Source organism: Desmodus rotundus, chromosome 7 (genome assembly GCF_022682495.2).
Source record: "Desmodus rotundus isolate HL8 chromosome 7, HLdesRot8A.1, whole genome shotgun sequence".
In the NCBI taxonomy this organism is placed as follows: domain Eukaryota; kingdom Metazoa; phylum Chordata; class Mammalia; order Chiroptera; family Phyllostomidae; genus Desmodus; species Desmodus rotundus.
In genome coordinates this window covers 66,693,704-66,837,882 of record NC_071393.1, presented here as the reverse complement: position 1 = coordinate 66,837,882, position 144,179 = coordinate 66,693,704, and the positions used below count along the sequence as shown (strand labels likewise).

Below are 144,179 nucleotides of genomic sequence, written 5' to 3'. Positions count from 1 at the left end.
GCCATGGGGGAGTGAGGAGGGGACTGTGCGGAGAGGAGTTTACAAGAACTACTCTAAGGGACAAATGGACAGAATCAAGGGGGAGGGTTGAGGTGGGGGCAAAAGGTGGGTTCAGCTGGGGTGGAGTGGAGGGATTGGGAGAAAATGCAGACAACTCTAATAACAATGAAAAATTTTTAAAAATGAAAATGCTCCATGTGCATTTGAAAAGAATGTGTATTTTGCTTCTTGGGATGAAAGGCTCTATATACATCAGTTAAGTTTATTTCATTTTGGACATTATTCAATGCCACAATATCTTTATTGGTATTTTGTTTGCAACATCTGTTTATCTTTGACAGTTGGGTGTTAAAATCCCCTACTATAGTTATGTTGCTGTCAATATCTTTCTTGAAGTCCTCCAAGATTTTCTTTATGTATTTGGGTGGGTCTATGTTGGTTGCATATATATTTACAATGTTCATGTCTTTTTGGTGGATTCTTCCTTTGAGTATTATGAAGTGACCTTCTGAGTCTCTCTTTGTTGCCCTTTTTTTTGAAGTCTGTTTTGTCTGATATGAGTATTGCTACCCCTGCTTTTTTTTCCTGTCCATTTTCTTGGCAAATTTGTTTCCAGCCCTTTACTTTCAGTCTGTGTAAGTCTTTTGTCATGAAGTGGTTCTCTTGTAGGCAGCATATGTGTGAGTCTTGTTTTCTTATCTATTCAGCTAATCTATGTCTTTTGATTGGAGCATTTAATGCATTTACATTTAAGATTATTATTGTTAGATACTCATTCACTGCCATTTTTATACCTGTGTTTCTCTCTTTCTCTCTTTTCCTTCCTTTTCCTAAAGCAGTCCATTTAGCATCTATTGCAGAGCTGGTTTGGTGAAAGTGTATTCTTTTAGACTTCTTTTGTCTGGGAGGTGCCTTATTTGGCATTCTCTCTGATTGAGAGCCTTTCTGGGTAAAGTAATCTTGGTTGCAGGCCTCTGTTTCTCATTACTTGGAATATTTTTTTTCATTCCCTTCTGGCTTGGAGAGTTCCATTGAGAAGTCAGCTGCTAACCTTATCTGGGCTCCCTTGTATGTTACTTCCTGTTTCTCCCTTGTTGCCTTTAAGATCCTCTCTTTGTCTTGGAATTTTGTCATTTTAATTATGATGTGGTTTGAAGTGGGCCTCTTTGGGCTCCTCTTGATTGGGACTCTGTGTTTCCTGGATTTGTGTGACTTTTTCTGTCATCAAATTATGGAAATTTTCCATCATTGCTTTTTCAAACAGGTTTTCTATCCTTTGCTCTTCTTGTTCTCCTTCTGGTATCCCTATATATGAATATTTTTATGTTTCATGTTGTCCTGCATTTCTTTTAACTGCTCTTCATTCTTTCTGAGCCTCTTTTCCTTTTCTTGCCCTTTCTGGGTGTTTTTTTCTAATTTGTCCTCTAGTTCGCTGATGTGATCCTCTGCTTCATTGAGCCTGCTTTTGATTCCTTCTACTGTGTTCTTCAGTTCCAGAATTGTGTTCTTCATTTCCTCTTGGCCTTTCTTGATAGTTTCTATTTCCTTTTTCATGTTGATATAGTTTGCAGTGAGTTCATTGTAGTTTCCCTGTAGTTTGGTAATTTTCTGTGAGCTCATTAAGGTTCCTTATAACCAGTGCTTTGAATGCAATATCTGATGGTTGACTTGCCTCTTTTTCATTTAGCATTGTTTCTGAGACTTCCTCCTTTCCTTTCATTTGGGGATTGTTTCTTTGTCTTCCCATTGTCTGTGAGACTCTCCCTGTTAACCTCTGCTTCTTAAATTGCTCTGTTTTGACCCCCTGGATATATGGTGTAAACTTCTGTGGTAGAATACCTGTGAGATTCATTGGTACAGTCTCCATGCTCTCCCACGCTTATTGATCTTGGGCTGTGGTTTATGTTGGCTCTGTGTTTGTCTTTGGTTTTTGGTTCTTGTTGGGTCTTTCTTTGGTGGGCCTTTCGCAGCCCATCATGTGTTTAACTGATGGTCAGTCTGCTCACCACCTCTTGTTTTCTCTTGTCAGGTGTGGGCAGGTTGTGTTGGACCTGGTTCTTCCATGTGTACAAGGTTTTGAGGCTTTTCTCTTGCTCATGTTCAGTTGTTTGTTTTGAGTAATTTCTCCATTATATAGTTGTATTTCCAGATAGGTCCTGGGTTGAGTTAGTCTGACTTCCACTCCCTCCTTCACCTTCTTGTGTTCTTAGCTGTTAGTGGTTCCTTTGTTGGTGGGTTTCCTCTTCCAGGAGGTATCCTGTTGTTCACAGCTTCTCCCGACTCTTTTTTTGATAAGTTGGGGAGGGGAAGGTGAAATGATTTAGGACAGTAGGGGAGTATCCCATGATATATAAATACCAGCCCTTGGAGAAGAGATAGGAGATCCTTTCGATATGTATAGTGTTAACCGTGATAATTCACCCACATAGCCACTTTTTAGAAAGGGTGGAAAGAATATGTGACTCTTGTTGATAGAGGGGAAGGATTGTGTGTTGGATCTAGAAAGCTGTGAACTTGTGGGAGGTCAGATTATGAGGTAAAGTGAGAGTGAAGGGTAGAAAATAGGTGTAGTGTGTGAGAGAATAGAGTTACCCACAACAGTAATAAAGTTCAGGAATCAGTGATGTGGGCTGAGATCTGGGAGGGGTTCTGTGTAGTATTTACAAATGTATTGAAAAGGTATTATTTACAATAGTAATGGAGCAACAATCATGACAGAATATATGTGACATGGATAATAGAATAGGGAGTATAGGTCCTAGAGTAGTGTGCTAATGGCACCCAAGTGAAGTGAAAGACAGTTAATTGACAATGCACTGTGAAAGAGAACAAGGTGAAACCAGTCAAACAATGTAAGTGAACCAGTGAAGCTAAGAATACTAAATAGAAAGAAGAGAGATATAAAAATACTAATAAAGTGAGTGATGGAAGAATAATGAAAAAATAATAATACAAATATACAATAACTTACAAGTTCTCTGGAGTACTTAAGTGAAATTTGTTTCATTTTCTCAGCTGTTGGGATGCCCCCTCTTTGGGTCCAACTCTGGTGTTTTCACAGTTCCAGGTTTTATTGTCTCACTTGTGGGAATTAAAAAAAAAAACAAGGAAGGAAGAAGAGATATAAAGGGAAAGAAAGAAGGAATAGAACAAGAAAGAAGGAAAGAGAGGAAGGTGTTAATAGAATAAATAAATAAATAAATAAATAAATAAATAAATAAATAAATACTTAAAAAACCAAAAGCCTCCTACTGGCTTGAAACTGACCAAGCCATTTTTGTAGGTCTTTTTGTCTGCAGCAGGTTCAGGTGTCTTAGTTTAGCTCTTCTCCAGTTCCCAATCAGCATTCGGCCAGGCTCTGGCTCAGCTCTCCAGCCGCCCCCAGTCCCGCAGGTTCATACACACACCCTCCTTGGGGCTCTGGGTACGAGCACATGTGCGGGGCCTTCCCTGCTGCGCACTCTCTTCAGTGCCTCGGATGTGGGCTCAGTGCCCCTCACACCTGCGTGTGAGAGTCGGGCGGCTGGATGGAGAGGAGACTGGAGTTGCTGCTGCAGGAGAATGCCCCAAGCTGCCCCTGAGTGTCTCTCTTTTTTTTTTCCTTTTCTGTTTGAGAAATTCCTCCTCCTCAGTCCTGCTGCTCCATACAAGGAAGGGCCTGTCCTGTCACATAGCCCACTTCTCCAGCTAGACCAGGGACTCTCTGGGTCAGGGCCTGACACCGCCCAACTATCAACTCTTCCCAGCCGGCCCACATGGTCTCTGTAGGTTTACTACTTCGTCCTTATTCCCCTCCATGTGACTTCAAGCAACCAGTCTCTCTTGGTGCTGCTCAAACCTTGTTTGTCAGGGGAGGGAGCTGTTAACCTGACTCTCTCCCAGGAGTCCTGTGCAGGCCTGGGTCTACAGTAGCCCTGGTCCCTGTGCTGGTCCCAGGGACCTTATTGTCCTGAAGCAATCCCCTTACCGTCTGGTTTTTCAGTGTCCTCTATGCTTTTGGGTCTCCTATCTTCATAAATGCTAGGGTACTGTTGGCTGTTCGCTTTGTTCCTCAGTAGATAGGCTAGGTGTTTCACCCATGTGCAGGCGGAAGTGGACTCTGCTCCCACCTATCTCACCACCATCTTCCTAAAATCCTCTTTGATAATTTTTGACAGGCAAGCCTGCAGTGAAAACCTTCACCTTCTTACTGTCTTCAAGACCCCTCACTGAGCAGTTCTGGTCTCACCTGCTGCTCTGTTGTCCCTCTTCCTTCTGTCCCCTAAATATCTTTTAATTGATTTTTCCTCTTCTCCTTTCTTTCCTTTTTTCAATAAACAGGATATTAATCTTGAATTTCCTAATTGGAATAGTCACTCTTGGAATTTCTACAGATTTTCTTTGCTTTTAGAAGAAATTGCTTTTGTCAACTTGGTTTTCTAAAATTTAAATGTATTTTAAACATGTGCATGAAATAGTTTTAAAAATAAACTTACCTTGTATTTTCACAAATTTGGCAATTACAGTTTAATAAGAAATAAAAGCCTAGCACATGCTGTGTATTCAAAAACTGTGGTACTTAATGCCTAGGATGTTAAAACTAGAAGTTAACTAAAACTAGATGTTAACTAAAAATTATGCAAAGGAGTTGCCTTGTTGGAATTTAGAAGCCTATTTTTAAATTTTGTCATGGCTGTCTTCACTTTTTGGTTTCTCAAAGTATAGATTACTGGATTCAGAATTGGAGTAAAGATGGTATAAAACACAGACAAAATCTTGTCTGCTAAAAAACTCCTTAGTGGCCACATATAGATGAAGATGCAAGGCCCAAAGCACATGAAGACAACAGTGAAATGACCTGTGCAGGTAGAAAGAGCCTTAGATGACCCTCTTGATGAATGATTCTTGACAGTCACCAGGACAATAACATAAGAATTAAATAAAAGAATAAAGCAAGACAAGGCAATTATGCTACTTGTTGAGACCATAAAGAGGCCCAGGACATAAGTATCCACACAAGACAACTGGAACACCACAGGAAGGTCACAGAAAAAGCTATCTACTTCATTGGGACCACAGAATGGTAAAATGAAAGCAAATATGACCTCGCTCATTGAATGTATGACTCCCACAACCCAGGAAGCCACCACAAGAGCAACACACACTTAGGGACTTATGATTGAAGCATAGTGGAGATGCTTACATTTTGCAATATATCTATCAAAGGACATAGCCATAAGTAAAATTATCTCTGTAGCAGTAAAAAGATGTAGAAAAAATATCTGAATGATGCAGCCATCAAAGGAGATGGTTTTGTGTCCAGTAAGGTCTGTAATCATCTTAGGGGTGGCAAAAGAAGCAAGAGACATATCAATGATGGAAAGGTTGGTAAGTAGGACATACATAGGTGAGTGTAAGTGAGAGTCAGCTATAACTGTGATGACTATGAAGCTATTACTGACCATTGGTGCCACATAAAACAATGAAAACACCATAAAGAAAATCATCTGTTGTTCCCAAGAATCAGAGAGTCCCAGTAAAACAAATTTAGAAATAGTAGATTTATTGGCCACATCCATTGTCCTGAATGATAGGTAGAACCCTGTACTTAAAAAATCAATAGAAAGTATGATTCTATTAAAGCAAAACCTCCATTTTCAAGAATTCACATTCATAGTTTTGTTTCCTTTATAAAAACTTATCTTTACTATTCTTTACAACCTCATTTGGTATATTAGTTTGAAAGATAATGATAGGATATTATGGATCACAGCAGAAAGCCACTTAAGTGATAGGTGATGAAAATAACACTTTCCGTTCTGGTGTTAATGGACAATCAAATGGTGATTATACCATCATGAGCAGATCTATTTATCTACATATTTGTCCATCCATTTGTTTACATATCCTAAAGATGACAGCTAGCATTGAGTGAGCACTCATCCTGGGCTGACAATATGTTAAACACACACATTTAGATATTTACAATTAATCTGTAATGATATCCTTACAGAAAGGACATATAAAAATTATATCACATATAAGTGACATGGGCACTTAAGCAGCATTATAGACAGACTTCAATGAACAGTTGCATAACTCTTATAAATTTCCAGAGAAGAATTGTTAACATATTCACAGATAGAAGTTATCTGGCTGAAACCCATCAGAAACATAGAAAAAAATAATTTTTCTGATTTTTACCTAGCAGAAGAACACTGATTTATTATCAAGTTTACTACCACATAGCCAACCATACAGCCCAGGGAATGGCATTTAACTTCTTCTCTTCTCAATTTCTGTTTTGTTAAAATAGAAATCTGTTCCTCCTGCAAGTATTTATAATTCTATGACTTAAAATTTTATCTTGTCTCCTAAAGAATATATCACATAATTTTAATGAGAAAGTGCTCGAAGATCAATCTTTTTACTCTGACACACTCCTTGAATTCTCCTTTCATACATACCAACATACATAAACTATTTTATTGATCTTAGTTCCATGGAATAGGGGTTAGGAGATGGAATTAGAAAGGGCATGCATTTAAAATCTTTTAATAGAAATCACTGATAAAACATTTTTGCTTACAAGATCTACAGCAGAATCAGAGCTTAAGATTATTCACAGTATTACACAGACTCTGACAGAACACATATAGAACACAATTTTAAATATAAATAAATGACCATTAGTTGAATCATTAGTTGTCTAGCAGCTGTAGATAAAATGAATATGGTAGGGACTTGGGATTTGACCAAGAAATAGTCTTCCAAAGGGATTTATTGAACAACAAACATGGTATTTAGTTTTCAACAGGAAGACACTTCAAGAGTCTTGGTGGGGGGAGAACCAAGATGGCGGTATAAGTAGACACACTGCGCCTCCTCACACAACCAGAACTGACAGAAAATCCAACGGCAAGGAAGTCCGACACCAAGGAAATAAAAAATAAACATTCATCCAGACCGGTAGGTGGGGCAGAGGCGGGTAGCGGGGGCAGAGAGGACTCACGTGGCCGTGGCGGGACTGACACTGGCAGAGTGTGGGACGAACGGGGCAGGCAGTCTGACCACTAGCAGACCCTGCGGCCCCACATTCATGCAGATAAACCCAGAGGGCCGGACTCAGAGTGGCAGAGAACGGGGCAGGCAGAGCAGTGGGTAGCACCCCACAGCCCCACATTTGCGCACAGATAAATCAGACAAACGGCGGGGAGCAAAGCAGACCGTGCCACCCAGGGCTCCAGCGCTGGGAAATAAAGCCTCAAACCTCTGATTGAAAATGCCTGTGGGTGTTGGGGCGGCAGCAGGAGAGACTCCCAGCCTCACAAGAGAGGTCGTTGGACAGACCCACAGGGGCCTAGGGCGTGCACAAGCCCACCCACTCAGGAACCAGCACCAGAGGGGCCCAGTTTGATTGTGGGTAGCACAGGGAGTGGCTGAAATACGGTGGAGAGTGGAGTGGGCGCCATTGCTCCCTCTCAGCCCCTCCCCCATGTACAGCGTCACAGCACAGCAACCAGCGTTACCCCACCCTGCCCCGGGAACACCTAAGGCTCCACCCCTTTAAGTAACAGATGCGCCAAGACAAAAAAAAAAAAAATGGCCCAAATGACAGAACACTTCAAAGCTCCAGAAAAAATACAACTAAGCAAGGAAGAGATAGCCGACCTATCAGATGCACAGTTCAAAACACTGGTTATCAAGATGCTCACAGAAATGGTTGAATTTGGTCGAAAACCAGATGAAAAAATGAAGTCTATGCTAAGAGAAACAAAGGAACCAATAGTGATGAGAAGGAAACTGGGACTCAAATCAATGGTGTGGACCAGAAGGAAGAAAGAAACATCCAACCAGAAAAGAATGAAGACACAAGAATTCAAAAAAATGAGGAGAGGCTTAGGAACCTCCAGGACATCTTGAAATGTTCCAACATCCGAATTATAGGGGTGCCAGAAGGAGAAGAGGAAGAACAAAAAATTGAAAACTTATTTGAACAAATAATGAAGGAGAACTTCCCCAGTCTGGTAAAGGAAGTAGACTTCCAGGAAGTCCAGGAAGCTCAGAGAGTCCCAAAGAAGCTGGACCCAAGGAGGAACACACCAAGGCACATCATAATTACATTACCTAAGATTAAGCAGAAGGAGAGAATCTTAGAAGCAGCAAGAGAAAAGGACACAGTTACCTACAAAGGACTTCCCATAAGACTGTCAGCTGATTTCTCAAAAGAGACCTTACAGGCAAGAAGGGACTGGCAAGAAGTATTCCAAGTCATGAAAGGCAAGGGCCTACATCCAAGATTACTGTATCCAGCAAAGCTATCATTTAGAATGAAAGGGCAGATAAAGTGCTTCTCAGATAAGGTCAAGTTAAAGAAGTTCATCATTACCAAGCCCTTATTCTGTGAAATGTTAAAGGGATTTGTCTAAGAAAAAGAAGATAAAAAATAGGAACAGTAAAAATGACAGCAAACTCAGTTATTAACGACCACACCTAAAACCAAAACAAAAGAAAACTAAGCAAACAACTAGAACAGAAACAGAACCACAGAAATGGAGATCACATGGAGGGTTGTCAATAGGGGAGTGGGAGGGGGAGAGGGGGGGAAAGGTACAGAGAATAAGTAGCATAGATGATAGGTGGAAAATAGACAGGGGGAGGGTAAGAATAGTGTAGGAAATGCAGAAGCCAAAGAACTTATAAGTATAACCCATGGACATAAACTATAGGGTGGGAATGTGGGAGGGAGAGGGTGGGCAGGATGGAGGGGAGTGAAGGGGGGGGAAATGGGACAACTGTACTAACATAATCAATAAATATATTAAAAAAACTAAAAAGGAGAATATTTTCAAACATAGGTATGAGGAGATCACTTTGATTCTTTAGGTATCAGCAATGTGAATGTGATTCATAGAATTAGAATTCCAAGTAACTCTGTCATTATGAATTATTTATTCATTGAATAAGTGGCTATTTTAAGTACTAGCCAATCTGGACTGTCCCTCCCTTGCTATGGGAGGAGCACAACTCCCAAAGCCTTGGAAACATGACTTGCTTTGTTTAATGTGACGTGAACAGAGGTTTTATGTGCCACATATGAGCCAAAGTTAAGACTCAATGCATGATTCCACCATTGCTCTATTTCCATCTGCCTGAGTCCCAGGATAAAGTGATGATAGGGTGGGTGGTAGGCAAGTTGTGTTCATGGATAGAAACTCACAGTATTTTGAAGATGTCAGTTATCTCTAAATATTACATACATTTAATATCTCACTAATTAATATTCCAGCAGGTTTTTTGTAGGATCAACATGTTGATTATAAATTTTACATGGAATTGAGAAGGACCTCACATTGCCAAAAAATTGTTAGAATGAATTTGTTTAGAGTCACATTGTTTTTAACAGATTAATTTCAAAAGTGAAGGGTATAGTAATCAATACAGTGTGGTGGTTACCTAAGAGTAGATAAGTAAATGAATGGAACAGAATGGAGGGTCAGAAAGAAATACACGTATATGGTAACTGATTTTCAAAAAAGCTGCCAAAATAATTCAATATAAAATAATAGCTTTTTCAACATAGAACAATTAAATATCCATAGAGCAATTAAATATCCAGCAAAACAAATAAATAAACACCCTCAATTCTTCTCTATACCTTCTGCAAAATTATTTTGAAATGGATATAGACCTAAATATAACAGATAAAACTATAAAATATCTAGACTAATATAGGGAAAAGATTGTGACCTCAGGTTAGGCAAAACTTTCTAAGAAAGAACAAAAAATTGAAATTAATAATTTGGGCTAAACCAAAATTTAAAACTTCTGCTCTTTGAAAAGGGTCTGTTAATAAATGAAAAGATATGCCATTCACCAAAAGGAAATATTTGTATCAAGATAAAACTGAATGAAACTTTCATATATTGATGGCTAGAGTACAAAATGGTACAATCATTTTGGAAAACAGCTTGACAATTTACATAAAGTGAAACGTTCAATTACCATACAATGCAGTAAAACTTCTCTTAAGTATTTACCAAAAGAAAGAATCTATTATTCCACAAAAAGACCTATTCATGAAGGTTCAGAGCAACTTTGTTCATGACAGTCCAAAGGTAGGGGAACAAAGACAAAAGCAAATATTCACCAACTGGTAGACAGATAAATTAATAGTTATAGGTCCATATAATGAAATACTACTTACTGTATATTGATACATGCAAAAACATGAATAAACCTCAAAAGCCTTATGTCAACTAAAGTTTCTCATTCTCAATGCCATTGCATGGCATTCTCTATGTCATTTTGGAGCAGATTATTGCTTATTGTATGGGGCTGTCTTGTGCATAGTAAAAGAAATGCAGCATCTTTGGCCTCTACCCTTTACATACCAATAGAACCCCTCACCTTGCCTGAGACATAACAATCAAAAATGATTCCAAACATTGCCAGATGTGCCCTAGGAAGCAAAAATCATCTCTAATTGAGAACCAATTGGCTAAATTAAAGTAGCCAGACATGAAAGCCCATGTACTATATAATCCAATTTTTCTAAAATATTTGAAAGGGAAAAAACTATAAAACTGACTTATAGAAAGCATATCACTAATTTCCAAAATTCAGTGTTGAAAGTGAGGAGATTTATGGTAAGGGAGTATGAGGAAACTTTTTGGGATGATGGAAATAATCTTTATCATGATTGTGGTGGTAGTTTTACAACTATATGCATTTGTCAAAACTAATTGAATTATGTACTTAAGTGTAAATTATTCCTCAATAAAGCTGATTAAAATATAAACATGTTTTATGTTTATTCAAATAGAAATCACATACAAAATCCCTAACGTGGATTTCACAATTTTAAAATAATACAGTAAACTTCAGGAAAAGTCTTGTAGTCTATATTAAAGGTTATCATAATCTATATTAAAGATTCCAAGTTTCACTCCCATTCCACAGAGGATGACTAAGAACAAGAGCACAGTAGCTTTTTCAATGTCATGTTAAATAGAAAGATAATCTAGGTCATTCAAGTACAAATATGGGTATATATTTATTTTCTAAGCAGTAACAAGTTATTTGGGTACCATGACATTTACTGAATCATTTTTGTAATTGAAAGCCTTATCATAAATGACAAGATCCTGAAGGATCTGAACCATTTCCCCGAACTCCAGTTTATTTATTTGTTTATTTTATTTTCATTTTATTTTTCCATTACCATTTAGTCCCCTTATACACCCCTCTTCCCAGGAATCACCACACTGTTGTCCATGTCCATGAATCCTTTTTCTTTTTTTGCTCAATTCCTCCACCCCATCACCTTCCTCCCCCACTAGCTGTCAGCCTACTCTCCATCTATGAGTCTGTACCCACTTTCCTTGTTAGTTCAGTTTGTTCATTAGATTGCACATGTGCATGAAGTCATGTGGTATTTGTCTTTCTCTGACTGGCTTATAAAGAATCCTTATAAGAGTGGACCTTCAGCATATTTGATATAACTAATAACTGGAGTTTTTAGAACATAAAACTTATCTAATATCTACTTATTTTATAGATGACAAAATTAATACCAGGGAATAAGGGGACTTTCCCAAAGTCATACAGTTATATGATGACACAGTCTAGCCTAGAAGCTCTCTCTCTCTCTCTCTCTCTCTGTCTCTCCACTGAAGATGCCTAAGCTATCTTCAGGAGCATTTTGGTCATTCTCATTTTAAGAGCTACACATAGGAGAAATGATTAATGCATAAAAGTGAACTACTGTAACCAAAAATAATTATCCAATTTCCTGGCAGCATCAAAGTTTGCATAATATTGTGTGTAATATTTTGCTAGTCTGGGTTCAGATAAGGTTAAGATATATATATATAAGTCATATATATATGACTTTTGAATAAATAGATTACAAAGAATTGAAAAGATAAATCAATTATTAAATAAATAAATAAGGGATGGAAAGTTAGATGGATAAGGGGATGGATGGGTGGTTGGATGCATGGCAAGTTAAGAGATACAGTATCTTGATCATTACAATAAAAACAGTTCTTTATATTGAATCTTTACATAAGACCATACAGCTGATAATTCATGTACTGTAGCTTATGCAGAAGGGCAAAGTGAAAAGTGAATATGATTTGGAGCCAAGTAGACTTAAGTTTGAGTGGCAGCCCTGCCACTTTCTAGATACTAGGTTTTGAGAAGTCACCACAATATCCAGTCTTCAGTTTCCTGTAAAATGTTGAAATTATGGAGGGAGGGTAATGGTGAGAGGGAGAGTGATAACAGATAAATAAATACTTACAATCATAAAGAAATGAATATACAACTTAATGTATTGACTCACTAGTCTGTATATTGAATTTGTACAACTATAAATTTCAACTGTGTTACTTATCTAAAATTCTTAGAAAAGTTATTGGATTTGGTAGAGTTGAAAACCTTTTCATACTATGAAAACATACTATGAAAACATACTATTAAATGTGTTTCTTGTGATAAAAGACAACTAGTTCAATGTACCAATGTGTTTAATGGTCACTGGGGGGAACTACTGATGACAATGTTAATAAAAATAATTTTTAAATCCTTTGTTTATTTATCACTATAGAAAATATTATAAACTTGTCCTCTTGCTTTCTCAACCCTGTAAAACTGTTTCCAAGTTGGGTCATTTATATTTCATTCTGATCAATAGTATATGGTTGGCTGATCAGGGTAAAGAATGTTGCACTTTTTCTATGTCAAAGAATTCTATGCCCCACTTTAGCATCTTAACATATACACTGCTAGAATATGGTCAAATATTCAATAAATATCATGAGTTCCATTATATAAAAACTTATCACATGCTTTAAAATAAGGTTTTACACATTAGGAATCCATGAGGGAAGATGATTTGACTTTGAGTGCTGAGCGCACAAAACAATATACAGATCATGTATCATAGAAATGTACACTTGAAAACTATATAATCTTATTAAGCAATCCTACCTCAATCAATTTAATAATTTTTAAGTGCAATATAGGAAATTAACCCCAAAGACAAGATCTAGTTGGCGTAAACACCAACATAAGAAAATTTGAGTAAAGGACTATTTCATTGATAAGGTCCTCTCTCTTCTTGCCTCATAATCTGTATCGAGAATCAGTTAACTTCACATTTTATTTTTTATATTGTTGTTCTATTATAGTTGTTCAGATTTCCCCCCATTGCTCTCCCTTGCCCTGCCCCCTGATCCCACAGTCAATCCCCACCCTACTGTCCATGTCGATGGGTCATTTATATCTATTTGTTGATTCGATCCTTCCTCTTCTCGCCCCTCTTATCCCCCTCTACCTTCCCCTCTTCCTCAAAAACTAAAAATGGAACTGCCTTTTGACCCGGTGATTCCACTGCTGGGATTATACCTGAAACACCCATTCAAAAGAACCTATGCACCCTTATGTTCATAGCAGTGTTACAATAGCCAAGTACTGGAAACAGCCTAAGTGCCCAACAGTAAATGAGTGGATCAAAAACTGTGGTATATTCATCATTAAGGAACATATATAAAGGACCCATGGACAAAGCCAAAGGGGGGTAGGAATGAGGGTGGGAGGTGGGGGTGGGTGGGGCAAGGGGAAAGTAGTTGTGAGAAAAATGGAGACAACTGTACTTGAACAACAATAAAAAAATTAAAAAGTTTAAAAAAGAAAAGAAAAAAACCCTGTGGTATATTTACACAATGGAATACTATGCAGCAGAAAGAAAGAAGGAACTCTTACCTTTCATAACAGCATGGATGGAACTGGAGAGCATTATGCTAAGTTAAATAAGCCAGGCAGTGAAAGACAAATACCATATGATCTCACCTATAAGAGGAACCTAATGAACAGAAAAACAAATGAGCAAAATAGAACCAGAGGCATGAAAACTAGGAACACACCGACTACACATTTTTCTTTTATGTTTCATTTTCATTGTCATAGAGAAGAAGCCCAACACTGAGTCCCAACAGTACACCATGAAAGATAAACCTAGCAAAAAATTTCAGGTTGCTGAACATAGTTTTATGATACTGCATCTTTACCTTCCAAGAATCAATAGCCTAATGGAAATCACCTATAGTCATTAGTCTGACTGAAATTGTCTATATCATTTTGTTCCTCTTTTACTCACTTTCATCTTTCTTTTTGATTGATGATTCTTTGATTCTTTTATCTTTTCTTGTATCTGCTATAGGTTCTTTCTTTGTGGCCTCCATGAGTCTTGCAAAAAAACTTCTTATTGTTATAATAGTCTATTTTGAGCTGATAACTTAACTTCATTGCATACAAAATCTCTACACTTTTACTTTCCCCAACACACACTGTAGAATATTGCTGTCAGAATTGAAGCAGATAGAATAGTATGTATAAAGGCCCCAACAGAATCAAGTCTAGCACATTGAAGGAAAAGGACAATCAGTGTTCAAAGCAGAGAGGAATGCAAAAGGCGACTGAGGAGGTAAGCAGTATCCAGATGATTCAAGTCCTACTATACAATGTAATAATTTCTTGTTGTATATTTAGCAACAACATTGGTATTTCTTTCTCAGGTCTATAGACATGAAGCATGGCATATTATAATGTTTTAGTAATAAATATTTGAGAATAAATACAGATATGATCTTCATCAACAGTGTAATGAGCAATGCCAAAACCTGCATCAAATCAGAATATTTCAGGAGACTGGAAGATGGTGGCCAAGTGGGTGGAAGCTGAACCCACTTGCTTGTGCCCCCAGCACGGATTTTTGGCTGATCTTGCAACAAGTGACCTGAACAATCAATGGAATCTCAGCTGATATAAATTTCTGAAGCCAAGTACAGAGGATGCTTTGCACCATCTGGAAAGAGATTTTATAAGTTGAGGGGGAAATGCCCTGTGTGAGGTACCTGCAGCAGAGGAGAGATCAGTCAGAAAACGCAGCTAAGTGGCTCTCTTCCCTCCTGTAGAGGGGCACTAGTCCCACTCAGGGATACCACCAATCCTAATTGGGAGAGGCTTGGAAGGATATAAAAAGTCTGGGAGACTAAGGCTACATACACACGGCAAGCAGCACGTCCATAGTTGCAGTGCCATCTGGGAGAGTTCCAGGGAGAAAGTATCTAAAACTGTCAGACACACTGGCAGGCTGTGGTCACCCCTGAACGAGAGAGACTTTGTGCTTTTGGGGGAGGTTGATTGTGTAGGGAACCAGCCCAGGGCTTAGTGCTGCAGTGAGGGGGCCACGTAAAGACTCTTTTAAAAGAGGAGCTGAGGTGAGACTCGAGACTTGAGACTCAGCAGAGACACTGTGCTCATGTGCACATGTGCAGTGGCTCTGCCAACAAAGAAACCAGAGTGAAAATGCAGTTCAGTCCCACTGAGTCCAGCTGCACAGGAAGAACAGAAAGCATCATGCTGAAGGGGCTGTGGGACCTGACCCAGCGAGGCTGGTGGGCAGGAGGCTGTACAGAGTAGAGAGTACAGGCCTGAGTCTCCTGCAAGAGTGGCAGGCTGGGGACTGGATGACCAGGAACTGAACACCTGAGATTCATTGCAGCCAGGCAGGTCCCCTCACAGTGAGATGTGCCCAACTCCCACCTGCAGGATTGCAGGCTCTGCAGATCAGTAAGGCTGGGCTCAGGAACCCTCTGCTTGGTGTTGTCAGCAAGGGAAAGAAGGAGAAGCTCTGAAAGGGTCCTTTCTGAACTTCTATCAGACACTAAGAGCTACACTGGTTCCTTGGGCCCTGATCCACTGAAACCAGGAAAGCAGAGAGATTAGAGACTGGCACAACAAGGGATGTTCAGAGCCCCACTCAGCCTCAGCTCTTACATAGGGCTGCCATCAGTGCCAAGCAGGAAAGAGCTGTCCCTTTTACACAGATTGTCCCATTTTACACAGATAGGAAACGGATAGTTAATTCACCAGAAACCAAACATTATTGGAAATAATGTAGGACAGACCAAGACATGTGGCAAGGGGGTGGGGAAACACTTGACCATCTTCCCTGAAGACTGAGCAGTGCTGTCCCTCCCCCAGGGTGACCCAGGGATTCTACCCTCCTTATCACACCAGAGGCCCCCACTGGAGGCAGGTGGAGGTGTTACTGGCCGTGCTCTCAGACATTATATGAATCACTTGGGAACCAGCCAAGCCTAAAGGAGACAGCACAGACTGTGAATCACTTATAGTCTCCAAAAGGCTGCCTAGGGTTAGACTAAGATACCATCTGATATTACCAGGGGTGGATCCAGAAAGAGAAGACAGTGGCAAACACTCGATTTGGCTGAGACAAATTCCACCATGATAGTCTTCATTATTTTTTCTCCTGCATAACCTTTTAACATTTTTTTCTCCAACTTTGTTCCTATTATTTCACTATTTTTTTATATTAGCTTATTTCAAATCTTGTATTGTACTCCTCTCTTCTCTTACTCCATAATGCCTTCTTCTTTCCTCTTCTTATTATTGTTTTAAATTTTATTTTCTCTCTTTCTATGATTTATTTCTATTATGCATTCTTACTATTTCTCCTCTCTCCAGCCTCTCAAAACCATTTTTCTTGTGATTAGTATCTCACATTCTGTTTCCCATTCTTATAATATCCTTATTCTCTCTTTACCTTTATTAATCTTTGCTCATTGGTTGACCAGGAACTGAACACCTGAGATTCAGATGCTGTTGATATTGTGGTTGTTGTTGTATTTCTTCAATTTTAGTCCTAGATGTTCACTATTTTTATAATTCAAATCTCAAATTTTACTGTTCACCTCTTGTACTTTATTTTGCCTTCTTCCTGCCCTTTTTTTTCTTTTTAAATTTTACTTTTTCCTTTTCTTAGCCTTGTTTTCATGCTTCACTCTCATTTACTCTCCCATTATCTCCTCAAAATCAATTTTCTTTTATTTTAGATATCTTGTAAGCTTTTTTTCTTTTTTTCCTTCTTGTCCCATTTCCATTTGTATTAATCTTTGCTCATTTGTCATTGACATCGCTGTAGTGGATGTTTTTCCTCAATTTTCTTCCTTTTTTCACTATTTAAAATTTTTTTAAACCTCATACTAGACTCTTCCTTTTTCTTACTCCATTTAGACTTTCCCCTTCCTTTTTTATTTAACATGTAAATTTTCTTTTCTTTCTTTCTTCACCTTGTTTATATTCCCTACTCTTATTTTATCTCCTCCCTCTACCTTCTGAAAATCATTTTTTATTTCTGTTAGTCATCCCATATTTGTTTTTCCTTTCTTATAATAGTATTAATCTCTTTCCACCTTAATGAATATTTGCTCATTTGTTGTTGATAGTGTGGTTGTGGGTGGGGGTTATTTTTACAGGTGTGGGTTTGGTGTCCTGGGTTGTTTTGTTATATTGTGGCAGTACCTGTACAATAGCATATAAGACATGGTGGGCAGTGTGACTCTCAATAAGCCAGCTGGAGGGAATAACCCACCAAAGAATGACCCAACAGCAACCAAAATCCAATTACAACAAGAGAGCCCCCATACAGAGCATAAAGGGCATACCAAGCTCAAGAGATTATTGAGACTGCACCACTGAGTCCAACAGGTCTCCTACCACAGAAGGCCACCCCACAAAGACAGAGAGTTGAAACAAATTAATCTAATATTCAGAAACAAAAAAGAAGAGTCACCTAAAGTGGGGAGACAGAGAAACAAACTCCAGTCTAAAGGAAAGGAGGAATCCCCAGAAAGAGTGCTAAATGAAATTGAGTTAAGCAATCTATCAGATAGAGTTGAAAATAATGGTTATAAGGATGCTTGATGAGCTCAGTGAAAACTACAAGGAAATCTTAGGAAGCTACAGGAAACAAACTGGGAACTACATCAGCATGAAAAAGGACATAGAAAGTATGAATAAGAGTCAGGAGGAAATGAAGAATACAATATCTAAAATGAAGAACACATTAGAAGGAATTAAGGGCAGGCTAGATGAGGCAGAGGGTAAAATCAACGAGTTGGAGGACAAGGTAGGAAAAAACACTGACAGAAAAACAAAACACAGTAAGCCTGAAAAAGAAGAAAGATAGTTTAAAGGAGCTGCAGGACAATATGAAACATATAATTTTACATCATAGTGGTACCATGAGGAGAAGAAGAGGAGCAAGGGTTGGAAAACCTCTGTGAAAAACTAATGACAGAAAAATTCCCTAACTTCATGAGAGAAAAAGTCATGCAAGTTCAGGAAGCACAGAGGACCCCAATCAAGATGAACCCAAAGAGCCCTACTCTAGAACACATCATAATTAAAATGGCAAAATTTAAAGACAAAGAGAGAATCTTAAAGACAACAAAGGAGAAACAGCTAGTAACACACAAGGGAGCTCTGATAAGGCTATCAGCTGATTTCTCCATAGAAACACCACAAGCCAGAAGGAAATGGAATGGAATATTCAAAGTTATGAAAAGCAAAGGCCTGCAACCAAGACTACTCTACCCAGCAAAGTTCTCATTTAAAATAGAAGGCAAAATAAGGAGTTTCCCAGACATTTTTTTTAAAAAAAGGCTAAAAGAGTACATCTGCACCCCACCAGCACTACAAGAGATGCTAAAGGAACTGCTCTAAGCAGATGAAGAAAAAGAGTGAGAGAGAGGAACACAGATATAAAAAAGTGGCAATGAATAAGTACCTATCAATAATAACCTCGGATGAAAATGGATTAAATGCTCCAATCAAAACACATAAGGTGTAGGTGAATGGGTGAGAAAACACAACCTACATATATGCTGCCTACAAGAGATCCACCTCAGAACAAAAGATCTATGCAGGCTGAAAGTAAAGGGATGGAAAAAACATTCCAAGCAAATAGACATGAAAAAAAGCTGGGGAGGATCCAAGATGGGGGGGGTGGGGGAGAGTAAGTGGAAGTTACACTAACCTTCTCCTAAGACAAATCTGGAATTACAACTAAACTGTGGATAAATAATCCAGAATAACCAATTGAACACTAGCTAGAGAAAGCCTTATAATCATGGATAGATGGAAAAAACCACTCCACTACAACGTGACTATTAGGGAATGTGGAGGAGGCACAAGAGTGCAGCTGAAGTTCTGGAGGGATATTTCAGCAGTTGAGGGGTTCCCATTGAGAAGTGTGGGGTCTAAACCCCAAGCTGGGCTCCCCAGTCTATAGCACCAGAGCCAGAAAGAAACCAAGAAAACATCCAGCTGTGAAAAGCAGCAGGATTTCTGTCTGCCAGGGAGAGAAGGTTGGACATGCAGAGAGCCTCTTAAAGGGACAACACACAAAATTTCATTTGCATCCACTTATCTTGGGCTCTGGCAGAGAGAGGAAAGAGTAGACTAGAGACCTTTGAGAAGAGTCTGGGGCTGGTGGCTCTTGGGAGAGAACTGAATGAACAGCTACCAGGATTCCCATGTTAAGTCATTCCCCATACTACAGAAGCCATCTTTCTCAGGAAAAGCACTCCTCTCCAAGTGGCATCAGACTGAGGGGAAACAATAGCCCTGCCCATAGAAATTACTCTGACCCACCCACTGGTGCATAAACTGGACTGCTGATCACAGCTTGATTTTATAAACAACTGAGCAGTTTGATAGCTGATTAGTTTAATATCTAAGGTAGACAATACAAAGAAGCAGCCAAAATGGGAAGAGAAAGAAACAGATGCCAATGAAAGAACAAGAGAATTCTCCAGAAGAGCTAGATGAAATGGAGGCAAGCAGTTTATCAGACAGATAGTTTACAGTAATAACTATAAGGCAACTCAAAAACATGAAAAAACATAGAAACCATAAAAAAAGACGAGTCAGAAACTAAAAAATGCAATATCTGAAATAAATAATACACTGCAAGGAATAAACAGTAAGTTAGAGGAAGCAGAGGTTAGAATCAGTGTTTTGGAAGACAATATAGAAAAGTACACCCAGGCAGAACAGAAAAAAGAATTTTATAAAAATGAGGGGAGTTTAAAAAACATTTTGGACAACATGAAACGTAATAACATCTGCCTCATGGGAATGCCAGAGGAGAAGAGAATCAGCAAGGGATCAAGAACCTATTTGAAGAAATAATGACCAAAAACTTCCCTAATTTGGTGAAGGAAAAAGACACATGAGTCCAGGAAGCTCAGAGAGTCCCAAACAAGCTGGACCCAAAGAGCCCTACGTGGAGACACATCATAATTAATATGACAAGGCTTAAAGACAAGGAGAGAATCCTAAAAGCTGCAAGAGAAAAGCAGGTAGTTACATACAGGGGAGCACCTCTCACACTGGCATCTGATTGCTCAATAGAAACATTTCAGGCCAGAAGAGGGTGACGTGAAATATTCAATGTGATGAATAGCAAGGAACTACAATCAAGGATACTTTACCTAGTGGGGCTATCATTTGAAATCAAAGGAGAAATAAGGAGCTTCCCAGACAAGAAAAACCTAAAGGAGTTTGCTAACATGAAATCAATACTGCAACAAATGTTAAAGGGATTCCTTTAAGAAGAAGAGAAAGAAAAAGAGAAAAAAAGAGGAAAACAGTCTAACAACAAAATGGCACTAAATATGTATATATCAATGATCACCTTAAAACTAAATGGTTTAAATGCTCTGACCAAAAGATATAGAGTAGCTGAATGGACAAGAAAATAAGACCCATGTATATGTTGCCTCCAAGAGACCCATCTCAGATCAAAAGATATAGGCAAGTTAAAAGTAAAGGGTTGGAAAAAGATAATTCATGCAAATGGAAAAGAAAGAAAAGTTGGGGTAGCAGTACTTATATCCAACAAAATAGACTTTAAAACCAAGGCTGTAGTTAGAAACAAAGAAAGATACTACGTAATGATAAAGGGAACAATCCAACAAGCTTACACACCCAACATAGGAGCACCTAAATATGTGAAGCAGATCTTGGTGGACATAAAAGGAGAGATTGATAGAAATACCATCATAATTGGGGATTTTAATACCACATTGACTTCAATGAATAGGTCTTCCAGGCAGAAAAGCAACAAGGAGACAGTAGCCTTGAATGACACACTAGATCAAATGGATTTAATTTATATCTTCAGAGCATTTCACCCCATAGTAGCAGAGTATGTTTTCAAGGATAGACCACATGTTGGGACACAAAACAAGTCTCAATGAACTTAAGAAAATTAAAATCATACAAACATCTGTTCTGACCACAGTGCTATAAAACAAGAATTAATCACAAGAAGAACAATGAAAATCACACAAAGGCATGGAAGCTAAATAACATGTTTTTAAACAATGAATAGGTCAATGATGAAATCAAGGAAGAAATCAAGATACCTGGAAACAAATGAAAATGAAGACACAACAATCCAAAATCTGTCAGACACTGGGAAAGCAATCCTAGGAGGGAAATTCATAGCATTGCAGGCCTACCTCAAAAAATAAGAAAAAGCTCAAATAAGAAATATATCTTCACACTTAAAGGAACATGAAAAAGAACAACAAACCAAGCCCAAAGTGAATAGAAGAAAGTAAATAATAAAGATCAGAACAGAAATAAATGAAATAGAGTATTAAAAAATTACACAAAAGATCATTGAATACAACAGCTGGTTCTTTGAAAAGATAAATAAGATTGACAAACTGTTAACCATACTCGTCAAGATGAAAAGAGAAGGACCCAAATAAATAAAATCAGAAATGAAAGAGGAGAAATAACAACTGACACCAAAGAAGTACAAAGGATTGTAGGAAAATACTATGAACAATTATATGCCAACAAATGGGACAACCTGGGTGAAACAGATAAATGCCTAGAAACATACAATCTTCTAAATATAAATAAGGAAGAGTCAGAGAATCTGAATAGAAAGGTTACACCTAATGAAATTGAAGCAATAATAAAAAGAAATTCCAACAAACAAAAGCCCTGTCCCAGATGGCTTAACAGGTGAATTTGACCAAATATTCTGAGACCTTACACCTCTCCTTCTCACACCCTTTCATAAAATTCAAATGGAGGGAAGGCTCCCAAACTCATTTTATGAGGCTAGCATTACCCTAACTCCAAAACCAGATAAAGACACTACAAAAAAAGAAATTACAGTACAATATACCTGATGAATATAGATGCTAAAATCCTGAACAAAATATTAGCAAATCAAATACAGCAATGCATTGAAAAGATCATACACCATGATCAAGTAGGATTTATTCCAGCAATGCAAGGTTGATACGCTATTTGCAAATCAATAAATGTGATCCACCACATAAACAAAATGAAGGATAAAAACCACATGATCATATCAATAGACGCAGAAAAAGCTTTTGATAAAATCCAGCACCATTTATGATCAAATTTCTTAGCAAAGTAGGAATAGAGGGAACATGTCTAAACATAATAAAGGCCATATATGACAAACCCACTGCCAACATCATCTTCAGTGGGCAAAAACTACAAGCATTCCCTTTAAGATTGGGAACAAGATAAGGATGTCTGCTTTCACCTCTCTTATTCAACATAGTACTGGAAGTTCTAGCCACAGCAATCAGACAAGAAGAAGAAATACAAAGCATCCCAACTGTAAAGGAAGATATAAAACTGTCTTTATTTACAGATGACATGATACTGCACACAGAAAACCCTAAAGATCCCACCAAGAAACTACTAGAACTGATAAATGAATTCAGAAATATTTCAGAATACAAAATTAATATCCAGAAATCAATTACATTTTTATATGTCAATAACAAAATAACAGAAAGTGAAATTAAGAAAACAATCCCATTTACAATTGATTCAAAAAGAATAAAATACTGAGGAATAAACCTAACCAAGGATGTAAAAGACTTATACACAGAAAATTATAAGACGCTGAAGAAATAAATTGAATAAGATATAAATAAATGGAAGGACATATCATGTACATGGATAGGAAGAATTTACATCATTAAAATGTCTATACTTCCCAAATCAATCTATAGATTCAATGCAATTCCTTTCAAGATTCCCATGATGTATTTCACAGAATTAGAATAAATATTTCAAAAATGTATATGGAATCACAAAAGGCCTTGCATAGCAACAGTGATTCTGAGAGAAAAGAACAATGTTGGAGGAATTATGCTACTTAATATCAAACTACAATACAAGACCATAGTAATCAAAACAGCCTGGTACTGGCATAAAAACAGAACATAGTACAATAGAATAGAGAGTCCAGAAATAAACCCACACCTTAATAGTCAATTAGTATTTGACAAAAAAAGCAAGCCCATATGGTGGGCTAAAAATTGTTTATTCAAACAATTCTTTTGGGAAAATTGGACAGATATGTGTGGAAAGTGAAAATAGACCACCTTCTTACACCACCCAAAAGAATAAATTCAAAATGGATCAAAAACTTAAATGTCCTTAATACACCAGAAACCATAAAAGTCCTAAAAGAAGACATAGGCAGCAAAATCTCAGACATTGCTCATAGAAATTTTTTATCAGATAAATCTCCCCAGGTGAGGGAAACAGAAGAAAAAATAAACAAAGAGGACTACATCAAACTAGGAGTTTTTGCATAGCAAAGGAAATCATCAACAAAATAAAAAGACAACCCACAGAATAAGAGAACATTGATACATTGAATAAAGGGTTAATATCCAAAATTTATAAAGTACTTACAAAACTCAACACCAAAAATCAAACAACCCTTTAAAAATGGGCAAAGTACTTGAATAGACACTTGCCCAAAGAGGATTCAGAAGGCCAACAGGCATACGAAAAGATGCTCAACTTCACTAATCGTCAGAGAAACACAAATTAAAACCACAATGAGATATCACCTCACACTAGTCAGAATGATCATCATTAATAAATCAACAAACAAGTGCTGACAGGGATTTGGAGAAAAGGGAACTCCAGTACACTGTTGGTGGGAATGCAGACTGGTGCAGCCACTGCAGAAAACAATATGGAATTTCATTGAAAAATTAAAAATGGAACTGCCTTTTGACCCAGTGATTCCATTGCTCGGAATATACCCTAAGAATTCTGAATCACCAATTCAAAAGATCTTATGCACCCCTATGTTCATAGCAGTGCTATTTACAATAGCCAAGTGCTGGAAACAGCCTAAGTGCCCATCAGTAAATAAGTGGACCAAAAGGCTGTGGTACATTTACACAGTGGAATACTAGGCAGCAGAAAGAAAGAAGGAACTCCTACCTTTTGTGACAAAATGGATGGAACTGGAGAGCATTATGCTAAGTGAAATAAGCCAGGTAGTGAAAGACAAACACCAAATGAACTTACCTATAAAAGAAACCTAATGAACAAAAATAAACTAATGAGTAAATTAGAACAAGAGATATGGAAACATGGAACAGACTGACAGTGACCAGAAGGGAGGCAGGAGAGGGAGAATAGTGGAAAGGAGAAGGGGCTAGTCATGGAGCATGTGTGAATGACCCATGGACATGGACAACAGTGTGGGGATTGACTGTGTGGGAGTGGGGCATGGGCTGGGCGAAGGATGGCAAAGGGGGATAATTGGGACAACTGTAATATAATAATAATAAATTATTTTTAAATCAGAATATTTTACTCTTAGTCAAATTCTTAGCAGTATATGCCTCACCAGGAATGCCCAGGTCTCCTTTGTAATATCTCCCACTCTCTCCTCCAAGCCCCAGGTAGTCTCAATTACTTTAATGTAAAGACTTCCACCAACTTCCATGTCATACCCCAACAAAAATTCATCCACATGCCATTCAGGGGAGCAGGCATCAATAAGGTCATTTCAGGGTATGGCAGGAGAAGTCATCCTGGGAAATAGCTTCAATGTGCAAGATGATGGAAAAAGAAGAGAGGAGGCAAAAGGGAGTCCTATTTCCAGAAATTGCTGGGCTAACAGTTGCAAGTCAGCTCACCATGTTTCATTATGATGGTCAAGTAAGCAAATTCAAGGTTATACAGGAGAGATTGGCAAGAGGTAAGAAGAAGTAGGATAACTTTTCTCCTGTAGCTCCAATATAGAGTGCAGACTATATGTTTAGCACACTTTTATCCACCATAGAAAAAATAAACAAGACAAAACTTCCATCAAATTACCTGAGAAGGCTGTAAAGAGTTCTCACAACAGGAACTGGCCAAAGCTGACCTGCTGCTTACAATCTGCTCTCAGTTACTCAGTACTTCCCCATTATTTCTACAATATACTCATATGTCTATCATCCTATTCCCTGGCCACCTTCTTTCAACACAATCTCTCTTTCCAACACTACTGATTTTATATCCTGTTTTCATACTCCTGAGTTCACTAGACATTTTTATCATTCTCTGCTTTGGCCCATGCTGTTCCTGCCTTCTGGCATATTTCCCTCTAATTTAACCTTTCAAATCTGATAGAACACTCCATCTGAGAAACTTTCTCTGACTCTTCAGGCACATTTGGATATGCTTTATCCTAACTGTTCATATTACTAAAAATATATATCATGCTAATTATGATCATTCATTTTGATCAGCTTTTTAAAATTAGGTATAATCTCTTACAATCTCTTAAGGGTAGGTATAATGTCTTATTACTTCTGTTCACAAAGAACACAGAAGTTCCTGATATGTAAAAAGGGGCAAAAAAGCATTTCTTGGATTATCTTTACTGAGAGAGGAGAGAAAGGTGCCATCTGTTTGACAAAGGCAGAAAATCCTACTTATGGTGATTCTTCTCTCTACTGACTGAACTACTTCAACAAGAGGTCAATCCTACCCCCCTGCAATTAAAGATACACTTGGAAGAGTTAACATAGCTTTTCAATGTACAATGAAATGCAAATAATTAAAAGCAGATTTCTACTGGAGTACGGTCAAGGAAAGAGAATCAGGACACGGAAGGAGAAAAACATTAGAAAATATAACACATTTTTAATACCCCATTTGGCTTAAATCCTCATGTAGAAATAATTTGTAGGAACATCATTGTTCCCAGGTGATTTAATAAATGCTGTTTGTTAAGACTGAGTCATCCAGAGTTGGAGGCAAGAGTAGATTATCTCAAAGGAACTGAATAGACACTTCCAGAAAGACATACAGAAGGCCCATAGATATATGGGAAAATGCTCAACTTCACTACCCATCAGAGAGATACAAATTAAAATCACAATGAGATATCGCCTCACACTGGTAAGAATGACTATCATTAATAAATCAACAAACACGTGCTGGCGGGGATGTGGAGAAAAGGAAACCCTGGTGCATTGGTAGAGGAAATGCAGACTGGTCCAACCACTGTGGAAAACAGTATGGAATTTCCTCAAAAATTAAAAATGGAATTGCCTTTTGACCCAGCAATTCCAGTTCTGGGAATATATCTTAAAAGTCCCAAAACATTAATTCAAAAGATTATATGCAGCCCTATGTTCATAGCAGCATTATCTACAATAGTTAAGTGATGGAAACAGCCTAAGTGCCCACCATTAGATGTGTGGATAAAAAAGCTGTGATACATTTACACAATGGAATACTATGCAGCAGTAAAAAATGAGTTCTTACTTTTTACAATAGCATGAATGGAACTGGAAACTGTCCTGCTAAATGAAATCAACCATCTGGTGAAAGACAAATATGACATGATCTCACTTATAAGTGGGATCTCATGAACAAAATAAACTAATGAGCAAAAACAGAAGGGTCATAGAAACATGGAACAGACTGACAGCTGTAAGAGGGGTGGGGGAAGTAAAGACCGGTTGAAAGATGGTGGAGGGATTAACCAAAGAACATATATGTGTGACCCATGGACATGGACAATGGTGAAGTGATTGTCTGTGGGAGTGGGGATAGGCTAGGTGGAGGAGGATAAAGGGGGGGGGAATTGGGAAGACTATAATAGCATAAACAGTAAAATATTTTTTTAAAAAGAGAGGATTATCTTAGAGTGAGGGTTGGAGCTGGACAAGTTATAGGTATGGTGATGAAAAGGCATATGAAGGATTTTAAGTTCTGTATTAAGGATGACAAACTGCTGTTGTAATACACATGAATGGAGTGGCCTGGTATAAAACAAGGCAGAGATGGGACCTCTGGTACTTGCCTGATCTAAAAACTCAGCTGCAGCTTAGAATTCTGACCTAATCTTGGAGGCTTTGTGTTTGTCTTGTTTTTATTTTTTTAAGAAAATTCATCAAGCTGTATTTTTGTGTGTGTGAAAACTCTCTTTAGTTTTATTAATTAGTTTGATTTCTTTACAAAGCTTTGAAAGAATACAAAACATGTTGGGAATGCAGGCTGTTGTGGCTTGTAGCCTATTGACCTGCAAACCCTGCCTCCTTAAGAATGATGAGAAAACTAGGATTAGAGGGGTTAATTAAATTTGCTCCAAACCACAAAACTCGTAGGTGATGCACAGCTGAATTCAGATGAGACTTTTTAAAAATTTTTATTGTTATTCAATTACAGTTGTATGCCTTTTCTCCCCATCCCTCCACCCCACCCCAGCTGAACCCACCTCCCTCCCCTCCCTCCACCCTCCCCCTTGATTTTGTCCATGTCTGTCTTTAATGGTGCTTTTTACAATCCTCACTCCAGAAGTTCATAGTTAAATGTCCTGCTAAATGAAATCAACCATCTGGTGAAAGACAAATATGACATGATCTCACTTATAAGTGGGATCTCATGAATAAAATAAACTAATGAGCAAAAATAGAAGGGGCATAGAAACATGGAACAGACTTCACATGTGTGTGAATGCCCATGTGTGTATGCACACAAATGTTCCACAGACCCCTTTGGATGTTCAGTGAAGCCTAAAGTTTTCTCATTAAAAAAATCTCAAAAACCACAAAATAAAATACATGAGAGCTCAAAGAAGACCATCTATGTCAGGAGGCTTTAACGCAGCCCCCGTCCGCCATGGATGAAGAATAAGTCTACCAAGACATGATCTGCTTGGGGAGGAGAGATGGCCGATCTCTCAAAAGAGAAGGGCCCAGAGCCTTTCCCTCCATGGCCTTTTATTAGGTTCATTTGCACAGGAATACAGATAAAGCTCATCAATCATTGTCAGCCAGTAAGGGTTAAACAATACATGATTTACAGAAAACTTTGAGGGCTATAAAACTTTAGGCGCGACACAGAACCAAGATGGCGGCGTAGGTAGACACACTGCGCCTCCTCACACAACCAGAACTGACAGAGAATCGAACAGCAAGGGGGACCAACACCAAGGAAATAGAAAATAAACATTCATCCAGACTGGTAGGAGGGGCGGAGACGGGCACCGGGGTGGAGAGGACTCGCGTGGCTGTGGCGGGACTGAGACTGGCGGAGTGTGGGACAAATGGCGCAGGCGGTCCGAGCACTAGCAGACCCTGCGACCCCACATTTGCACAGATAAACCCAGAGGGCCGGACTCAGAGTGGCGGAGAACGGGGCAGGCAGAGCGGCGGGTAGCACCCCGCGGCACCACATTGGCCCACAGATAAATCGGACGAACGGTGGGGAGCGAAGCAGACGGTGTAACCCAAGGCTCCAGCACGGGGGAAATAAAGCCTCAAACCTCTGATTGAAAACGCCCGTGGGGGTTGGGGCAGCAGCAGGAGAGACTCCCAGCCTCACAGGAGAGGTCGTTGGAGAGACCCGCAGGGGCCTAGAGTGTGCACAAGCCCACCCACTCGGGAACCAGCAACAGAGTGGCCCAGTTTGATTGTGGGTAGTGGAGTGAAAGATTGAAAGCCGGAGGAGAGTGAGGCAGCCGCCATTGCTCCCTCTCAGCCCCTCCCCCACCTACAGCCTCACAGCCGTAGAGACCAGCGCAACCCCGCCCCGGTGAACACCTAAGGCTCCGCCCCTTAAAGTAACAGAGGCGCCAAGAAAAAAAAAATGGCCCAAATGACAGAACACTTCAAAGCTCCAGAAAAAATACAACTAAGCGACGAAGAGATAGCTAACCTATCGGATGCACAGTTCAAAGCACTGGTTATCAATATGCTCACAGACTTGGTTGAATCTATTCGAAAAACAGATGAAAAAATGAAGCCTATGCTAAGAGAAACAAAGGAAAATGTACAGGGAACCAATAGTGATGAGAAGGAAACTGGGACTCAAATCAATGGTGTGGACCAGAAGGAAGAAACAAACATCCAACCAGAAAAGAATGAAGAAACAAGAACTTGGAAAAATGAGGAGAGGCTTAGGAACCTCCAGGACACCTTGAAACGTTCCAACATCCAAATTATAGGGGTGCCAGAAGGAGAAGAGGATGAACAAAAAATTGAAAACTTATTTGAACAAATAATGAAGGAGAACTTCCCTAATCTGGCAAAGGAAATAGACTTCCAGGAAGTCCAGGAAGCTCAGAGAGTCCCAAAGAAGCTGGACCCAAGGAGGAACACACCAAGGCACATCATAATTCCATTACCCAAGATTAAACGCAAGGACCTACGTCCAAGATTACTGTATCCAGCAAAGCTATCACTTAGAATGGAAGGGAAGATAAAGTGCTTCTCAGATAAGGTCAAGTTAAAGAAGCTCATCATCACCAAGCCCTTATTATATGAAATGTTAAAGGGAGTTACCTAAGAAAAAGAAGACCAAAAATAGGAACAGTAAAAATGACAGCAAACTCACAGTTATTAACTGCCACACATAAAACAAAAATGAGAGCAAACTAGGCAAACAACTAGAACATGAGGGTTGTCAATAAGGGAGTGGGAGGGGGAGAGGGGGGTTAAGGTACAGAGAATAAGTAGCATAGATGATAGGTGGAAAATAGACAGGGGGAGGGTAAAAATAGTGTAGGAAATGTAGAAGCCAAAGAACTTATAAGTATGACCCATGGACATGAACTATAGGGGGGGGAATGTGGGAGGGAGGGGGGTGGGCAGGATGGAGTGGGGTGGGGGGGAAATGTGACAACTATAATAGCATAATCAATAAATATATTTAAAAAAAAATAAAAAATAAAACTTTAGGCGCCAGACTCATCTCAGCTCTGGACCCTTATCTTTTAAGCTGAGGGTACAAATTAAGTAGGTTTCACAGGAATGTATGTATTTTTTTCTTAGGCCTGATTCCCCAGGAAATCTGCCCCTCCCTGCACAGGACTGCACTGCCCTCTGTTATTGCTTCAGGCTTAAGTCAGGCAAGGGAAGTAAGGCAGCCAAGAGATTAGGAGACTTCTTGCAGACAGAATGAGGACTCAGGCTATTTCAAAGCCGAGGGAGGAGGGTCCATCACCCCCTTTTTCCACAGCCCCCCAAGTCCTTCCCTGCAAGCTTATTCCTGGTGACCAGAGCCTGTCTTAGGTTGATCCTCCCTTGAGGATTCTTACCCATCATTGGCTAACTGGTCAAGGTCAGGGCCAAGCAGGGTGAAGTGGGCAGAGGTGGCACACCTGCCAGGGAGATAAGCTTTGTCTCCTTAGTGGCTTATGGTCCCACTCTGACTCAGCCTTAACCATGGGGGGTTACAGCCTCTGAAACCAGGCAGGGCGCTTCCCAACACATCTATACTGAAGTATAGTTATCAAAATGTGCTATGAGGACACAGAAATGGCTCTACCACAATAAGTCCCAGATAGAGATTGTATGTTTATCCAAAAACTTCAGGAATATCTTAGCCAGATGATATGTTTGATGCTATAATTTTACAGTGACAATCTTAGCAATATCCTGGGCAATAGTTCTATGATGTCTCCAAATAAATTATTATTTTATATTTTCATATATGTGAACAAAGTCTTTCTACCTATAGTTGAAACTTATTTATTAATGTGTTATATATAAAATGAAGAGAGAATTATAATTACTTATTTCCCAGCTCATATTTAAAATATTTTAAAGCATTGAATTACTATATTATGAATAGGTAAAAGACACAAAATATGTGAATATATTTTATCACTTTTTAATTCTGTAATTTTATTTTTAAATGTAATTGTAATAAAACAAGACACTGACCTGTTAAACATTGTGCATTTATTATTTTTCCCCTTTCATGCAATCTTGGAATATATTTCAACTTAAAATAAATAAGAAATCGGGCTGGGGGGAAGATGGCGGCAACATAGGTGGGAGCGGAGTCCACTTCCCCTCAACGCCAGGGAAATACCTAGCTGATCTGAGGAGCAGAGCGAACAGCCAACAGTATTCCAGCATATACGAAGATTAGAGACCAAAGATAGAGGACATTGAAAGATCTGACGGTAAGAAGAGTGCTGAAGGACAATAAGGTCCACGGGACCCAGGACCGCCGCGCGGTACAAGGGCGGCAGAAGCGCCAGCCCTGGCGCAGGGGCTGCGGCAGGAGTCTTGGGAGAGGGCCAGGCTGCGCTGTGAGCAGCCAGGTGCTTGATTAGACCAGGGGGGCTTGAAAAGGAGGAATTTCTCAAAAAGAAAAAGAAAATAGAGACACTCAGGGGCTAATTAGAGAACTCTCGGTAGTAGCCGAGGCCCCTGGCGCCCCTCCCCCTCCACCCCTGGACTGCTACGCTCACCTGAGGTCCGGTCGCGAGCGCGAGCAGATTAGCGAACGGGACCCACACTTGAAACCCCGGAGGGGCGCCCACACCTGAAACCTCCGAGATAATTTGGACCAGAGTCTAGCTGCTCTACCCACAGGCCCAAAACCTCGGAACCGAGTGCCGCGTGATTCAGTACCAGGGCGGCCCCACCCGCCCGAGAGACTCAAGCCCAGGGCGGCTGGATCGGGCCCCCAAGCACAGAGCCTGTGGCTCAGCGGGCTGCGCCCGCTCACCAAGCACAGGGCCGGCTGGGTGCCTGTTTTCTAAATACAAAGCTGCTGGCGAGTGTCCTAACCCCAAGGCGGCTGAATCCGCCACCTGCGCGCCAGCGTTCCAAGCCCTGGCGGCTCTATTGGTCCGCCGGCTGCGCGCTCAGGGCACAAAATAACGTCACAGACCCAAAGCGGCTGGATTCCCCTGCTGCGCGCGCACGCGTCACGAGCCAAAGCAGCTGGATTGGCTGATCAACGGACTGATTGACTGCCAGGGACCACACTTACAAAACAGCGAAGAGTGTGACCCAGGAAGAGAGAAAAGTGAAACCAATCCTTCCAAACACCCCCTCCCGTTGCACAGACAGGACACCAGCAGAAATAACCTGACCTGTTTAAAGCCAACAGAAGGTTTTTTTTTTGTTTTTTTTTTTTTTTTTTTTTTATCCTTTTTCTTTTTTTTCCTTTCCCCCTGAATTCCTTCTTCCTCTCTCTTTTTTTCTTTTTTTTCATTCCTTCTTCCTCCCATCCTTTACCATTTTTATGTCTTCTTCCTGCCTTCTTTTATCTATTTCTATGTTTTAATTTTTGCTAAAATTCCTTCTTATCTTGCCTCCGATCTTTCTTTATTCTTCCCTCCTTCCTTCCTTTCCTCCTTTCCTATTTCCTTTTTCCCTCCTTCCCATCTTTCTTTTGGTTTGTTTTGTGTGTGTGTGTGTGTGTGTTTTTTTTCTTTTCTTTCGCCCCCCCTTTCTCTTTTTCCCACAGGTGAGACAACAAAACCTGGAGTGCTGAAAAGACTAGAGATAGACCGTGTTAAACACATAAATGTCAGCTCAAATGTCAGCTCTCCAGTGAGCACAGGAGAGTAAGGAGACAGCACCACCGAATCCCATTGGCATTCTACCATAGAAGTTCATATCATAAATCCAGGGAGTCAGAACAAAGCAATTTAAGATGCAGAGGCCAACAAGAAGAACCTCACAAACAATGGGAAGACAAAGAAACAATTCCCAAATGAAAGGAAAGGAGGAAGTCTCAGAAAGAATACTAACCGAAAAAGAGGCAAGTCAACTATCAGATACTGAGTTCAAAGCAATGGTCATCAGGAAACTCACTGAGCTCTCTGAGCTCAAAGAGAACTACCAGAAACTACAAGGAAACTACAATGAACTCACTGCAAACTATATCAACATGAAAAAGGAAATAGAAAATATCAACAAGAGCCAAGCGGAAATGAAGAATACAATTTCTGAATTGAAGAACACAGTAGAAGGAATTAAAAGCAGACTTGATGAAGCAGAGGATCGGATCAGCGAGCTGGAGGATAAAGTAGAAAAAAACACACAGAAGGAGCAAGAAAAGGAAAAGAGGCTCAGAAAGAATGAAGAGGCAATAAGGGAAATGCAGGACAACATGAAACGTAACAATATCCGTATAATAGGAATACCAGAAGGAGAAGAAGAAGAGCAAGGGATAGAAAACCTGTTTGAAAAAGTAAAGATGGAAAATTTCCCTAATCTGAGGAGAGAAAAAGTCACCCAAATCCAGGAAACACAGAGAGTCCCAAGCAAGAGGAACCCAAAGAGACCCACTGCAAGACACATCATAATTAAAATGGCAAATTTCCAAGACAAAGAGAGGATCTTAAAGGCAGCAAGGGAGAAAAAGGAAGTAACATACAAGGGAGCCCCGATAAGGTTAGCAACTGACTTCTCAATGGAAACGCTCCAAGCCAGAAGAGAATGGCAAAAAATATTCCAAGTAATGAGAACCAGAGGCCTCCAACCAAGACTACTTTACCCAGCAAGGCTCTCAATCAAGATAGAAGACCAAATAAAGAGCTTCCCAGACAAAAGAAGTCTAAAAGAATACAGCTCCACCAAACCAGCTCTGCAAGAGATGCTAAAGGGACTGCTTTAAGGAAAGGAAGGAAAAGAGAAAGACAGAGGAACACAGGTAGGAAATAATGGCAATGAATAACTACCTATCGATAATAACCTTAAACGTAAATGGATTAAATGCTCCAATCAAAAGACATAGAACAGCTGAATGGATAAGAAAACATGACCCACACATATGCTGCCTACAAGAAACCCATCTCAGGACAAAAGACTTACACAGACTGAAAGTGAAGGGCTGGAAACAAATTTTCCAAGCAAACGGACAGGAAAAAAAAGCAGGGGTAGCAATACTCATATCAGACAAAATAGACTTCCAAAGAAGGGCCATAAAGAGAGACCCAGAAGGTCACTTCATAATACTCAAAGGAAGAATCCACCAAGAAGACATAAACATTGTAAATATATATGCACCCAACATAGGAGCACCCAAATACATAAAGAAAATCTTGGAGGATTTCAAGAAAGATATTGACAGCAACACAATTATAGTAGGGGATTTTAACACCCCACTATCAAAAATGGACAGGTCTTCCAAACAAAAGATCAACAAAGATATTGTGTCACTTAACAATACCTTAGAGGAAATGGACTTAACTGATATATACAGAGCTTTTCATCCCAAAGAAGCAAAATACACGTTCTTTTCAAGTGTCCATGGAACTTTTTCAAAGATAGACCACATGATAGGACACAAAGCAAGCCTCAACAAATTCAAGAAAATTGAAATCATATCAAGCATCTTCTCTGACCACAAGTGTCTGAAACTAGAAACCAACGCCAAGGGTAAAAACCCAAAACACTCAAAAGCATGGAGACTGAATAGCATGCTATTAAACAATGAATGGGTCAAGAACGAGATTAGGGAAGAAATCAAAAACTTCCTGGAAACAAATGAAAACGAACTCACAACAACCCAAAACCTATGGGACACAGCAAAGGCAGTCCTGAGAGGGAAGTTCATAGCAATACAGGCCTACCTTAAGAAGTTAGAAACAGTTCACACAAACAACCTAACCCTACGCCTACAAGATCTGGAGGAACAACAACAAAAACAGCCCAGAGCAAGCAGAAGGAAGGAAATAACCAAGATCAGAGCAGAACTAAATGACATAGAGACTAAAAGCACAATTGTAAGGATCAATGAATCCAGGAGCTGGTTCTTTGAAAAGATAAACAAAATTGACAAGCCTTTAAGTAGGCTCATCAAAAAGAAAAGAGAGAGGATCCAAATAAACAGAATTAGAAATGAAAGTGGAGAGATTACAACTGATACCACAGAAATACAAAGGATCGTAAGAAATTACTATGAAGACCTGTATGCTAAGAAATTTGAAAACCTAGATGAAATGGACACATATCTAGAAAAATATAATCTTCCAAAACTGAATGAAGAAGAAGCAGAAAACCTGAACAGACCAATATCAGCAAAGGAAATTGAAGCAGTCATCAAGAAACTCCCATCACACAAAAGCCCTGGACCAGATGGTTTCACAGGAGATTTCTACAAAGCATTTAAGGAAGAACTAACCCCTATCCTTCACAGACTATTCGAAAAAATCCAAACTGATGGAAGACTCCCAAACTCTTTTTATGAAGCCAACATCATCCTAATCCCAAAACCAGATAAAGACACAACGAAGAAAGAAAACTTCAGGCCAATATCGCTGATGAACATAGACGCTAAAATTCTCAACAAAATATTAGCAAACCGCATCCAGCAATATATTAAAAAGATCATCCACCATGACCAAGTGGGATTCATCCCAGGGATGCAAGGATGGTACAATATTCGCAAATCAATAAACATAATACATCACATCAACAACAGCAAAGAAAAAAATCACATGATCATATCAATAGATGCGGAAAAAGCATTTGATAAGATACAGCACCCATTTCTGATAAAAACACTCAGGAAAGTGGGAATAAAGGGAGCAGTCCTCAACATAATTAAGGCCATATATGAGAGACCTACAGCCAACATCACACTCAATGGACAAAAACTTAGAGCTTTCCCACTAAGATCAGGAACTAGACAAGGATGCCCTCTCTCACCACTCCTATTCAACATAGTATGGGAAGTCCTAGCCACAGCAATCAGACAAGAAAAAGCAAGAAAAGGCATCCAAATTGGAAAGGAGGAAATGAAACTGTCACTGTTTGCAGACGACATGATAGTGTACATGGAAAACCCTATAGACTCCACTCAAAAACTACTCGACCTAATAAATGAATTTGGCAAAACAGCTGGATACAGAGTCAATACCCAGAAATCAAAGGCATTCCTGTACACCAGCAACGAAACTGCAGAAACAGAAATCAGGAAAAAAATCCCATTCGATATAGCAACAAGAAAAATAAAGTACCTAGGAATAAACCTAACCAAGGAGGTAAAAGACCTGTACTCAGAAAACTACACAACACTGAAGAAAGAAATTAAGGAAGATACAAACAAATGGAAGCATGTACCATGTTCATGGATTGGAAGAATCAACATTATCAAAATGGCCATACTACCCAAAGCAATTTATAGATTCAATGCAATCCCTATTAGAGTACCCATGACATATTTCAGAGATATAGAACAAACATTGCAGAAATTCATATGGAACCATAAACGACCTCGAATAGCTGCAGCAATTTTGAGAAAGAAAAACAAAGCAGGAGGGATCACAATACCTGATATCAAACTGTATTACAAGGCCACGGTAATCAAAACAGCCTGGTACTGGCATAAAAACAGGCACATAGACCAATGGAACAGAATAGAGAGCCCAGAAATAAACTCAAGTCTATACGATCAATTAATATTTGACAAAGGAGGCAGGAGCATAAAATGGAGCAAAAACAGCCTCTTCAACAGATGGTGTTGGGAGATCTGGACAGCTACGTGCAAAAAAATGAAACTCGATCACCAACTTACGCCATACACGAAAATAAACTCAAGATGGATAAAAGACTTAAATATAAGCCGTAACACCATAAAAGTCCTTGAGGAAAACATTGGCAGGAAAATCTCAGACATTCCACGCAGCAACATCCTCACGGACACATCCCCTAAAGCAAGGGACATAAAGGAAAGAATAAACAAATGGGACCTCATCAAAATAAAAAGCTTCTGCAGGGCTAAAGAAAACAGCACCAAATTACAAAGAGTACCAACAGTATGGGAAAACATATTTGCCAACGATACCTCAGACAAGGGCCTGATCTCCAAAATATATAAAGAACTCACTCGACTCCACTCCAGGAAGACAAACAACCCAATTAAAAAATGGGCAAAGGACTTGAACAGACACCTCTCCAAGGAAGACATACAGAGGGCCCAGAGACATATGAAAAGATGCTCAGCATCACTAGCCATCAGAGAGATGCAAATTAAAACCACAATGAGGTATCATCTCACACCAGTCAGAATGGCCAACATAAACAAATCCACAAACAAATGTTGGAGAGGATGTGGAGAAAAGGGAACCCTTGTGCACTGTTGGTGGGAATGCAGACTGGTGAGGCCACTGTGGAAAACAATATGGAATTTCCTCAGAAAACTAAAAATGGAACTGCCCTTTGACCCAGTAATTCCGCTGCTGGGATTATACCCTAAGAACGCTGAAACACCAATTGAAAAGAACCTGTGCACCCCAATGTTCATAGCAGCACAATTTACAATAGCCAAGTACTGGAAGCAACCGAAGTGCCCATCAGCAAACGAGTGGATCCAAAAACTATGGTATATTTACACAATGGAATTCTACGCAGCAGAGAGAAAGAAGGAGCTTATACCCTTTGCAACAGCATGGATGAAACTGGAGAGCATTATGCTAAGTGAAATAAGCCAGGAAGTGAGGGACAAGTACCATATGATCTCACCTTTAACTGGAACATAAGCAATAGAAGAAAAAAGCAAACAAAATATAACCAGAGACATTGAAGTTAAGAACAATCTAACAATAGCCAGGGCGGGGGTGGGGGGTGGGGGCGGGGATAGTGGGAAGAGGGTATTACAGGAACTACTATAAAGGACACATGGACAAAACCAAGGGGGAGGGTGGAGAGGGGGGAGGGAGGTGGGTTCACCTGGGGTGGGGTAGAGGGATGGGGAGAAAAGGCATACAACTGTAATTGCATAACAATAAAAAAAAAATATTTATCAAATGAAAAAAAAAATAAAATAAAATAAATAAGAAATCTCAAAAATATAATACTTCTTTTGAAAAACATAGGCCAACAAAGGACAACATTAACTATAGAAATGCACAAAAGATTAATAATTGGCACAAATCCAATATTTCAACATTAGTTAATGTTAAGCAAATTGACACATCCTATTACAGTTTTAAAACCATGCCCTTTAAGGTCAAGTAAGCACATCTCTTTCCACTCCAGTAACCCTATGATTTTTACATAAAACTTAACACAACAACAATATTATTAGTATTTATTAAATCTAGTTAGTATTTAATTAGTATTTATTAAATGAGGTCCAAGTACTGTTAGTTATGTTACATGTGTTTTGGCTTAATTTTCACAAAATCTCTCTATTGGTTAAACACTATGTGCACATTTTATAGATTAAGAAACTGAGTCTTAGAAACATATTTGCTCAAGGTTGCACAATGAGAAAGTCATGGGACTGGAATTCAACCTGAAACTGACCCTACCTAATTGCTAAATATGTGTCCCTCAAAGACAGAGAAACAAATCTTGTACTTCAATGGATCCCCAGCACCCAGTAAAAGCTTAAACAATGGGGGTGCACATAAATAATTATTGAACTAAAGATTAAAATTTTAGAAGCAAGGTCCACACTTAAAACAAAGATGATAATTTTTGCTGAATAATGGAAATGTGGCAAAATTACATATCTACTTTGACCTTTTTCATTCCTCTGACTGGTTGTGAAGCAAGAAGAAATAGTTTATGATTTGACTAAAATTGAACTAGAATTTCACACTAAAAATGTGATTTTATACATAGATCCAACAGTACATTTCTTCATAAACTTTTGCACATTATTTAATTTCAGATATTAAATATTTGACTTGGAGGTTGTTTGAGCTAAAACACGCAGAGACCTTAAAAGTTGAAGGTAAATGTAAGAAACTATTAATGCCTTTTCTGTCTTTGCAAGATGGAGGCTCATGTTTTTCTCAAAGTACTTGCAGTGTCTGAATCCATGATGACAGATATTTTCCTGAATTCTTTTCATATACTTCAGTAAGTTCAAGGAGATACAACCTGTTAGTATTGTTACTCATAGAAATCTCTAAGTATCAGACAGTTTAAAATAGTTCCCCACCCCCACGTTAGAAATGGAAAACTGGAAAGTTATCTATTTATTTTCTGCCGTATGTCTTAACAAGCCACAGTCTTAAAGACATCCTAAAATTAAAGTGTCAGGTAGGGATGGGAGGGCAGAGAGGGAGGTGGGGGTAAAATGGGGATAACTGTAGTTGAACAGCAATTTATAAATAAATAAATAAAACATCAAATTCTGTGTGCTAGTGGTTTGGCCTGAATGCAATTATTATTCAAAGGCATACTACTTAAAAATAAGATGCACTGTGTGTACAAATCTATGGGGATAGGAAAGGAAAAAGGAAATTACATTTTTAGAATCCATTCTGTCCACTATACATAAAAGCCAAAACAAACAATTAATCCACTTTTGTTATCCTTGTAATAGATATTAAAAGGAGATAATGAAGTAAAGTGAATCTTCCAGGATAACACAACTAGGAAATGACAGACCCAAGATTTATTATGAGGTCCATGTATGTTTGGAGTAATGAACTTTGCCTCTTACAGTGATTCAGCCTTGAGCTAGCTCTGTAAATTCTCTGGACCTTAGGTTCTTTAGCTGTTAGGGAAATGGATTGGCCAGTTAATTTCCAAAGACTGTCTTGTAAAAAAATATATATATATTTAACTTAACCAGTAATAAACAAAGTTAGGAAGAATTCTGCTATATATTTGTTAAATTATTTCCATCTTTTTTCCCACAGTTTACATTATATTGAAAATGAGATCCAAAACTCATACTAAGACTAATAAAACTTATGAATATTTTATTTGGAGATGAAAAACATGTCATAAATTTAATAGTTAATAATTTTCCAAATGTTTTGTCTTAGTATTAAGTGAATTAATCACATCTGTGATATTCAGCAAGGTTTTGATGGTTTAAACTTTAAGAATTTCCATTTGATTAATTATCTGCTATGGCAATTATCAAGTGTTGTGGCAATCGTATACCTATTAAGAAACTATATTGTCAAATCTCAGATCCTCCAAACTATTCTCTTTTGTTGAAAGTTGACCCAGAACTCAATTAAACCCAGCGAATCAAGATTTTCCAGCAATATTCAAAAGAATCTCTTCACGATATCAATTTTTCCATGAAAATACTCTGCTGCTGTGACAAACCCTGTTATGCCCAACACTCTAAATTAGAGTTCTGCATATGGATACCATCAGAGTACCATGAAGTTGTAAAGCCAAATGGTATGTTCTGAGTTAGAAGACAAGTGACCAATATCTTATCTTAGGCTTCTCTAAGTAGTCTTAATCTAAAGTACATTCATAGAATTCACATCTATAAAGCCCTGAGTTTATGTTCGCAAGTTTGATAGTACGTGCATTTTTCTATGAAAATAACATCTATTGCAACAGGTTTTTAAATGGCTTTACGATCTCAAAGGATTGCAAATACTGCACTGTCTTTTAGGCAAGATATTTTGTATCTCTCAACCCTGGCTTTTTATTTTCATAATTTTAGACTAAATGACTTGAAAGGCAGTTTCTAAGTTTAATTTTCTATTGCATCAAGAACAAAACTAATGATACTAAATCTCAGACAGGAGATCTTTGTTCATTGCACTGGATATCTTAACGTGGTCATCCTAAGATTCAAATATTGGTTACTTAGTTTCTTCATCACAGCTGTTTTCACTTCCTGATTTCTCAAAGTATAGATAAGAGGATTCAAAAAGGGAGTGAAGATGGTATAGAAAACAGAGAGAACTTTGTCCACCAGGAAGTTTGTGAACGGCCACACATAGATGAAGATGCAGGGCCCAAAGAACAGTAACACAACAATGAAATGTGCAGTGCAGGTAGAAAAAGCCTTAGATGATCCTGCGGAAGAGTGATCCTTGATAGTAACAAGAACAATGATGTAGGAGGTGAGCAAAAGCAGAAAACTTATAAGAGCAATCACACCACTGCTTGAGATCATGAAGATTCCAAGAACATATACATCTATACAAGCCAGCTGGATGACCAAAGGAAGGTCACAGAAGAAACTGTCTATAACATTGGGACCACAGAAGGGTAAATAGAGAGTAAAAGCTAACTGGCTCATTGTATGCAGGAAGCCCACTGTCCAAGAAGTTACCACAAGCCCAACACATACTCTGTAGCTTATAATTGTTGAATAATGGAGAGGTTTGCATATGGCAATGTACCTGTCAAAAGACATAGAGATCAGCAGCACAATCTCAGTTCCAGTGAAGAGGTGTAAGAAGAAGATCTGAGAAATGCAGCCCTCAAAGGAGATGGTCTTGTGCTGAGTGAAGAAGTCCGTGATCATCTTTGGAGTGGCAAAGGAAGACAGGCACATGTCAATGAGAGACAAATTGCTGAGCAGGAAATACATGGGGGAGTGAAGTTGTGGGGTAGACAAGACCATGAGCAAAATCAGGCAGTTGCCCAGCATGGTCATTAAATAGAAAATGGAAAACATCACAAAGAAGAAAATCTGGAGCTCAGGAGAATCAGTAAGTCCAAGCAACACAAATTCAGACACTCTGGAATGGTTGAACTGCTCCATTAATCTGCAGACTTTGTTCTATAATGACAAAAATGGAACAGAATGATAGAGCTAGAAACTGTAATAAGTACATATGAAGGAGTTATGAAATCAGTTAATAATTTACTAGAATATTGATTACCTAAAATCCAAATAAGAACTATCTCAGTAATGATTTTTCCTTTTGGAATCACTTAAAAATTGACTGGCATCAGTACATGTTGGGTTACATTCATCACCTACACAATTATATTCTTGTTCTGAATACTGACTAAGGAGTTACATAATCCATACACTAAGTTAGCATTCTCTACTTAATAAGTCAGGTAAATAAAAAGTTAAATAAGGGTTGAAATCTCAAAAGTTTCTCCTTACCCCTCCCCCCCAAATCCACTATTGTTAAGTACTGGATTTAACTAACAGTTGAACATGATTACAGAAGACCCACATAGTATCCTATGGGTGTGATAAGTGATTTTTTATTTAAGTGAACTCCCAATTTTCTCGGCTACAGAAAAATCCAGTTACATTCTCATTTCACTTGCATACTTTCAAATTGTTTTGTCAGTATTGATGAGTACTATTTTTAACTATTAATATACAAATGATAAATTAATTTCTTAATTACATAAAACTACTGATGACCAAATGGTTTACCTGTAACATATGAGAGTTATTCTAAACCTTGTTACTTTATAATCTTATAGAACCATTTAGAAAAGAGAAAATCCCTCTTTTATCTCTCCTTGTGCTATTCAAACACATTTATTTTTATGACTAGAAAATAACAGATTTTAGGACCGGGCCAGGAAATATATAAGATGAGCATTGGGTAAAATATAAGATGCTCAAAACAAAACAAAACAAACAAAAAACCCACATTGATGTTGGTTTGTCAAAGTGACACCAGAGCTAACTGAAAGGAAAAAAAACCAAAGATATTTTAAAAACATATTTTTCAAAACTGACTTTTCAATTTACAGCACATTTCAAGTTCTGCAAACATCTCCTGTGACATTTTTCATCTAAGTGACCTCCTGTTTTCCCATTTGGAAAAAAAGATGGCTCTACCCTCATTTACTTGCACATATTTAAATTGTTCTGTCAATATTGATAAATATCTTTAACACTTGTCAGAGAACAATATTCTAGAAATCTTAAAACTGAACTATGTCAAAATGGTTAGGGTTAAAGTGTTCTTGATGTGCTGTGTGGCCTTGACTTGGCCTCTTTGCCTCTGAGAATTAAATTAGATGGTTTATATAAAGTACTAAATAATATTTTCTGGGTAACATTGAACAACTCTATGGGTTTCACAATGCAAATTTAAAAATACTGTGTGAAAATAATCAGCTTGTTTTATTTTATTAATAGTGATAGTAATAATAATAATTGGAGTAAAAATATTCTAACAGTTTTAATTAGGGGGGACTAGGTAGAGGTGGGCAATGAGGGAGAAAATGGGGATTTCTGTAATAGTGTCAATAATAAAAATAAAGTTAAAAAAAGAAATGCACATAAAAAAGGAACATATATGTCTTCCAAAAAATTTCATCTTTTTGAGGTTAAATTACTTCTTTTTATATGAAAATTATATGTGTACCTTAATATATTAAATGCATTGAAAATTCTCAGCCTTACATACTCAAATATTTTTTTCTGTTTTCTGAACTTAATAATGTAATTATCAATGAGAGCATGGAAACTCTATTATATCTATTTTATGTATATATGTGTGTGTGTGTATTCATTATATATATAATGAATATGTTATGTATTCATTGTCAGTGAATAAAAAACTGTCAGGCTTTTCCCTCCTTTCATTTCCAGAAATGCATCTCTAATACTTATTTAGTGGAATCATCCATTTTTATGTCTTCAAGTTATATATATTTTTTCTTTACTAATCTTCTATTATTTTTGCTTTATATAATTATTAAATGAATTTTTTGCTACCTGAAGAATACAAACTTCAACTACTTCTCAAGATATTATTTCCAGCTGTTAACCTACCAGCTACTTATCAGAAATCAAAAATACCATATCTTTCAATATTTACAAACTTACTGAAATCACCATGGTCCTTAGTAAGCATCAGGAGTGTGGAGTATGGACATATATTTTCTCTAGTCTTGGTATAAAAGCCACTGGAAGGCAGAGACATTTAGGAGATCAGGGATTAGACATTACAGTCTATTTGCAATGGGAGTTATTAAAATGTAGAGCTAACTTTTCCCAAAGTTGCAAGAAGGACTGTGGGAAGTGTCTTTGATATTTAAAGTGAGGGTGCACATTCATGTTGAACAGTGTTCGTTACAGAAAGGCACAACCGGCACAGACCTCAGAGAAGAAAAGCTTTGAGAAGTTTTTAAAGAAGTATTCGAGGAGCAAAACTTTAAAAAAAATTATTTTATTGTTGTTCAATAACAGTTGTCAGCATATATCCCCCACCACTCCCCCCACCCCGCCATCCCCACCTCCCTCCTTTGTTTCCACCCCCCCACCCTGGTTTTGCCCATGTGTCCTTTATAGTTGTTCCTGAAAACCCTCCCATCGTCACCCTATTATCCCCTCCCACCTTCCCTCTGGTTACTGTCAAATTGTTCTTAATTTCTTTTTTTTTTTAATTTTAATTTTTTATTGTTATTCAATTACAGTTGTGTGCCTTTTCTCCCCATCCCTCCACCCCACCCCAGCCAAACCCCCCTCCCTCCCCCACCACCCTCCCCTTTGATTTTGTCCATATGTCGTTTATAGTAGTTTCTGTAATCCCCTCTCCTCACTGTCCCCTCCCCACTCCCCCCTGTCCATTGTTAGATTGTTCTTAACTTCAGTGTCTCTGGTTATATTTTGTTTGCTTTTTTTTCTATTTATTATGTTCCAGTTAAAGGTGAGATCATATGGTATTTGTCCCTCACCATCTGGCATATTTCACTTAACATAATGCTCCCAGTTCCATCCTTGCTGTTGCAAAGGGTATGAGCTCCTTCTTTCTCTCTACTGCGTAGAATTCCATTGTGTAAATATACCATAGTTTTTGGATCCACTCATTTGCTGATGGGCACTTAGGTTGCTTCCAGTACTTGGCTATTGTAAATTGTGCTGCTATGAACATTGGGGTGCACAGGTTCTTTTGGATTGGTGTTTCAGGGTTCTTAGGGTATAATCCCAGCAGCGGAATTGCTGGGTCAAGGGCAGTTCCATTTTTACTTTTCTGAGGAAATTCCATACTGTTTTCCACAGTGGCCTCACCAGTCTGCATTCCCGCCAACAGTGCACTAGGGTTCCTTCCCTTTTCTCCACATCCTCTCCAACAATTGTTTGTTGATTGGTTTATGTTGGCCACTCTGACTGGTGTGAGATGGTACCTCATTGTGGTTTCAATTTGCATCTGTCTGATGGCTAGTGATGCTGAGCATCTTTTCATATGTCTCTGGGCCCTCTGTATGTCATCCTTGGAGAAGTGTCTGTTCAAGTCCGTTGCCCATTTTTTAATGGGGTTGTTTGTCTTCCTGGAGTGGAGTTGTGTGAGTTCTTTATATATTTTAGAGATCAGGCCCTTGTCTGAGGTATCATTGGCAAATATGTTTTCTCATACTGTTGTTTCTCAATGTGATTTGGTGCTGTTTTCTTTAGCCATGCAGAAGCTTTTTATTTTGACGAGGTCCCATTTGTTTATTCTTTCCTTTATATCCCTTGCTTTAGGGGACATCTCTGTCAGGATGTTGCAGTGTGGAATGCCTGAGATTTTCCTGCCAATGTTTTCCTCTAGGACTTTTATGGTGTTACGACTTACATTTAAGTCTTTTATCCATCTTCAGTTTATTTTTCTGTATGGCGTAAGGTGGTGATCGAGTTTCATTTTTTTGCACATAGCTGTCCAGATCTCCCAACACCATTTGTTGAAGAGGCTGTTTTTACTCCATTTTATGCTCCTGCCTCCTTTGCCAAATATTAATTGACAGTAAAGACTTGGGTTTATTTCTGGGCTCTCTGTTCTGTTCCATTGGTCTATGTGCCTGTTTTGATGCCAGTACCAGGATGTTTTGATTACAGTGGTCTTGTAATACTGTTTGTTATCAGGTATTGTGATCCCTCCTGCTTTGTTCTTCTTTATCAACATTGCTGCAGCTATTCAAAGTGGTTTTTGGTACCATATAAATTTCTGAACTGTTTGTTCTATATCTGTGAAATATGTCATGGGTACTTTAATAGGGATTGCATTGAATCTATAAATTGCTTTGGGTAGTATGGTCATTTTGATGATGTTAATTCTTCCAATCCATGAGCATGGTACATGCTTCCATTTGTTTGTGTCTTCCTTAATTTCTTTCTTCTGTGTTGTGTAGTTTTCTGAGTACAGATCTTTTACCTCCTTGGTTAGGTTTCTTCCTAGGTACTTTATTTTTCTTGTTGCTCTATCAAATGGGATTTTTTTCCTGATTTCTGTTTCTGCAGTTTCATTGTTGGTATACAAGAATGCCTTTGATTTCTGAGTATTGACTTTGTATCCAGCTGTTTTGCCAAATTCATTTATTAGGTCAAGTAGTTTTTTGGTGGACTCTATAGGATTTTCCATGGACACTATCATGTCATCTGCAAACAGTGACAGTTTCATTTCCTCCTTTCCAATTTGAAATGGAGTGTGAGAGAGGGCATTCTTGTCTTGTTCCTGACTTAGTGGGAAAGCTCTAAGTTTTTGTCCATTGAGTATGATGTTGGCTGTAAGTCTCTCTTATATGGCCTTTATTATGTTGAGGAATGCTCCCTCTGTTCCCACTTTGCTGAGTGTTTTTATCAGAAATGGGTGCTGTATCTTATCAAATGCTTTTTCTGCATCTATTGATATGATCATGTGATTTTTGTCTTTGCTGTTGTTGATGCAATATATTATTTTTATTGATTTGCAAATATTGTACCATTGTTGCATGCCTGGGATGAATCCCACTTGGTCTTGGTGTATGATCTTTTTAATGTATTGCTGGATGCGGTTAGCCAATATTTTGTTGAGAATTTTAGCATCTATGTTCATCAGCAATATTGGCCTGAGGTTTTCTTTCTTTGTTGTGTCTTTATCTGGTTTTGGGATTAGGATGATGCTGGCTTCATAGGAAGAGTTTGGGAGTCTTCCATCAGTTTGGATTTTTTTGAATAGTCTGTGGAGGATAGGGGTTAGCTCTTCCTTAAATGCTTTGCAGAATTCTCCTGTGAAACCATCTGGTCCAGGGCTTTTGTGTGTTGGGAGTTTTTGGATGACTGCCTCAATTTTGTATGCTGTTATTGGTCTGTTCAGGTTTTCTGATTCTTCCTCACTCAGTTTTGCAACATCATATTTTTCTAGAAATGTGTCCATTTCACCTAGGTTTTCAAATTTCTTGGCATACAGTTCTTCATAGTAATTTCTTACAATCCTTTGTATTTCTGTGGTATGAGTTGTAATCTCTCCTCTTTCATTTCTAATTGTGTTTATTTGGATCCTCTCTCTTTTTTTCTTGATGAGACTACTTAAAGGCTTGTCGATTTTGTTTATCTTTTTAAAGAACCAGCTCCTGGATTCATTGATCCTTAGAATTGTGTTTTTAGTCTCTATGTCATTTAACTCTGCTCTGATCTTGGTTATTTCCTTCCTTCTGCTTGCTCTGGGCTGTCTTTGTTGTTGTTCCTCGAGTTCTTGTAGGCATAGTATTAGGTTTTTTGTTTGAAATGTTTCTATGTTTTTAAGGTAGGCCTGTATTGCTATGAACTTCCCTCTCAGGACTGCCTTTGCTGTGTCCCATAGGTTTTGGGTTGTTGTGAGTTCATTTTCATTTGTTTCCAGAAAGGTTTTGATTTCTTCCCTAATCTTGTTCTTGACCCATTCATTGTTTAATAGCATGCTATTCAGTCTCCATGATTTTGAGTGTTTGGGGTTTTTTCCTGTCGGGTTGGTTTCTAGTTTCAGTCCCTTGTGGTCAGAGAAAATGCTTGGTATGATTTCAATTTTCTGGAATTTGTTGAGGCTTGCTTTATGTCCTATCATGTGGTCTATCTTTGAAAAAGTTCCATGTACACTTGAAAAGAATGTGTATTTTTCTTCTTTGGGATGAAAAGCTCTATATATATCAGTTAAGTCCATTTCCTCTAGGGTGTTGTTAAGTGACACAATATCCTCGTTGATATTTTGTTTGGAAGACCTGTCCATTTTTGATAGTGGGGTGTTAAAGTCCCCTACTATAATTGTGTTGCTGTCAATATCTTTCTTGAAGTCCTCCAAGATTTCCTTTATGTATTTGGGTGCTCCTATGTTGGGTGCATATATATTTACAATGTTTATGTCTTCTTGGTGGATTCTTCCTTTGAGTATTATGAAGTGACCTTCTGGGTCTCTCTTTAGGGCCCTTCTTTGGAAGCCTATTTTGTCTGATATGAGTATTGCTACCCCTGCTTTTTTTTCCTGTCTGTTTGCTTGGAATATTTTTTCCAGCCCTTCACTTTCAGTTTGTGTAAGTCTTTTGTCCTGAGATTGGTCTCTTGTAGGCAGCATATGTGTGGGTCATGTTTTCTTATCCATTCAGCTATTCTATGTCTTTTGATTGGAGCATTTAATCCATTTACATTTAAGGTTATTATCGATTGGTATTTATTCATTGCCATTTTTTTTTTTACCTGTGTTCCTCTCTCTTTCTCTTTTCCTTCCTCTCCTTAAAGCAGTCCCTTTAGCATCTCTTGCAGAGCTGGTTTGGTGGAGCTGTATTCTTTTAGACTTCTTTTGCCTGGGAAACTCTTTATTTGGCCTTCTATCATGATTGAGAGCCTTGTTGGGTAAAGTAGTCTTGGTTGCAGTTGTCTGGTTCTCATTACTTCAATATTTTTTGCCATTCTCTTCTGGCTTGGAGCGTTTCCATTGAGAAGTCAGTTGCTAACCTTATTCGGGCTTCCTTGTATGTTACTTCCTGTTTCTCTCTTGCTGACGTTAAGATCCTCTCTTTGTTTGGAATTTGCCATTTTAATTATGATGTGTTTTGCAGTGGGCTTCTTTGTGTTCCTCTTGCTTGGGATTCTCTGTGTTTCCTGGATTTGGGTGATTTTTTCTCTCATCAGATTAGGGAAATTTTCCATCATTACTTTTTCAAACAGGTTTTCTATCCCTTGCTCTTCTTCTCCTTCTGGTATTCCTATTATGCAGATATTTTTATGTTTCATGTTGTCCTACATTTCTCTTAATCCCTCTTCACTCTTTCTGAGCCTGTTTTCCTTTTATTGCTCTTTCTGGATGTTTTGTTCTACTTTGTCCTCCAGCTCACTGATCCGATCCTCTGCTTCATCAAGTCTGCTTTACATTCCTTCTACTGTGTTCTTCAATTCAGAAATTGTATTCTTCATTTCCTCTTGGCCCTTGTTGATAGTTTCTATTTTCTTTTTCATGTTGATATAATTTGCAGTGAGTGCATTGTAGTTTCCCAGTAGTTTCTGGTAGTTCTCTGTGAGCTCAGAGAGCTCAGTGAGCTTCCTAATAACCATTGCTTTGAACTCAGTACCTTATAGTTGACTTGCCTCTTTTTCAGTTAGCATTCTTTATGAGGCTTCCTCCTTTCCTTTCATTTGGGGATTGTTTCTTTGTCTTCCCATTGTTTGTTGGACTCTTCTTGTTAGCCTCTGCTTCTTAAATTGATCTATTCTGACTCCCTGGGTTTATGGTATGAACTTCTATGGTAGAATGCCAATGGGATTCAGTGGTGCTGTCTCCTTAATCTCCTGTGCTCACTGGTCTTGAGCTGACGCTTATGGGTGTAACACAGTCTAACTCTGGCCTTTTCAGCACTCCACGTTTTGTTTTCTCACCTGTGGGAAAAAGAGAAAGGGGCGGGTTAAAAGAAGGGAAGGAGGAAAAAAGGGAATAGAAAAGGAGAGGAAGGAAGGAAGAAGGAATAAAGAAAAATCGGAGGCAAGATAAGAAGGAATTTTAACAAAAATTAAAACAAAAGAATAAATAAAAGAAGGCAGGAAGAAGGAATAAAAAAGGTAAACGATGGAAGGAAGAAGGAATAAAAAAAAGAAAGGACAGAAAGGAAAAAGAAATTCAGGGGGAAGGGAGGAAAGAAAAAGAAAAAAAAAGTCTTGTGCTGGCTTTAAACCAGTCAGGTTAGTTTTCTGCTGGTCTTCCTGTCTTGGAACGGGAGGGGGTGGTTGGAAGGATTGGTTTCACTTTTCTCCCTTCCTGAGCCACACTCTTCGCTGTTGTTTAGCCTCCAGTCCAGTTCCTCAGGGTCCTTCTGCTCCCCACTAGGCCTTTAGTTCACCAGTTGTGCTGTCCTTGAGTTGCACCAATTAGGAGCAACTCACACTCCACCTTCTTGCTCTTTGCTGTCTTAGATGCTAGGGGCTCTTGGTGCTGCTATGGGGTAGTTCAGCCCCCTACTGGGTTGAGTCTTTCTGGGGAATGCAGTCTCCCCCTGCAGCTCCCCTCTGCTGGGTGTTCTGCCTTTGTCCTAGAGAGCCAGTAGGCCCTGCAGGGCTCAGTGCGCAGGGGTTAGGTAAGAGTTGTTGGTGTGGTCCCTTGCAGCAGCCAGGCCTTTGATCAGCAGATCTGCTGCTTTGGGCCTGAGACGCGCTGGGCTGTGGGGCCACTTTGGGAATGAGTCACGTGGCCCTTGGTCTGCTGCTTTGGGCCTGTGGGTGGGGCAGCTAGCCTCTGCTCTCCGTGCGCACCCACCCGAGGTTTCAGGTGTGGGCCCCCAGTCCGCTAATCTGGGTGCTGGCAACCGGGCTTCATGTGAGGTCCAAGCCTGCTTATTCCGCATTCACCGTCCAGGGGCTGAGGGGGGAGGGGTGCCAGAGGCCGCGGCTGCTGCTGAGAGTTCTCTAATTAGCCCCTGAGTGCCTCTATTTTCTTTTTCTTTTTGAGAAATTCTTCCTATTCAAGCCCCCCTGGTCCAAACGTGCATCTGGCTGCTCACACAGCTCAGCCTGGCTCTCTCCCAGGAATCCTGCAGCAGACCCTGCACCCAGGCCGGGGCTTCAGCCGTCCTGGTCCCCACGCAAGTCCCGGGGACCTTATTGTCCTTAAGCACTCTTCTTACCATCATATCTTTCAATGTCCTCTATCTTTGGTCTCTGATCTTCATATATGCTGGAATACTGTTGGCTGTTCGCTCTGCTCCTCAGATCAGCTAGGAATTTCACTGGTGTTGAGGGGAAGTGGACTCTGCTCCCACCTGTCTTGCCGCCATCTTCTCCACCCTCCAGATTGTTCTTAATTTCAATGTCTCTGGTTATATTTTGCTTGCTTGTTTGCTTTATTGACTATGTTCCAGTTAAAAGTGAGATCATATGGTATTTGTCCCTCACCACCTGGCTTATTTCACTTAGCATAATGCTCTCCAGTTCTATCCATGCTGTCGCAAAGGGTAGGAGCTCCTTCTTTCTTTTTGCTGAATAGTATTCCATTGTGTAAATGTACTTTGCTCCTTTGCATATGGAAACATTGACACCTTTCTGCCCCAGTGTTGTATGTCCCAAAGTTGGAAAAGTATTCTTTTAGGCTAAGGCACACTGGCAGCAGCAAACTCTTGCTTATTGAAAAAAAATCATTTAAAAGAAGACCCATGCATTAAACTTTCTTATAGAACATTAAAAATTAGTACACAATGTGGAATCTAATGAACAGACTGAATTAACAAGGAAAATAGAGACAGACTCATAGATAGAAAACAGGATGACAGCTAAGGAGGGTGCAGTTAGGGGATGGAGGGACTGAACAGAAAGGAAAAAGGACTCATGGACATGGACAACAGTGTGGTGATTGCTGGGGAAGGGGGCATAAAGGGAAAAAATGGTAATGGAAAAAATACAATTAAAAATTAGTAGAGGCCAATGAGTATAATGATAACTGCTGCCATGGGTAGGTGAAATCTGGGGGAGGGGAAGTTGGAAAACCCAAAGTAAATGGAAGAAGTAAAGATAGTTACTATGCAAGTACCTTAGAGGAGTGGTATGAGAATTAAATTATACAAATAAATGTAAAGCATTCAGCACAATGCCTGGCACAGAGAAATTGCTGAATAAAATGTAGTAGAAGGAAGAGCAGAGGTGATTATAATTATTAACATTATTTTTTGATATGCCCATGACATATAATCCAGAAAGATACTAGATATAGATTCTCAACCTAAAACCATAATGGGTTTTGAAGGGTTTTCAGGACCAACTATAAAGGACACATGGACAAAACTAAGGGGGGGTGGATGGAAACAAGGTGGGGGAGGTGGGTGTCGCTGGGGTAGGGAGGAGTGGTGAGGGGTAAATACAGACAACTAAAATTGAACATCATTAAAATAATTTTTAAAAACCCATAACTGAGAATCTTGCCATATTTACTTGAAGGCCGAACGTTTATCTCTGGCTTGGTTTCCAAATCCAACTTTCTCCACAAATAGCTCAGTGATTTCAGCTCTTCACAGCTACCATACATTTTCCACAGGACTAGCAATAGAGTCCAAGAAATTCTTTCCCAGCTGATTACATTCCTTCAGGGCTTTAAATTTTTTTTTAAAGCAACTTTTTTGTTTGTATTTCATTAAAATTTTCATGTGTTAAAGAGAAAGGAAATGACTTTTAAACAGCTGACCTCCACACACAAACATTTGGTAAATCTAAAATTCTAAGGTATTTGTCTCGTTTTAAAACAAAAGGTAAGCATACATCTGCAAAATGAAAAGGGAACCAACCATATAAGAAAATATGTTTGCCAATGATATCTCGGACAAGGGTTTGATTTCCAAAATATGTAAAGAACTCACACGACTCCACTCCAGGAAGATAAACAACCCAATTAAAACATGGGCAAAGGACCTAAACAGATACTTCTCTAAGGAGGACATACAGAAGGCCCAGAGATACATGAAAGGATGCTCAGCACCACTAGCCATCAGAGAGATGCAAATTAAAATCACAATGAGATATCACCTCACACTGATCAGGATGGCCATCATAAACAAATCAACAAACAACAAGTGCTAGCAAGGATATGGGGACAAGGGAACCCTAGAGCACTGTTGGTGGGAATGCAGACTGGTGCAGCCACTGTGGAAAACAGTATGGAATTTCCTTAACAACTAAAAATGAAACTGCCTTTTGACCCAGTGATTCTATAGCTGAGAATACAGCTTAAGGCTCCTGAAACACTAATTGAAAAGAACCTGTGCACCCCAATGTTCACAATGGTGTCATTTACAATAGCCAAGTGCTGGAAACAGCCTAAGGGCCCATCAGTGGATGAGTGGACTAAAACAACATGGTACACTTACACAGTGGAATACTATGCAGCAGAAAGAAAGAAGGAGCTCCTACCTTTTGTGACAGCATGGTTGGAACTGGAGACTATTATGCTAAGTGTAAAAAACCAGTTGGTGAAAGACAAACAACATATGATCTCACTTATAAGAGGAATATAATGAACAAAATAAACTAATAAACCAGGGACATGAAAACATGGAACAGACTGACAGCTGCCAGAGATGAGGGTAGAGGGAGATAACAGTGGAAAGAAGGGCGGAAAGAGGGGAAGGGATCAAACAAACAGCATGTAATGCAAGACCCATGTAAATGGACAACAGTGTGGGGATTCACTGTGGGAGTAGGTGGTAGGGCTAGGCAGAGGAGGGCAAAGGGAAAAAAATGGGACAATTGTAAGAGAATAACATTAATAATATAAAGAAAGAAAGAAAGAAAAGAAAAAATAAAGCTACCGTAGAATCCAATAAAAAAAATTAAATGATTTTGAATGTATAACATTTTGGAAGAAATAAAATTATAGAGAGAATTAAAAAAATCTATAGTTGTTACAGGTGCAGGTAGAAGATGGGAGGTTGAATAGGTGTGAATAGCGTGTGAATTTTTTTTTGTATAATACTGCAATGATGAATTCATAGCATTATGGATTTATCAAAAACCCATAGAAATTTACAGCATAAAAGTGAAGCTTAATTTGTGTAAACTTAAAAAATCATTTAAGAGGTTGAGGGATCCCAGGATGAATGGCAGTCTCTGACCAAAAAATAAGTAACAAATATGAAATGACTTCACTGAAATGGATTGGGAGGAATAGGGGCTGACCTAAAAAACTTTGCAAATTAGTGGACTCTGTAAGGCTAATAGCAAAAGGAACTGTAGTTAAGCATTATAGTCTAGTTAATAGATATGCTTCCCATGGTGTAGGGGTTAACAGTCCTGATACTGCTATATACACGTCTACCTTTGTAAGGGAACAAAACGAGATTCAGCTGTCTGCTGTGACAAAAGCCAAACTCATGAGGCAGGTGCTGGTGCAAAAGGAAAGAGGTTTTATTCAGGTGCCTCAAGACCTGAAAGAATGCTGGACTCCCCTTTTTCCTGCTTAAGCCTGGTTCTTATAGAGATAGGGAGGGGAGGACTTTTTTTCTATCCAATTATCTTGCCAGCTTTTGTTATGCTGGGGGTGGAGAGGCCCTAGCAATTCATCTGTCTAGCTTTTGGTGTGCCTGAGCCCTATCCTTTCATATTGTTAGCTTTTGGTGGGTTCACAGTAAGAACCTCCACTGCCACCATCTTGGCCAATGTAGGAGACTCCCCACTGCTCCAGCCTGTCATACTGGTATCAAACAATTAAGTAAATGTATAGTAGGTCGTGGCATCCAAGTTTCTTGCTTTGGAGTGTGAGCTTACAGATAAACTAAGGGAAGAGGCCGGAATGATCCATGGGATAATGGATTGAAGTTGGAGACACCACTGTGAATCCATGTATTAATATAGATTGTTACAGATTTTTAGATATGTGTACATGTGAAGGTTAGTATACACACATATATTCCCTCACATGTTTAGGAGAGGGCCTAGAGTAATGACACCCCCAATAGCAAGAAATACACCTAGCACTCATACCATGATTTCTAATGCCATTCTACAAGAAAAAGAAGCAGGTATTCTGGGTTCTAGGAGCCCAGAAATTCAGGTCCTTCTCTCTAACATAATCTGCCAATTTCTCCCAGTTTCCTCTTTCAAATATTGTTCTTTTCAGTTTTAGCATATCCATTTATATTTAGGATTTGCACTTCTCTCCTGAAATCCTTATGTCCTCATCCATTTATCATATAAATACATTTACAATACTTTTCTAAAGACTGTCTGATAATACCATTATATGGTCCAACTGATAGTCTTTGTCTATCAATATTTTTCTTGTCATAGATTCTAATGTTTTAAATTATATTTTGGCACTATTAAAAATTTACTGGAAAATGAAGAAGTATATTTAACTTTAGTTTGCTTAGTTTTTCAGGGTTAAATTCTTTTCTTCTGACCTGAAATTAAAATGAAAATCAAATCATTCAAATTCCTTCAAAGTCTAGGTGAGATGGGATTTGTAATCATGTTTAATTATATTGAATTTAGCTCAGATTAGTTTTACTGCCAACATCTGCCAACTGCCACCAAGGAATTGTTACCTTTGATCTTGTCAGTATTTGCAGCTGGGAAGGTTTTGAGTCACTATTTAGATAATCTTGTTTCCCTTAGATTTTAACTTTGTAGATGCCAACATTCAAGCAATATAGTAATGTCTGAGAATTCAAATTCCCTCTGATTTTCATTTCTTGCCCCACTACTTCTTTTCTGAGCAAATTACTGATATAGATGTGGGGTGGAGGGGGGAGAAAATTTTATAAGTGAGCTATTTATTTTTGTTAGGAGCTTTTTTAGATTTTAATCTGTCTACATCCCATGTGTCATTAAAAGCTCAGCTTGTTTCTTCTCATTCCTACAGAATATCTCAATCTATGGCAGGATTACTTTTCCATCTTCCCATATCCAGACTAGGTACTTGCCCACAGATATGGAAGCTGCCATAGATCTCTGCTCATCTATACAGGTCTTCTCTCTCTCTGGAGCTCAGAATGATAAGTCTTCCTCACTTCATCTACCCTTTGATAGCCTTGTAGGAAAGTAATTTTCTACAAGTAATTTTTATTTTGTATTTTTCTTATTGTTGATAATACATGAGCAACATTCTTCTACAAACTAACCAAAATCAGTGATATTTATTCTTATGGCTGTTGTTTTTTTTTAATCCTCACCAAGGACATTTCTCATTGCTTTTAGAGGGGGGCGGGAACATTGATGTGAGAGAGAAACATCGATCGGTTGCCTCTAGTACACACCACAAGCAGAGATTGTACCCACAACCTAGGTATGTGCCTTGACCAGGAACTGAACCCACAACATGTTGGTGTACAGAATGACATTCCAACCACCTGAGCCACCCAACCAGGGCACTTATTAAAATTTTTAATGTATTAAGTGAATTAACATCTTATCACTTTTATTAATTTCCTTAATTAATGGCTTTTTAATTTTAATATTTATGCATGGATGCTCCTTTGCATCATCATGTGGTAGGAAAGGAATATATACAATTCAATTTCCATGCAGACTTCCATAACTGTGCAGAAAATAACTGCACATCCACATATGGTTGGCAGATTTTCATCACTTTTATACCTTTTGCCTACACATATATTCTTAACATGTCAAATGCATTTTTTAAAATTTTCTATTTTTATGTTATACCTCACTGACATTTCTCACCTACAAGATTGTAAAACTATAACCCTGTATTTTACCTGATTTTTTGCACAGTTTTGTTTTCCAAAGAAGCTGTCAACATATAAACACATTGTTCTAGGACCTTTGCTTCTGGGGTTTGTATCAAATGTACTCATTTAAAACTTGAATTTAGAAAAAAAATTAATTGGATAGAGGCAATAGCGTGAAAGGCATATCATTCTCCTGATCCCAGACCATGGCTTAGTGATGTATTCCTTCAGTCAGGAGCTAGAAAGTGGCTTCTTGTTTTTCCAGTCTCCTGGCTATTGCAGGTATAGATCAATGGGCAGGTTAGTTTCATTGATAGTAATGTGGATTTTTAAAATAATTACCTGGATATCCAGCATAGAGAATGATTTTATACCCCTTAAAGGATTTTACAAGTACTTAATTTCCTGCATTATACCCTTTGCATTAAAAATAACTAGATTGATTTATATAATCTCCAATAAAGTCTGTAGTACTAATTAACTATCACTATCATAATCAGAGTGAAATCATTGAGGTCAAATTTCAACATCCAGGGAGAATTTGTAAGAACCCATTAGTAATAATCATGAAGCTCTGAAAAAAATCAATAAAATAATTTCATGATATTTTTCCATAAAATCATTAATCTTCCATTCTTATCCCTCTACTAAGTTTGGGCAGGGGGAGGAAAATATATACATGCATATATACATATAGGTCTGCATATAACATTTTGGTCTTACTGATGTTTTGCAGCTATTGATCTCTGCCCAGAATCTGATGATATTACTCTAAACCATAGAAAAAACAATTGTGAATGAGTGACTTTCTTGCCTAAATAAACTCTTACTGCAATTAGGGTAGAATAAAACTTTTAAAATTTATTTTTATTGTATTTATTGGGGTGACGGAATAAAACTTCTTATCTCAGACTAAAAGACATCAATGATTCGCCCTTAATAGTCCGATAAAATTTAACCTCTAAATTACTCATCATACATCAACCACTCTAGTATTTCTCTCAAATTATTTAAATATATTGAGTTTTTTCTCTTGTTATGCATAACTGTCCCCCATTGCCTACAATAATGCCTGACAAATGAAAGGAGATCAATGAAAAACCATATTAGTTAAATGACTTGCAGCCAACTTCCCCCATCTTGACTTATAAAATCCATTCAGCATACTACATGCCGTCTCAATAATCTCCTCATGGCAGATTTCACTTCCTGATTTCGAAGAGTATAAATAACAGGATTCAACAAAGGAAAGATCACTGTGTGGAAAAAGGAAACCACCTTGTCCACTGGTAAGGCCCTAAAGGGGCGAGTGTAGATGAAGATGGCAGGTCCAAACATAATCAGTATAATAATGACATGAGTGGTACATGTGGACAGGGCCTTATTCTTCCCCTCAGAAGATGACCCACATACATGACAGAAAATGACCGCATAGGAAGACAAAAGCCCCAGGAAGCACAGGAGACTGAGCAGGCCACTGTTGAAGACCATCAGGAGCTCCACCACGAAGGTGTCTGTGCAGGCCAGTTTGATGACCTGTGGCACATCACAGAAGAAGTTATCCAGCTGGTTTGGACCACAGAAGGGCAAGCAGAGGATGAGGGCCACCTGAATGATGGAGTGAACAAAGCCTCCAAGCCATAGAGCCAACAGCAAGAGGTAGCAGGCTCTAGGGTTCATAACAGTTGAATAGTGTAAAGGACGGCAGATGGCGATGTAGCGGTCAAAAGCCATCACAACAAGAAGTAAGCCCTCCCCTCCTCCAAGGAAGTGCAAGAAAAAGAGCTGAGTAATGCAGCCCTTGTAGGAGATTACCTTCTTCTCAGAGAGGAAGTCCACCAGCATCCTGGGAGCCACAATGAAGGAGTAGGATGCATCGAGAAAGGCCAAGTTTCCCAAAAAGAAGTAGAGGGGTGCTGAGAGGCTAGGATCTGATCTGATGGTGAGAATGATGAGGAAATTCCCAGGGAGGATGATGAGGTAGAAAATGAAGATGAGCACAAAGACCAGGAATTGAATATTTCTAGACTGAGTCAGACCAAGGAGGATGAATTCTTTCACCACTGTGCTGTTTTCTATCTCCATCTCCTCTGCTTACAGAACATAAGGAATAGAGAGTTTATTTCCATCTTATCCATCCAGATCATAGTTCTTCTCTAACTAAAACTGGTGTATGGCACAACTATATTATACCCTTGTTCTCCTAAAACCTAAAAAACCTTTATTTTTCTACATTTTATAACTGTAAAACACTCTTTCTGCTTCAGTCCTGTGCTTCTATTTATGTTCCCTCATGTGGGAGTCTGGAATGCCTCTGTCCTGGATTTACAATTTGCATTATGTATATGAAGATTTTTCTGATTTAGAAAAAATTTAACCACAGTTATCAAGTCCTACAGATTTTTTATTTGAATGGGGGTGAGGTGGGGATTGACAGCAAGGAGAAATGACAGAGCTTTTTAAAGTGACAGATTTGTTCTATACTTTAATTGTAGTGGTACAAGTCTCTATTTGTTAAAATTTATTAAACTATGAAACTATACAGAAATTTGAGCATTTACTGAATGAAAATTATATAATACCTTAGCAATATTGACCTAAAAAGCTAAAAAAAAAAAAACTGTACTTACTTGAACTTATCATTTTTTTTCTAAAGAATATCAACCTATCAACCTAGTCTTAGTAAAAGAAATCCTGATCATTCTGGAGAAATTAAGATCTAAGGCTGATCTGTACAGTGTTCTCCAAATTGGAAATATGTTCACCCAACAAACATTATAATTTATAGGTATGAAAATAATAATAGTTACATTTTGCCTGTTTGTCTTGTTGATTAGAATACAACCAGAGACATTGAAATAAAGAACAAACTGACAGTAACCAGAGGGGATGGGGGAGGAGGATAATGGGGGAAAATAAGGGAAGGACCATCAAGGAACATGTATAAAGGACACATGGACAAAGCCAAAGGGGGTAGGTTAAATGGGGGGAGGTGGGGATGGGTGGGGCAGGAGGATGTGGTGGGGTGAAAATGGAGACAACTGTACTTGAACAACAAAAATAAATAAATAAATAAATCTTTATATGCAAAATAACCTCAATAAATAACTTTTCTTGAAGATCCCCTTATATACCAGTTTATGATGATAGGACAAAACATTCTAGAGAATTAAATTGATATATTTCCTTAAGAATATTTCCTGTTAATAATCAGAAAGAAAGGTATTAATATAAAATAAGGTTATTTGCTAAATTATCTTAGAAATTTAGATTTCCTTCTCTCAGGTATGTACATTTACATATCAACATTGTTTTAAGACACAATTAGATATCAGCATTTGTAAAAATCACTTTTGAATTCTGATCTGATATTCATTATAATAAAGATTTTATATTACATGCAAAGAAAAGAAAATAATGATAGTAAAATTTCTATGTATATATTATTATATCCCCTTCTTTAAAGTCTTTTAGAAAGTTCTAAAGCTTAGAAAGAAGCAATCAGTATAATCAAATATAAAATATACAAACAAAATATATTGCTTGTGCATGTGCAAAATGGCTTTTGGTTGAGATGAAAAGTTTTAAAAGCTTGAAGACTCTTGAACTAAAACAAAATATAAAATGATATTTCACATGCTTTCAGTCACATGGCACACTTGTTTTTCAGGAGTGTTGTGGAATATGGAGCGTAGAGAGGAGGGAAGTAAAGGGTCCACTCACTCTAACTGCAAAGGGAGACAGAATGAAAGAGAAGAGATGGAAAGAAAACCAAAGTCTCAAATCAAAAAATTCTTTACAGTGACACGTCTATTGAAAACACCAAAATATCTGCTTTTTGTATGTCTAAACTCAAATATACTAATAACAGAGGTTTGCATGTACAGTTAAAATTAGGAAATATGAAAAAAGCACTATCACAAAGGCACATACATGTGAGTATGAACACGTGCATGCACACACACACATGACCAGCACACACATTGTTTCCTAAATGAAACTGAAGCATAAAAATTTACAAATGGAATCATCCAAATTAGCTTTTCTGTCCCCTTTATCCTCTCTCTGTTTCTCCCTCTCTCTCTCTGTCTCTTCCTCCCTTCTTTACTTCCGTCCTCCCTTCCTTCTTTACTCAGACATCCATTGGCTTCAATATTTATCATTCGTTCTGTGCCTAAAACCTGTTGATGGACAAGTAAGCCAGGAATCTCTCTCTACTTACTCCTGAGTAGTGTGCATCTTCAACATATTATACTGTTGTTTATTTCACACTTTTTCAAACATTGAGACTGTCTGTAGGGCATAGAAGAAACTTTTAAGTCACTATAAGGTTAAAAGTTGAGGGTTCTTCCACTGTGCTTTGTTTTTTATTTCCTGTCATGTATTTCTGTTCTACATACTCTTTAAAAGATGGGATTTATCATCATCTAACATTCCTCACCTCTTTAGTTAATATGATATATATTTTTAAGACCAATTATTAACATCTCCAAGACAATTGGTATTTTAATAAAGGCTTTATATATCCACAATAAAGTACTTGTAACTATCAGGAGGAACTAGAGCAACATTGCCAGGAACAGAAAAAAGGTGCTGCTGTATTGCTGAATTTAGACCTCATATATTAACTTATTTCTACTTTAATTCTGACCATTTTATTCCAAAAGAGCAGATGTCTCACCTGAAGAGTTGTAATATATTTCCATTTATTTCCTCTTTTTGTTTCTTATAAACATAAAGAAGGACAAAATTGTTTACCTTTCTAGCAGTGTCATCAGAAGGGTATGGGGACCCAGAGCAGGTTTGCTTCCGGCTGGCGTGTAGTGTGTAGGTTCTTGACTTGATATAGGAAAGATTTCACAACACAACAAGTCCAGGTGATTTTGAGAGTAAATTTATTAAAATTGGTGGCCATGAAACAAAGGAAGGGCGGAGGATAGAAGAAGCAATAGGAGAGAGCCTAGGTGGTGCTCTGCTTTGGCTCCCTAGAAAAGTTATAGGAAAGGAGTCAGCCAAGGCGTGCCTGCTCTTAGCTCACTGGGAAGTTAAGTCTCAGTGACAGAAGTGATCCAAGGTGGGGTTGCTTTTAGCTCACTGGAAAGTCAGAGCAAAAGGGGGCCTTGGAGACACGTTTAAGAAGTAAGCCCTGGATGGGCTGCCACTGCCCACTTCTCCCTTGGTTGCAAGTCTCTTGGGAACCCTTAGAGTTCAGGACAAAGAAAGTAGACATTTCATGCCCTAGAACAGGCATGGGCGTGCTGGAGAGTGAGCCCACCCTGATATCCTTTGTCTTGAGGGTTTTTATCTTTTCTCTGCCAGAGAGATTCTTAAGGGAGGATTTCAGCAGATTATTCATCAGCTTTCCAGGTGTATTTTTAATATGCTGATGAATCAAAAAGAGTGCAAGGGAGAGCTTGGGATTCTTCTTTGGTTGGATTTATTGTTTTATTTTTATCTTGGGTCTGTCTGGCTCTATTTGAGTTTTTGTTATTTGTTCCCCTAAGGTCATCCATCCTTTGGTTTGGCTGGCACAAATGGCATTAATTGGGTCTCTGTTCTCTAAATCATCTTAAGTCCAGGGTAATTTAAGCCATTTATTCTCTGTTCAGGGAGGAGAGGTGTAAACCATTTCTTTTCAAGTGTCCTTGGGTAGGGAAGACAAGATTTTGTGATTCACTATCTGGCTATAAATAGGTCCAGGAATTATCCTAGCTTCTTATTTTCTGCCTCAGCAATCTAGCACTACTCTCACACAGCAAGCATCGCCTCCTAATAGAAGGGACAATTACTGGTTATTTCTGCTTTCGTTCTTATATATCTTTTCTCACAGACAATCCTCTTACATTTTGAAATACACAACCAATTGTGATGCAAGGAGGATATGCCTTGGGATTGAAGGCTAACAAAGCTATAGAACACTTTCAATGGGAATTATTAGAATACCAACAAGATATAGTAAAACAAATTAGATTAGCAGCATATTCAGTACAAATATAAAAATGCAGGGTCTGACATGAATAATACTCCTTTTTTATTACAAAATCATAAGCATGTAATTCTATAACATAACAAAATCACACTCAAGCATACCATACGATATTTAAGGTAAATGTTCAAATTAAAACTATACATTATTACACCCATATTATTACCTTACCAACCATAATCAAGCAAGCGTTAATTCTGTCGAACCCTGTATATATCAGTTAAAAAGACATTGTGTCACTTGGGGGTTCTAAAATCAACATTCCACCAGTGTCAGAGATAATGGAATGTCAAGCATGTTTCTTGGGTCTGAGTGAGTGGAAAGTCAAGGAAGGTGATTTTATGTTTTACACTACAATTCAAAAAGAGAAAAATGGTATAATTGACAACAAATCATTGATGTGTCAAGAAAGGAATTAAGTGGTCAAGTAGGTGGTAAATATGTTAGATTCAACATATTTCTAGTGATGAAGAGATAGGCAAAAAGAAAATAAATGATGCTCACAAAGCCTCATTTACATAATCCTTCTTAGGAAAAATGACTGCATGTTTTAAGACTGACAAGACTGTAGGGGAGATGTCCTCCTAAGTAGGCCTTATTGCAGCCCTGGTATTTGTTGTTTTTCCTTTTAGGTATAATTGTCTCTTTAGCTCTGCTAATGCAATGATGAGGAACTATTACTTTTGCAGTTAAATAATTTTAAAGAGAAGAAAATAGTTAAAAGTGATGTGGTAGAAGAAAACATAATTTAAATTTTAGTAGATTTGATTTTGTTTTAAAGAGATTTTCTAACTAAAAATTAAATGCTTGATATAAGGTTTTAAAATACATAATCAAACATATTTCATTCTAATTTATATCCAGTTTATAGAAAGAGAAGTAGGAGTGGCAAATAACAAAAATGAGAGACATTTGGCCACGATGGAGGCATAGATAGATATGTTTCACCTCCTTGGCCAATCAAAAGAAGGAAACAACCAATTAAAAAAAAAAACACCCAGAACTGCCAGAAAATAGAACTGTATGGAAGTCCAACAACCAAGGAGTTAAAGAAGAAACATTCATCATGACTGGTAGGAGGGGTGGAGATGGGAAGCCAGGGCAGAGAGGATATGAGGCAAAGCAGAGGCTGGCAAACCTGGTACTCTAGGCAGCAGTTGGTGTACTGGGCAGTCTCACATTCACATGAGGATAAACTGGGAGGAACAACTGGGAAGTGAAACAGACCATGAACTCATGGTTCCAGCACAATGCAAATAAAGCCTCAGAACCTCTGGCAGTAAAAGCCTGTGACGGTTGTGGTGGTGAGAGAAAGTGCCAGTCTCTTGAAGTGGGGCAAGAGCTGAGCAATCAATATTGTTCCCTCTCTGACCACTCCCCCACATACAGCACCACAATGCAGTGGAGTAGGTTGCCCCATCCTGGTGAATACCTAAGGCTCCACCCCTTACAACATAACAGGCATGATGGGACAAAGAAATATGGCCAAATGAAAGAACAGAAGTCCAGAAAAAGAACTAAGTGACAAGTTGATAGCCAAACTATCAGATGCAGAGTTCAAACACTGGTAATCAGGATGCTCATAGAAATGATTGAGTATGGATGCAAAATAAAGGAAGTAAAGTGAAGGCTATATAAAGTGAAATAAAGAAAAATATACAGGGAACCAACAGTGAAGGCAAGGAAACTGGGACTCAAATCAATGATTTGGGAAAGAAGGAAGAAATAAACATCAACCAGAACAGAATGAAGAAACAAGAATTCAAAAAAATGAGGAGAAGCTTAGGAACCTCTGGGACAACTTTAAATGTTCCAACATCTGAATCATAGGGGTGCCAGAAGGAGAAGAGGAAGAGCAAGAAATTGAAAATTTATTTGAAAAAATAATGAAGGAGAACTTCCCTAATCTGGCAAAGGAAATAGTCTTCCAGGAAGTCCAGGAAGTTCAGAGAGCCCCCAAAAAGTTGGGCCCAAAGAGGAACACAGCAAGACACATCATATTTAAATTGCCCAAGATTAAAGATAAGAGAATCTTAAAAGCAGCTAGAGAAGAGAATTACCTAAAAAGGCGTTCCCATAAGACTATCAGCTGATTTCTCAAAAGAAACCTTACAGGCAAGAAGGGGCTGGAAAGAAGTATTGGAAATTGTGAAAGGCAAGGACCTACATCCAAGATTGCTCTATCCAGCAAAGCTGTCATTTAGAATGGAAGGGCAGATAAATTGCTTCCCAGATAAGGTAAAGTTAAGGGAGTTCATCATCACCAAGCCCTTATTATATGAAATGTTAAAGGGACTTATCTAAGATAAAGAAGATTAAAACTTTAAACAGTAATATAACAACAAACACACAACTGAACCTAAAAAAAAAACCCAAAACAAACTAAGCAAACAACTAGAACAGGAACTTCAGAATCACAGAAATGGAGATCACATGGAGGGAGACCAGTGGGGAGGGGGAAGGGAGAGAGTGGGGGAAAAGGTACAGGGAATAAGAAGCATACATGGTAGGTACAAAATAGACAGGGGGAGGTTAAGTATAGTATAGGAAATGGAGAAACCAAAGGACTTATATGTACGACCTATGCACATGAACTAAGGGGGGAGGGTAATGCTGGAGGGAATGGAGGTATTGGGTGGAGGGGGATGAAGAGGAGAAAAATGATTGGGACAATTGTAATAGCATAATCAATAAAATATATTTTTAAAAGAGATTAGAGAGAGAGATAAGTATACAGATTAAGAGAAAGGGGAAATTAAGGAACAGGAAGAAATACAGACTATATTAGGAAAATAGGAAATGAACATGAGAAGACAGGCATAGAAATACATATTCTATAAAGCCCTATAGACAAATAAACTCAACTAATAAAAGAAAGTTATTTATTTAAAAAAAGTAAAATATGAGAAAAAAAAACCCCACCATGGAGTATGTTATAGTGTTTATTGCCACCAAGACATTTGAAATTGTGATTTTTGTTCATAACTACAGACATAATCAGAGACCTTACTTCCTAAAGTTTGCCACAAAACTTAAAATTAAATTAAAAAATTCAACCAGAAGAGAACCAAGATGGCGGCGTAGGTAGACACACTGCGCCTCCTCGCACAACCAGAACTGACAGAAAATCCAACGGCAAGGAAGTTCACACCAAGGAAATAAAAAATAAACATTCATCCAGAACGGTAGGAGGGGTGGAGACAGGCACCAGGGTGTAGAGGACTTGTGTGGCTATGGCGGGAACGAGACTGGCGGAGTGTGGGACGAACCGCACAGGCAGTCCTAGCACTAGCAGACCCTGCAGCCCCACATTCGCGCAGATAAACCAAGAGGGCTGGACTGAGAGTGGCGGAGAAAGAGGCAAGCAGAGCAGTGGTTAGCACCCCGCGGCCCCACATTCATGCATAGATAAACCAGACAAACGGCGGGGAGCAAAGCAGACCCTGCAACCCAGGGCTCCAGCGCGGGGAAATAAAGCCTCAAACCTCTGATTGAAAGCCCCCGTGGGGGTTGGGGCGGCAGCAGGAGAGACTCCCAGCCTCATGGGAGAGGTCCTTGGAGAGACCCACAGGGGCCTGGAGTGTGCACAAGCCCACCCACTCAGGAACCAGCACCAGAGGGGCCCAGTTTGATTGTGGGTATGGGAGTGAAAGATTGAAATCCGGAGGAGAGTGAGGCGGGCGCCATTGTTCCCTCTCGCCCCCTCCCCCATGTACAGCATCCAGCGCAGCCACCAGCATTACCCCACCCCGGGGAACACCTAAAGCTCCGCCCCTTAAAGTAACAGAAGCACCAAGACAAAAAAAAAAAAAAAAAATGGACCAAATGACGGAACACTTCAAAGCTCCAGAAAAAATACAACTAAGTGAGGAAGAGATAGCCAACCTATCAGATGCACAGTTCAAAACACTGGTTATCAAGACGCTCACAGAATTGGTTGAATCTGTTCGAAAACCAGATGAAAAAATTAAGCCTATGCTAAGAGAAACAAAGGAAAATATACAGGGAACCAATAGTGATGAGAAGGAAACTGGGACTCAAATCAACGGTGTGGACCAGAAGGAAGAAAGAAACATCCAACCAGAAAAGAATGAAGAAACAAGAACTCAGAAAAATGAGGAGAGGCTTAGGAACCCCCAGGACATCTTGAAACATTCCAACATCCGAATTATAGGGGTGCCAGAAGGAGAAGAGGAAGAACAAAAAATTGAAAACCTTTTTGAACAAATAATAAAGGAGAACTTCCCTAATCTGGCAAAGGAAATAGACTTCCGGGAAGTCCAGGAAGCTCAGAGAGTCCCAAAGAAGCTGGACCCAAGGAGGAACACACCAAGGCACATCATAATTCCATTACCCAAGATTAAACGCAAGGACCTACATCCAAGATTACTGTATCCAGCAAAGCTATCATTTAGAATGGAAGGGAAGATAAAGTGCTTCTCAGATAAGGTCAAGTTAAAGAAGTTCATCATCACCAAGCCCTTATTATATGAAATGTTAAAGAGAGTTACCTAAGAAAAAGAAGATCAAAAATAGGAACAGTAAAAATGACAGCAAACTCACAGTTATTAACGACCACACCTAAAACAAAAACAAGAGCAAACTAGGCAAACGACTAGAACAGGAACAGAACCATAGAGATGGAGATGACATGGAGGGTTGTCAATAGGGGAGTGGGAGGGGGAGAGGGGGGGAAAGGTACAGAGAATAAGTAGCATAGATGATAGGTGGAAAATAGACAGGGGGAGGGTAAGAATAGTGTAGGAAATGTAGAAGCCAAAGAACTTATAAGTATGACCCATGGACATGAACTATAGGGGGGGGAATGTGGGAGGGAGAGGGTGGGCAGGATGGAGTGGAGTGGGGTGGGGAAATGGGACAACTGTAATAGCATATCAATAAATATATTTTTAAAAAATTCCTCAGACTGAAAACTTTTTATTTCTGCTGGGAAAAATGTATCATTTTAGACAATCTTATAAGCTAAAATTATGAACCAGGCTGTACTGTATGTAGTATCAGGAATGCAACACTGAAGTAAACAAAAATGATTTTTTTTCCTGGGGATTTTACATTTTAATGCATAGTAACAGGCAATAAACAACCAGAGAGAAAATATCTGATAGTAGTAAGTGCTATGATCAAAATATAACAGGCTGATACACTGGAAAGAGATGAGAGAAGAAGCTCTTGTAGGTGAGCTTTTCTGAGGAGATGGCATTTCAACGGAGATATGAATGTCTAGAATAAACCCACTATGTGAGTGTCTGAAGAAGAGCTGGTAAAAGGCCATGAGGCAGGAAGGTGATAGTGCACTGAGTAGAAAAGAGGAGAAAGAAGCAGACAGGCCAGTGAGTGCAGTAAGGTACTAGTGGGCAAATGTGGTGGGGTTTTGTAGGGGGAGCATGTTTAAGGCGAGATAAAGAGAAAAGGCTAGATATAGATTAAATGACATTTGGTCGTTATTCTATTTGAGAGTTATAAGCAGAGTAGTGCCATTATATGATTTACATTTTAAAAATATTATTCTGGTTACTATTTTTTTTTTAATTTTTTTTTTATTGTTATGCAATTACAGTTGTATGCCTTTTCTCCCCATCCCTCTACCCCACCCCAGGTGAACCCACCTCCCTCCCCCCTCTCCACCCTCCCCCTTGGTTTTGTCCATGTGTCCTTTATAGTAGTTCCTGTAATACCCTCTTCCCACTATCCCCGCCCCCACCCCCCACCCCCGCCCTGGCTATTGTTAGATTGTTCTTAACTTCAATGTCTCTGGTTATATTTTGTTTGCTTTTTTCTTCTATTGCTTATGTTCCAGTTAAAGGTGAGATCATATGGTACTTGTCCCTCACTTCCTGGCTTATTTCACTTAGCATAATGCTCTCCAGTTTCATCCATGCTGTTGCAAAGGGTATAAGCTCCTTCTTTCTCTCTGCTGCGTAGAATTCCATTGTGTAAATATACCATAGTTTTTGGATCCACTCGTTTGCTGATGGGCACTTCGGTTGCTTCCAGTACTTGGCTATTGTAAATTGTGCTGCTATGAACATTGGGGTGCACAGGTTCTTTTCAATTGGTGTTTCAGCGTTGTTAGGGTATAATTCCAGCAGCGGAATTACTGGGTCAAAGGGCAGTTCCATTTTTAGTTTTCTGAGGAAATTCCATATTGTTTTCCACAGTGGCCTCACCAGTCTGCATTCCCACCAACAGTGCACAAGGGTTCCCTTTTCTCCACATCCTCTCCAACATTTGTTTGTGGATTTGTTTATGTTGGCCATTCTGACTGGTGTGAGATGATACCTCATTGTGGTTTTAATTTGCATCTCTCTGATGGCTAGTGATGCTGAGCATCTTTTCATATGTCTCTGGGCCCTCTGTATGTCTTCCTTGGAGAGGTGTCTGTTCAAGTCCTTTGCCCATTTTTTAATTGGGTTGTTTGTCTTCCTGGAGTGGAGTCGAGTGAGTTCTTTATATATTTTGGAGATCAGGCCCTTGTCTGAGGTATCGTTGGCAAATATGTTTTCCCATACTGTTGGTACTCTTTGTAATTTGGTGCTGTTTTCTTTAGCCATGCAGAAGCTTTTTATTTTGATGAGGTCCCATTTGTTTATTCTTTCCTTTATGTCCCTTGCTTTAGGGGATGTGTCTGTGAGGATGTTGCTGCGTGGAATGTCTGAGATTTTCCTGCCAATGTTTTCCTCAAGGACTTTTATGGTGTTACGGCTTATATTTAAGTCTTTTATCCATCTTGAGTTTATTTTCGTGTATGGCGTAAGTTGGTGATCGAGTTTCATTTTTTTGCACGTAGCTGTCCAGATCTCCCAACACCATCTGTTGAAGAGGCTGTTTTTGCTCCATTTTATGCTCCTGCCTCCTTTGTCAAATATTAATTGATCGTATAGACTTGAGTTTATTTCTGGGCTCTCTATTCTGTTCCATTGGTCTATGTGCCTGTTTTTATGCCAGTACCAGGCTGTTTTGATTACAGTGGCCTTGTAATACAGTTTGATATCAGGTATTGTGATCCCTCCTGCTTTGTTTTTCTTTCTCAAAATTGCTGCAGCTATTCGAGGTCGTTTATGGTTCCATATGAATTTCTGCAATGTTTGTTCTATATCTCTGAAATATGTCATGGGTACTCTAATAGGGATTGCATTGAATCTATAAATTGCTTTGGGTAGTATGGCCATTTTGATAATGTTGATTCTTCCAATCCATGAACATGGTACATGCTTCCATTTGTTTGTATCTTCCTTAATTTCTTTCTTCAGTGTTGTGTAGTTTTCTGAGTACAGGTCTTTTACCTCCTTGGTTAGGTTTATTCCTAGGTACTTTATTTTTCTTGTTGCTATATCGAATGGGATTTTTTTCCTGATTTCTGTTTCTGCAGTTTCGTTGCTGGTGTACAGGAATGCCTTTGATTTCTGGGTATTGACTCTGTATCCAGCTGTTTTGCCAAATTCATTTATTAGTTCGAGTAGTTTTTGAGTGGAGTCTATAGGGTTTTCCATGTACACTATCATGTCGTCTGCAAACAGTGACAGTTTCATTTCCTCCTTTCCAATTTGGATGCCTTTTATTGCTTTTTCTTGTCTGATTGCTGTGGCTAGGACTTCCAATACTATGTTGAATAGGAGTGGTGAGAGAGGGCATCCTTGTCTAGTTCCTGATCTTAGTGGGAAAGCTCTAAGTTTTTGTCCATTGAGTGTGATGTTGGCTGTAGGTCTCTCATATATGGCCTTAATTATGTTGAGTATTCTGGTTACTATTAAAGAATGGGTTATAGAGGGCAAAGAGTGAAAGCAAGGAGACCATTTAGGGAGCATTTGAAGTACTATATACAAGAGATGATGGTGGGTTAGGCTAAGCGGTAGAACAAGAGACAGAGGAAAAAATTTATACCAAAAATATATTTTGGGGAAATAGTCAAGGACACTTGAAAATGGACTGGACACAAGAGGTGAGTGAGGAATCAAGAATAACTCCTGGGACTTTGAAGGGCATAACTGTGTGGATGGTTGCGCAATTTACAAAGATGAGGATAAGTAGAAAATATAAGATTAGAAGTAAGACATTTTGCTTTAAATCTATTTAGTTTTTTAATGTATTTAGTTTTGAATAAATAATATAATATGTTTTAAAAATAAAAATGTAACTTGTACAATGAGAATTCTCCTTCCCATCTCAGACCTCCATATATACATTTCTCCTCACATCTGAGAACAGAAAGTTGATGTTAATTTCTGTTGTGTCCTTCAAAAATTATATGTACTTATAAGCAAGCATGAAAATAGATTCTTTGTTATATTTCTTAAAAGATAATTTATATACATTAAAATGCACAGATAAGTGTTGGAGTTGATAACTTCTGTCAAATGCATATTCTCAAGGAACCAGTATTCTGAACAAGACATAGATTATTTCCATCACTCTCAAACATTGCTTTGTATCCCTGTCATTCTCCCCCAAAACCAACATTATAGTAAGCAACTACTTTCTGTTTCCAACATCATAAATTTATTTTGCTTTTCCTTGGATTTTATAAAAATAAAATCATGTTATATGCATTCTATATCTGGCTTTGTAACTTAGCATTATAATTTTCAGTTTCACCTATGTTGTTGCATATTCTGCACCTGTTCTTTTTTACTCCTGAATAGCATTCCTTTATATGTAAATAATACAAAAGTGTTATTGTTTTTATTGTTTTATTGGCATTTGGGTTGTTTCAAATCTTAAGCTATGAATAGAATAAGATTTCCATTGAACATGCTAATATAAATCATTTTGTGAATATGTGTTTTCACTTCTCTTAGCTAAACACTTATGAATAGGATTACTGGATTATAATGGTTATATCTATGTGAAGTTGTTTTCCAAAGTGATTGAACTATTTTACATTCCCAACAGCAATATATGAGATTTCAGGTTACTCTGCCAACTCACCAACATTTGATCTTTTGTGCCAATCATGCCTTTTTGTTTTATGTATTTCTGGTGTTTTGAGATCATAGGGCCTTGCCAGCTCTGGAGATACTGCCCCTCCCAAAGCTAGCCATTTAAAGAACGTATAATACAAGGATTTTATATTAAGCCAAGCTATCAATTTTCACATCAATTTTAAATATATACTAGCCCAGAAACTCCTACTCATCAGCTTTTCCTGTTTAATGTACAAAAGGATATATTATTAAAGCTGTAGTTAAATAATTGAAGTATAATCATTAGAAACAGTATAAAGGTAAAATTAAGATAAGAATTTTAATCACTATAATCTGGGTTGAAGAAGAGAAAAGAAAGGTATATATTAATTTTATCATTACTCATGGACTTTATAAATTTACCTAAAAATTCCAAAAATTATTTTATCATATAAGGTAAATAAAAACTTTAGAAATGTGCTCTTTAATATGATTTCCACCAGCCATATGTGACTAGTAAGCACTTGAGATTGTCTATGAACTGAGGAAATAAATTTTATTTTTTCTTTTCTTTTTTTAATTGAATATACTGGGGTGACATTGGCTAATAAAATTATACAGATTGAGAACCAAGATGGCGGCGTAGGTAGACACACTGCTCCTCCTCGCACAACCAGAACTGACAGAAAATCAAACGGCAGGGAAGTCCGACACCAAGTAGATAAAAGGGAAACATACATACAGACCGGTAGGAGGGGCAGAGATGGGCACCGGGGCAGAGAGGACTCGCGTGGCTGTGGCAGGACCAAGACTGGCGGAGTGTGGGATGAACGGGGTAGGCAGTCTGACCATTAGCAGACCCTGTGGCCCTACATTCACACACAGATAAACCGAGAGGGCTGGACTCAGAGAGGTTGAGAAAGGGGCAGGCAGAGCGGCGGGTGGCACCCCGCGGCCCCACACTCGTGCACAGATAAACCAGGAAGAACTGCAGGGAGCGAAGCAGACCACATAACCCAGGGCTCCAGCGCGTCGTCGAAATAAAGCCTCAAACCTCAGATTGAAAACGCCCCTGGGGGTTGGAGCAGCAGCAGGAGAGACTCCCAGCCTCACGGGAGAGGTTGTTGGAGAGACCCACAGGGGCCTGGAGTGTGCACAAGCCCACCCACTCAGGAACCAGCACCAGAGGGGCCCAATATGATTGTGGGTAGCGGAGGGAGTGACTGAAACTCGGAAGAGTGGAGCGGGTGCCATTGCTCCCTCTTGTCCCCTCCCCCACGTATAACGTCACAGTGCAGCGACCAGCATTACCCCGCCCTGGTGAACACCTACGGCTCCGCCCCTTTAAGTAACAGACACACCAAGACAAAAAAGAAAATATGGCCCAAATGACAGAACACTTCAAAACTCCAGAAAAAATACAACTAAGCGAGGAAGAGATAGCCAACCTATCAGATGCACAGTTCAAAACACTGGTTATCAAGACGCTCACAGAATTGGTTGAATTTGTTCAAAAACTAGATGAAAAAATGAAGGCTATGCTAAGAGAAACAAAGGAAAATCGTACAGGGAACCAATAGTGAATAGGGAACCAATGTACTGGGACTCAAATCAATGGTGTGGACCAGAAGGAAGAAAGAAACATCCAATCAGAAAAGAATGAAGAAACAAGAATTCAGAAAAATGAGGAGAGGCTTAGGAACCCCCAGGACATCTTGAAACGTTCCAACATCGGAATTACAGGGGTGCCAGAAGGAGAAGAGGAAGAACAAAAAATTGAAAACTTATTTGAACAAATAATGAAGGAGAACTTCCCCAGTCTGGCAAAGAAAATAGACTTCCAGGAAGTCCAGGAAGCTCAGGGAGTCCCAAAGAAGCTGGACCCAAGGAGGAACACACCAAGGCACATCATCATTACATTACCCAAGATTAAAGAGAAGGAGAGAATCTTAGAAGCAGCAAGAGAAAAGGACACAGTTACCTACAAAGGACTTCCCATAAGACTGTCAGCTGATATCTCCAAAGAGACCTTACAGGAAAGAAGGGGCTGGCAAGAAGTATTCAAAGCCATGAAAGGCAAGGGCCTACATCCAAGGTTACTGTATCCAGCAAAGCTATCATTTAGAATGGAAGGGCAGATAAAGTGCTTCTCAGATAAGGTCAAGTTAAAGGAGTTCATCATCACGAAGCCATTATTATAGGAAATGTTAAAGGGACTTACCTAAGAAAAAGAAGATAAAAAATATGAACAGTAAAAACAACAGCGAACTCACAGTTATTAACAACCACACCTAAAACCAAAACAAAAGAAAACTAAGCAAACAACTAGAACAGAAACAGAACCACGGAGGTGGAGATCACATGGAGGGTTATCAATAGGGGATTGGGAGGGGGAGAGAGGGGGGAAAGGTACAGAGAATAAATAGCATAAATGATAGGTGGAAAATAGACAGGGGGAGGGTAAGAATAGTGTAGGAAATGTAGAAGCCAAACTTATAAGTATGACCCATGGACATGAACTATAGGGTGGGAATGTGGGAGGGAGAGGGTGGGCAGGATGGCATTGAGTGAAGGGGTGAAAATGGGACAACTGTAATAGCATAATCAATAAATGTATCAAAAAATAATAATAAAATAAAATTATATAGTTTTCAGGCATACAATTCTATAATATATCAACTGTATATTGTTTTGTGTGTTCACCATCCCAGGTCAAGTCTCCTTCCATCACCATTTACACCTCCATACCTTCTTCTGCCTCCCCTTATACCCCTTTCCCTCTAGTAATCTCTGTACCGTTGTCTGCTTCTATGAGTTTTTTCTTAATCCCTTCATCTTTTTCATCCAGTTAATTAATTAATTTTAAAAATCATATGTAGCAACTATAGTAGATAGCACTTCTCTGGACTAATACAAGAATTTTTACTCACTTAAATAATAGTCTTTCTAATTTAGTTGCTATTTTACATGATAACCTTTTCTGTGTTTTGGAGAATCACCCAGACCAGCAACAGGTTTTGCATAAGAGAGAAATAAATTTTTGATGTATAAATCCAGTGAAATTTCATGGATTGGAAGAATCAACATAGTTAAAGTGCCAAAACAATATAGAGATTTAATGCAATCCCCATCAAAATCCCAATAGCATCAACTGTGTTAAAGGAAAACCTCAGTCCTTGGGGAGAAAGTGATTGCCAGTACCAGCTGGTTTTTTAAATATAGTTTATATATTTTAATGGACATGTATTATTTCAATGATTAAAAATTACAAAAGAACCTTATTTTTGTTTGGATAATAAAGTCCAACTTGTTAATACTGACATTAGCAAAATACTATGAGATGAGTGGAACTTGAGTTCTAAAATCTCAGGCACATCAGTGAGTAATTGAAAATATCTTCATTATCTGGAGCTAAAGATAATAACTTAATCCAGATATTGCTGATATTGAAAATAGAAGCTCAACAGCAGTTTTGGAAGGAAGGAGGAATCAAAGAGACTGAAAGACATAAGAAATATTAAAAGACATTTAGAAATAACAGAGAAGAAATAGAAAAGAGTTATGTGGGAAGGAGTTTACCTACATAACTGAGGGTCCAGGGTTATTTAGAAGCATGAAAAGATTATACATGAGATTAATACCTATTTATCCTACACCAGCCTGCCTTGTATCCCTGTTTGTTATCTAAGAAAGTATCTCAAAATCTTGACATTTTGGCCCAGATAATTTCTGAGTGACTGGGTCATATTAAATAATATCTCTGGCTCCTACATACAAGATGCCAATTGTATTCCCCAGTTATGACTGCCCAAAATATCGCCAGACATTGCCAAATGTCCCCTAGAGGTTGAAATTGCTCCCAGTTGAGAACTATTGATATAAGTCTTTATACCAATTCTGTCCTCCATGAGTCAAGCTAGGTCACTGCTCACTAGTATGCCAATGTTAATTCTACTAATATTAATTAGAGATAGTATTTCTAATTAAGCAATTCTTCATTGTACTACTATTTTTGATGTTTTTTCTTCTTATTCCTACCCTCAATATTTTCCAAAAATATCCCTTGTAGTAATAGCATATTGAAGAGCATATTAAGTCAGTAGTCTCTTTCCAAAGAACATCAATCTTAACCAAATGAAGGATAAGTGACAAAATGACAAATGGTTGGTTCAGATACAGAGAAGTAACAGTAAGGTAACATAAAATCTAGAAACATAATTCATCATTTTTATTATGTATGTGTATTTTTATTTTTAGATTTTTTTCATTTCTAGTGTTAAATGTTAGAGAAGTCTATTTTATTCATTTCTAGAAAATGTGAAATCAACTCAAAATTCAAGAATCATAATTTTAATCAGTGCCATTGGGTCTTTGAAGGGAAGTCACTATAACATTGAAGATAAAAGAGTATCATCATAGAGAAAAATTCCAAAAGCAAAGAACAAACTGTATACCCCATCATTTAATCCTGTGTACCTCAGGTGCACTGGGCCAGGCACAAATTACCACCTCAATTAATAGAATATAATTAAAGAGTTCCCTAAAATTGTTTTTGGCATTTGCTTACATATGTTTATTCCTGATGCTGACAGGAATCTACTTTCCCCCAAGTCTAGTCATGTTATGTAATCAAATAAAATATAAGACTAAAGATCACAGCACACAGTGTTCTCGTCCTTTGATGGCAAGACACCTCATTTTGAAACTGAAAAGTTAAGTAAATAAATTTGTATGAACTCACACATTCTCATCTATTTTTTATATTCTAAAATATAGTCAGTAGATGGGGTCTTAGTGTCAGGGAATAGAAAACTGATCACTAACAAATAATTCACTAGAGGATTATAAATGCCAACATATCTAGGCCTCTTCCATGTGTACTAAAAATGGTTTAATGAAAAAGAACTCTGAATTATAGTGCTAACAAAAGCAACACCATATTAATTTAATTTCAATATGAGAGATATAATCAGCAGATACAGAAAATATACAAAAATGGCAAAGGTAATAGCAATCTTTTAAAAATCACACAGCTAGATATCTATCAATCAATGGATTCTAGTCAACCTAGAATCATTTTCTCCAAGTCTGCTTTCACTCTGGAGGGTTTAAAGAGACTGGCTATAAAAGCCACTAGTGTCCTTTATAGATGTTCCTGAAAACCCTACCCCTTTCTCCCCCATTATCCCCTCCCATCTCCCCTCTGGTTACTGTCAGTTTGTTCTTTATTTCAATGTCTCTGGTTATATTTTGCCTGCTTGTTTTGTTGATTAAGTTCCACTTAAAGGTGAGATCATATGGTATTTGTCTTTCACAGCCTGGCTTATTTCTCTTTGCATAATTCTCTTCAGTTCTATCCACTCTGTTGCAAAGGGTAGGGTTTTCAGGAACATCTATTAAGGACACATGGACAAAACCAAAGGGAGGTAGGATTGAGGGTGGGAGGTAGGGATGGCTGGGATGGGGGAGTGGTGGATTGAAAATGGAGACAACTGTACTTGAACAACAATAAAAAAATAAAAAATAGAGAATTATTTTTTAAAAAGCAAACTAGATCTTTTAACATAAAGAAATTAAAATAAAATTGGAAAAAACTACTAGTGGAATACCACCCCCTGAATAGAAGAAAGAAAGAAAGAAAGAAAGAAAGAAAGAAAGAAAGAAAGAAAGAAAGAAAGAAAGAAAGAAAGAAAGAAAGAACTATTACCCTTTGTGACAGCATGGATGGAACTAGAGAGCATTATGCTAAGTGAAATAAGCCAGGTGGTGAAGGACAAATACCATATGATCTCACCTATAAGTGGAACCTAATCAAAAAACAAACAAACAAGCAAAATAGTAACCAGAGACATTGAAATAAAGAACAAACAGACAGTTACCAGAGAGGAGATAGAAAGGGGATAATGGTGGAAAGAAGAGGAAGGGTCATCAAGGAACATGTATAAATGACCCATGGTCAAAGCCAAAGGGGGGTAGGATTGAAGGTGGGAGGTGGGGATCGGTAGGGTGGGGGAGAGGGTTGGGGGAAAATGGAAACAACTGTACTTGAACAACAATTTTTAAAAAAGAAAAAAATGAATAGAAATAAAATAAACAACCACTAGTTGGCTGGAGACTTCCTCTGGAAAGAAAGGGGTCTCTTGTAGCAACCAAACTATGTTCTGCTCTGAATTCATAAAATTTATTTCTAGGATGTGACAAAATCCTGAGTTCTGTCACCAAAATACTTTATGGCTATCACCTGAAATATCAGTTGAAACAGCTTAAATAAATTTTCAATAATTAACTCTGGCAAGAGGAAGACACAAAGTACAAAATAATCTATTTTTACAGTCCCAGGAAGATGATTTACCAAACACCATCCCACTGGGCTAAGATTGAAATATGACAACAATATTTAATTTGGTCACTTAAAACTACTCATATTCATATCCTGGCTACTTACTTCTTCATATTCATAGTGGGCATGCTTCCCAGGTCTTAGGTATTTTATTATTTCTCAACACACATTCTCCTCACAGTCAAAGCCTCTCCAGAATAGTCACTCAATAAAAAAATTAATAGAAAATGTATATTTTGGGGAAAAAAAAGACTGAGCGGGCTGTGCAGCTATCTCCCTTCATCTCATAACCATGTCCACCAATGAGAATGCTAACTCACCAGCTGCCCACCTTAACAGATTTAAGAACAAGCGGAAAGACAGTACAGAAATGAGGCGTCGCCAAATAGAAGTTAATGTGGAGCTGAGAAAAGCTAAGAAGGATGAACAGATGCTGAAATGGAGAAATGTGAGCTCCTTTCCTGATGATGCTACTTCTCCACTGCAGGAAAACCGCAACAACCAGGGCACTATAAATTGGTCTGTTGAGGACATTGTCAAAGGCATAAATAGCAATAATTTGGAAAGCCAGCTCCTCAGCTACTCAGGCTGCAAGGAAACTGCTTTCTAGGGAAAAACAGCCACCGATAGACAACATAATCCGGGTTGGTTTGATTCCAAAATTTGTGTCCTTCTTGGGCAGAACTGATTGTAGTCCCATTCAGTTTGAATCTGCCTGAGCCCTCACTAACATTGCTTCCGGGACATCAGAACAGACCAAGGCTGTAGTAGATGGAGGTGCTATCCCAGCATTCATTTCTCTGTTGGCATCTCCACATGCTCACATCAGTGAACAAGCTGTATGGGCTCTGGGAAACATCGCAGGTGATGGTTCAGTTTTCCGAGACTTGGTTATCAAGTATGGTGCAGTTGATCCACTGTTGGCTCTTCTTGCAGTTCCTGATATGTCTTTAGCATGTGGTTACTTACGTAATCTTACCTGGACACTGTCAAACCTTTGTCACAACAAGAATCCTACACCCTCATTAGATGCTGTTGAGCAGATTCTTCCTACTTTAGTTCGTCTCTTGCATCACGATGACCCAGCAGTACTAGCAGATAGCTGCTGGGCCATCTCCTACCTTACTGATGGTCCAAATGAACGGATCGAAATGGTTGTGAAAACAGGAGTTGTGCTCCAGCTTGTGAAGCTCCTGGGAGCTACTGAATTGCCAATTGTGACTCCTGCGCTAAGAGCCATAGGAAATATTGTCACTGGGACGGATGAACAGACTCAGGTTGTAATAGATGCGGGAGCACTTGCTGTGTTTCCCAGCCTGTTAATGAACTCTAAGACTAATATTCAGAAGGAAGCTACATGGACAATGTCAAACATCACAGCTGGCCACCAGGACCAGATACAGCAAGTTGTGAATCATGGATTAGTCCCATTCCTCGTTGTTGTTCTCTCTAAGGCAGACTTTAAGACACAAAAGGAAGCTGTATAGGCTGTGACCAACTATACAAGTGGTGGAAAGTCGAACAGATTGTATACCTTGTTCACTGTGGCATAATAGAACCATTGGTGAATCTCTTAACTGTGAAACATACTAAAATTATTCTGGTTATTCTGGATGCCATTTCAAATATCTTCCAGGCTGCTGAGAAACTAGGTGAAACTGAGAAACTTAGTATAATAATTGAAGAATGTGGAGGTTTGGACAAAATTGAAGCTCTACAAAACCATGAAAATGAATCTGTATGCAAAGCTTCATTAAACTTGATTGAGAAGTATTTCTCTGTAGAGTAAGAGGAAGATCAAAACGTTGTGCCAGAAACTACCTCTGATGACTATACGTTCCAAGTTCAGGATGGCGCTCCTGGGACCTTTAACTTTTAGATTGTACAGCTGAGGCATAAAATGTTGTTTGTTGTGTGCTATGTTTGGTATAAGTTTGTCTTTCTGTTTCTCTACTAAGAACTCTTTTTAAATGTGGTTTGTTATTGTAGCACTTTTTACAATAAGACTATACTTGAACAGTTCCAAACTGTACATACTGTATGAAACTTCTCCTTTCATTGAGTTTCATATTTCTATATGGAATTTCCTATCTTACAGTGTCTTATAAATAAAGATTGTTTCACCATTAAAAAAAAAAGGAAAATGTATATTTTAATAGACTATTATTATATTGTAAATTCTAATGTTGATCTGGCAGCAGTTTCAAGGGGAGTGTAAATTTATTTCTATCTTATTTTTGTTGTTGTTGTTTTTTCACCAAATAGAGGGGAAATAAAACTAGTGGAATTTTTAAGAGCTCAGATGAAATTAGGTAGTGAAAGTAGCATTATTACCACTGCAAATGCTTCTTATTTTAGGACAATGACCTTCAGAAGGACTATAGAATATGCCATTAATCTTTCACTTCTCTTTACATAAAATTTATGTTGACCAACTTCCTCATGGCTGTCTTTACTTCCTTGTTTCGCATTGTGTAGATGATGGGGTTAAGTAAAGGGAATATCACTGTATGAAACACAGACACCACTTTATCTAGGGGAAAAGAGTCAAATGGGCGAGCGTAAATGTAGATGGATGGCCCAAACATTAGCACCACAATGGTGATGTGGGAATAGCAGGTAGATATGGCCCGGCTGGTACTCTCACCTGAGCCTGAGTGTTTCCTGAGCACAGCCAGAAGGAAGGCATAGGACATTAGGAGAGCAATGAAACACACCACAGAGATCAGACCACTGCTAAAGATCATCACTAACTCCTCCAGGAAGGTGTTGACACAGGCAATCCGGACAACCTGCGTGATGTCGCAGAAGTAACTGTCTAACTCATTGGGCCCACAGAAGGGAAGTTGAACAATGAGAGCCACCTGTATTATAGAATGAATGAAGCCTCCCATCCAGGAGAGAGCAACCAAAACACAGCAGAGACGGCGATTCATGATGGTAGCATAGCGGAGCGGGTGGCAGATAGCCGCATAGCGATCAAAGGCCATTACTGTCAGTAGGAACATCTCTGAGGCCCCAACAAAGTGCAAGAAGAAGAGCTGTGCAATGCATCCTCCAAAGGAAATTTTCTTCCTTTCCACAAAAAAGTCTATGAGCATTTTAGGGGCCGTGATGGAGGAATACCAAATGTCAAGGAAGGCCAGATTAGCCAACAGGAAATACATGGGTGAAGTCAGATGGGGGTCAAGCCTGATGGTGCAGATAATAAGAATATTTCCTGGAAGAATGAACAAATAGAAAAATAGAAATACAGCAAATAGGACTAGTTGTACCTCCCGAGTCTGCGATAGACCAATGAGAACAAATTCTGTCACCCTAGTATAATTTGTAGGCTCCATTTCTTCACTTTTTAAATAATATGTCTATGAAAAATAAAGAAATTATAGTTACTCCAAATAGCATTTAACTAGAACTATATTACTGCTTTCAAAATCATTAGATGTTTTCTGTCACTGAGAGATTGCATTAAGATACATTGGATGGCCCCATTTTATGTTTGATAAGCCAAGATATGCTGCTTCTTCAATGAAGGACTTACCAACACATAGAATTCCTACATGACCATGACCATGGCCTGAATTATTAGCGAACTCATAGCAATTTTGACCCTAGCCTGCATTTGTGATTTAATGCATGTCAGAACAAAACTTTACATGTGGCATTGAAAGCTTTATCCCAAAACATATGAAGTCTATCCAGAAGGTATCCAGCCATGTAATATGAAAAATAGGGATATTTATTGAAGATATAAGATACAAGAAACATTGTACATAGGACAATGATGCCTCAGTCTCCTTCAAAGTAGCCAACTTGGGACCTCATATACCTCTCCCAATTTTCATCAGCTGTCCCGTTGTATTTTCCTGAATTTCATTGATGGTCTGAAATCTCTTCCCTTTCAAAGGTGGTTTTAGTTTGAGGAAAAGCCAGAAGTCACAGGGCACCAAATCTGGGCTATAGGGGGGGCTGAATCACCTGGGTGATTTGATGTTTTGCCAAACAACTCTACATGAGATGTAATGCATGAGCGGGCATGTTGTCCTGATGAAGCTGCCAATCACCAGTTGCCCATACCTGTGGCCTTCAGAATCATCTGAATAGTTTCTGTGGAGGAATGTCCAAACTTCATGCAAAATTTGGTGCAGATTCATTGCTCTACTCACTCAGTCATTTTGAATGCGGTGGCCACACAGTACACATGCTCACTCAATAGCGTCTACTGCCTCCATTGACTAGTACAGTGAAGTCACCATTTTTCATGCATGCACATTCCAGTCCACTCTCCTTGGCTGCTACGTTACATGGGTGTCACACAAACCATACTCATTATATTAACAATGGCTGGACTTTTTCTAGACATCCTCATATAGCTTCTGTGCCACTTCTGTAAATTATTCATTTTTTTATCTAACAAATATTTAAGGACTATGTACCACTTGCTAACTGCTGAGAATACAATAAACCAGTAGCAGAAAATACAAAGATGTAGTAATTATCTTGATTTGCGATAAACTGTTGCCCACAGTAAACTAGACATGAAGAAAGCATTAGAATTAGAGAAGGGCTGATCTCAATATGAGAATTGTGGGATTATTTGCTGGTTGAGCATTTCTCTTATAATAGACTTAGATATGAGCATGAGTCCCTTGGTTACAACAGAGGTGACCAGTTACTAGATATCTGACCTTGAGCAACTTACTTTTCTCTGCCTTAATGTGCCCCATCAGTGCAATGGAGATAATAATAGTACCTACATCATAGTTATTATTGTAAGGATTAATGAGCTAATGCCTGTAAAACTCAGAAAAATACCTGATACATAGCTTGCACTTGCTTAAATTATTATTGTTGTTATTATATTTCCTTGCAAAAGTAGCAAATTTAAAAGAGAAATCATCATCCTAATACATGATTTCCAAAATCTTACCCTTTAATGTTTGTTTATACTTCTTTATGCCTACTCTATCCCCAACTACTACTATCTTTGGACTTAGATGAGTAAGAACAAGTCTAAGAAATAGCTTAGAGAAGAAGATAAGCACATTTGACTTCTAAATACTACAATCTCCTCTCATTTTCTCTAGAGTACAGTCCTATGTGAGTTTGATAAACTGTTGTTATTAAATCCTCCAGTTATTCTCAGGGGAACTTTTTCCCAAAAATTCTTGAGATTTTGTATGAATAATTTCTAATAAGCACCATAGAAATTTTGGCTACCATCACAGTATTCTGTTTACACCTCCAATAAAAACTTTACTCATTGAATTGTAATTTTTCAGTTTGTGTTTTGGCCAAAAAGAACAGAAACTCTAAGCAACTGGGGTCATGAAGTATGTCTCACTTATGTATCTATCTAGTGCCTAAGATAGCTCCTGGAACACTGGATCCTTAATTTGCATTCACTGGAGGAAGGAAGGAAGGAAAAATGGATTTTCAAATGAATAAGTATATTAATTAATTAATAACTTGTAGAAAAAAAGTCAAATCCTTCCAGATCTAATTGTTTTATAGCTCACTTAGTGTTTTCTGACTCTGCTTCATGATTCTTAATTTTGTTTCATAGAATCTTCTTTTTAAAATATCTATTCTACCCATACTAATTTCAAACAAGAGTCTCTTTGCTTTTAAGTTTTTTTTCTTATTCATTTCCAAATTATTACTACCATCAACTCCAATCCCCTCACAATGAAGCATCTCAGGCCCTCTTTCCCCAACCTGCTTCACAGTGGGCATCCTGAAAGAACCACCATTAACCTGGATTTTCCTGACCTCATTTCAAGAGTGACAGGATTGAAGGTTTTAAAGTTATTTTAATGATCTGGCACTCTGGAGACCCATAAATCAGGACAACCTTCTCTGTTTGAGATAGTGTAAAAATGGTTTATCCTGTAAGTATGAGATAACCCAAGTGTCTTCTCCATGCCCTTTTCAGCCTTGAGTTTAAACAATTTAGTTGTGGGGATCAAGCAAAAAAAGAAATAGCTTATCAATCAACTATACTATCACTATATTTCTTTTTTTAAGATGTTATTTATTAACTTTTAGGGAGAGGGGAAGGAAGAGAAAAAGAGAGAGAGAAAGAGAGAGAGAGAGGGAAACATCAATGTGTGAAAGATACATTGATTGGTTGCCTCTCACACCCCCAACTGGGCATCTGGCCTGCAAACCAGACATTTGCCCTGACTGGTAATTGAACTGGCAACCTTTTGGTTCACAGGTAGGTGCCTAATCCACCAAGCCACACCAGCCAGGGCCTATCACTACGTTTTTCTAACAACGTTCCTTACTGAAGGCTTTCTGCTTCTTACCGCTATTCTCTGAGTAAGTTACATTGTTATTCCCATTATTATATTCATCCCATTGTCCCCCAAATAGAGTGGTTGATGTAAATATTAAACCCCATTCTTCCACCTACCAATTACTGGTGCCAGTCTTGGTGTAATCTGGGACAATAGAGGGGGAAGAAGTTGCCTTTTCCCTCATTCACACAGAAAGCTTTGTCTTCTCTTTTGGTATATATCGGTTTCTTCCTTGATGTAACAATGAGCTAACTAGCACTGCAGATTGTGACTAAGAAGATCATTTCTCTGGAGGCCAAGTCCAGCCAGCTAGGAATCAAAACCTGAGGGAATAATTTAAAAGTTTATGTGTGCTTCATCCAAGAAGCATAGAAACACAACATTTGAATTGCTCAGAACAAGTAAGGAAAATGGCTCATTTCCTTGGATTAAAAGTGAAAAATATTATGATGTATGATATGTCCTCTACAGTATGATGCACATTTCCAGTTCTACTGTCCCAAAGGACAGTATCACTTACAGATGTTGGATCCTTAGATAAATGGAAATTTTTCCAAATCTAATATTAAAACTGCATAAATTGTTTGAATAGTTTGCACATGTTTGTAACAAAGGCCTTAAGTAATAACTCCTTGATATTTCTTTTATTCAATGACTTTTACATGTGTTTAGTGATTATCTACATGTCAGACGCTGTGCTAGGCACAGGCATACAATGATGAACAAGAGAGAAGCAATTCTTATTTCCTTAAATCAACCTATATTGACTTTTCTACCTATGAATCTATGAATACTTACCTGTATCTCTCATCTAGAAATATTTTATGATAAATAACATTAGGTTCTATCTCAATTTTCTATTAGTGTAATCTCCATTGCATATCTTTCAGGAATTTATCCTCCTAAAGTTATCTCCATATTATATTCTCAGTGACCATACTTGATGTTTATGAGCTAAGGGAATTTCCTCATAATTAAAAAAAATTGCATTCCCAGTGGTCTATCAGGTATTCTCCATAAACTGCTGAAGCCCTGTGTTTAGAGTGGTTGGAGATGAAAAGATTCAGAAAGGGCTTAAGTGTAATTTGTGTTTTTTTTATTATTTTTAACTTTTTAAAAAATTGTTGTTGATGTTGTAATTGGTTTTGAATGGCCTCATGGGGCAAATCTGAACAAATGCATATTTTTAGAGAATTTGGTTAAACAAATATTTTCAAAAAGTTTAGCTTATATTCAGTTTTAAATGATTGAAAAACTCCAATTCAGGTCAGATTCCCCCAAATTTTTATTAAATGCACATAAAGATACACAAATAATGAGTGTCAAGTTGTGTGTAAATCCACCAGATTATCATAAAAATAGTAGAAAATCTGGGTTTCTTTCCTACTGCTTTTTTATTTAGAAGGCCTCCTAACTCCATTTCCTTGGGCAAGTTCCTAACTCTTGGAACTCAGTTTTTCATATCTGGAAACTAGAGATGCTAAGAGCATATAGAGTTGCTATGAAATAAAATCAAGAAAACATATGCCACGTGCCCAGAACAGAGTCTGGTGCATATGAGGGGCATAAATAATAAAAAAATGAAAGTATTATTAAGACTAATAAATAATTTGTTCCAAAGTTTAATGAGAATAAACATTAATTAATAAGAAAATAATGTTGAATTAAAATTCCAAATTTTAATGAAAATAAACATTAATTATAAGAAAATAATGAAAAAATGAAAGTGTTAAGGCTAATAATGTATTCCAAATTTTAATGAGAATAAACATTAATTAATAAGAAAATAATGTTGAATTAATTTTTTAAATAATGTTGAACTAGATTTTAATATGTGGTATGCTCCTTTATAAAATGGAGATCAATTGAAGAATTCATGGGAGCTGCCTTAGGTCAGAAAACCTGAATAATCATCATTTTGCCCTTCCAAACGTTCTCTGAAAGACGTTCCAGAGATGGGCAGCCATTTCATTTGTGATCTCCAAAGGCAGAATGTGAAAGACTTTTCTCTAATATCATTCAATTTCTTAATGCAAAGATGTCAACACTCTGTTTGTGAAGCATATGCCCATGTGAGCATCTGGGAGGGAGGGGTAGAAAGAGAATGGAAGATTGAACCATTCATTTCTCTTAATCTCTCTATTGCCAGCCATGAACCCCATCATCTTCCTTATGTGTTGTCCTGGCATCCTAAACATGTCAGAGATTCTGGGAGAGAAGGCTCTATATTTCTCCTGAGTATTCCTCTCAGTTGGTACTTTAGAGTTAGCCTTCCCTACTCTGCCAAATTGGTTACCATGCTTTTGTCTGCTCTTTTCCAAACATTTGTTGGAATCTTTTGTCTGCATCTAACATTGGTCTCATTTTCTTTGTTCTTGTAAGTCTAAACTTTTCCTCCTTCTGTGTTGTTGTTGTTATTATTATTATTATCATTGTTTTAATTCTTAGAAATAAAAAGGAAAACTAAGGGAGTGGAGGTAGTAAAGGGTAAAGGGGGTCAAATAAATAGTAATAGAAGCAGATCTGAGTTTGGGTGGTGGGCACACAATGCAATATATAGATTATTATTATTATAGAATTGTACACTTAAAACCTATATAATTGTATTAACCCATGTCACTCCAATAAATTGATAAAAAAGGAAAACTAATGTAGCCTGCAATTTTAAATACAATTTCAGTATATTTATTATTTATTTTTAAAATTAGGTATTGAAAATGAGGATAAAATGTTCTTTTTTGTGGAGAAAAGGCAATGTAAAAAATAGCTATAGGAAAATGCAACAAAGTGGTGATTGCATATGGAAGTGCTGAAGGTACAGATTATTCATTTTAAAGAGTTTTCAAAAGTCCCACTCACCAGCCACTGTTAATATCATATTTTCCACCCCATGCTGCAAACGAGAGACTGGTAAATGGAATATTTTAGTAGGGTCACCATAAATAATGTCAAATCTCTGTTACTAAAAGAAAAAAGAACAATGGTTGTTGGGGTGACAGGCAGCAGACTGTCACAAGCACCTACTGTGCATTCAGCTCTGTGCCATACATAGGGAATAAAAAAAAAAGAGGTGTGTTGAAGATGGCCGTGAGATAGGTGGAAGCAGAGTCTACTTCCCCTTGGCACCAGTGAAACGCCTAGCTGATCTGAGGAACAGAGCGAACAGCCAACGGTATACCAGCATATATGAAGATCGGAGACCAAAGATAGAGGACATTGAAAGATCTGATGGTAAGAAGAGTTCTTAAGGACAATAAGGTCCCTGGGACCAGCGCAGGGACCAGGGCAGCTGAAACCCTAGGCTGGGGAGCAGGGTCTGCTGCAGGATTCTTGGGAGAGAGCCAGTCTGGGCTGTGTGAGAGGCCAGGTGCTTGTTTGGACCACGGGGGCTTGAATAGGAGGAATTTCTCGAAAAGAGAAAGAGAAAATAGAGGCACTCAGCGGCTATTTAGAGAACTCTCCACAGCAGCTGTGGCCTCTTGCGCCATTACCCCTGAGCCCCTGGACTATGAACGCAGGACAAGCAGCCCCAGCACACAACTGAAGCCCAGTTGGTGCACACCCAGATCAGTGGACTGGGCGCCCACAACTGAAACCCTGGGTGGACGCACACTCTGATCAGCTGCCCAGATGCCCGGGGAGCACAAACCCAAACCCGGGGATCAGTGTGCACCCAGATCAGCAGCCTGGCTGCCTGGGCACACCGGCCCAAAGCCAGGGATCAGTGTGAAACCTGATCAACAGCTTGGCTGCCCAGGGGCAACCACACCTGAAGCACCGGTTCTGAACAACTCCCACCTAGCCCCCATGCACAGAGCCCTGCAGGGCCTATTTGCTCTCTAGGAGGAAGGCAGAACGCCCAGCAGAGGGAAGCTGCAGGGCTAGGGGAGACTGCAGTCCCCGAAAAGACTTGACCCAGTAGGGGGCTGAACTACGCTGAAGGAGCACTGAGAGCCCCTAGCATCTAGGACAGAAAAGAGCAAGAAGGTGGAGTGTGAGTTGCCCCTAATTGGTGCACATCAAGGACAGCAAAACTGGTGGACTAAGGGCCTAGGGGAGAGCAGAAGGACCCTGAGGAAATGGACTGAAGGCTGGACAACAGCGAAGACTGTGGCTCAGGAAGAGAGAAAAGTGAAACCAATCCCTCCACCCATCCCCTCCCGTTTCCCAGACAGGAAGACCAGCAGAACTGACCTGACTGGTTTAAAGCCAGCAGAATATTTTTTTTCCCTTTCCCCCTAAATTCTTTCTTCCTTTCTGTCCTTCTTTATTTTTTTATACCTTCTTCCTGCCTTCTTTCATTTATTTTTTTATTTTAATTTTTGTTAAAATTCCTTCTTCTTATCTTTCCTCCAATTTTCTTTATTTCTTCTTCCTTCCTTCCAGCCTTTTCCTTTTCTATTCCTTTTCCCTTGCTTCCATTCTCCTTTTATTTATTTTTTCTTCTTTCTCCTTTCCCCACAGGTGAGACAATATAACCCGGAGCCCTGAAAAGACTAGAGTTAGACCCTGTTAGACCCATAAATGTCAGCTCAAGACCAGTGAGCTCAGGAGATTAAGGAGATGGCACTACTGAATCCCACTGGCATTCTACCATAGAAGTTCATACCATAAACCCAGGGAGTCAGAACAGATCAATTTAAGAAGCAGAGGCTAAGAAGAAGAGTCCCACAAAAAAGGGGAAGACAAAGAAACAATCCCCAAATGAAAGGAAAGGAGGAAGCCTCAAAAAGAATGCTAACTGAAATAGAGGCAAGTCAACTATCAGATACTGAGCTCAAAGCAATGGTTATCAGGAAGTGCAATGAGCTCACAGAGAACTACCAGAAACTACAGGGAAACTACAATGAACTCACTGCAAACTATATCAACATGAATAAGGAAATAGAAACTATCAAGAAGGGCAAGAGGAAATGAAGAATACGATTTCTGAACTGAAGAACACAGTAGAAGGAATGAAAAACAGACTTGATGAAGCAGAGGATTGAATCAGCGAGCTGGAGGAAAAAGTACAAAAAACACCCAGAAAGAGCAAGAAAAGGAAAAGAGGCTCAGAAAGAATGAAGACGGATTAAGGTAAATGCAGGACAACATGAAACGTAATAATATCCGTATAATAGGAATACCAGAAAGAGAAGAAGAAGAGCAAGGGATAGAAAACCTGTTGAAAAAGTAATGATGGGGAGAGAACCAAGATGGCGGCGTAGGTAGACACACTGCACCTCCTCGCACAGCCAGAACTGACAGAAAATCAAACGGCAAGGAGTCCGACACCAAGGAGATAAAAAATAAACATTCATCCAGACCAGTAGGAGGGGTGGAGATGGGCAGCCGGGGCGCAGAGCACTCGAGTGGCTGTGGCGGGACTGAGACTGGCGGAGTGTGGGACAAATGGCGCAGGCAGTCCAAGCACTAGCAGACCCTGCGGCCCCACATTTGCACAGATAAACCCAGAGGGCCAGACTCAGAGTGGCGGAGAGTGGGGCAGGCAGAGTGGTGGGTAGCACCCTGCGGCACCACATTCGCCCACAGATAAACCGGACGAACGGCGGGCAGCAAAGCAGACCACACAACCCAGGGCTCCAGCTCGGGGAAATAAAGCCTCAAACCTCTGATTGAAAGCTCCCCTGGGGGTTGGGGCGGCAGCAGGAGACTCACAGCCTCACAGGAGAGGTTGTTGGAGAGACCCACAGGGGCCTAGAGTGTGCACAGGCCCACTTACTCGGGAACCAGCACCAGAGTGGCCCAGTTTGATTGTGGGTATCGGAGTGAAAGATTGAAATCCGAAGGAGAGTGAGGCGGGCGCCATTGCTCCCACTCGGCCCCTCCCCCACGTACAGTGTCACAGCGCAGCCACCAGCATTACCCCGCCTCGGCGAACACCTAAGGCTCTGCCCCTTAAAGTAACAGACGTGCCAAGACAAACAAACAAACAAAAAATGCCCAAATGACAGAACACTTCAAAGCTCCAGAAAAAATACAACTAAGCGAGGAAGAGATAGCCAACCTATCGGATGCACACTTCAAAGCACTGGTTATCAATATGCTCACAGACTTGGTTGAATCTATTTGAAAAACAGATGAAAAAATGAAGCCTATGCTAAGAGAAACAAAGGAAAATGTACAGGGAACCAATAGTGAGGCAAAGGAAACTGGGACTCAAATCAATGGTGTGGACCAGAAGGAAGAAAGAAACATCCAACCAGAAAAGAATGAAGAAACAAGAACTCGGAAAAATGAGGAGAGGCTTAGGAACCTCCAGGACATCTTGAAACGTTCCAACATCCGAAATATAGGGGTGCCAGAAGGAGAAGAGGAAGAACAAAAAATTGAAAACTTATTTGAACAAATAATGGAGAACTTCCCCGAACTGGCAAAGGAAATAGACTTCCAGGAAGTCCAGGAAGCTCAGAGAGTCCCAAAGAAGCTGGACCCAAGGAGGAACACACCAAGGCACATCATAATTACATTACCCAAGATTAAATGCAAGGACCTACATCCAAGATTACTGTATCCAGCAAAGCTATCACTTAGAATGGAAGGGAAGATAAAGTGCTTCTCAGACAAGGTCAAGTTAAAGAAGTTCATCATCACCAAGCCCTTATTATATGAAATTTTAAAGAGAGTTACCTAAGAAAAAGAAGATCAAAAATAGGAACAGTAAAAATGACAGCAAACTCACAGTTATTAATGACCACACCTAAAACAAAAACAAGAGCAAACTAGGCAAACGACTAGAACAGGAACAGAACCATAGAGATGGAGATGACATGGAGGGTTGTCAATAGGGGAGTGGGGGGGGGGGAGAGGCGGGGAAAGGTAGCATAATAGAGAATAAGTAGCATAGATGATAGGTGGAAAATAGACAGGGGGAGGGTAAGAATAGTGTAGGAAATGTAGAAGCCAAAGAACTTATAAGTATGACCCATGGACATGAACTATGGGGGGGGGGGGAATGTGGGAGGGAGGAGGGTGGGCAGGATGGAGTGGAGTGGGGGGGGGAATGGGACAACTGTAATAGCATAATCAATAAATATATTTTAAAAAATAAATATATTTTTAAAAAATAGCTAACAATAAGTACAAATACACAAATTTGTCTGTAATTCTTGTGAAGAAAGTGATAGATATGAAAAAACTTATGTGGTGATAATGGAACTCTTCTTCAGCCAAACTTTCTTACAATAAAAAAAAATGAGGCAAATAAAAAAAAGAGAAAAAGTAATGATGGAAAATTTCTCTAAACTCATAAGAGAAAAAGTCACACAAATCCAGGAAACACAGAGAATCCTAAACAAGAGGAACCCAAAGAGGCCCACTTCAAGACACATAATTAAAATGGCAAAATTCCAAGACAAAGAGAGGATCTTCAAGGCAGCATAAGAGAAACAGGAGGTAACATAAAATAGAGCCCCAATAAGGTTAGCAGCTGACTTCTCAATGGAAATGCTCCAAGTGAGAAGAAAATGGCAAAAAATATTCGAAGTGATGAGAACCAGAGGCCTGCAACCAAGGTTACTTTACCCAGAAAGGCTCTCAATCAAGATAGGAGGGCAAATAAAGAGCTTCCCAGACAAAAGCAGTCTAAAAGCTTAACCTCCACCAAACCAGCTCTGCAAGAGATGCTAAAGGGACTGCTTTAAGGAAAGGAAGGCAAAGAGAAAGAGAGAGGAACACAGGTAGGAAAAAATAGCAATGAATAAGTACCTATCAATAATAACCTAAAAGGTAAATGGATCAATGCTCCAATCAAAAGACATAGAACAGCTGAATGGATAAGAAAACAAGACCCACATATATACCACCTACAAGAGACCCACCTCAGGACAAAAGACCAACATAGAATGAAAGTGAAGGGCTAGAAACAAATTTTCCAAGCAAACAGACAGGAAAAAAAGCAGGGGTAGCAATACTCATATCAGACAAAATAGACTTCCAAAGAAGGGCCATAAAGAGAGACCCAGAAGGTCACTTCATAATACTCAAAGGAAGAGTCCACCAAGAAGACATAAACATTGTAAATATATATGCTCCCAACATAGGAGCACCCAAATACATAAAGAAAATCTTGGAGGACTTCAAGAAAGATATTGACAGCAACACAATTATAGTAGGGGACTTTAACACCCCACTGTCAAAAATGGACAGGTCTTCCAAACAAAATATCAAGAAGGATATTGTCACTTAACAATAATACCCTAGAGGAAATGGACTTCACTGATATATATAGAGCTTTTCATCCCAAAGAAGCAAAATACACATTCTTTTCAAGTGCACATGGAACTTTTTTAAAGATAGACCACATGATAGGACACAAAGCAAGCCTCAACAAATTCCAGAAAATTTAAATCATATCAAGCATTTTCTCTGACCACAGGGACAGGAACTAGAAACCAACCCCAAAGAAAAAACGCCCAAACACTCAAAATCATGGGGACGGAATAGCAGGCTATTAAACATTGTATGGGTCAATAACAAGATTAAAGAAGAAATCAAAAACTTTCTGGAAACAAATGAAAACAAACTCACAACAACCCAAAACCTATGGGACCCAGCAAAGGCAGTCCTGAGAGGGAAGTTCATAGTGATACAGGCCTACCTGAAAAAGATAGAAACATTTCAAACAAACAACCTAACCCTATGCCTACAAGAACTCGAGGAACAAGAACAAACACAGGCCAGAGCAAGTAGAAGGAAGGAAGTAACCAAAATCAGAGAAGAGTTAAATGACATAGAGACTAAAAGCACAATTCTAAGGATCAGTGAATCTAGGAGCTGGTTCTTTGAAAAGATAAAAAAAAGTCAACTAGCCTTTAAGCAGACTCATCAAGAAAAAAAGAGAGAGGATCCAAATAAACACAATTAAAAATGAAAGAGGAGAGGTTACAACTGATACCACAGAAATACAAAGGATTGTAAGAAATTACTATGAAGAACTGTATGCCAAGAAATTTGAAAACCTAGGTGAAATGGACACATTTCCAGAAAAATATGATGTTGCAAAACTGAGTGAAGATGAATCAGAAAACCTGAACAGACCAATAACAGAAGATGAAATTGAAGCAGTCATCAAAAAACTCCCAACACACATAAGCCCTGGACCAGATGGTTTCACAGGAGAATTCTACAAAGCATTTAAGGAAGAGCTAATCCCTATCCTTCACAGACTATTCAAAAAAATCCAAACTGATGGAAGACTCTCAAACTCTTTCTCTGAAGCCAGCATCATCCTAATCCCAAAACCAGATAAAGACACAACGAATAAAGAAAACTGCAGGCCAATATCACTGATGAACATAGACGCTAAAATTCTCAACAAAATATTAGCAAACCGCATCCAGCAATACATTAAAAAGATCATACACCATGACCAAGTGGGATTCCTCCCAGGGATGCAAGGATGGTACAATATTCACAAATCAATAAACGTAATACATCACATCAACAACAGCAAAGACAAAAATCACATGATCATATCAAGAGATGTGGAAAAAGCATTTGATAAGATACAGCACCCATTTCTGATAAAAACACTCAGCAAAGTGGGAATAGAGAGATAATTCCTCAACATCATCAAAGCCATATATGAGAGACCAACAGCCAACATCATAGTCAATGGACAAAAACTTAGAGCTTTCCCACTAAGATCAGGAACAAGACAAGGATGCCCTCTCTCACCACTCCTATTCAACATAGTAATGGAAGTCCTAGCCACAACAATCAGACAAGAAAGAGAAATAAAAGGCATCCAAATTGGAAAGGAGGAAACAAAACTGTCGCTGTTTGCAGATGACATGGTAGTGTACATGGAAAATCCTATAGACTCCACCAAAAAACTACTTGACCTAATAAATGAATTTGGCAAAACAGCTGGATACAAAGTCAATACTCAGAAATCAAAGGCATTCCTGTATACCAACAACGAAACTGCAGAAACAGAAACCAGGAAAAAAATCCCATTTGATATGGCAACAAGAAAAATAAAGTACCAACGAATAAACCTAACCAAGGAGGTAAAAGACCTGTACTCAGAAAACTACACAACACTGAGAAAGAAATTAAGGAAGACACAAAGAAATAGAAGCATGTACCATGCTCATGGATTGGAAGAATTAACATCATCAAAATGGCCATACTACCCAAAGCGATTTATAGATTCAATGCAATCCCTATTAAAGTACCCATGACATATTTCACAGATATAGAACAAAAAGTTCAGAAATTCATATGGAACCATAAACGACCCCGAATAGCTGCAGCAATTTCTAGAAAGAAGAACAAAGCCTGATATCACAATACCTTATATCAAACTGCATTACAAGGCCACTGTAATCAAAACATCCTGGTACTGGCATAAAAACAGGCACATAGACCAGTGCAACAGAACAGAGAGCCCAGAAATAAACCCAAGTTGCTACTGTCAATTATTATTTGACAAGCGAAGTAGCAACATAAAATGGAGTAAAAACAGCCTCTTCAACAAATGGTGTTGGGAGACCTGGACAGCTACATGAAAAAAAAAAAATGAAACTCGATCACCAACTTACACCATACACAAAAATAAATTCAAGGTGGATAAAAGACTTAAATATAAGTCGTAACACCATAAAAGTCCTAGATGAAAACATTGGCAGGAAAATCTCAGACATTCCATGCAGCAACATCCTCACAGACATGTCCCCTAAAGCAAGGGACATAAAAGAAAGAATAAACAAATGGGACCTCATCAAATTAAAAAGCTTCTGAATGGCAAAGAAAACAGCATTAAAATAAAAAGAGAACCAACAGTATGGGAAAACATATTTGCCCATGATACCTCAGACAAGGGTCTGATCTCCAAAATATATAAAGAACTCACAGGACTGCACTCTAGGAAGACAAACAACCCAATTAAAAAATTGGCAAAGGACTTGAACAGACACTTCTCCAAGGAGGACATACAGAGGGCCCAGAGACATGTGAAAAGATGCTCAGCATCACTAGCCATAAGACAGATGCAAATTAATACCACAGTGAGTTATCATTTCACATGAGTCAGAGTGGGGAAAAAAAACAAATCAAGAAACAAATGTTGGAGAGGATGCGGAGAAAAGGGAACTCTAGTGCACTGTTGGTGGGAATGCAGACTGGTGAGGCCACTGTGGAAAACAGTATGGAATTTCCTCTGAAAACTAAAAATGGAACTGCCTTTTGACCCAGCAATTCTGCTGCTGGGATTATACCCTAAGAACACCGAAACACCAATCCAAAAGAATCTATGCATCCCAATGTTCATAGCACATAGTACAATTGTGCTAGCCAAGTACTGGAAGCAACTTAAGTGTCCATCAGCGAATGAGTGGATCCAAAAACCATGGTACATTTACACAATGGAATTCTATTTAGCAGAGAGAAAGAAGGAGCTTATACCCTTTGCAACGGCATGGATGGAATGGAAAGCATTATGCTAAGTGAAATAAACCAGGCGGTGAGGAGCAAACATCATATGATCTCATGTTTAACTGGAACATAATCTACAAAGGAAAAAAGCAAACAGAATAGAACCAGAGACATTTAAGTTAAGAACAATCTAACAATAACCAGAGTGGATTGGGGAGAGGACAGTGGGTCAAGGGGATTACAGGAACTACTATAAAGGACACATGGACAAAATCAAGGGGGAGAGTGGAATTGGGAGAGGGAGGGGGGTTTGGCTGGCGTGTGGTGGAGGGATGGGGAGAAAAGGCAGAAAACTGTAATTGAATAACAATAAAAATTAAAAGTGAAGAGATGTGTTATTTATATCCTCAATATATGGAAATGAGTTAAAAATCCATTAAAAACCAAAAACCAGAAAAAGTAAGTGTCTGATACCATTTTATAAAATATATACAGGAATTTTTTAAAAGATTCCCTTTCTTTGTTTTAAAAAGATTTTATTTATTTCTTTTCAGCCAGAGAGTAAGGGAGAGAGAAAGAGAGGGAGAGAAGCTTCAATGTGTGGTTGCCTCTCATGCACCCCCTACTGGGGACCTGGCCTGCAACCCAGGCATTTGCCCTGACTGGGAATCAAACAGGTAACCCTTTGGTTTGCACTCTGGTGCTCAATTCACTGAGCCACACCAGTCAGGGCATATACAGCAATTCTTAAAGTTTACAGAAAGCACATGTTGGCTGAAAGTAATCATGGCAGACTTTTTGAAAGATATGCCATAAAATAAGATCTGAAAACTACCTGAGGACAAAAAAAAATGTTTTTTCTGAAGAGCTAAGAATACCCAGCTGCTTTCCAACTTTATGAAGAACACAAGAAAAAAATGTGCTTAATCCATTTTGTCCTTTAATATTAATAGTATATGTAATTAATCTATTCTGATTAGTAAAGTGATTAGTGAACATTTTTGAAAGAAAACAATTTTAACTAAAAATTGATCATAGAAATACATGTGTTTGACTCAGTCATTTCAGTACTTCAAATGTCAAATCTTTTAGTTGCTCTAATTAGTCTACTCCATGTATTGAAAAAAATACCCAAAATACTAATTTGAAAGAACATAAGCACCCCTATGTTCATTGCAGCATTATTTATAATCACCAAGATATGGAAGTAGCCCAGGTGTCGATTAGTGGAGGAGTAGATAAAACAACTATGGGACACTTACACTGTGGAATACTACTCAGCCATGATAAAGAAGGAAATCTACCCTTTGCGACAGCATGGATGGACCTAGAGAACATTATGCTAAGTGAAATAAGCCAGTCAGAGAAAGACAAATACCATATGATTTCACTTATATGTGGGATCTAATGAACACACTGAACTAACAAGGAAAATGCGGACAGATTCATGGATAGAGAGCAGGACAGATTCATAGATAGAGAGCAAGATGACAGCTATTGGTGGGGGAAGACTAGGGGGTGGAGAGATGGGGCAAAAAGAAAACAGGACAACCACCATCCTGTTCATTAGATCTTCAGAACTTATTCATCTAGTTGCAAGTGAGCATCCTTTAACATTGCCCCAAATCTCCTTCCCCCCAGCCCCTGGTAACCACCATTCTTTAAGTTTGTCATTTTTCAGAACCATATAAGTGATATTATACATTATTCATTTTCTCTGGATAAATGGATAAATGGTTTGGGGGGGTTGAGTCAAGAAAGGGAGGAAAGAAAAAAGAATGAACATAGAAAGAAATGAAGGAAGATAGGAAGGAAAAAAACAGAACAAGATAAAGAAGAGAGAAGAGAGTCATGTGATATAGTCCTTCATCTCAAAAGGAATTCGAGTGGTAAACCCAGTAAAATGAGGACTGCTGCAGGTAGCTCTTTCCTTGTATAAAAACCCCTTATTTAAAATGCAGAGAGTCATAGAATATGAACTGTTGCCAACAACAACAAAAAGCACTTTAAGCTGCAACATGATAATCATTTTTGCCTCATAAATCACTAGCAAGGTGAATGTTATTTGGTTACTATATTTTCTCCTGTTGAATGGTTGTGCCATTCAAACACGCAGAACTTTGGGCTTGACCCAAAATTTTGCTCTACACTTCAGTGATAAATTTTACATTCTGTTTCAGAAATGTAATCCTCATCTCCAGCAAGGTCCTAAATACCTCAATACCTTAGAAACTGATTCATGTAGTAGGACTGAGGCAGCATCTTCATAGTGCCACTAAATTAAACATTTTGCTTGTCTACTTGAGCTTTAGCAAATATTAAAATAAGGTAAAATATTTTAAAAGTTTTATAAACCAGCATTTTGTTGTTGGGTTAGTGGTTCAATATAGGGACACTAATAATAAACCTCTCCCCTCCCCTGAGTAAATTGTGCAAAACTGTACAAAGGGCCTCAATATTTATTAACTAGTTACTTATTGAGTGGCCTATACTTTTACAATGAGTCATTTAATGGTAATTACACTTGTATTTTCTCTTCCTAACAATATTCTCCAGCTGCTACCCAATCAGTGACCCAAAAATTCCCTCAGGGTTGTGATGAGACACAGAGATTGCTTATGGTTTCTCTCTCTTGGAAGCAGGAACATAAAAAGTTCTTACAGACCAAGATCAGAAGCAATGGTATGGCAATAAACTCAGAGAGAAAGAGAGAGAGAGACCCAGGACCTCTTCTTAAGCTGCACATACATAAGAAGCAACACTATACATATTTCCATTTTTTAGTGTGAATATCTGGATACAGATAATATTTCTATCTCAGAAAGGTTCATTAATCCAAGAAGATCACAGGTCATCCAAATCCATGTGGTGGGACCATGCTCAAGAAGATAGCTAGAGTAAGTTTTCCAGCTGGAACAGCAAGTTAACTGGTGAAAGAGGCAAGGGCAATTTTCATTGATTCAAATCATATTCAAGGATAAAGAGGAACTTTCAAAATTTTTACTCACTCTACAATGTCTGTTCTGGTAATTCTATTAAGTAATGCAGGAAGTAGGTCATTACAGTTTAAACTGTGTATAAATATTATTTCTATTGGAAGTTAGCCCTAGCTGTACCACAGTGAAACCTAGATAACTCAATTTCTTCTCTGCAGCTAAATGAGTGGAATAAAGTCAAGTGATCTCCAAGATCCCTTTTTACCTATATAAGTATAGAACTTTTATATAAATCTAAGAGGACTTGAGAAGGGTATTTAAAGTATTACTCTAAAATAAATGGCTTTATGTCAGGAATAGGGTTTTATTCATCTTTTATATTCACAGCACAGTACCAGACAAAGAGAATGTGTGCGATAAAATATTTATTAAGTGAAAGGATAAATAAATAGTGGTGCTGTGTGAAATATATACATGTATATTTCTACATTGTGTTATATTAACTTATTTGCATATGTCTCAAGACTTTACTTGCTCAGACATTATTTATTGCACAAAGGGCTCAGAGGATTTCAGGGAGCTGCAGTCCTGCTATTTGCTCTCTTTGAAATAATGTAGGTGGACTCATGGTGGTTAAGTAAAGGAACAACCTTGTTTCTTTAACAGTGTAGATCCTATTATAACTTGTATTTATTCTTTGACATCAACTTAGAGAGATCAAATTTGACTTAAGAACCTGGGAGGATCAGTGGAAATGAGCAGACCAATGGAAGCTCTAGGCCACAGAGTTCAGATGTCTGATAGCGATGCCTTTGAAATTCCACCACTAAAATTATCATGATTTAGATTGGCAGATCACTTACTGCTTTTCTGTTCACTATTGTGTCATTATTGTCTAACAGAGGGGGATTGTGGGGTTAGTAGAAGTGGGGAAAATTATGTTAAGATGACACAGCCTGTAAGAGGCAGAACTATGAGTCAAGCCCAGTTACTCTTTGAATCCTGTGCTCTTTCTCCCAATGAAGATAATACAAAAATTTTCAGTCTTAGACTTGGATTAATTTTTTGGGTTCCTGAAGGGGATATCAGATAAAGTCAATATCATCACCATTCAGGAGCAGCTGCCCAAGCATCTTTGGGTATCCTTTAAAGAAAGTCATGCAAGGATATGGACTATATCTTGTTACTACTCCAGTCAAAGAATATATTTGAGAGGGTGGGTTATAGCAGCAGATTAGTTTTATATGCTTTTGACAAGCATAGAAATACATATAAGTGGGAATGAGGAGGTGACCATGGTGAAGAGTTTAGTGTCTTAAGGTGACTCCTATCCAGGCTTCTCTCCCTTCTTCCTGTTAGCATGTTCTCTAGTCACTAAGATGGGTAATGATAATTATAGATTTACTTACAGTGTGCCATGTACATAAGTGCTCTATATGTAATACACATTTAATTTACATAAATTTTGTGGCATGTAATATTCTTATTTATATTTTACACTTGAAAAAACTGAGGCAAAGGAAAGTTATGCAATTTTTCAAAAGTCATAGTGTTAGCAAGTAATAGAGCTAGAATTTAAAAGCTTGGTAAACTAGCTTTCAGGCTTCCTTTCTTCTTTCCTCTTCTTCCCTCCTCCTCCTCCTCCTCCTCCTCCTCTTCTTCGTTCTTCTTCTTCTTCTTCCTTCTTCTTCTTCTTCTTCTTCTTCCTTCTTCTTCTCCTTCTTCTTCCTTCTCCTCCTCCTTCTCCTTCTCCTCCTCCTCCTCCTCCTCCTCCTCCTCCTCCTTCTTCTTCTTCTTCTTCTTCTTCTTCTTCTTCTTCTTCTTCTTCTTCTTCTTCTTCTTCTTCTTCTTCTCCTTCTTCTTCTTCTTCTTTTCTCTCTCTAAACTAGTACTCTTCACTACCTTTAATGCTGTTGTCCTCCTGCCATGGGAGAGATCTTTCTCTATTATCTCTCAAATTGTTCAAGATAAATTCCAACTCCTAAACTTTATTTGATTGCCAATAACACATGTCAAATGAAATAATGTCTAGATTAACAATTAATATCACATCACCTGTTATTGCATTATTATTTAAAGATTTTATTTATTTATTTTTAGAGGGAGGTGAAGGGAGGGAAAAAGAGAGGGAGAGAAACATCAATGTGTGGTTGCCCCTTGAGTGTCCCCTACTGGGGGCCTGGCCTGCAACCCAGGCATTTGCCCTGACTGGGAATCCAACCAGTAACCCTCTGGTTTGCAGTCTGGTGCTCAATCCACTGAGCCACACCAGCCAGGACTGCATTCTTATTTTAAGTTTAATTTGAGCAAACTTGGGCACAAACTGTGTATGTTGTGATGATCTTGCCAATTGCAACTGTAGTCTTTGTCTCTAAATACTGGATGTAGTTAAAAAATAAATAAAACTCTTCATAATTAGCAGAAGTATGATGACTTTGATGTCATCAGACTCAGGAATATGCATATTCATTAAGAAAATATATTTTTAGTCCCATTGCCTAAGTTCAAATACCAACTCTGAATAACCAGCTCTGTGACCTTGGGCAAATTATTCTCTCTGTGCTTTACTTTCTTCATCTCTAAAGTGAGGATAATGATGATAAGCTACCTCATAAATTGTTATGATAATTAAATGTTATTATCACTTGGAACAATACCAGGTACACAATAAGTACATTATAAGTGTTTTCTATTATCAAATTTTTTTTCAACTCCTAATTTCACCGATTTGTGATAATGAGCATAATTTGACTTCACTGCTATAGTCTCATAGGTTATTCAAAGATTTAAGGACATGGAGCATATCCTCCAATCAAAAGACTTCACACCATAAGAGACCAATTGATTTTTTAATGTAATTTTTGTCATGAATTTATCTCTCTATCACACTTTAATTTATCTATATATCTGTCTATCATCTATTATCTTTCTATTTATCATTCTATCTTTTATTTAGGGAGATGTGTTATTTCATGGGTTTTGGAATCAGAATACAGCAATTCAAATACCAAACCTTTTACTGACTATGTTATATTGGTTGATTTACCCAACCTCTTTAAATTTGGGTGCTCTGTAAAATAAGGATAAGAATTATAATGTTCCTGTGAGGGTGGAGAAGGTAACATCCTAATAGTTTAACATACAGTACTGCACATAGTAAAGTGCATAATAAATGTGAACTATTAATAGTATCTCTGCAGTGCAAATGGGCAGATACTGTAGTTCATTATCTCAGGAATAGAATTATGTATGAATTTTAATATTTCCTAGTAGTTGTCTATATAATATTTATATAATAGCTGACTAAGTCAAATTACAAATTCTATTTACTAGAGAGATCCTATTTCATAGATTGAAATTATAAAGTCAAACACTTTGTAAATTTCATTTTATTTTTCATTTTATTTCATTTTATTTTTGTAACAAGTTTGTGAGGTAAATAACTTTACCATCCATTTTATAGATGGGAAATCTGAGATTCAGGAAAAAAATAAATAGATTAGCCAAAGGTACCATCTGGTGAGGGTGCTCACACTTGGCTCACTCAGCTTCTGGGCAGTGCTCTTTCCACTGTCCATGCAGAAAAGAGATGTTCCCAGAAAAGATGAAGAACAGCTAGTAATTTGCATGATTCAGAAAAGCCATTTTTATTCTGAGGAACTTCTTTAGATTTTGTCTCATAATTCATCTCTTTCAAGAATGCTTTCTTGATTGTTTTTGTCCAATAGTTTTCTCTGTATGCCTTAGCCATTCTTATATAGAGTTTGTAAAACAGTATCAGACACTTAATTTTGTAAATATAATTTATAACATCATCTGTATAAAAATTTTATTCCTAATTCTTACCTATGATTGCAAAGATGGAGAATTATCTGGGGGGCTTTTTCAAGGCAAGTGATTTGAGGATGATAGGGACTTTAATAATTTTTAAAATTTTCACCTCTTTAGAGCAATATAGGAGAAAGTATTTCTCTGTATAATTAGACCACTCATCATGAATTCCTAACTGGCAAGTAAACTAGAATTTTTACATGCAGGTCAAGGCTTAGGACTCAAATTCTTCCAATGTTGATTAATAAACATGTGTTTATTAAGCAGGAAGCCACTGTACGTGTTCTCAGTCACTAACAATGTATTGAAATGAATGTTTTAGTTGTATTAAAAATTCCAACCTAATTTAGAAACTGGAAATGGAGTATTCATTATTTGACTGAGGAGAATCTTAATCTTTTAAAATTGACCTCTCTATATATAATATCAAAAAAGATTTAGCCAGGAATTTTAGAGATCACATCTCAGATGCTGACTTTTTTGCTTTTACTTCCAGCTTCAAAACTAATTTATCTATTTAATAATTAATTAAAATTTTTTATCCCAAAAGAGAATTTCTGATACAAGAGAAAGGGAAGGGGAGAGGGAGAGAGAGAGATGATCAGAAAAACTCTATTAAATTTAATAGAAAAATTCATATTCTCTAGGTTCTTGGTTGAGAGAGAAAGGAACTGTAGGTCTGAATGTAGCAGAAAATCAAATGTAAGTCAATTATGTAGTAAGAAAATTAATGAGAAAAATATCTATTAACTATATTCAAGAAATATGAGTAACTTTCTCTACTATATTTGGCAACACAAATATTTTAACAAGACTGTTCTTGTTAGGCTTTACCACACTTAAAATGGTTTATAAACATTTATTTATTTTTGCAGAGAACCAGAACCACTCCACCAGTCCTACCTGGGTCCACATGGAAGTGACCAGCAATGTCACTGAGTTTACATTCCTAGGACTTTCCCAAGATCCTGGAATGCAACTGATGTTCTTCACACTATTCCTCCTCTTCTATATCGTGACCATGGTGGGAAATCTGCTCATTTTGCTTACAGTCTTCTCTGTTTCCTGGCTCCACAGTCCCATGTATTTCTTCCTCAGTAACCTGTCCTTTGTAGACATTGCCTATTCCTCAGCCACCGCACCCAAGATGATTGCAGACTTGATTTCTGACAAAAAGACTATTTCCTACTGGGGCTGTGTAACTCAGATGTTTACCTTCCACTTTTTTGGTTGTGCTGAGATTTTTGTTCTGACTGTCATGGCTTTTGACCGTTATGTCGCCATCTGCCAACCTCTCCGTTACACCACCATCATGAGTGCCAGCGCTTGTGTCGCGCTGGCCTCCCTGTCCTGGATAGGAGCCCTAGGTCATTCCTTAGTTCAGACCCTTCTGACCTTTCAGCTGCCCTTCTGCAATGTGCAGGTCATTGACCACTACTTTTGTGATGTCCACCCAGTCCTGAAACTTGCCTGTGCTGATACAACCTTGGTAAATATGTTGGTGGTTGCCAACAGTGGTCTCATTTCCCTGGGGTGTTTCCTCATTCTTCTGGCCTCCTACACAGTCATTCTATTGAGTCTTCGGAAGCGGTCTGCAGAGAGCCGGCGCAAGGCTCTCTCTACCTGCGGGTCTCATTTTACTGTAGTAACTTTCTTCTTTGTCCCTTGTATCTTCATTTATCTCCGTCCATCCACTACTTTCCCACTGGATAAGGCTGTATCTGTGTTTTATACCACCATCACCCCAATGCTAAACCCCCTCATCTATACTCTGAGGAATGAGGATGTAAAGCATGCCGTGAAATGGCTATGGAGTCGCAAGGTCTCCCTGAGGGAAAAGCAGAGTGGATAGATTGTCAGAAGTGCAAAGTCAGAGAACTAGCTAATACCTTCAGTCATCCCTAACTTATTAATAATTTTAAAATAGGCAGGGGAGAGTAATAGGGAGAAAATGGGGACAACTGTAATTGAACAATAAAATAAGTAGTCTCTAAAATTCAATTATCTCATACTTTTAGTTTAATACAATACTTTGAGGCTATTTCATTTCTCTGCCTTTAGGTGGCTAAACTTAAATCTTTTTATACTAGGAAGGTTTATCCTCTCTTCTAGAGTGGGAGAGCAAACACTCCTAGCTCAGTATCTCATTTAGATCCCTTCAGTTCAAATCCAGCACTCTTTAGCTATCATTTAATGATTTAGAATGGGTTTACAAGAGAAATAGGCATATATTCTCTTGCCTATTCCGGGTAAGCAGAATATTCCTTCTAAAAACAGAAGTCCAGCTTCCCAGGAGCTGTCTTCTCTTTCTCTCTCTCTCTCCCTCTCCCCTCTAGTCTTTTGCCACAAATATTGCATTATCTAGTAGGGGAAATAGATTCATAAAGACATAATTATAACAATATAACAAATGCAGAAAATACATAGAAATATATACTACATACCAGGAAGGGGTTAATTTAAACTGACAAACTGTACAATGATGGTTTCTGTACCAGGTGGGAGGTGCAGAAAGGAACATTTTACATATTTTGGTCCCGAGCAATCTTTGTTAATGATCCTATTGGAGAACTGAAATATTCTATATCACTCCAGTGTTATATTATTTTTACTGAAAATAATCTTAGTTTCCTTTTTGTTTATTTAAAAATTTTTATTTTATTTTTTCCATTACCATTTAACCCTCTTATACCCTCCTCCCCTCTGCACTCACCACACTATTGTCCATGAAGTATTGTCCATACTTCAAGTTGCTAAGAAACTTGATCTTAAATGTCCTCACCAAAAAAAAAGAAATAATAATTACATGACATAATACAATGTTAGCTAAGCTATGGTGGTAATCATATTGCAATATAAATGTATCAAATCAACATTTTGTGCAAGGTCTGTCCAGAAGTTATCCAGCCATATAATATGAAAAATAGAGATAGTTATTGAAGAAAATACAAGATACAAGAAACATTGTACACAGGACAATGTGTACAATGATGCCTCAGTCCCCTTCAAAGTAGGCACCTTGGGACCTCACACAGTTCTCCCAATCACCATAAGCTGCCCCATCATATTTTCTTGAATCTCATTGACAGTCTGAAATCTCTTCCCTTTCAAAGGTCATTTTAGTTTTGGGAAAAGCCAGAAGTCACAGGGCACCAAATCTGGGCTGTAGGGGGGCTGTAACTTGGGTGATTTGATGTTTCACCAAAAAACTCTGCATGAAATGTGATGCATGAGTAAGTGCATTGCCATGATGAAGCTGCCAATTGCCCATAGATGCAGCCTTCTAAGTCACCCAAATAGTTTCCACAGAGGAATGTTCAAGCTTAACACAAAATCTGATGCAGATTTGTTGCTGTACTCATTCAGTCATTTTGAATGTAATGGCTACACAGTACACATGCTCACTTAACAGCATCTATGACATCCACTGACTAGTACAGTGAAGTCATGATTATTCACGCGTGCTCATTCCAGTCCACTCTCCTTGGCTGCTAGGTTATGTGGATGTTGCGCAAACCCTTCTCTTATAGTAACAATGGCTGGACTTTTTCTAGACAGACCTCGTATGCACCCATATGTTCACTGCAGCATTATTCATGTGGACAAGACATGAAAACAGCCAAAGTGTCTGTCCTTCAACAGATGATTGGGTAAAGAAGATGTGGTACATATACATATAATGGAATACTACTCAGCCATAAGAGAAGATGAAATACTGCCATTTGCAACAACATGGATGGACCTTGAGAATATTATAAGTGAAATAAGTCAGTCAGAAAAGCTAAGAACCATATAATTTCACTCATATGTGGTATATAAAACTGAAACTCAGACACAGACAACAGTATGGTGGATACCAGAGAAAAGGGTGGTGGGTAGTAAAAGCTAAAGCTGGCCAAATATACGGTGATAGAAGATGATTTGACTTTGGGTGGTGGGCACACCATGCAAGACACAGATCAGGTATCAGAAATGTACACTTGAAACCTCTATGATCCTGTTAACTAATGTCATCCCAATAAATTTAAAAATAAATAAATAAAGTGATGGTATAAAAAAGCCTTGAAAGAATAACATGATATTAATCTTAACATTAAAAATAACTAAAAATTTGACTTTTTACATAATTTTGAGGAAGCATATACTATCACCTAACATGAAATGTCTTGTATTGAGGTTGATTTTAACATGAATGGGGGAATTATTAGGGATTTTACTGTCGCATGACAAGGGACTGGGGTCAAACACTCTCTAGTGCATCTTTTTGTCCCATGGTTCTCTAAGAGCAAACAATTGTACAGTCTTCTTCCAGCCTCTATTTCTTTTTTTTCAAATTATTTTATTGTTGTTCAATTATAGTTGTCTGCATTTTCTCCCCACACCATCCAAACCCACCTCCCTCCCTTGCTTCCACCCTCCCCCTTGGTTATGTCCATGTGTCCTTTATAGTAGTTCCTGAAAACCCTTCTCCCCACTGTCCTCTTCCCCCTCCCCTCTGGCTATTGTTAGATTGTTCTTAACTTCAATGACTCTGGTTATATTTTGTTTTCTTTTTTCTTTTTTTTCCCTAATTTTATTGTTGTTCGAGTACAGTTCTCTGCCTTTTCCCCCCACCCCAGCCTAACCCCCAGCCCTCCCCATGTTTGCTTTACTCTTTTGTTGATTATTTTCCAGTTAAAGGTGAGATCATATGGTATTTGTCCCTCAGCGCATGGCTTATTTCACTTAGAATAATGCTCTCCAGTTCCACCCATGCTGTCACAAAGGGTAGGAGCTCCTTCTTTCTCTCTGCTGTGTAGAATTCCATTGTGTAAATGTACCATAGTTTTTTGATCCACTCATTTGCTGATTGGCACTAAGGTCGCTTCCAGCCCTTGGTTATTGTAATTTGTGCTGCTATGAACATTGGGGTGCATATTTCTCTTTTAATTTAACAGAACAATTAGCAATGATAGTAATATAAGCAGTCAATATTTATTGAGTTCTGAACATATGTTGACACACTCATTCAAGCTTTACAAGTATTATTTTTTTTAGTTTTCCTGAGAATTTTATAAAGCAGAAAGCATTGTTTGTTATACAGTCAAAGGGGTACTGTGAAGTTCAGTTGTTTGCCCTCTGGTAAGTGGTGGAGCTAGACCACAATGAGGTTATCTGACTCCAGAGTCCACACTTCCACCCTCACTGATCTACTTCCCCCAGTCATCTTGGCTCACACATTGTCTTAGAGTGCTCTCTACCTTCCTCTGGTAAACACTGAGAGACCTTATGATTGGATATTTGGGTGATCTATTGCTGCATGGGGGAACAACCAAATGACAAGGTATCTACTCCATTTCCAGGAATATAATGGGCACTCAGCAAATAGCTGTTAAATTAATGAATGGATAATAAACTAATAGTGGCTTAATAAATGAGTGATGAATAGATTAATAAATGTTAAAACATCCAAAAATCACTAGGAGTTATTTATTAGAGAAGCATCTCACAGAAAATGTTTTTTCTAAATTTTTCTAAAATGTGAAGGCATGCTGACTTCTCTCCAATACTTTCTAGCTTCTAAGAATTTTAGAAGGAGAAATTTGGCAATGGGAAAAACTTCTCCAAAAAATCCTCACTAAATGACTCCTTATAAAACTATATTGAAGGCTTCTTGGTAAATAACTATTTAATAAATATTTAGGTCATTTCTGCATGGTTTTGTACTCAAAGCTGGAAAAGGGAATGGGGATGGTGGTGCTCAGTATTGTTGTACTGGACCACTAACCCAACAATAATAACAAATAAAACATTATTTTTCTTTATTACTGGCTTTCTTACTATTATTTCCCTTACTATTGGCTCATTGACAATACGTAGCTTGGAGCTAGGCTATAAATGTTCAGTCTTAGTGCCCATCTGTTCTCAAAATGTAAAGTCAATAATCTTCCCATGATCTCATAAACCAGATTTGTTTTTGTCTCCTTTCAGTAACTTCAGTAGCCCAAAGGGCCACAGGAGCTGGAAAGAAGACCACAAATATCTGTGGTGCTCAGAGCAAGAATACACATGGAACCCAGATACATATGTCTAAAAACTATAAATCAAGGTAACATAAGTGTCCTGTCTCTAACAAAGCCTGAAAACATACTCAGAGAATAATGTTATTAGTCTCATAATTACTGGAAGTCCAGTTTCAAATTTAAAATCCTCAGACTCCTTGAAATATACACTAGTCATGGCAGTGTGGAAAGAGCAAGCTTTGGCTCTCAGTCTCCAGCCTGCCTCTTCTCCTGGTTCCAAATCCCACCACAAGAAGTCTCTCATGTATGAATGTGGACTCTGCATCCCAGATGTCCAGGCTCTGTCCACACACTTTAAATACAGTACCCCTCATCTAAAGGTGCATACACATTGGTGTGGTCTAACCTTGGGGGGGATAAAACCAAGGAAGATGCTCAGGCAGACCCTGGAGGTGCTCTCAGGGCATTTGAGCAGGGAACTCTATAGAAAATATGAATCATGTAGTCTGAAAAACAGGCATGTTATTAGCACTTACTAATAGAGAGAATTTTAATATAGACAATTGATTAAGTGAGTATTGGAGTATTGAAAATGCAAAGGGGACTATACAAAGTTCTTGCTTTTCTGAATATTATGCTACCAATCCCAGCTATACACAGCACATTTAAAATGATTTGCCAAGAATCTTAAATTTTACTTTGAAAGAAGGATATTAGGAAAAGGGGACTTTGCAGTCAGCGGATACAAAAAGAAAGCTTGTTCCAATCATGTGCCTAGCAGAACCACAACATCATTTAAACCTTCCTGTAAACCCACACACTACTTTCTGTCTGGCAGTTTCCTCCTGTCTGCTCTTCTGGATATTCATTGCAGGTAGTGGAGCTCTATGGAAATGCTATGGAGTGCAAGAGAAAGAGGAAAGTATGATCCACACCAGAGATGACACTCTCACTCTCACTCATTCTATCAAGAAATCACTCAAGTGGTAGCCTTGTTTCTGGTCTATAAGGAGTCCTTCTGTGGCAATACATACATACATATTTACATATATGCATACATATATACAGATGGTTTCTTAAATGTAAAGTCCCTAGTTCCCAGCACAATAATGAAAGTCCATTATTTATTCATATGAAAAGAAAACCCTTACATGTGGAAGGGATTGCAAATTACATAGTTAAATCCTAGTATTAGGTGGAATTTTTTCCTGAGGTATGCTTTTCAGCTTAGTAATTAGAAAAGTCTCTCACAGCAATTTATTAATAAATAAAACAAACAAATATGAAAATATTCCTAAAAGTCCATCACTATATTATTATTTAGTAAATGAATACCTTTCCATAGCTGTAAAGTAACAAAGAGCCTTATATTAGAAATAGATAACCTCCAATATAAATGTTTAAGAGAACATTTTTAAGGATGTTCTAGTTCCGGAGCTCCTATACAGATATAGTTGAAATTAAGCAGTTAGCCCACATACTTGGAATAAATACTCTTTCTGGAGAGAAGAAATATTAGCTTAGTCTTGATTACCTAAAGTTACTGGCTTTCTTGGTTGATTACATAAGTGACCTTGGGCAAGTGATTTAACAAATCTGAGTTCACTTGTAAAAAATGAAGTTGAATAATATTATATAGTCCTCAAAGCACTTTTGAGATTCAGAGGTCATAAATGAGAACCTGAAGGGCAGGGACTACCTAGGTAGGGGAGTGCTCAAACACAGCATATTTCTTCTTTTTTTTCTTTAGAGTTCATAGCTCTTAAACATTATAATCAGTTGAAGAGCCAGCTTATCAACTTTCCCTCACTATAATTCTACTCAAAGAAAACCTCAAGGTGAAATGGGAAACTTCCTCTAGAGCAGTCTCTACAGCAGAATACTAAAAAGCATCCATCATCCAATGCTCCCAGACTCTTTTCTTCACACATAAATTTTGTGAGTTGTTCAACTACATGTCTGAAGTTTGGCACAATACAGAACACAATTGCTGGGTGAACACCACTACCTATGGTGGTTAGTGATGTTTTCAGGCTTTGTTAGAGACAAGACAAAAGGAAGTCACTGCTTCTAAAAGGACTCCGATAAGACTTCAGAAGGAACTGCCTGACACCAGGAATTCTTAAACCCTGGAAGAACAGGATGCAAGTGGAAATGTGATAGCTTTTTTCATTTGAAGAGTTTAATAAAGGAAACCTACTAATAGACAAAGGATAGAAGAGGTGACCCTTCAAGGTGTCCTCTTGACTCCAGTACTTGATTAATTACTGTTGTTATTTGTGTGGCAGTAAGCACTCCTGTATTCCCTGCTCGATATTTAACACCTGAGACAGTCACCTATACCTCCAACTATTAACCAGAGACATTGAAGTTAAGAACAATCTAACAATGGGCAGGGGGGAGTGGGGAGGGGACAGTGAGGAGAGGGGATTACAGGAACTACTATAAAGGACACATGGACACAATTAAGGGGGAGGGTGGAGGTGGGAGAGGGAGGGGGGTTTGGCTGGGGTGGGGTGGAGGGATTGGGAGAAAAGGCACACAACTGTAATTGAATAACAATAAAAAATTAAAATTAAAAAAAAGAGAGAAAAAAAAAGCAATGCAATAATCAAAAGCGACAACTTTTATGCTGTCTTCTCTTTTCTACCAAAGTCACCAAATTGCTTTCCATGCATGTACTCAGGTACAGCATGAGTTAAGGGTATCCCAAGAAAGAGCATGTTTTCTAACTCACCTCTTCCTGCTCATCCTTTAACATGGCCAGCAGGATGCCATGTGCTTTTTGCTCAGCTTCTTCATGGCTGTCTTCATATCAGCATTTCTGAGTGTGTAGATGAGAGGGTTCAACATAGGTGTAATCACTGTGTAAAAGATGGAGAACACCTTATCCACAGAGAAGCTGCAGAAAGGCCTCAGGTAGATGAATACACATGGCACAAAGATCAGGCTGACCACTGTTAGGTGGGAGGCACAGGTAGAGAGTGCCTTGCTCTGGCCCTGGCGGAAGTGCATCCTCAGGGTGATGAGGATGACAGCATAAGAGAAGAGCAAGACCAAGAAGCAGACAAGAGACAGCAGACCACTGTTTGAGACCATCAGTATCTCTACCACATATGTGTCCATGCAGGCTAGCTTGATGACCTGTGGGACATCACAGTAGAAGTTGTCCAGTTCATTGGGACCACAGAAAGGCAGCAGCACGACCAGTGTGACCTGTGTGATGGAGTGAATGAAACCCCCACACCAGCAGGCAAAAACCAACTGGAAGCATAGCTGGCGGTTCATGACTTTCAGGTAGTGCAGTGGATCACATATAGCAACATACCTATCGTAGGCCATGACAGTCAGCAGCAGCATCTCACTGGCTCCCAGAAAGTGCAGGAAGTAGATCTGAGCCAGGCATCCTGAAAAAGAGATGATCTTGCCCTGCCATAGGAAATCCCCTAACATCTTGGGCACAGTAACGCAGCTCAGGCATAGGTCAATGAAGGACAGATGACCCAAAAAATAGTACATTGGAGACTGGAGTAGGCAAGCATCAGCTCGCACTGTTACCACTATCAAGAGGTTTCCCAGGACAATAGCCATGTAAAACAACAAAAATATTAAGAAGAGAAATAGCTGCAGCTCCCAAGAGGATGATAGGCCCAGAAGAACAAATTCTGTCACCTTTGAATCATTTCCTTTTTTCACTAAGTCAAGAATACCAAGTGACCTAAAAAAGGAATTAAATTGGAACAAGAGAAATTTCAGTTAAACTAAGGATGGGGGGGGAGAAAACTCGTCAGATTTTGAGTCTGGTGTTTATAAACCATACTCCAACATTAAAAAACTTAAGCAAGTTTTGTGAGGTGAGACTTGTATATTTCTGTATAAATGGATCAAGGAACATTTTGCATTTCTTCCAACTCTTCCTATAATGCTTTTAAATTGCATTTACAACAAACTAGGAAAGGAGACAATGACTTGGGCATGAGGTGATGAAAGCATGAAAATCATTTCTTTTTATAAAAAAAGGATTTTTATTTATTTTTAGAGAGAAAGGAAGGGAGGGAAAAAGAGGGAGAAAAACAGCAATGTGTGGTTTCCTTTTTTGTGCCCCCAACTGGGGACCTAGCCCTCCACCCAGGCATGTGCCCTGAACAGGAATCAACACAGTGACCCTTCGTTTCACAGGCCGGCACTCAATCCACTGAGCCACACCAGCCAGAGCTAGTTCCATTTTTTAAATAGACGGAATTATATTCTTGAAGGACAAGAGTTCTGGAATGAATTATCTGGATCTAATGCCCAGCTCTAACTCCCCAATGGAGTGATCTCAAGCAAGGTAGTAAATCTGAGTTTTATTCTTTGTTTATTCAGTTTAATATAAGGATAATAATATCTCTCAAAGTTGCTTTGAGAATCAAATTTAATCCATCTTCGAGCAATATATACTTACCCCAAAAATGACTAAGTCCCTCAAAGTGAGGAACCATTTCTTATTCATCTTTTTACTCATACCACAATGCTTACTGCATAATAATTTCTCAAATGGAAGGAAGAATAGTTTTGGTGTGAATTGCAGTACAGTACAAGGGTTAGTAGTTATCATAAATGTACATGTTAAGAAACAAATTATTTAGGAAGAATTGAAAAGAACCTTACGTTCTTTGTCTTTATTTATTATTCCAGGTGACAAAGGTTGGTAAATTTGTAGAGATTGAGTAAGAAGAAATAAAATCTTTACCTTTAAAGTTTAGGGAAGCATCAGACTCAAGATGAATAGGACAGTTGTTGGAACACACTAATTACCAAAATAAGAAACCAAGGGTGGTGATTCATATCACTGAGGCATGTACAAAAGAGACTCACCATGACCCATTTTATAGAAAAGGATAATAAGGGAAATGAGAATTATGCTGCTTTTGGACTTTTCAGTAACCATAAATATATTTAAGAGAAATAGAGAACACAATAAAATATTGTTTATCCATTACTCCTGCTCTACACCTACATTCACCCCTAACATAGGGTGGGGATATCTAGATCACAAATGAAAAATCAGGAAACATTGATACATTTTTTCCATTGAAGTACTTAAGAATTAGCAGATGCTGTCTGTCCAGATTAGGATATTTTCAGTCTAGACCTAGCTCTAGGCAAAACTTTAAGTGAGACAAAGTTTGTATTTTTTTGTCCTCAGTCCCAGTTACCTGTTCCAGGGGTCCCCAACACCCAACACTGTTAACAGCCAGACCGCACAGCAGGAGGTGAGCTTGAATGTAATTTGTGCGAATCATCCCAAAACCACTCCACCCCTCCCAGCCCTGATCCGTGGAAAAACTATCTTCCACAAAATGAGTCCATAGTGCAAAAAAGGTTGGGGACCACTGACCTATTCCATGTTGCATTTGGTTCTCTCAGTTCATTCAGGGAAAGTTATCTGATAGTTATTCAAACTAGGTGTCAAGGATTTACATAGACAATGCAGAAAAGTACATGAATTTCAAAAAGAAAAAAATTTTAATACCAAGAAATTTCTCTGTATACATTATTTCAAGATAAGCAAGCAGAAAAGAGATTTTGGGCCCAAGGAACTTTTTGATGTCTCACATCATGTATGTGACCATCCTCTTTACCTGCCTGTAGAGCGAGAATATGACAGTCTTTGTAGAAAGATCCAAATGCAGCATGAAGGGGAGAGGACAAAATCAAGCTCTTTATGCTGTCAAAGACTACTTGTGGATAGCAGAACAGCTCTTGTCTAGTGTTTTTAAGTAGGGAACCAGAGAGATCTATGCAGAAAATACTAAGAATGGCAGTACAGGTTTTTTTTTTTTCTAAATAGAGTACATTATATTTTTCTAGTTTGCTTATTTATTTTTGCCTGTTTTAAACTAAAAGAATCCTCATAAAAAGAAACTTGACCAAAACAATGATAGAAATTGATTTTCTAGTTGGAGTTTAAATGCCATGTGAACTCCTTTTGCAGATATCTGATGTGTTTTCTAATTTCTTTTGTAACACCAAGAAATAGACATCATTCATTAGAAATGGTACTCATCATGGTATTTCCCATTGAGAAGGGCATGATCTTTCTGCTTTAAACATATTTAGCTTAGTTTGAATTATTGCATTTTAAATTGCATGTAGGGGAAGTGAAGAAGATTTAACAAAAAGCAACTGAAATAATGCAGACAACTGTAACTGAACAACAATAAAATAATTTTTTAAAAAAGAAATGGAAAATAGAATCTAGGAGGGACCACTGTAGAATTAGTTAGTCTTAAGACAGTATTGCATGAATCAACTGCTTTCTGTTATATCAAGTTGATCCTGTCTTATCCAAACCTTGTAACCAACCACCTTTGAAGGTATCACCAGTCCTAGCATTTCCTGATGCTATGGGAACTTCATTGTTCTGTGAATGCTTCTAAATGCATAAACCTAGAACAACAAAAGTCCAATGATTTCTTAAATTTAAAAATGATGAATATCAGAGTATATACAGAAAAAAATACAGACAACAGGAGGTATAAAAATGGTTTTAGAGAGAGAAAGAGGAGCAAAGATGGTAAGTGGATCTTTGAATAAATATATCTGAGAAACTTACATCATTGTGTGTCAGGAGCTATGTGGATTTAAGGAAGGGATATGTTACCCTGTTATGCATCCCCCTTCTGAAGAAACTATCTTCATAGTTTCAGGCCAACAAAATGAGAAATTCTCATCACAATTGCCCAGTCTGTGCCCAGCTGCTTTCTTATAAATAAAGCCCTAATTGAGGGCTGGCTGTACAGATTAAAAGATCCTTTATCCCTAGGGCTCTGGCTGTGTCTGAGGCTTTTATAGTCTTTACACCACTGCTCAGCTTAATGAACTTTTGTGATCCCCAAGGCTGCTGTTGTTTCAATTGTCTGAATCTCAGTTCTTGCTGGCAAGCTGACCTTAGGCCCTGCAGGCTCTGAATCACTCAGACCTTATTGCATAATGCAACCCACCCCTTTTACCTACCTGGGATTGATTAATTTGAGAGCATTTCCAATCATGGAAAATTTGGGATTCATTTCAAAAGCTTTGCAAAGAAGAAGTTAAGGCCCAGGGTCTCCCCTATACAGAAAGACTTGCGGGAGATACTCTGCATCTTACACTGGGATACAAAAGGCTGTATCTTCCGGAAGGTGGAAAACAGAACTAAGCATGTTTCCCACCCCAATTCTAGTGAACTGTAGGGAAGGCTGCTTTGACAATGAATACAGGGGAAGAAAAACAGGGAGAGAAAATAATCCTTGAGAAGTTAGGGCCACAGAGAAGACCTCATAAATGTGGCAGCCATAGTATGCATAATGGGAATCTCAGACTCTACCTTTGCTTAAGGATGTCCTAACAAATAGTGTCCTCAAGTGCCTGACAGTCGCAAACCCAAATCTTTTGTGGAGGAAGTCATGTTCCTCCCAGGTCTTAGAGAATCCCACAAATAACTTTTCAAGAACAATGAGCAGACAAAGCCAAAAATAAATGTTACTTTTCTGTCACCATGGTAATGTAACAAATTATTACAAATTGGTGGCTTAAACAAATAAATTCATCATCTTACAGTTATGTGGGTTGGAAGCTTGACCAGGACTCACTGGGCTAAAAAATCAAGGTGTAGGCAGGGTGCACTCCTCTGGAGACAATCCACACCCTTGCCTTTTCTGGTTTTTAAAGGCTTTGATGTGAGAAGCTGTTCAAACTCCCTAATCAATCTTATCAGAATTCTGCTATATATCTCTCAGTTATCTAGTCCATTGAGGATGTTTCCTAACTCCACACCCTTTCCCAGAATATGTGACTTTTAAATTTCCTGAGATTAGATAAACAAAGGGATCAAGAAAAAGTAGTCAAGGCTGGAACTATTTCTACCCCTGCTTTGGGTTACTAAGTTAATACGTTTGTGCAGCCACTAGCTTTTCTAGGCCCTCTTTTTACAACCCCAAGCCCTTGATTGGTTCACAGTCCTTTCCACACTAAATTATTTGGCATACCATTACAACTTATATATGATATTTTTTCAAAGCCAATGGCATGCCAAAGAGAGAGATGGTGAGAAAGAGCATTTGGGATGGTAGTAAGAAAACAGTGTTCTTTTTTAGTTCTGAGTATTTAAGCTTTCAAAATGACAAAGCAAGGTGATATTTTCAAGTTATTGTACTGGTTCATGGTTTCCTCCGAGGAAATGAAAGCAGAAAGTTGTTTTTTGTTTTGGTTTTTTTTCTTTTTTTTAATTTTTATTTTTTTTATTACAGTTGTCCCATTTCCCCTCCCCTCACTCCACTCCATCCTGCCCACCCCCTCCCTCCTACATTCCCCCCCTATAGTTCATGTCCATGGGTCATACTTATAAGTTCTTTGGCTTCTACATTTCCTACACTATTCTTACCCTCCCCCTGTCTATTTTCCACCTATCATCTATGCTACTTATTCTCTGTACCAGAAAGTTGTTTTTTACTTTCAAATATGAGTCATGGTGTTTATTAGCTTCCTTCAAAAGCTTGTTAAGCTGACCAAATATTGATTCTCCCTCAATGGCAACTAACTCACTCACAAAGTAATATTTATAAAACAAACATTATGTATGTTCAAGATTTCAGGAAAAATAAGGGCCTGGGCACATGGGAAAAAAATATTAGTTTAGCAAGTTTTGATGTGCAAAATCACCACTACAGGGTTTGTTCTTATTGACAACATTGAAAGGAATAAGAATTAACATTTTTGAGCCACTTGTTTTGCACCAGGCACCATTCTAAGTCCTTTACTTTGTGTACTACTCATGATAACCCAAAGATTTCAGGTCAGAATTATTATATCTCCAATTTACTGAGGATGAAATAGGCACAAAACGGAACTTCCTTACTTAGAGATGGTGTCTGATCCCAGTCAGGCTAACTAACTACAGGGCTCATACTTTTCTACTACCATAAAGAAGAAGGGCCAACACTCTGGAATCAGATACATTGGTTTCAAACCTAAGTACTATCACTGTGTGGGCTTCTTGTATGTAAATTATTTGTCCTTTCTTTCTTGATTTTTTTTACTTTATAAAATAGAACTAATGAAAATACTTTTGTCACTGTGATGAATACATGAGGTTACGGTATTTTTTGGACTATAAGGCGCACCAGACCATAAGACGCACCTAGGTTTTAGAAGAGGAAAATAGGGGGGGAAATTTTGAAGCAAAAAATGTGGTAAAATATTTAATAACATAAATAACATATTTCACCAAAGTAAATGTAAACAGAACTCAACAGCAGCATTAACAACCATTATTACTGACTTTAAGCTTTAAGTACGGAAACTCCTCTAATCATCAGGAAACCCCAAGAACTCCCAGTCACTACTGCCCACATTTATGAAGCTCAGTTCCTCAGAATCACTAGTATCATTGTCTTCACTCTGTTCACAGAGGATGTCATCTGCAGAGCCGTCTAAGGCATTGCTGATAATTTTTTGAAGGACTCACAACGGTTTCATCCTTAACTGACTGCCATGAGGTTTTCACCCACTCACAAACTTGGGTAATAGTGGGCCTCTTTATTCGTCCAGTTGGGGTGGCTCTACAGCTGTTGCAACAGCTACAGGGCCACATTGACAGGTGACCCTGCAATGGAATTTGCCTATGTTTATGTTAATGGGGGACACACCAGTCATGTGATGGAGGCATGTAGGAGCACCACAGACTTTCTTCTCATAAGGTGCCTGCACCGCCTGTACCCTTCTCCCTAGCACTATAATATGCCACAGCAGGGACTCTGCTCCTGTATCCTATGACCCAGCTCCACTGCCACACCCCACCCCCCAGCAAGCCAGGTAAGCTACATTTGGACTATAAGATGCACCCCCATTTTTCTCCCAAATTTGGGGGGAAAAAGTGTGTTTTATTGTCCAAAAAATACAGTAATCCAAATAAGATCTTATACATACTGTTGTATGCAATTGATTTCAGTTAATATTATAAATATCTTTCTTTTGTAAAACTATCATTTACAAAAGACTTTGACATACTCTCCCAGTTCATCCTCACAAATTCTGTGATATACTTAAGGTAGATTTTTGTCATACTCATTTCATAGATGAGACCCAAAGAAACCAACTAACTTGTCCAATGTCACACACATATGGAACCAGTTCTGCTGACTTCAATGTCACTAAGAATTCTGCTGTGCTGTACTTTCTGTCCTGGAAACCATGGCATGTCCTGTGTAGCTCCCTTCAGAATTATATGACGATGCAAGCCAAAAGCTGTATTAATCTCAGAAATGAATACTGTAGAGGAGAAATGCAGTTAAGAGATCCACTTTTCAGTTTTTTTTAAAAACAACAACTACACAAATTACATGAAGATTTATATAAAAATATTTAATAGATAGAATATGTTACTGAGTGAAGAGGCATATCATGAAACACCATTATCAAATAAGCTTACTTAAATATTGAGTAATGGTATTATGGGTAATTTAATTATTTTTCTTTCTTTATGTTGATATCTGTTTGTTTCCTCATTTTTTCATGATAAATATGTATACTTCATCTAATGTACAAAGGATGAGGAGTTTAAAAATTTATGTTTAGGAAGGGATATATAATTTGCAGCAATGCTTTTAGACATAGTACTTACCTAAGCTTTTCTTCTACTTTATGTTTAGAAAAAAAATAACGCTTCTGGCTTTGGTGAGCCTTATAACATATGCCTTTCTGCAACTTCTCAAAAGACTTTTTCATGGGGGTCACTTTGTGGAAAGGAGTAAATTGGGCTCCCTAGTGCTTTTATTTCATTCAGAATCAGCATGTTTTCTAAAGGGAAGAAGAGTTTTTGTCAGCCAACTCCAGCTTTATCATTTTTGGTCTAGATGCTTGGGACAGAGAAAGAAAGGAAACAAAGAGACTTATCATACAAAATTCCTATTTCCCAAATAGGAAAAATTACCCAGAGACCTCCTATCTACATATTTCTATCTCTCACCTGAGGCTCCTGCTTACCACTAGTACAGGAATAAATTTTTACTAAAAGAGATCTTGAATTATTATGCTTTGAACACCTATCTTTTATTTACTTCTGTTTCTTTTTAACAACCTATTTCAAATGTTCATATCTTTTAAAGACTATAAGCCATGCCCTGCCCGGGTGGCTCAGCTGGTTGGAGCGTCATTCCCACAATGTACCAAAAGGTTGCAGGTTCTATGCTGGTCAGGGCACATAGCTAGGTTATGGGTTCAGTCCCCAGTTGGGGCAGGTATAAGAGGCAACTGATATTCACTCTCTCTCTCTCTCTCAAATCAGTGAATAAATCCTCCAGTGAGGATTAAAAAAAAAGAATACAAGCCATTTATCTATGAATATATATACTTTAAATCATCTTAATAAAAACAGAGCCAGTTTTTAAAAAATGATCATTTAACCACCTCAAAAGGAGAAAAGAATCCAGAGTTAAAGAAATAATAATATTTTATATTGAATACTTGTTCCTCCACATTTTACCCATGTGAATGATGAAAACAAAAAGAAAACTCAAAATATATCCAGGGGCCCAGAATTGTTGCATACATTAGCCTTAGATTTAGCTCCCAACAATAGAAACCCAAGTAATAAGAGCTTATGCAAAATATTTAGGTTTTTTCCTCACATGTAAACTTGTAGAGATAGACAGTCCAGAGAAAGGCAGTTCTAAGATGCCATCAGGGACTCAGGCTCTCTGGGCTTTTCAATGAACCCGTTTTATACTCGTTTTCATTCTCATGGTCACCTTATCATCTGCAGATGGCAGCTGCAGCTCTGACAGCAAAAGCTTTTGACTGAACAGAAGTATGTCACGTGACCCCTAGGTGCAAAGTAGGCTGTGTAACATTTAATTTTTCAGGCCAGAACATTACAACCAGAATAGAACTGAGGTTGTATTAGATAAGAAATAATTGGATGGTACATATGCAGCCCCACATGTATTGGCCATAAAATAAGGAAATAAATATAGTGATGAAACTTTAGAAACAGCCCCCTTTCTCGATGCTACCTCTTTAAGTTGTTGATATTGGAAGAAATCTTTATATTCAAATAAATAGAAAGAGAGAAACATTTAGTGGATAGAAGAGTCTTGAAAGACAAAAATGTTATTAATAACAAAAAATGAGACCCGATAGAGCCTAAGACTTTATGAAAACTTATGAATTTGGAAAAAAGAAACATAAATTTGTTTCCCCAGTCTTCAACAAACAAAAGCAGTTCATGTAATACTTTTAAAAACTGAATGCTTGGGGAAAATGACAAGTGAAATATTTTAGTATTGCCATGATTAGGCTTATGTAATTGTTACTCCAAAAACAAAGGTAGAAAAATATATAACCAAAGAGAGTCTCTGTCAAGTCAAACATCATATGAATTAGAGTGTGGAGGAACCCTTCTTTTGGAGGGGATACTAAATTATCAAACCCAGTCCTGGCTCTGATTTCATGACTTCCTCCCAGAAGTTTGCCAATGGCTCATATCCTCTGGAAAAGTAGATCCAACTATTTAGATAGAAATCACCCTTTCTCTTTCTTATTCCCTCTCTGTACTACTGACCTCAGTGTGAAGGTCTAATTCCCTCCAGTAAGATTATGGGTCCCTCTTCAATCTTCCTGTTACAAAAGAGCTTCATTTTAAGACTACTGGGAGGCCTGAGATGAAAGAGATATAAATGGTGCAAATAGTGGGTCACTCTTATTGCCTGAAAGAAAACTCTCCTAGAAAATGGTGGAAAAAAATTATTCTTTCAGGTGTTAAGAGGATATTGTACAATGGTGAGAACTGAAATCCCCAAGCCAGATCAAAAAAAAGGAAATCATGATGTAGAAAAAGTTGTTAAGAGGGAAAAGAGAGAGAAAATAGTGCAGTTTGACGAGAAGAGCTTAACAAAGCACTCTTCTCTTTGCCCTGGCTGGTCCCACCTTCAGTTTAACAGAGAGGTCATGCCCACATGTGGAAGAGGGCAGAGGCCATGACGAGGAAAGAATCACAGCAGAAAAGGCTTTTACACCCTCCTTGCAGGACATGAGAAAGAACACTTCCTGAGAAATTTCAGCTTGTCTCGTCGACTGACCTCCATTTCCTCTGCTCAGTGGAACGCAGTGCCAGGTAAGCTTTACAGACAAGGTGGGAGAGCAAGGAGTGGAAACTGGTAAGAAAGAAAGCAAAGGTGGCAAATCTCTCCCTCCCTACAGTTCCTGGCCATTTTCAGGAAAGGCTGGAGGCCTTAAGTTCAGCAGGGGCTAGACAGAGCTTCAGGGGAACATTCAGGTTAAAGTTTTCCACAGCTAAACTGGCCAAAGGAGGAACAGTCATTGTGGACAATCTAAGTGATGCCTCAGGTAACACTGTCACAACTGATCTCCTAAAGACAAAGACCACTCCATAGTCCAGAATTATTCTATATTCTCAGGATCTCTGCTCCAAGGCCATTGTATTTACCTGGGCTGAGATCTATTCCAGAGCCTAAAATCTCCCTAGAAACTACAATAGAGAGGCTAGTTCAAGAGTAATAGGGCATGCTATTACACAAGTCAGGAACTGCAGTGTGGGCTCAAGATACAGCTTTTCAGAAATTCAAGAATAGCTGTGGAAATAGAATGATGTAGCACTGCAGTGTATTGAGTGACATCCACAGTGAGATTGATAGTTTTGCAAGGTTGAGTCTCCCAGATGATGAATTCCCCTGGCTCTTCTCCTCAGGCCTCCTCTGAACTTTTCACTGAAGTCTGAGGCCCATACAACTATGATGCTCCAGCAACTGAAGGCATAGGACTTGAGGAAAGGCAGCTCAGTGCTTCCAGAGCCAGTTTTATGTGATCACCCAGGAAGTTTTTCCTCATGACAAACTCAAGGGGAAGAGAAAAGTGCCATGTCTTTTAATACCAAATCCTCCTTGGCCCACAGGCACGAATTACTGAATAATCCCCAACCCTGCCAGGAGGACAATGCCCTTCACTCTGGTTAACTGTCCTCTGTCTCCCACAGAGGACCAGTCTGCTCTCCTGCCTCCTTTTATCTTTTCAGGGACCTGGATCGCAGACCTGATTACTGCTCTTTCATACTTGGGGGATTTGAGGCCTGACCATCAAAAAGGAGTAAGTCACCCATGAGAAAAGGTCATTGGGAGCTCCTACCTCTGCACTGTGTTCTGACCACAAAAGTATTGTGCCTTTGTTTTTTCCTTTTACTGCTTTTATTGACTTTATTCTCCCACTCACTCTCTCTACTTTCTTTATTTTTCACCTGAACTAACTTTGGAGTCTCTATAACCTCAACATAAACTCAACAGTAGAATTCACTTAAAATGTTTCTTCAGTCCTTCCTGAGGACTTTTGTAATGGGAAGACCACCAAATTTGGAGGCAGAAGACCAGGACCATAGTCACAACACTTCTGCTTTTTACTTCTGTGACCTCAGGTAAGTCACTTAACTTCTTTGACATTCAATTGCCTCCTGAGTACAATAAAGATAATATTGGGCCCATGTATATAACATGGCTAAGGATGAAGTAAGAGTGTATGTTCAGGTCTTACTAGGTTTATACCATTTCTCCAATCTACTCTGTAATCTACTCTGTTTCTTCTCCAATCTACTTTGTAATAAGTAAATTTTCTGCCTAGTCTTGTAGGTAGAAAATTCATAGCTCATATCTCCCCTCCAAAGAAGTTAGAAACCAGAGCTAATCATCCCCAGCAGGAGAATTGGGCTGTGTCATCAGTTTCTACTGAGATCTTTCGCACATTGCAGACTCTTCTTGCTGTTCTGTCTCTGTTTCTGTCTCTGCTGGTTTTCTGTCTTCAGGGAGGCATATCTGAGTGAGTACAACTTGAGTTCCCTGCTTGACCAAATGTCTCCTTTATATCACAATCACAGATCTGTTTCTTCAATATGTTCCACAACATATTGTGTGTTACAAGTATCAGAGGCCCCAAGCCTGGGATTGTTGGCTTTTGTAGGATTTGACACTCTCTTCCCTCTTTCCCTAGAAGCAGAACCAAGGCTGGAAAGACCTCTGCTCTCCTTCACTCTGCTTTCTCTCTTACTGCTGGCCTTGATGAGCCTCAGCTGGATGATCCGGGCATGGACTGCTCCCAACTGCAGCATAGGAGACAGCTCCCTATTGCCTAACATCTCCTACTACATCCCATTCTGTCCCTTGGCCCCAGGACTGCACATTTTTTGCAGCATGCTTCAATATTTAATATCTAGCTCAGACACTAAGAGCAGTGCCCCAGGATATAGAGGCACTGTACCTCCAGGGTACAGTTCCCATTCTGCCTGATGGGGCCTTCAGACACTTCCTCACACTGCAGCTTCTGAGGCTGCAGCTGGGCGCCATCAGGGTTATGTCTGGGACATGTCAAGGATTGGACCAGCTGCAGCACCTTTCCTTTGAGCATCACTCTCTGTGTTGCCTCAGTCTGTTTCTCCCTCCAGATGTGCTGGAGCCCCTCACATTCCTCAACATCCTTTCCTTCCATGGCTACTGCCTGAATAATAGCCAGAATGTCTGGTTGCCTTAGACATCTAACCATGAAGCACAGCTGTCTGATAGAGCTGCGGGAATTGCAAAGGCTCTTCCCAAACCTTGTCCCTGGCTCCTCTCTTACAACCAGCCCCAGGCCACAGACCCTCTTCCTAGAGGTGCTGGATCTGTCTGCAAACCTGTAGCTGAGCAGAGTAGGTGGCCAAGTGCTGCATGGCCTCCAGCTCCACTCCCTGAAATTGGATGGCACCCACTAAGTGCATCAGACCTCCCAGGCTCAGGGCTGTTCCACTTGGACTTCCACTACCTTATGGGGACAGGTGTAGAAAAACTGCCTGGGAACGTGACAGGTTACATTGAGCTTCATGCACTTGATCTTGGGAGAAACCAAATCTGGAACCTATAGGCTGGGGATCTCCTAAGCTGCTGCTCCCTGGAACTCCTCAGCCTTCATGACAATGGCCTTCAGTTAATTCTGTCTAGTTTCCTGAGTGCCCTGCCCCAGCTTCAGAGGCTCAATCTGTCAGTGAATAATCTAGTTCCAACCTTGGTGCTGCCGGAAGGGCTGGTCATCTCAAGTCTGAGGGCACTAGATCTGTCCCACAATGAGCTCTGCATTCTGCCCTACAAGGCCTTCTCTTCTTTTCCTCAGCTACAGGAGCTCTGGCTGAGTAGTAACATCTCTAACTTATCCAGTGAGAGCCTGGAAGGACTGAGGTGGCTGAAGACCCTAAACCTCAGTTGGAACCAAATTAAGACACTGAATCCAGGCTGCTTCTCCTCTCTTCCTGCCCTTACTTCAATGAACCTCCTGGGCACCCATTTAGAGCATTTCCCAGGCAGACACCTCCAGGGTTCCCAGAAGCTGAGCCACCTACATCTGGGTTCTTCTGAGATGCTGGAGATCTATCCTCCCTGGCCTTCAGCACTGCTCAGCTTGGAATTATGGGCAACTAGTACCATAACACTTAGGGTCCCCAGTGGAGAACACTTCTCGTTCTTGGAGAACCTTACCACACAAACTAACTATGTGTTGCTGAGTCCATTCAACGCCACAGTCCATTTTCCTTCCGTGCATCACCTTACCTTGCGAGGCTGCAGCCACGACATTTTCTCTAGCCATCAACCCCAGGGAGTCTTCTCACAGCTTCCTCTCCTGGAGTACTTGCACTTCTGTTCTGATCACCAGGGTACAGAAGGTCTGCACCTATTTGGGATGCCCAGACTGCAAGTGCTGGAGCTGGGGGACTTGGATTTCCTCTACAACCCAAGATTAGTGCAGATGGAGATGTTACTGAAAGATCTGCCTCAGTTACAGGTGCTGGCGCTGAGTAACCTAAACCTAGGGAACCTCTCCATCTCCAGTTTCAGGGGCTTGGGCCCCCTTCAGCTGCTGCTACTCAACTCCAAATGGGCCCTGGGGCTGGACAGCAGCCTCCAGAACTAATTCCCCAGATGCCTCAATATGTTTATTTCTCAGATATCACCTTCATCGGCCAGTGTGAAAGCTCTTGGGTGGGTCCTTGGGCAACATGGGCCCCAAACACCTTTCTGTATGGGCTGGAGAAACCCACCTGCAAGGTCAATGCTTCTGATTACTGCAAGACGCTGTTGCTCTCCTTCCTTTCTGGTCACTGCCCACATGATCTTGAGTTTCAGAGCTTTCTTACCAGCTTCACTCTAATGGTCCTGCTCACCTTCCTGGCATTGCTTGGTTGTCCCAAACGGCTCTGGCTTCACCACCTCCGGACCCTATTTCATCCCTGGTGGTGGAAATTGTGTGGGCAGCATCCCAGAAACCAATTCCACTATGATGTCTTTGTATCCTATTGTGAGCAGGACCAAGCCTGGGTGCTGGAAGAGCTGGTTCCTACCCTGGAGAAGCCTCTTCCAGAGGGCAAGGGTTTGAGGTTATGCCTTCCTGAGAGGGACTTTGGACTTGGGCAGGACAGGATGGATGCTACGGCTGCCTGCATCGAGAGCAGTAGAGCCACCCTCTGTGTGCTCAGCTGCCAGGCCCTGGGAAGTTTCTGGTGTAATCTGGAGCTAAGGCTGGACACCCACAACTTGGTGGCCAGGCCTGGGACTGCTTGCCTTCTGCTGCTGTTTCTGGAACCCATTGATCAGCGGCAGCTGCACAGCTCCCACCGCCTTGGCTGGTGGCTGAAGAAAGGATTACTTTGATTTGTCCCAAGGGAGGGTGGACTGGGACACCTTCTGCAAACAACTCCAGAAAAGGCTAAAGACACCTTGGAGAGAGGGAGAGGATTAGCAGCTATGAAAGGGAGATTCGGCCAGGCCTGAGCGACTCCCAGCAGGGGCCTGGATGCCATCACATCACTGGAGCGCAGGCTCAGAAAGGCAGCACTCTGCAGGCAATGCTCAGTTCAGGCCACTTTCCACCCTAAAAGTGATACATGAAGAAGCCAAATCCCAAAGGGATAACATATTAGAAAGCATTTGGAAACAAGATATTCATTCAAGAAACAGTTCTGATACCTGCTAGTCCCGTCAACACAAAGAATCCCCTAAAAAAGAATACACAAAAATGTTTTTCAGAATCACATCTGCATTTTCACAATAAAGTCATTCTGCCTGATGAAAGTAATGTATTTACTTGTTTGTTAAAAAAAAAAAAACAACCCAAAACTTTATTCTAGCGGAATGGGGCAAGAATCAATGAGGTATTTGTCAGCATGTTGAAGCTAAATTGAAACCATGTTTGCAATTCACCAAAGGTCCAAAAATTCAAAGAGCTTTCCTAACTTATAATGCTCTCACAGTAACAGTATTACAGGGGGAGGATAATAGTTGTGATCTTATATTACATGTGGGGAATCTGAGCACATTAATCTGGCATAGCTGTTACATCATAAAATTTACATTTGGCCCCAGTTCCTCTGAGACACAATCCAGTATTTTAAGTTCTCTACTCTTATCCTTCTATCTCTAACCAATGTCAGCTTACCTTGTTACAAAGTTTAAATAGGCAAACATGTGGCAAACATTTCCCCCTGAGTGCAAATCTGTCAAAGCAATGTCACCGAATAAACCTTGTGTGTGCTACTGCCACCTCGTGGTCATATCTTTTTTCCTTGTTCAGCTGGGAAATCTCCTGAAAGCCCCTACACAATCTTTGGTCAAACTAAGGAACCACTCAAATTTTGGCTCAGTGAGTGAAAGAGTTTCACACATTTTTCTTCAGGAAGTGCCAATTTCTTCAGTTAATAGAGTGAGACTATCTGGAGTCCAATGGCATAACTCTGAGACTTTGCTGACCAAGCCACATTGCAGAAGTCCTTCCCACAGCCCCAACTTTGTCTACTGTCCACTCATGACCATTGGAAAATGTTATTTGTTTTTGTCAGTGTTGATGAAAACCTCAAGTTCTGATTAACCTTGATATTTCCCATGACACTTTTTTATTTCATCGAAGCTACCTGGGCAGTTTTCTTCTTTTCTTGACACATCTTAGGTGCATACCATGTAATTTCAGGACTGAAAGAAATTTGCTTCTGGGGCTTAAATCCCTTCTACCACTTTCCCAGCCTATATCTGACAAAATCCATGATCTCAGGTAGTCTTCTGAAGCAGCTCATTCCAACACTGGATATTGTAAGAAAGTTACTCTTCATAGTGAATTATAATAAATTTCCTTGTAAGTTTTAACTATTATTTTTAATTTTGAACTTTTAGGATTAAATAAGACACATTGTATTGCTCTTCTATGATCACCCTTATTTGTTCCAAATAGAGTCTTTTGTTTACCAATTTATATGTCCCAATTTCTTCCACTGTTGCTCATTTTCCCTGCTTCTCAGCCCAAGTTGCTTCCCTCCTAACACTCTGCAGTTTGCCCATGTACTGCTTAAACTGAGACCCAGAACTTACAAAGTGCTATATATCTGATCTCTGTAGAACCAAACAGGATTAGATCATTCCCTCCATTTATACATTCTGGATTCACATTATTAGATGTGGCAAAAGTGTTGATTTAAATATTAAATTTGATTGTATAATTTCATGCATATGTGGAATCTAATGTACAAAATAAGCTAACAAACAAAATAAAAACAGACTCATAGAGAACAGACTGACAGCTGTTAGAGAGGAGGGGGGTTGCAGGCCTGGGTGAGAAAAGTGAAGAGATGAAGTAAAAATAATAATAATAATAACTGATATACACAGGCAATAGAGGCAACAGTATGGTGATTACCTGAGGGGAAGGGGGGAGGGGGAGGTAGAAGAGGGTAAAGGGGGGATAAATGGTGACAGAAACAGACCTGACTTGGGGTAGTAAACACACAATACAGTATACAGATGACATACTGTAGAATTGTGCACCAGAAACCTATATAAATTTTATTAATCAATGTCACCCCAATGCATCCAACAAAAGATAAAAATAAAAGATTTTTTTTTACAAAGAAAATTTCTATGAACCATAAATACTTTAGATAATCACCTTGAACCTCTTCTAACACTAAATGATGCCTGTGTTTTTGTAATTTTAAAAGACAGTATAGTGGAATAATATTTAATGATAAAATAACTGTGTCAAGTGAATGCATTCATGAGAGGGAAGTTCATAGCAATACAGGCCTACCTAAAAGAGATAGAAATGTTTCAAATAAACAACCTAACACTACACCTACAAGAACTCGAGGAACAAAAACAAAGACAAATCAGACCAAGTACAAAGAAGGAAATAATCAAGATCAGAGCAGAATTAAATGACATAGAGACTAAAAGCATAATTCTAAGGTTCAATGAATCCAGGAGCTGGTTCTTTGAAAAGATAAACAAAATCAACAAGCCCTTAAACAGGTTCATCAAGAAAAAAAGAGAGAAGACCCAAATAAACACAATCAAAAATGAAAGAGGAGACACTACAACTGATACCACAGAAATACAAAGGATTGTTAGAAATTACTATGAAAAACTATATGCCAAGAAATGTTAAAACCTAGGTGAAATGGACAAATTTCTAGAAAAATAAAACCTTCCAAAACTCAGTGAAGAAGATACAGAAAGCGTGAACAGACCAATAACACCTGATGAAATTGAAACAGTAATCAAAAAGCTTCCAACACACAAATGCCCTGGACCAGACGGTTTCACAGGAGAATTCTACAGAGCATTTAAGGGAGAGCTAACCCCCATCTTCCACAGATTATTTCAAAAAATTCAAGAAGATGGAAGACTCCCAAACTCTTTTTATGAAGCCAGCATCATCCTAATCCCAAAACCAGATAAAGACACAATGAAGAAAGAAAACTTCAGGCCAATATCGCTGATGAAAATAGATGCTAAAATCTGCAACAAAATATTGGCAAACTGCATCCAGCAATACACTAAAAATATCATACACCATGATCAAGTGGGATTCATCCAGGAATGCAAGGATGGTACAATATTTACAAATCAATATACATAATACACCAAATAAACAAAAGCAAAGATAAAAACCACATGATCATATCAATACATGTGGAAAAGGCATTTGATAAGGTACAGCACCCATTTATGATGAAAACACTCAGCAAAGTGGGAATAGATGGAGCATTCCTCAACATCACAAAGGCCATATATGAGAGACCTACAGCCAACATCATAGTCAATGGACAAAAACTTAGAGCTTTCCCACTAAGATCAGGAGCAAGACAAGGATGCCGTCTCTCACTACTCATATTCAACATAGTAATGGAAGTCCTAGCCACAACAATCAGACAAGAAAAAGAAATAAAAGGCTTCCAAAATGGAAAGGAGGAAACAAAACTGTCACTGTTTGCAGATGACATGATAGTGTACATAGAAAATTCTATAGACTCCACCAAAAAACTACTCGACCTAATAAATGAATTTGGCAAAACAGCTAGATACAAAGTCAATACTCAGAAATCAAATGATTCCTGTATACCAACAATGAAACAGTAGAAACAGAAATCAGAAAAAAAATCCCATTTCATACAGCAACAAGAAAAATAAAGTACCTAGGAATAAACCTAACCAAGGAGGTAAAAGACCTGTACTCAGAAAACTACACAACACTAAGAAAGAAATTAAGGAAGACACAAAGAAATAGAAGCGTGTACCATGCTCATGGATTGGAAGAATTAACATCATCAAAATGGCCATACCACCCAAAGCAATTTATAGATTCAATGCAATCCTTATTAAAGTGCCCATGACATATTTCACAGATATAGAACAAACAGTTCAGAAATTCATATGGAACCATAAATGACCCTGAATAGCTGCAGCAATTTTGAGATAGAAGAACAAAGCAGGAGGGACCAAATACCTGATATCAAACTGTATTACAAGGCCACTGTAATCAAAACAGCCTGGTACTGGCCTAAAAACAGGCACATAGACCAATGGAACAGAACAGAGAGCCCAGAAATAAACCCAAGTTTCTACTGTCAATTAATATTTGACAAAGGGGAAGAAGCATAAAATGGAGCAAAAACAGCCTCTTCAACAAATGGTGTTGGGAGATCTGGACAGCTACATGCAAAAAAATGAAATTCGATCACCAACTTACACCATACACAAAAATAAATTCAAGGTGGATAAAAGACTTAAATATAAGTTGTAATGCTATAAAACTCTCAGAGGAAAACCTTGACAGGAAAATTTCAGACGTTCCATGCAGCAACATCCTCAAGACATGTCCTCTAAAGCAAGGGACATAAAGGAAAGAACAAACAAATGGGACCTCATCAAATGGAAAAGCTTCTGCATGGCTAAAGAAAACAGCATTAAAAAGAAAAGAGAACCAACTATATGGGAAAACATATTTGCCAATGATACCTCAGACAAGGGCCTAATCTCCAAAATATATAAAGAACTCATAGGACTGCACTCCAGGAAGACAAAATACCCAATTAAAACATGGGCAAAAGACTTGAACAGACATTTCTCCAGGGAGGACATACAGAGGACCCAGAGACATATGAAAAGATGCTCAGTATCACTAGCCATCAGAAAGATGCAATTTAAAACCACAATGAGATACAACCTCACACTGGTCAGAATGGCCATCATAAACAAATCAACAAACAAGTGTTGGAGAGGATGTGGAGAAAAGGGAACCCTAGTTCACTGTTGGTGGGAATGCAGATTGGTGCAGCCACTGTGGAAAACAGTATAGAATTTTCTCAGAAATCTAATAATGGAACTGCCTTTTGACCCAGCAACTCCACTGGTAGGATTATACCCTAACAATGCTGAAACACCAATCTAAAAGAACCTATGCACCCCAATGTTCATAGCAGCACAATTTACAATAGCCAAGTCCTGGAAGCAACCTAAGTGCCCATCAGCAAATGAGTGGATCCAAAACCTATGGTACATTTGCACAATGGAATACTACGAAGCACGATGAAAGAAGGAGCTCCAACCCTTTGGGACGGCATGGATGGAACTGGATAGCATTATGCTAAGTGAAATAAGCCAGGCGGTGAGGGACAAATACCATATGATTTCACCTTTAATTGGAACATAATCAACAGAAGAAAAAAGCAAACAAAATATAACTAGAGACATTGTAGTTAAGAACAATCTAACAATAGCCGGAGGGGAAGGGGGAGGCGACAATGGGGAGAAGGGTTTTCAGGAACTACTATAAAGGACACATGGACAAAACCAACGGGGAGAGTGGAAGCGAGGGAGGGAGGTGTGTTTGGCTGGGGGTGGGGAGAGGTGGGGAGAAAATACAGACAACTGTAATTGAACAACAATAAAGTAATTTGAAAAAATCATATCAAACTTACAGTCATAAATTTTACTCAAGATTCAAGTCAGCTACTTGCTACTTGCTGAGTGTGTTTAAGTCCTTTATCTGAGCTGAGCATCATTTTCCTCATCTGTGAAAGACAGGTTATAATAATCCCTACTTCAAAGATTCCTGTGATTCAAATAAGATAAAGTAATTATCATATGCTTTGTAAGTGATATTATAAAACCTTGTACAGGGTAGGTTTTATAATTACTGTTAAGGCTTGTTTTCATTTTTACCTCTAAATATTTCTTCTATCACTTTGAAGCATGCTTTCAATATCAAAGTTTACAGTGTTTAATTGTCAGTAACTTAGATTTCCATCTGCCTTATGTTTGATAAGTTTTTCAATCTAAACTCATATAAAAATGATGCATTTTTTGAAATTAAAAAAAGTAATCATCACCAATTCAGAACACTTACCTTGTAGAGAGTCAGCTCCTCCACTGGGATAGTATGATCTGAAAACTGTATGCATTTGGTATTTGCTAATTTGTATCTCTGCTCATTTCTATTCAAGAGTGACCCTCACAAATTCATGATCCAGAGTACTTTGGATAAAGAATAAATAAAATAACATATGTAAAATGCTTAGTGAAACCTGGAAGAAAAATAACTGTGTCAAGATAAATTTGTAAGAAGCAAAGTACTATCTATAGCTTATATTAATTTTAAAAACCTCAGTATAAAATAAATAAATAAAGATTTAATTTGCTTTTCTCTGGCTGAAATGAGATTAAAAGAACAAATTCAGAAAACAAGTAAGACAACAATTTACTGTTGTTTTAATTCAAAAATCCCAGCTTACCTCAGCACATCTGGGACTGGTATAGATGTAGAATTATGGAAAGAAGGAAATAGATGGAGTGAGCCTTTGAAGTGTTTTGTAAATTCTTTGCAATAGCTAACCTTTGTCTTTCTATCCTTTGGTTTTATAGAACCCTTTGCTCTTACATTTTCATTTTTAAGTCCAATATCATCTATTTGGTGGGAAAACACAGCTGCCTTCCTATAAATATATACCAACACTTCTGCTTATACTCCATACTCCTTTTTTATTCATATCTCTATATTTGTATAGTTCATATTCTGCTCCAAGGCTTCAGGCCAGTTTACTCTTCAACATAGACCCAGGCTTAATCACCTTATCATTTTCCCCTAGAGGTTGGACCAATTTAGACCTCAGTTAAAGAAATACTTTCTGAGATCGAGCCAAAACTTTCTCGTTGTTATCCCTAGTAGAGGCAACTGGGAAAAGTTGGGTAATCCAGGAGGGTCAGAAGCAAACCTTGACACACATTAAAAAGTGTAGGGGGCCTGGAGCTCAGCGGTAAGGCATGAGTACTCACACAGAGTGCTCTGGGTCACCACCACTCCAAGATGGGCTGCCCAGGACAGAATACCCATGGCTCAGAATGTGTTTGCTACCTTCTCTCCTCTAGAGGCAGCAGTGTACTTGGTCCTTCCCAAATCAGGAGAGACCATAGTGCCCTTTACAATTGCATGTAACCACCTTTTCAAGCTGTATAAGCAATATGGTCACTGTGTGGGCTTCAAATAGTTGCTATACTTGATATTACTTTCCAACAGTCACCCCCCAAGAAACTTGGATGTGAGCACTGCTGTGTTGGCTTTGCTGCTGCACACTCTTGCCTGCTGAAAGGAGAGAACAAGGAGACTGAGGCGGACTGCACATCCCGGAGAGAAACCCACATTTGGACTTCTGCCCTCCTCTGGATTCTATAATTCTCACACAACAGCTTCAGGTAAGGCACAGCTTAGGGTTCTTTGTGATGTCTTTTTCACCTTCCTCTAAGAGTGTTGCATTTTCCCCATGTAAAATGTAAATTATGGTTAAAAAGACTAAAGGGATCAAAGAGTACAAATTGCCTCTTATAAAAACACTCACAGGGTGTAAAGTACAGCATAGGGAATATAGTCAATAATATTGTAATAACTATGCATGGTATAAGATGGGTACTAGACTTATCCAGGTGATCACTTCATAAGGCATATAAATTGTCTGATCATTATATTGTATACCTGAAACTAATACAATACTGTATATTATTATATATTAATACAACATACAATATATTAATATAATTATCATATTGATATATAATAATATTTATTATATTATTATAATTGGCAAACTATAGTATGCCAACTATAACTGGAAAGATATTTTTAAAAAAGAAACAAAAATAAAGTTGGTCTTAAGATTGAAAAAATGTAAATTAGAATAGCTTCCTCATATTGGAAGTTGGTTAGATTCTCAGTTATATAATATTGTCTCCAGAATCAACACTGGTCTCAATAAATATTAGGTTATATGTGTTTTATTTATAAATATATAAGTATCTTTAATAAAAATAACAATATTTTACTTAACTAGAGATGTTAACTGAGCCACAAAACCACATAAGCCAGGAGAAAAATTGTATAATGACTGCCTTATTCTATTCCTTATTACATATTTAAGTCACACATACCAGATTTCCTGACCCTGAATATGGGGCAGAAGAAAATACCAGGCAAAAAAGGGGACATTTGTCAATGAAAGCACACTGGTAACCACATGAGAAAGAAATGTCAGTTACAGACTATAAGCACATTTTATTTAAGAAGGAGAGGTCTAAAACAGTTTACTAACCTACTTAAAAATAGAGGAATATATTATAAAAGCATTCAATGGAAATATTTAAAGATATGAACAATTGTAGAAACAGACTGATAAGACAGCAGAAATCAGTGTGTGTACACACACACACACACACACATCCTTAGAGAGTGATTACAACTTAGTAGCAATAAGAAAGCACAGAGCACAAAGCAGAGTGGGAAAGGGGGCCATACAGGAAAATGAAGTGATTCAGAGGGAGAGGTCACCAGGGTGGGATTGCCTTGAGTAGGCTGCTGTCAAGGGTATCCTCCTGTTTAGGCTGAGGGTATATCCGCATAACAAAGTCTTTGTTGTCTTGCTTCTTCCCCCCCCCCACCCCCCCGCCCCAGAACTGGAGATTCCAGTCTTTGCATTCTTTTTGAAACTTTTTTCCCTGACTACAAGCAATTGTTTTCCTAATTGGTTACAATTAGGGCATGTTCATTGATTGAGACCACAAATATTTATTGAACAGCTATATACTGGACACTGTCCTTGATGAGCGAAACAATGTCCTCCTCTTGTTTTCAGGTGGTTAAGACAGAAAATACATACTAAGTATATACAAAGCACGTAGTGATATGTGCTTTGAAGAAAACTACAGCAGTATTAGTAAACAGAGTAGCAAAGATGGGCTAAACTAGGGAGGGTTTCTCTGAGTCTCTGATTTTCACCAGAAATCTGAATGAAGTAAATTAAGGCACACAAATATCAGTGAGGGGGAAAGAGGGACATTCCAGGCCTTGATATGGGCCACACTTGACATAGGTATCAGCCCCCAGAGTGGGTCAGGAGAAGGAAGAGTGGTAGGAAATGAGGGCATGGAGGAAGGCCTCATTGTCCTTACAGGCTGTGGTAAGGAACTGGAATTTTATTTTAAGTGTGTTAAAAAGATTGAAAGGAAGTAGTTGACATCAGATTTTTAAAACTATCAGTCTAGGTCCTATGAAATAATAGTCTCTAAGCATATAATTATGGAAATAGGTAAGGTAAGACACTTTGGTGGACATTAGAGGATTTCATAGTAGTGTGATCCGGGGTGAGTGCTGATGGGACTGCTAGAAATGGTTTAGATTCTGAAGGCTTTGAACGTGAAGGCTAGTGGATTTGTTGATGGTTTGGATGCAGAGCATTGGGAGGGGTGGTCTGAGCAACTGAATAAATGGAGGTGCCATTCATTGATATGGCAAAGAAGTAAGAATTGGCCAGTTTGAGGTGGGAAGAATCAAAAGTTTAGAAATGGGCATATTCTGATTTAGTTATGTTAGATATCAAATGGAGATGCTGAGTAAGAAATTGCATGGATAAATCCAGGTTGGAGAAGAGACCTCATACATAGGAAGAGAAAATGTGGCTTTGTCTCACATGGATAGTTCTTATGTCAAGGGGCTAGATGACAGGTCACTTACAGAAAGAGTAGAGTAGGAGAAGGAAAAAATGTCAAGGATTAGGTCCTAAAAAACCATTCATAGGTCAGGTCAATCAGAAGGAACTCTAACATAGGAGCCTCAGATATACACAGTGTAATGGGAATGAATAGTCCAGGGACAGTAAAGTAATTCAAATCTCAGAATGCTTTCAATGACATAACACTGTAGTTTTGTTTTGTTTTGGTTTGATCTGGGTTTGGGGGGGTTGGTTTTGTTTGTTTGTTTGCTTTGGGTTTTTTTTCCTCTGTGTGGTAAAATGTGTATAGAGTACTATCATGTAGTACTTTACTGGTATCTGATAAATTTCAACTGAGGACTGAAGGCTGTGTGCTGCAGTTAGGGTGAATCTCAGTTAAAAGCCATGTTAGTTTGTAGTCTGATTCATTCATTTATATCAATTTCATGTAAAATGTGTATTCAAGTTGACAATGCATAAAGCTTACACCTCTTCAGCGTAAGTGTTTAACTGCAAAGAAGACCAAGTTAAAAATAAAGAGTACTTTAAACAATTGTGTATATGTCACTAAACACAAAGAGAAATTAACAATGAAAATTATAGAATTTCTTTCACAGAGATCTTTCAAAATAACGAGGACACACAAATGTCAGAATTGACATCACTGTAAACAATCATTGATTAAAAGTCATTTTCCTTATCTCATCCCCAACATTCCTAATACTACATAGAAAGAAACCCCACATAAACTATGTCTGTGGTAGCATTAAAGATTACAATTGTAAACAAACTTGCTATGTGGCTATTCATTCTTGCAGTGTTTTCTTCTATTTACACACAGTGAGAACTGTACAATTGTTTAAACCTCCACGTTTGGCTCAGGTTGATGATTTTGAATTAGGTTAAAAGTCTCTGAATGGCAAGGGAGCATCTACCTTATTTTATGTAGTGTTGCAGGCACTTAAATGATGGTGTTTAATGGTCCATAATGGGCATGGTGACCACAATGTAAAGCTGTAATAAGCACCCACATCCAAAGTTTTTCACTTTTTCACACTATCACATTTGGGGTAAAGAATGCTGAAAATCTTTAAGTAATCTAAAACTATGGTGCTAACTGAATTGCAAAGAAATTCAGGGAATATCTTAATGAGAAAACTTCTACAGAGTCATTTGCAACATGGTAATGTCTTCTTTTTGCAGTTTTAGGAGGAAAAAAATGAAAAACCCAGGAAGGAGTAATCACTCTGACCCTGTGAGTGTGTTCATTCTTCTTGGATTTCCTTGTACGTGGGAGACTCAGATCCTTCTCTTCTCACTCTTCTCTGTGACCTATGTCCTGACACTCATCGGAAACCTCTGCATTGTCTGTTCAGTGTTGTGGGACTGCCACCTCCACACACCCATGTACATTCTGCTGGCCAATTTTTCCTTCCTGGAGATCTGGTATGTCACTTCTACTGTCCCTAACATGCTAGCCAACTTTCTCTCAGAGACCAGCACCATCTCCTTCTCTGGCTGCTTCCTCCAGTTCTATTTCTTCTTCTCCATGGGCACCACGGAGACCTTCCTCCTGTCCGCAATGGCCTTTGACAGGTACCTCGCTATCTGCAGGCCCCTGCACTATCCCACTGTCATGACAGCAGAACGCTGCATCCGAACTGGAGCCTGCTGCTGGATGTGTGGCTTCTCCTGCTTTCTCCTCCCAGTTTATTTCATCTCCCAGCTTCCTTTTTGTGGCCCCAATACTATTGATCATTTTTTATGTGACCCAGGACTCCTTATAAAGTTGTCCTGTGTGCCAGCTCCTGCCATTGAGATCACCTGTGCCATCTTTAACTCAGTCCTCATTTTCTCCACCTTTCTCTTCATTACTGGCTCCTACACCCTGGTGATCAGAGCTGTGTTGAAGGTCCCCTCAGCAGAAGGCCGTCATAAGGCCTTCTCCACCTGTGGCTCCCACATGGCTGTAGTGTCCCTGTTCTATGGCTCTATCATGGTGATGTATGTGAAGCCAACAGCAGACAATCTCGCAGGGATTCAGAAAATTGTGACTTTATTTTATTCTGTGTTAACTCCACTTTTTAATCCCTTGATCTACAGCCTCCGGAATAAGGAGATGAAGAAGGCCCTGAGAAAACTGCTGATGAGTGTGAGATTCGGTCAAAGACAGCCTCTCAAGAATTAGAATCCCTGTGTGTGTAGGACACACAGGAGGTTACTGGTCTTGAATAAATCTGAGAGGCACATGTTGCCTTTATTTCCTGGAATATATTTAGGGATGCATTTCAATGAGGCCAGTAACAAAGGAGATCTTACCAGAACTTGCATAAATCATTTACTTGTACTAGGCTTTATTGTATTAACATTCCTGTGTGTATGTCATGGAAACAGGAAAATGCCAGACATTCCCAGGCATTTTTGAAGAAAAAACCATATACAATCCAGAGGTAAACTGGTCAGTTTCTATCCTTTGAAGATTTAGGTGAATGTGTCTCCAGCTCTCATTCCATAGGGATTAAATGTCTAGACTTCCCATCACTACCTGCCTAGACACACACACACACACACACACGCATGCACACACACCTTTCAAACCCATGCATGTGTGCTCCTCCCACTCCTGAATCTCCCTGCTCTCTTGTTTGGATCACATCAGTCTGGATGTGAGACTCATCCCCTTCAACATTTTCTATAAAACCAAACTCATTCTAACTTTGTGTGACTTTATTAACTTTAATACAAGTTGGGGGTAGGGAAAGTCAGGGGAAGGGCCACCTTGCTGAACACCCAGGCAATCTCTCACATCATACCTGGTGCTGCCTTTTTCTACCTTCCTCATCTTCTCACCCCCCACAAGAATAGCCAGAATATCTTGCCCTTTCTTATTCAGAATAATTTTGTTTATACGCAGACCCTTTGGGGTTTGCGATTCTTCCTCATATAGACTTCTCCAAAAAAATGTTCTTCTGAGCAAACCTAATTTTTGAACAGGATCTTGTGAAAATAACTTTCTCCAGCTGGTTATATTTTAGGTTCTTATAACTTGATGTAGTCCTTCTTTATCTTAATACTACCACTCAATACAAAAGAATAAATTTACTGGAACAGAATAGAGGTGAGACCTGGAAACAAGATTACCTGAAAAAAACTTAATTAAACAATATTTATATATTAAGTGCTTTTTTATTTTTAAAGTGCTTTTCTCATTGTATGCATTAGAATGAACACTAACCATGCAGTGAAGATAGTGTTTGTGAGTCTGAGAATAGAAATAAGAGAGTATGGTCAATGTCTGAGAGGAGGTATATTACTTTCCAGTTAATTTTCAAAGTGGCCTGTAGTCATCATATTCCATCTTGATAAATAAGTCCTACTCTGAGAGGGCACAGATTAATTTACTGGTGAAATTGCGCCTAGTTCCTTAAGAGCACAAAAGAGCAAATTCACCAGTCTACCATCATTTTGGCTATGCAAAGAAGATGAAAATCAGGCTCTGTTTGGGGATGCTAGCATGACTTACGTTAAAGCTTGGGTGCAGGGCCAAAGCTAGTCTATGAGCCCTTTGCATAAATCACAAAAATCACAAAGCAGCCCCTCAGCTGCAAGTCTTATTCAGAAGCACCTTTATGCAGCCCTTCATCAGGAAGGACCCTAACTCATCAGGGTGCACATAACTGTTCCGAAGGCACAGGTTAGATGACAGTCACCACTCCTTCTACTGGACAGGTTCCCTCATGCCAGGAACAACTTATAGAGCCTTATATGATGATATCCCTTGGTAGGAGAGGGAAAAAGTGAGCCACATGTAACCTTCCCCACATTCTTTCTTCCCCTAAGAATTCTTTCTTAGAAGTATTGACTGAAAGGGGAAGGCAAATATTTAGTCTTCAAACTCTCCTAAAAGAAAGGAGAAGAAGGTGGGGATTAAACATAGAACATCAATACTCATCATTCATCTCTTCAATTGAAACAGAAATTTGCTCTCACCCCAGTGCTTATTTTTCTGCCTCTTTTTTTAAACCAAAGATGAGTAAATATTGGATGTGAATTCTCATAAAAAATAATTTCAAAGAGTGATTAAAATCAAGAAGAAATTTACTGTGGTGGCCAAATGCAAAGTACATATACAAAAGATAATAATCAGGAAGAAAATATAATGGAAGGAAAAGACCATTTATAATAACAATGAAATGTAATACACCTTTTAAAAAATTCACTAAAGAGGAGTGAAGTGTATGAGAAAAAAATTGCAAGTACTTTGAAACAGTAGAAAGAAAGATATGAATAAATGGAGACATCCACCCTGTTTCTGAATATCATGGGTAAAGGCTGTAAATCTGTCATTTTATCTCAAATAAATTTATAAATTTAATGCAAATAAAATAATAACATCAAAATTACATCTATCAAAATGTTCAGTAACTGGAGAGTAATTAAGTGAATTATCATACATCCAAATGATAGAATATCATACAGATATTAAAAATCATGTTTTGAAACATATTTGATGAGTTGAGAAAATGCTAACCATATAATGCTTTTAATTTTTATTTTTCCAAAATAAAAACTCAAACAATTGTTTCCAAATTTATTTTGTAATTAAGAAAATATAGGAAGTAGTGGGGAGGAAAGGCAGAAAACTGTACTTGAACAACAATAAAATAAAAAATAAAAAGAAAATACAAGAAGAAATATATTAAAAATTTCAGTTAAATTTTAGTTAAATATATTAGCAATTTTTAGTAAAATTATGGATAATTTTGTTTTGCTTCTTGTTGTATATTACAAACTTATTGTGGTAATCTTATTATTTCTTATCAAAATAAAAAATATTAACTCAAAAACCTCAACTTGACAGTGTTAAAAAGACTTACTCTTTTACTAAGTGAACATAACGTTCAGAAGGTGGATCCCTGAAGCACCCCGATATTGTGAGAACAAAAAGATGCAGGGAATTCAGCCAAAGAGAATGAATGTTGGCCACTGAAATAGGTAGAAACCCAGGAGAGTATAGTGTCCCAGAAGCCAACTAAAGAAAGTCTCACAGAGGAGGAAGTGATTCATCATGATGAGTGATGCTGATAGGTCTTAAAAATAAAGATTGAGATATAACCACTGGAGTTTTGCAATGTGGACATTGTTAGTGACCATGAGAAGAGCATTTTTGTTGGACTGGAAAAGTCTAAAACCTGATTAGAGTAGGAAAAAAAAAGACTTATTCTTTTTATTGTTGACACTATTGCAGATGTCTGTCCCCCTTTCCCCTCCTCTATGCAGACCCCCTGCTCCCTGGCCTTCACCACATTGTTATCTGTGTCTATGGACTTATGCATATATGCACAGGTATTCTTTATCCTGAAACACCAATCAGAAAGAATCTATGCACCCCTTTGTTCATTATTTACAATACCCAAGATGTGGAAACAGCCCAACTGCCAATCAGTAGATGAGTGGATTAAAAAGTTGTGGTACATTTACACAATAGAAACAAGGCTTATTGTTTATTTCTAATTCTTTCCTCAGAGTGGAAAGATCTTGCTTCAGGAAATGAAGCTGAGTCAGCATAATGAGACTTTGGTCTGTCTGGAGTCCATGTGCTGCTAGTTGAAGCAGCTACTTAGAAACTTCAGTAGCTAATCTGCTGACTTTTTGATGATAGCCATTCTGACTGCTATGAGGTGCTGTCTAATTTGGTTTGGATTTGCATTTCCCTGATGATTAATGATATTGAGTATCTTTTTATATATTTCTTGGCCTTATGTCCTCTTTAGAGAGCTTTTTCATGTCCTCTGCCCATTTTTAAAATCAGATTGTTGTTTTATTGAGTTGTATAAGTTTCTTATATATTTTAGATATCAACCTCTTATCATATAAATCATTTGCAAATATATTCTCTCAGTCAGTAGGCTTTTTGTTTTTTTGGTTTCCTTTGCTGTGCAGAAGTTCTTTAGTTTGGTGTCATCCCATTTGTTTATTTTACTTATGTTTCCCTTACTCAAGGGGATATATCCAAAAAGATATTACTCAGATTGATGTCAAATAGTTTATTATTTATGTTTTCTTCTCAAAGTTGTATGGTTTCGGGCCTTACATTTAAGTCTTTAACCCATTTTGAGGGTTTTTTTTTTTTAATATGGTGTAAAAGAGTGGTCTAGTTTGATTTTTTGCATGTATCTGTCCAGTTTTTCCAACATCACTTGTGGAAGAGACTATTGTTACTCTAGTGTATACCATATTTTTTCCTCCTCTGTCACAGATTAGTTGACCATATATGTAAGGGTTTATTTGTGGGCTCTCTGTTGATCAATGTGTCTGTTTTTTGTGCCAGTACCATACTCTTTTGATTATTATAGCTTTGTACTATAGTTTGAGATCAAGAAGTATGACTCCAACTTTGTTCTTTCTCAGGATTGCTTTGGCTATTTGGGACCTTTTGTGGTTCCATAAACATTTTAGGATTATTTGCTCTAGTTCTGAAAAAGAAGGCATTAGCATTTTGATAGGAATTGCATTGAATCTATAAATTGCATTGGGTAGTATGGTCATTTTAACAATACTAATCCTTTCTATCCATGAGCATGGTATATCTTTCCATTTATTTGTATCCTCTTCAAAAAAATGTTTTCTCAAATAAATCCACTACTTCAGATGAAAATAAAAAGATACTAAGCAGCTAAATCTGGAAAGAATTTGGGTGATAAAGCCTATCCCCCAAACTAAAATTGGTTCAGAACCAATATATTAAACACATACCCGACGCTTCAAGGGCAAAATGACACATACATAAAATATACACAAAGAAACTTGTGGTGGTGTAATTCTAGCAGGGTTCTTACTTGCATACACCAGAAGCTTATTCTGTTTACTTGCATACAACAGAGGCTGATTAAAGATGACAAATGAAAGAATTTTTTGATGAAATATCAGAAATTTCACAGAATTAATGAAAACTAAAGAACCAGAGTTGAGGCTCAGATTCAAAGATTGATGTGCAAAGCACCCTAAGGAACTGGTCTTATGAAAAATCACTGTCAGTAAAGCCACGCCTGCTATCATGGACCACCAGATGCCACAGTTTTAACTATTGCCAATGCTGTACACTTGTCTTTTCTGAAATAATTGTGCTACCTGGTTATTTTATGCCAATATTTCAGTATCACTTGTCCCCTCCCCCTGCTTCTGTTTCTTGCATCACTCACCCCTGAATCAAAATCTAGTGTAGTTATATCTGTTTACTGGAACCAAGACTACATCCCTATGTGTAGCTGCAAGTGAGGCTGAGAGAGCTAATATTTTGCAATAAAAATTCCAGTTATGCAAAGACAAGCTCCAAGCCTGATAATATTGTCATTCTCCTAGCCATAAAAAGGGATTGGTGCCCTGGCTGGTGTGGCTCAGTGGATTGAGTGCCAGCCTGCTAACTAAAGGGTCACCGGTTTGATTCCTAGTCAGGGCACATGCCTAGGTTGTGGGTCAGGTCCCCAGTAGGGGGTATGTGAGAGGTAACCACACATTGATGTTTCTCTCCCTGTCTTCCTCCCTCCCTTCCCCTATTTCTAAAAAATAAATAAATAAAATCTTTTTTAAAAAAAAGGGATCAAGATACTTGGCAGCCAAAACAAATGAAAAATACCAACTGTAACAACCCATTCATTTTGACTCCCCCATAATATCCCTAGCCTATGTTCCTTGTAGAAGTTACACAGGGTAAGAATTACCATATTTTTTGGACCATAAGATGCACCTAGGTTTTAGAGGAGGAAAATAGGAAAAGAAATTTGAAGCAAAAAATGTGGTAAAATATTTAATAACATCCTTTACAGCAGAAATCGTGTAGCGAGCCAGGTAAGCTACATTCAGACTTTAAGACACACCCCCATTTTCCTCCCAAATTTGTGGGGGTAAAGCGGGTCTTATACTCTGCAAAATATGGTAGTTAAAAGATCTACTTATGCGATGGCAGTGAAGTAAGAGCAAGAGCGGGATGAAAAAGGGGAAATGTGGATAGTTGAGGGCTTGTATATATCATGATGACTGCTGTTAAAATAAACTATGATGCTTGTAAGTTATTGTGGCATTATCTGGAGTTCTGAGAGAAGTTTGGTTAGAGGGAAAGAAATCATCCATCACGAGGGAAAATCTCCGTTAGCTGCAGTGAAATGTAGTGCTGCCTACTAACTTTTCTTAGAACTGGTGAGAGGTGGATAAGAAACATTATTTCACTTTTTTTAAATTGTTATTCAGCTACAATTTTCTGCCTTCCCCCCCCCCTCCATCCTAGTTATCCCCACCTCCCTCCCCTAATTCCTCCCTGCCTCGGTTTTGTCCAGGTGTCCTTTATAGTTGTTCTTAAAAACCCTCACCCTTTTTCCCCCATTACCCCCTCCCATCTCCCCTTTGCTTACTGTGTGTTTGTTCTTAATTTCAATGTCTCTGGTTATATTTTGCTTGCTTGTTTGTTTTGTTAATTAGTTTCCACTTAAAGGTGAGATCATATGGTATTTGTCTTTCACTACCTGGCTTATTTCACTTAGCATAATGCACTCCAGTTCCATCCATGCTGTCACGAAGGGTAAGAGCTCCTTCTTTCTGCTGCATAGGATTCCATTGTGTAAATAATAGCCACGTGCTAGAAGCAACCTAAATGCCCATCAGTAAATGAATGGATCAAAAAGCTATGGTACAACAATGAACATTGGGGTGCATAGGTTCTTTTGCATCGGTGTTTCAGGATTCTTAGGGTATAATCCCAGCAGTGGAATTGCTGGGTCAAAGGGCAGTTCCATTTTAGTTTTCTGAGGAAATTCCATACTGTTTTCCACAGTGGCAGGACAGTCTGCATTCCCACCAACAATGTACGAGGGTTCCTTTTTCTCCGCATCCTCTCCAACATTTGTTTGTTGATTTGTTTATGTTGGCAACATAGCAGCACAATTTACAATAGCCAAGTACTGGAAGCAACCTAAGTGCCCATCACCAAATGAGTGGATCCAAAAACTATGGTAGATTCACACAATGGAATTCTACGCAGCAGAGAGAAAGAAGGAGCTTATACCCTTTGCAACAGCATGGATGGAACTGGAGACCATTATGCTAACTGAAATAAGCCATGCGGTGAGGGACAAATACCATATGATTT

General features: G+C 38.6%; 8 protein-coding genes and 1 pseudogene across 8 annotated transcripts; 4 read left to right on the top strand and 5 right to left on the bottom strand.

Moving 5' to 3' along the window:
- Nucleotides 1–4,607: 4,607 nt before the first annotated feature.
- On the bottom strand, nt 4,608–5,558 carry LOC112311094 (olfactory receptor 4K2-like). Its single transcript, XM_024567326.1, is given in 1 exon segment — nt 4,608–5,558. A coding segment is annotated over 1 exon segment (951 nt).
- A 34,147-nt stretch (nt 5,559–39,705) lies between these two features.
- Nucleotides 39,706–43,541, bottom strand: LOC112311979 (olfactory receptor 4K2). The gene is made up of 2 exons (XM_045201850.2): nt 43,453–43,541; nt 39,706–41,424 (listed from the first exon to the last, which is right to left on the bottom strand). The coding sequence occupies exons 1-2, from the start codon at nt 43,462–43,464 to the stop codon at nt 40,447–40,449; spliced, it is 990 nt and encodes a 329-aa protein (XP_045057785.1). The 5' UTR covers nt 43,465–43,541; the 3' UTR covers nt 39,706–40,446.
- Nucleotides 43,542–55,811: 12,270 nt separating this feature from the next.
- LOC112311906 (olfactory receptor 4N4C) lies at nt 55,812–61,750 on the bottom strand. Its single transcript, XM_024568381.3, has 2 exons — nt 60,750–61,750; nt 55,812–58,081 (listed from the first exon to the last, which is right to left on the bottom strand). Exon 2 carries the CDS (start codon nt 58,074–58,076, stop codon nt 57,150–57,152), a length of 927 nt encoding a protein of 308 aa, XP_024424149.2. The 5' UTR covers nt 58,077–58,081; nt 60,750–61,750; the 3' UTR covers nt 55,812–57,149.
- Nucleotides 61,751–77,530: 15,780 nt separating this feature from the next.
- Nucleotides 77,531–79,117, top strand: LOC112311661 (importin subunit alpha-1 pseudogene; annotated as a pseudogene).
- Nucleotides 79,118–79,221: 104 nt separating this feature from the next.
- LOC112311891 (olfactory receptor 4M1) lies at nt 79,222–83,719 on the bottom strand. Its single transcript, XM_024568362.3, has 2 exons — nt 83,657–83,719; nt 79,222–80,603 (listed from the first exon to the last, which is right to left on the bottom strand). Exon 2 carries the CDS (start codon nt 80,577–80,579, stop codon nt 79,650–79,652), a length of 930 nt encoding a protein of 309 aa, XP_024424130.1. The 5' UTR covers nt 80,580–80,603; nt 83,657–83,719; the 3' UTR covers nt 79,222–79,649.
- A 13,896-nt stretch (nt 83,720–97,615) lies between these two features.
- LOC112311146 (olfactory receptor 4S2) lies at nt 97,616–105,699 on the top strand. The gene is made up of 2 exons (XM_024567392.3): nt 97,616–97,816; nt 102,562–105,699. The coding sequence occupies exon 2, from the start codon at nt 102,600–102,602 to the stop codon at nt 103,536–103,538; it is 939 nt and encodes a 312-aa protein (XP_024423160.2). The 5' UTR covers nt 97,616–97,816; nt 102,562–102,599; the 3' UTR covers nt 103,539–105,699.
- A 940-nt stretch (nt 105,700–106,639) lies between these two features.
- LOC112311973 (olfactory receptor 4Q3) lies at nt 106,640–111,279 on the bottom strand. Its single transcript, XM_024568477.4, has 2 exons — nt 110,426–111,279; nt 106,640–108,584 (listed from the first exon to the last, which is right to left on the bottom strand). The coding sequence occupies exon 1, from the start codon at nt 111,277–111,279 to the stop codon at nt 110,443–110,445; it is 837 nt and encodes a 278-aa protein (XP_024424245.4). The 3' UTR covers nt 106,640–108,584; nt 110,426–110,442.
- Nucleotides 111,280–122,564: 11,285 nt separating this feature from the next.
- LOC112311095 (toll-like receptor 11) lies at nt 122,565–125,475 on the top strand. The gene is given in 6 exon segments (XM_024567327.2): nt 122,565–122,894; nt 122,896–123,236; nt 123,238–123,449; nt 123,452–124,639; nt 124,642–125,374; nt 125,376–125,475. Coding segments are annotated over 6 exon segments (2,904 nt in total).
- Nucleotides 125,476–132,349: 6,874 nt separating this feature from the next.
- LOC112311096 (olfactory receptor 11H6-like) lies at nt 132,350–138,172 on the top strand. Its single transcript, XM_045201725.3, has 2 exons — nt 132,350–132,752; nt 136,241–138,172. Exon 2 carries the CDS (start codon nt 136,257–136,259, stop codon nt 137,223–137,225), a length of 969 nt encoding a protein of 322 aa, XP_045057660.1. The 5' UTR covers nt 132,350–132,752; nt 136,241–136,256; the 3' UTR covers nt 137,226–138,172.
- Nucleotides 138,173–144,179: the final 6,007 nt, after the last annotated feature.

What these genes read in the sequence shown, in the direction of transcription:
- LOC112311096 (XM_045201725.3), top strand. Translation starts at nt 136,257, where the DNA reads ATGAAAAACCCAGGAAGGAGTAATCACTCTGACCCTGTGAGTGTGTTC.
- LOC112311891 (XM_024568362.3), bottom strand. Translation starts at nt 80,579, where the DNA reads ATGGAGCCTACAAATTATACTAGGGTGACAGAATTTGTTCTCATTGGT.
- LOC112311973 (XM_024568477.4), bottom strand. Translation starts at nt 111,279, where the DNA reads ATGGCTATTGTCCTGGGAAACCTCTTGATAGTGGTAACAGTGCGAGCT.
- LOC112311146 (XM_024567392.3), top strand. Translation starts at nt 102,600, where the DNA reads ATGGAAGTGACCAGCAATGTCACTGAGTTTACATTCCTAGGACTTTCC.
- LOC112311906 (XM_024568381.3), bottom strand. Translation starts at nt 58,076, where the DNA reads ATGGAGATAGAAAACAGCACAGTGGTGAAAGAATTCATCCTCCTTGGT.